General features: G+C 42.5%; 2 protein-coding genes across 3 annotated transcripts; one reads left to right on the top strand and one right to left on the bottom strand.

Moving 5' to 3' along the window:
* Window positions 1–2,247: 2,247 nt before the first annotated feature.
* SIDT1 (SID1 transmembrane family member 1) lies at window positions 2,248–69,663 on the bottom strand. 2 transcript variants are annotated; one of them, XM_067464051.1, is made up of 26 exons: window positions 69,090–69,663; window positions 56,402–56,523; window positions 54,553–54,723; window positions 50,705–50,750; window positions 49,270–49,371; window positions 45,768–45,851; window positions 45,188–45,281; window positions 43,784–43,855; window positions 41,851–41,944; window positions 40,324–40,367; window positions 39,663–39,734; window positions 38,364–38,512; window positions 37,906–37,979; window positions 34,276–34,342; window positions 32,116–32,189; window positions 31,773–31,896; window positions 30,937–31,054; window positions 25,363–25,499; window positions 23,432–23,540; window positions 20,843–20,857; window positions 16,908–16,984; window positions 14,235–14,281; window positions 12,058–12,163; window positions 10,323–10,433; window positions 6,437–6,550; window positions 2,248–3,725 (listed from the first exon to the last, which is right to left on the bottom strand). In XM_067464051.1, the coding sequence occupies exons 1-26, from the start codon at window positions 69,261–69,263 to the stop codon at window positions 3,663–3,665; spliced, it is 2,460 nt and encodes an 819-aa protein (XP_067320152.1). In that variant the 5' UTR covers window positions 69,264–69,663; the 3' UTR covers window positions 2,248–3,662. The 2 variants fall into 2 exon arrangements, with proteins under 2 accessions (XP_067320152.1, XP_067320153.1); XM_067464052.1 differs by lacking the exon at window positions 20,843–20,857.
* A 10,184-nt stretch (window positions 69,664–79,847) lies between these two features.
* SPICE1 (spindle and centriole associated protein 1) lies at window positions 79,848–117,932 on the top strand. Its single transcript, XM_060763371.2, has 18 exons — window positions 79,848–80,047; window positions 82,310–82,357; window positions 84,358–84,504; window positions 87,372–87,474; window positions 90,187–90,308; window positions 92,866–92,960; window positions 94,528–94,670; window positions 96,015–96,149; window positions 96,857–97,107; window positions 98,913–99,044; window positions 100,632–100,767; window positions 102,150–102,344; window positions 103,920–104,314; window positions 110,623–110,809; window positions 111,359–111,461; window positions 112,627–112,694; window positions 114,747–114,820; window positions 117,351–117,932. The coding sequence occupies exons 1-18, from the start codon at window positions 79,952–79,954 to the stop codon at window positions 117,411–117,413; spliced, it is 2,493 nt and encodes an 830-aa protein (XP_060619354.2). The 5' UTR covers window positions 79,848–79,951; the 3' UTR covers window positions 117,414–117,932.
* The last annotated feature ends 3,964 nt before the right edge of the window (window positions 117,933–121,896 follow it).

The following is a 121,896-nucleotide window of genomic DNA, read 5'->3' as shown; positions in this document are numbered from 1 at the left end:
GGCAGGGAAGCTTTTAAACAGAGGCTGGAAGGCCATCTGTCGGGTGATTTGAATGCAATATTCCTGCTTCTTGACAGGAGGTTGGACTGGATGGCCCATGAGGTCTCTTCCAACTCTTTGATTCTATGATTCTAGGGGTGTCAAACTCATTTTCACCGAGGGCATGTCGGTCTTAGGGCTGCCTTCAAAAGGCCACTTGGAATTGTTGTCCAACATTGCTGTCCAACAGACTTGGACAGCAATGGCTCCCAAAGTGACCAATTTAAGATGGAATCAGGTGTCAAACAGGGATGTGTTATTGCCCCAACCTTATTTTTCATCTTCATCACTATGATACTTCATCTTGTTGACGGGAAGCTTCCCATCGGAGTGGAAATCATCTATCGGACAGATGGCAAGCTTTTTAACCTTAGCAGACTGAAAGCCAAAACCAAGGTTACAACAACATCTGTTATAGAACTCCAGTATGCTGATGACAATGTCATCTGTGTGCATTCAGAAGAAGATCTACAAGCCACTCTAAACACCTTCACAGAAGCATACGAGAAGCTCGGCCTCTCATTGAACATCGAGAAAACCAAAGTGCTGTTCCATCAGTCACTACCCGCCCCTTTCCAATGCCAGAGATACAGCTTAATGGTGTAACATTAGAAAATGTTGACCATTTCCGCTACCTTGGCAGCTACCTCTCCACCAAAGTCAACATCGACACCGAAATACAACACCGCCTGAGCTTTGCGAGTGCAGCATTTTTCCGAATTAAGCAGAGTGTTTGAGGACCAGGACATCCAAAGGGATACCAAGGTGCTTGTTTATATAGCTATTGTCCTCCCAACCCTGCTATACGCCTGCGAGACGTGGACTGTCTACAGACGTCACATGCAACTCTTGGAACTATTCCATCAGCGCTGCCTCAGGAATATCCTGCAGATCTCTTGGGAAAACAGGCGGACAAACGTCAGTGTGCTGGAAGAAGCAAAGACCACCAGCACTGAAGCAGTAGTCCTCCACCATCAACTCCATTGGACCGGCCACGTTGTCCGGATGCCCGACCACCGTCTCCCAAAGCAGTTGTTCTACTCCGAAATCAAGAACGGAAAACGGAATGTTGGTGGGCAGGAAAAGAGATTTAAAGATGGGCTCAAAGCCAACCTTAAAAACTCTGGCATAGACACTGAGAACTGGGAAGCCCTGGCTTGTGAGCGCTCCAACTGGAGGTCAGTTGTGACCAGCAGTGCTGTAGAATTTGAAGAGGCATGAATGGAGGGAGAAAGAGAGAAACATGCCAAGAGGAAGGCGTGTCAAGCCAACCCCGACCGAGACCACCTTCCACCTGGAAACCAATGCCCTCACTGCGGGAGAAGATGGAGATCAAGAATAGGGCTCCATAGTCACCTACGGACCCACCAAAACACTGATCCTGGAAGACTATCCTACTCGGCCAACGAGGGATCACCTAAGTAAGTAAGTAAGTAAGTTGGTCTTAGGGCTGCCTTCAAAAGGCTACTTGGAATTGTAAGTAATTATGTTGCCCTGGCTTTTGATGCCTTGGGCCACTTGAAATGCCACGAAGGGCTGGATTTGGACTGCAGGTCTTGTGTCTGACACATATGATTTAGGGTATGAGGGTAGGGTAAGGGGGTGGCTCAAGTTATGTGGCTGAAGGCAGTGCAAGGTATTTGAAAGAAGATCGATGCAAGTGTGAGAGGGAAGGATGCCCATGCAACTGAAGGGGGAACATGTCATTCTCAAGGTAGGCTTGCATAAGGTTGGATGGAGATGCTGAGAGTTTCTGGTATCAATATAAACTGAATCAGAGTAATTTGTACACATAATAAAATATTCACATTTTGAATTACATAGACAAGTTCTAATGGGTTGGTAACACTGTAAGAACATTGTTTTCTTAGACAGATAAATGTCAAAAAACGGTTGTATTTTGCAGCAGGAGTTGCGAAACAGTATTTGTACAAATTCATGAGGTATGTGTCCTATGGAATGTGTGCATTCAAATGCATAAAATAATAATAATGAACACTTCCTTTAAATACCTGCAGAGCCGTAATATCTGATTGTGAAGTGAATGCAGAATTTCTGTACCTGATATTTTTAGATTAATGTCCTTTTTTCCAGGTATGCGACCTTTGTCGTTTGGCCTCAGGAGTAACTGGCTTTTATCAACACGAGGAATTCCTTTTAACGGTTTGTCTGACACCATTTCAAATGATCACTAAAAACCTATATTAATAACAGCGAAACACACTTTTATTCAGAAAGACACACAGTGCCTTGCTACACACACTCTGGTGTTTAAACAATAAAGCAGTCGGGAATGAAGCAGTGTCACACTTCAGATCCCCTCTCCAATCTTTGGATTCACAAGAGGTCACCAATAGCAACATGCAAGAGATTCTGGTAATGATTAAATGACTTGACATCATAACACTGCAATATTTCCATTCCCTCAGCTTTTGAGTGGAGAACCAATCCTTATTAATGAGAATAATTTAGTGCAAATTCACCTTATTTTATCTATTCAGGTTAGAATTCCTGATCACAGTTACAAATGCTTAATCTATGCGGCCATAATATTATACTATCTCTGCTTATTCATGGAGATAGTGCAGGGTATATGTAACAATTCTCCAGTCAGTTCCCCAGTCCTGCCTAACAAGTCATCAGCCACTGGGAGCAATGTCAGCATGCTCTCATGTCATCTTTTCCACACCTTCCCAGCAGGACACTCTGGTGCAATGTTCAACTGTGACATCTGCACTGGAGATTGTTAGGATGGGGATGGATGGAGATGGAAATGTCTGTCTGCTGGGTCCCTAGTAACAGACTAGAGAGATATTGACAAGCTGGAATGTGTCCAGAGGAGGGTGACTAAAATGATCAAGGGTCTGGAGAACAAGCCCTATGAGGAGCGGCTTAAAGAGCTGGGTATGTTTAGCCTGAAGAAGAGAAGGCTGAGGAGATATGATAGCCATGTATAAATATGTGAAAGGAAGCCATAGGGAGGAGGGAGCAAGCTTGTTTTCTGCTTCCTTGGAGACTAGGACATGGAACAATGGCTTCAAACTACAAGAGAGGAGATTCCATCTGAACGTGAGGGAGAACTTCCTGACTGTGAGAGCCGTTCAGCAGTGGAACTCTCTGCCCCGGAGTGTGGTGGAGGCTCCTTCTTTGGAAGCTTTTAAACAGAGGCTGGATGGCCATCTGTCGGGGGTGCTTTGAATGCAATATTCCTGCTTCTTGGCAGGGGGCTGGATTGGATGGCCCATGAGGTCTCTCCCAACTCTTTGATTCTATGATTCCATGTGTGATGTTTGGCAATATAAAGTAACGACGATTAATTAAGATGCTGTACAAATAAAGTACCTGGAAGAAAATCCACAAACGGAGAACCAAGTAGGATAAGCTTTATCCCTTGAATGAATTCTTGGAAATTGTTCAAGATGATCGGCAAACACCCAAAAGGTTCAGATTATTTCTTCTGTGCTCTATATTAATCGTTTGGCAAACAACCTGATCCAGTTAGTGTTGGGATTTGTTTTGCTCTCTTCAAGTAATAGTTTCTTTCCAATGCACTTGGGATGCTGTGCTCCAACTAACAACACAATGTATGTCAGTGGCAGCATCAAAATAAAACATGCTATGGTTCAGAAGACAGGAATCTTGTCTCTCCGCACAGAATCCAAGTCGTCATCCAAAGTGAGCAGGACCTGGAAGAAAAATGGATAATAATAATAATAATAATAATAATAATAATAATAAACCTTTATTTATACCCCGCTAACATCTCCCGAAGGACTCGGTGCGGCTTACAAGAGGCCGAGGCCCAACACAAAAAAACAACAACAGCATAACAAATACAACAATAAATAAACTCATAAAACAAGCAATAAACATTAAAACAATAGCAATTAACATTAGACAATAACACCATGACACATTTAAAACTAAGGCCGGGCCAATGTAATGATTAAAAATTTTAAAATGCTGGGCATGACAGGTGAAATAGATAGGTTTTTGGAGATGGGTGCGGTGTGGAGACAATCTTAAATCTCTAATAAAGTGCATTTGGGACATGATGCTTGGAGTTTCCTATTCTGGGAAGGCACACTGGAACAACCATGTCTTCAAGCTCTTCCTAAAGACTACCAATGCTGGGGCTTGTCTGATGTCCTTGGGGAGAGAGTTCCAGAGTCGGGGGGCCACCACCGAGAAAGCCCTATCCCTCGTCCCCACCAATCACGCTTGCGATGCCGGTGGGATCATAAGCAGGGCCTCTCCAGATGAACAAAGAGATCGTGTGGGTTCGTACACAGAGATGCGGTCACGCAGGTAGGCGGGTCCCAAACCGTTTAGGGCTTTGTAGGTAAGTACCTGCATCTTGAATTGGGACCGGAAAATGAATGGCAGCCAGTGGAGCTCCTTAAACAGGAGGGTTGACCTCTCCCTGTAAAGAGCACCAGTTAACCTGACTGCCGCCCATTGGACCAATTGAAATTTCTGGGCCATTTTCAAGGGCAGCCCCACGTAGAATGCATTACAGTACTCCAATCTGGAAGTGACTAAGGCGTGGACCACCCTGGCCAGATCCGCCTTCACGGTCGCAGTTGGCACACGAGTCTTAATTGTGCAAAGGCCCTTCTCGGCCACTGCCGATGCCTGAGCTTCAAGCAACAGTAATGAGTCCAGGAGGACACCCAGACTGCGGACCTGTGACTTCAGGGGGAGTGTAACCCGTCCAACATAGGTTGCCACCCTATACCCCGATCCGGTTTACGATCAACCAAATAAAACAGAAGATAACTTTTGTCCTATCCAATTTTTGCAGTCAAGCTTGTCTTTCACACAATTAGGGGGAAAGCTCCCCAAAAAGATTTTGTCTGCTGTTTAGTTGACAAGTCATTTCTCGCTGCTTTTTTCAGCTGCTTTTGCAATCTTGGCCATTTTATGTAGCCATTCTCTATTAAACTGCTAGAAAGCCAGACTCTGTTTTTGTTAGTCTCATGATTTGGCCTGCTTGATCTCCACCCCGCACCATTTGTTTCTCATCGTGACCTTTAAGAACAACTAGTTAGGAAATAATGTATACTTTGGTATCAAGTGAGTAGGGGAACCCAGGAGAACTTTAACTGGCACAGAAGGAACTGGCCATGGATGCAAGTGAGTACCACAGGCCAACCAGGAAGCAGCCACTGGCATCCCTTAAAACGTCTTTTTATTCTGCTCTTCTTTACCTCTTCCACAATTCTCAGAATTAGAAGTTCCCTAACTCAACGTTTCCAATTCCCCTATGAACTGACATCAGCAAACTCCTGTCTGTTTCACCTACACATGACACCTTGCAGCTAGCATCTAAGCCAGAAGTCACACCCCTTTTTATGTTAACTGGTTTCACCATATTAAATTATCATTCATGGATTTTCACTGTGTATATTTAATTCTGTGCATTGTGCATGCATTTATCATCAGATTGGGTTGCTCTTGAATTTTTCAGGCTCAGGCTGTATTGCCATGTTTCAGCAGCATTCTCTCCTAATGTTTCGTCTGCATCTGTGGCTGGCATCACAGCAACCCAGTGATTCTGGCCATGAAAGTCTTTGACAATATATCATTTATTTATTATTTATTTAAAGCATTTATATTTTGCCCTTCTCACCCCGAAGGGTAGGATAATGCACAACATATAAATGGCAAACATTCAATGCCGAAACATATTATACCATACACATACAAAAGCATTAAAATCTTGACGTTAAAATCCACTAGTTAAAACTGTCTCAACCACCATATTGAGTTTGGTTGGCTTTTTTTTTTTTGTCGTATCAGGAGCGACTTGAGAAACTTGCTTCTGGTGTGAGAGAATTGGCCGTCTGCAAGGACGTTGCCCAGGGGACGCCCGGATGATTTGATGCTTTTATCATCCTTGTGGGAGGCTTCTCTCATGTCCCCGCATGAGGAGCTGGGGCTGATAGAGGGAGCTCATCCGCCTCTCCCCAGATTCGAACCTGCAACCTGTCGGTCTTCAGTCTTGCCGGCACAGGGATTTAACCCACTGCGCCACCGGAGGCTCATAGGCGTGTGTTAATCAATTGTTTTAATTATTGATTTAATATTTTAAATATTTTATTGTTAGTTGTTTTATTATGATCACACTGTATGGTGTTTGTGAGGTCGCCTTGAGTCCCCCCTCGGGGGAAAAAAGGACAGGGTATAAATATAGGAAATAAATAAAAATAAATAAATTATTCTGCAAGGTCTGCCTTAGGCTATGATTTATGCTTAGATATGTTTTCCATTACACATTTATGGGAGCAAAATAAGCCTTCGTATATTGTATAGAAATAGACAGCATGCTATGACATGCAACCAGAAGAACTCTATCTGGCACCATTTTGCTGGGAGATCATAAGGAGCAACTCACCAAGAAGGAGAAGAACAGGGCAGCCGCTGAGAGGAAATGCCAGACGTCATGGTCATCGAAGAATCCCAGAAGGAGACAGGGACGGTTTTTCTCTCGGGATTCTGCTGGGGTTTCCTTAAGAAAAGAGGGAGTCAGTCATTTCCATCTGTCTCCTACAAATTCTGAACCTGTATAGCTGACTGAAACACGATGGTACTATATGTGTGCCTCAGAAACAAACTGCACCAAAAGCAAAGTTGGGGTGTTTTTTTTCTTCAATTAATTTACATCAGTGTTTTTCAAATTTTGGCTGTCCAGGCGTTTTGGACTTCAGCTCCCAGAAATCCCAGCCAGCTTATCAGATGTTAGGAATTATGGGAGCTGAAGTCTAAAATATCTGGAGGAGTTTGAGAAACTGATTTACATTAAATATTCACCATAAATAAAAAAAACCCCACAGGCACTAAAATAAGAAACGAATACAAGAATCCAATAAAAAAGTAACCCCACAATACTTCACTCCCTTACCCCCCATCCCTGCCAACTAAAATTACATATACTTCTTGCTCTAATTAACTGAATTTCAGCTTCTGCTAAATATACATCAATATACCATATTTCATTGAATCTAAGGCACATCAAATGTAAGGCACTGTAAGACTGTAGGATCTATATAGCAATATTAAATAACCACTCACAAGCCGTTTTTGCTTGTATCTCTGCAGCAAAGAAAGACACTACTGACTTTTTCCCAATACCACTTCCTTTTATACACCTTTCCTGCCCATCTCCCCCTCTTCTCAGTTTCCTTATTACAGTGTTTCTCAACCTGGGGGTCGGGACCCCTGAGGGGGTCGCGAAGGGGTGTCAGAGGGGTCACCAAAGACCATCAGAAAACACAGTATTTTCTGTTGGTCATAGGGGTTCTGTGTGGGAAGTTTGGCCCAATACTATCATTGGTGGGATTCAGAACGCTCCTTGATTGTAGGTGAACTATAAATCACAGTATCTACAACTCCCAAATCATAGAATCATAGAATCAAAGAGTTGGAAGAGACCTCATGGGCCATCCAGTCCAACCCCCTGCCAAGAAGCAGGAATATTGCATTCAAATCACCCCTGACAAATGGCCATCCAGCCTCTGCTTAAAAGCCTCCAAAGAAGGAGCCTCCACCACACTCCGGGGCAGAGAGTTCCACTGCTGAACGGCTCTCACAGTCAGGAAGTTCTTCCTCATGTTTAAATGGAATCTCCTCTCTTGTAGTTTGAAGCCATTGTTCCGCGTCCTAGTCTCATGTCAAAGTCTATTTTCCCCAAACCCCATCAGTGTTCACATTTGGGCATATTGAGTATCCATGCAAAGTTTGGTCCAAATCCATCATTGTTTGAGCCCACAGTGCTCTCTGGATGTAGGCGAACTACAACTCCCAAACTCAAGGTCAATGCCCACCAAACCCTGCCAGTATTTTCTGTTGATCATGGGATTTCTCTGTACCAACTTTGGTTCAATTCCATTGTTGGTGGGATTCAGAATGCTCTTTGTTTACATGTTAACTATAAATTCCAGCAACTACAACTCCCAAATGACTGGAGCAAATTTCCCCGCCAACCCCACCAGTATTCAAATTTGGGCATAACGGGTATTTGTTTCAAATTTGCTCCAGTGAATGAAAATACATCTTGCAGATCATTATTTACACGGCGATTCATAATGTTAGGGTTAGGGTTGGGGGTCACCACAACATGAACTGTATTCAGGGGTCGCGGCATTAGGAAGGTTGAGAACCACTGCCTTATTAGAACTTGTTGCGTCACAAGTTCCAATACAAGACTTCCAGGTTTCAAAACGTCACAGAGAGAGAATTGATTCAGCCTGGATGATTCAGTCAGGATGTCACGGAGGGAATTTGTGATGTCTTCATGCCATCAGAAATTGACTCCTGACAGGTGCGCACACATTTTAAGCTGTAATTTTAGCAGGAAAATTCTTATATATATCTTTTATAATTTCTAAAGATTAATACTGTAAATAAAATAAAATGCTAAACAAATCTAACAAATATTTTTATCAGAACAGAATTAAATTGACTAACAACAATAGAGAAACACATTAAATTACAAAATTGGAACAGATACGCCATTCTATTAATTTCTTGCTTCTGAATCCGCATCAGTACAAATCATCAGAAACTGAATCTTCTGAGCCATCTTTATATCATGATCCCATAGTATACCACCTTCTGAGTCATCAAGAGCATTTGCGATGCAATATTTTTTAAAGAAATGCTGTACTATGTATTGTCGAAGGCTGTACTATTCTTTCTGGGATTATCTTCCAAGGTGTTGATGCACATGCAAATGTGAATAGATCACATCAGTGTGTAGATAAACAGCGCTCCATGCAGTCATGCCGGCCACATGACCTAGGATCTGTCTACGGACAACTGCAGGCTCTTCAGCTTAGAAATGGAGAAGAGCACCAACCCCCAGAGCTGGAAGGGGAAGTATTTACCTTTCATAGAATCATAGAATCATAGAGTTGGAAGAGACCTCATGGGCCATCCAGTCCAACCCCCTGCCAAGAAGCAGGAATGTTGCATTCAAAACACCCCCAACAGATGGCCATCCAGCCTCTGTTTAAAAGCTTCCAAAGAAGGAGCCTCCACCACACTGCGAGGCAGAGAGTTCCACTGCTGAACGGCTCTCACAGTCAGGAAGTTCTTCCTAATGTTCAGATGGAATCTCCTTTCTTGTAGTTTGAAGCCATTGTTCCAAGTCCTAGTCCCCAGGGAAGCAGAAAACAAGTTTGCTCCCTCCTCCCTATGACTTCCTCTCATATTTATACATGGCCCTCATCATGTCTCCTCTCAGCCTTCTCTTCTGAAGGCTAAACATGCCCAGCTCTTTAAGTCGCTCCTCATAGGGCTTGTTCTCCAGATCCTTGATCATTTTAGTTGCCCTCCTCTGGACACATTCCAGCTTGTCAATATCTCTCTTGAATTGTGGTGCCCAGAATTGGACACAATATTCCAGGTGTGGTCTAACCAAGGCAGAATAGAGGGATAGCATGACTTCCCTAGATCTAGACACTATGCTCCTATTGATGCAGGCCAAAATCCCATTGGCTTTTTTTGCCGCTGCATCACATTGTTGTCTCATGTTTAACTTGTTGTCCACTAGGACTCCAAGATCTTTTTCACTCATACTGTTTTCAACCCAGGCATTGTCCCCCATTCTGTATCTTTGCACTTCATTTTTCCTGCCAAAGTGGAGTATCTTGCATTTGTCACTGTTGAACTTCATTTTGTTAATTTTGGCCAATCATCTCTCTAATCTGTCAAGATCGTTTTGAATCCTGCTCCTGTCCTCTGGAGTATTGGCTATCCCTCCCAATTTGGTGTCGTCTGCAAACTTGATGATCCTGCCTTCTAGCCCTTCATCTAAGTCATTAATAAAGATGTTGAACAGGACTGGGCCCAGGAGGGAACCCTGCTTGTGGCACTCCACTCGTCACTTCTTTCCAGGATGAAGAGGAAGCATTGGGGAGAATCACCCTCTGGGTTCGTCCATTTAACCAATTACTGATACACCTCACCGTAGTTTTGCCTAGCCCACATTGGACTAGTTTGTTTGCCAGAAGGTCATGGGGGACCTTGTTGAAGGCCTTATTGAAGTCCAGGTACACTACATCCATGATTCCCCCAACACAGTTTTAAAGCCAACAGAGTTTTGATTCTAGAATTGTTTATGATATGTAAGTGATCCAGAGACCCACAGAATCATCATTTGGGACTCATCCCAAGAGATATGTAGGATAAAAGCTATATACACACATACATATATGAAATGTGTTCAGCAGCAATAGAAGAAGGAAGGGGCTAAAAGAAGGAGGATGCAGGAAACTTACCTCCCAGCTACTCAGGTTTTGGAAGAAGAAATAAAGGGCAGCAGCCCAAACCACAGCAGTGGCCACAATGCAGAACAGAGGAAGCGGCAGGAGCCTTTCCGAGCTGCGGAGCTGGAAAAACAAAACATTTAAATAATCTCCCCCCAGAAATGCACAGGAACCAGGGGTCCTCAAACTTTTTAAACAGAGGGCCGGGTCACAATTTCTCAAACTGCTGGAGGGCCAGATTATAATTTGAAAAAAAAAAGAATGAATTCCTATGCACACTGTACGTATCTTATTTGTAGTGCAAAAATACTTTAAAACAATACAATAATTAAAATGAAGAACAATTTTAGCAAATATAAACTTACTAGTATTTCAGTGGGAAGTGTGGGCCTGCTTTTGGCTGATGAGATAGGATTGTTGTTGCTGTTGTATGCTTTCAAGTTGTTTCAGAGCGAGGCTGGGTAAATGATCTTGGAGGGCTGTATCCAGCCCCTGGGCATTAGTTTGAGGACCCCTGATTTATACCCTGCCTTTCTCCCTGTGGGGACTCAAAGCGGCTAACAATCCCACACTAGACAATTTTTTTAAAGTGCAATACAAAAGTTAAAACTTGAAAAACAATTAAATAGTAACCGTGTGGTAAAAACAGAATTTAAATACAATAAATACACTTAAAATGGCCTTTGAAACTTATAGAAAGGAAGTTGCACAGTTCTGAGAAAAACTGCATGAAATTCTTGAAAAAGTGCAGTTATTAAATGCTACTTTGAATAACATCCAGAAAAGGCACCTCCACCATGCTGCAAGGCAACACATTCAGCTGCCAAACAGCTCTTATCATCAGGAAATTCACTCTAATGTTTAGGTGGAATTATTTTCCTATAATTTTCCTGCCCACCAACATTTCGTTTTCTTGAGTTTCGGAGTACAGTAACTGCTTGGGAGACGGTGGTTGGGAACAACATGGTCAGTCCAGCGGAGTTGATGGCGGAGGACCATTGCTTCAATGCTGGTGGTCTTTGCTTCTTCCAGAGCACACTGACATTTGTCCATTTGTCTTCCTAAGAGATTTGCAGGATTTTTCAGTGACAACACTGATGGAATTGTTCCAGGAGTTGCATGTGCCGTCTGTAGACTGTCCACGTTTCGCAGGCATATAGCAGGGTTGGCAGGACAATAGCTTTATAAACGAGCACCTTGGTATCCCTACAGATGTCCCGATCATCAAACACTCTCTGCTTCATTCGGAAAAATGCTGCACTCGCAGAGCTCAGGCGGTGTTGTATTTCAGTGTCAATGTTGACTTTGGTGGAGAGGTGGCTGCCAAGGTAGTGGAAATGGTCAACATTTTCTAATATTACACCATTAAGCTGTATTTCTGGTATTGGAAATGGATTGGCTGGTGACTGCTGGAAGAGCACTTTGGCTTTCTTGATGTTCAGTGCCAGGCCGAGCTTCTCGTATGCTTCTGCAAAGGTGTTTAGAGTAACTTGTAGGTCTTCTTCTGAATGTGCACAGACAACATTGTAAAGTACCCCTTTACATAACAGCAAAACAGAACTGAAAAGTATTCAGCAGTTCTCTCTTGTTGAAGGTCTCACAGCACCCTGGAGTTCCAGCTATGGGAAAGGAGTCCTTGTGTAACCATGAAATGTGCCTTTGCTTGTAAGAACTCTGAGAAGGACTTGTAACAAAATCCATTTTCTAACCCACATTTGAAGAGAAGTGAGTTGCAGGCATTACTTACCTTCATAATAACATAAAAGGCAAGATACAACAGAAGATTACAGATAAAGATGCCAAGCAAGTAGGAGGCAAAGTCCTTTGGTCGATACACCAATCCAAAAATGGCACTGAAAAAAGGGAAAGACAAAATATCTTTTGCAATTCAAGATATACATACAAAATCATGATCTGCTCATCTGGATTAATTTGTGTAGCAAAAAAACCCAAACACCTATTAAAATTTGTATTTTGTAGAGAACAAAAGCAAACTTTTACTTATGGACATTGTAAAACATTTTGGAGACCTATCTGATTGAAAGGCACTTTAGGGCACATCCGGGACTGACTGAAATGTCACAAGTTTTGTTCCTGTTCTTTATGATTTTTTACTGGGTCAAAATTAACCTGTAGAGCTGATATTAAAAATCTCTGATCATATCGGTAGGTGACAGATAATATCCTGGGATAAACAAAATATGTTGCTATTCAAAATAAAATTAGAAAGAACAACTTGTGCAAGACAGTTTTATGCACAAAAATGGAAGAATTCAATATTACCTACTATGGAGAAATGGTTACTGGAATTTATTGATTCAGTACAAATGAATAAACTATCTGGTCTGATCAGAAAAATAATCATTAGTGACAGTACAAAAAAATTGAAAACCTCTTACGGACATTTTGCAAAAAAAAAAAGGTGATCTGATTTTGAAAATTAGTAAGATGATGTTATCTGATATAGTTTTAGGGAGAGGACTATGATTATATCACATGTATGTGTAAAAAGAAGTCAGAAACCATTTTTCTTTCTGTTTATATTTTCTTTTCTATATTGCAGTTCACATTTTCCTTCTTCCTTAGAATAATAGAATCATAGAATCAAAGAGTTGGAAGAGACCTCATAGGTCATCCAGTCCAACCCCATTCTGCCAAGAAGCAGGAATATTGCATTCAAATCACCCCTGACAGATGGCCATCCAGCCTCTGTTTAAAAGCTTCCAAAGAAGGGGCTTCCACCACACTCCGGGGCAGAGAGTTCCACTGCTGAACGGCTCTCACAGTCAGGAAGTTTTTCCTCATGTTCAGATGGAATCTCCTTTCTTGTAGTCTGAAGCCATTGTTCCGCATCCTAATCTCCATAGAAGCAGAAAACAAGCTTGCTCCCTCCTCCTTGTGGCTTCCTCTCACATATTTATACATGGCTATCATGTCTCCTCTCAGCCTTCTCTTCTTCAGGCTAAACATGCCCAGCTCCTTAAGCCACTCCTCATAGGGCTTGTTCTCCAGACCCTTGATCATTTTAGTAGCCCTCCTCTGGACACATTCCAGCTTGTCAATATCTCTCTTGAATTGTGGTGCCCAGAATTGGACACAATATTCCAGGTGTGGTCTAACCAAAGCAGAATAGAGCATGGGTAGCATGACTTCACTGGATCTAGACACTAGACTCCTATTGATGCAGGCCAAAATCCCATTGGCTTTTTTGCCGCCACATCACATTGTTGGCTCATGTTTAACTTGCTGTCCACGAGGACTCCAAGATCTTTTTCACACATACTGCTCTCAAGCCAGGCATTGTCCCCCATTCTATATCTTTGCATTTTGTTTTTCCTGCCAAAGTGGAGTATCTTGCATTTGTCACTGTTGAACTTCATTTTGTTAGTTTTGGCCAATCATCTCTCTAATCTGTCAAGATCGTTTTGAATCCTGCTCCTGTCCTCTGGAGTATTGACTAAACCTCCCAATTTGGTGTCGTCTGCAAACTTGATGATCATGCCTTCTAGCCCTTCATCTAATTTCAATATTTGTAAGTTTCTCTGTATTTGAACAACTCTTAAAAATGAGACTAAGGAAAGGGAGACCTTGTAAAAGGATTGAGCCTAAACAAGCTGAAGGCTTGTTTAGGCTCTGATCTTGACAGTGAAGCAGAGTAAGCACTTGGATGGGGAACAACCAAGGAATATTAAGAGTGCCACAAATCAACACAGAATCATAGAATCAAAGAGTTGGAAGAGACCTCATGGGCCATCCAGTCCAACCCCCTGCCAAGAAGCAGGAGAATTGCATTCAAATCACCCCTGACAGATGGCCATCCAGCCTCTGTTTAAAAGCTTCCAAAGAAGGAGCCTCCACCACACTCTGGGGCAAATTCTGATTGCAAATACAACCATATCAAATACACATATGTTTGCTACTTACAAGGACCAGTTCACCAGGTTCCCAACAACAAGTAGTACCATTCTGTCCTACAGGGAAGCAACAAACAGAAGCGTGTGTTAAAAATTGCAGTCACTGTAATCACAACCATTGCAACTGCAGCACATCTATCTAAGATATGATCCAGCTAGATTTAAATATTTAAGTCCCATCTGAATATTAACTTTCAACTGTTTTTCAGTCAGGACATAAGTACATGCTTAACTCTGGGACATAAAAATGCATAAATGCAAATAAGATTTTGAAATTTCCATATGCACAGATTCTGCAATCCTTTGATTTATGGCTTGAGAATATTCAAAATAAATGCAAAAGCAAACTTTAATTTTGCTATTTTATATATTTTGTATAAGATTGTACTTAAGCATCCATGGATATACCAAGGATTCAGTATGTGTGTGTGTATATATGTGAATTGGAATTCACTGGCATATTTTATATCATTATTATATATTAACTGCCTGTGGTGAAGTGTAATTTTTTAACTTGCAGTTATGTATAATTACAGATAGTTGTTTTAAAGGGTAAGTATTTAAAGTTGCATAGCTAAGGGGGATGGTAGCCAACTCAGCTCATGTTGAGCTGGGTTACCATGGAAACAGGGGCAGAGCCAACTGTTACTTGGCAGGGCAGCCATTTTAAAACAATTAGTCTGTAGTCAGCGAACTACAGGAGAGACTGGTTCTAGTGTGTGTTGAGAACCAGTAAGTTAGTCTACTGTCTGTGAACTGTAGGAGTGGTTGATTCTATAGTAGTAAGAATCAGGAAGGTTTTGGCTGTTAGCCTGAATAGTTTAAATAAGTCGAGTTGACTTATTTATATTAATAGTGTATGAGAGAAAAGGTGAGAGAAACGCAGTGAGAATCTCTATTGCAACAAAAACATCACAAAGAAAGAATAAGCTTGTAACCGAAGTAATCTATTACGGAAAGAAACACAGTTTGAAGAAAAATAAGTTTGAAACCTGTTTAGTGGAAGGAAGAGTCCTTTCCAGAGTTGGTTAAGGAATGTTATAAATATAACCTTTGAAGATATGTGCCTCTAAGAGTAAGAAACATTGAAATCATCACACTCCTTCTACATTTCAATAAACTTGTTACCGTTTTTCCTAAAGCTCTGTCTCTGTTACAATTCCTTTCCAAGTTAAATCACGCTACACATAAAGAAAGAGCAAGTCAATATCACTAGCTATTAGCTATTAGCTACGCCAGGGGTCCCCAAACTAAGGCCCGGGGGCCGGATGTGGCCTTCCAAGGTAATTTACCCGGCCCTCACTCAGGGTCAACCTAAGTCTGTAACGACTCAAAAGCACACAACAACAACAACAGCAACAATCCTATCTCATCAGCAAAAGCAGGAACACATTTCCCGTTGAAATACTAATAAATTTATATTTGTTAAAATTGTTCCTCATTTTAATTATTGTATTTTAAGTGGCTTTTGCACTACAAATAAGATATGTGCAGTGTGCATAGGAATTCATTCATGGTTTTTTTCTAATTATAATCCGGCCCTCCGATAGTTTGAGGGACTGTGACCTGGCCCTCTGCTTAAAAAGTTTGAGGACCCCTGAGCTACGCTATCAAATTAATAAACCCTTGCAAAGTGGTGGTTCCTTTACAAACTCTTTACAAATTAGTGGCATTGTTACAAATTGGTGAAATCTTCACACTGCCCTTCTAAAATGTTTATAATTAATATTTTCATATGATTGTTTAATTGCTTTCAACTTTGTTTTAAGTCAAACTGCAAGCCATCTTAGGTCCCATACTGGAAGACAGAAAAAGAAAAGGAAGAGGAGATTCTGCCAGTCTCGCTTAGAGAGACCTGCCTCAACTTCTTCCAAACAGCTTACCCAAAACAAAAGAGTATAGATTTATATTTTCTATACTTAAAATTATAATATATTCTACATTAAGAACTTTCAAACCTTATTGGTTTAATGGATTTAAATACGAGGGGTATTTTTAAAGTAAGGTCTGTTTTGTTGTAGACACTAGTATTTCGTGCGCATACCGCAATGAGCGCATGCGTCGTGTACCGGCATGCCTCGGGAACAACTGTGCTCAGTTTCCGCTCTGTAGCTAACCTGTACAGTTCTGTTCTGTGCTTTAACAATGTTTAAGACTATCAACTCACCCGCCGCATGTGAGGTTCGCTCAGTGATACGGTTTTTGTCAGCAAGGAACCTGCCTGCTGCAGAAATTCATCGACAGATTTGTGACGTGTATGGTGATACTGTTATGAGTGAAAGCAAAGTGCGTAAGTGGGTACGACAATTCAAAGATGGCCGTGACAACGTCCATGATGGGTACCGCTCCGGTCGCCCTTCTTTGATTACAGACGATTTGGTGGCTTTTGGTGGCGGCAGGTTTTTATGAAGAGGTTCAGAGTTATGATGTGTTTGAACAAACTTGGCAACTATGTCAAAAAATAGAGTGAAGTATGTACTTTCTGAAAATAAATTTACTTTTTTGAAATAAACTTTCGTTGTGCACTTATGTTCCAATGGACCTTACTTTAAAAATACCCCTCGTAGTAGCCTAAGAAAATCTACTTAACTATTATTTCCTGGTGATTCATTTATACATGCTCAAATAGGAAACAAAACAAGTGTCCAGGGATGGCTTCTTCAGGCCGACAGGAAGGGCTTACCATGTACATTGGCCGGCTGCATTGCTGGATGCAATCTGTGTACAACACCATCATGGCACGTCGGAAAATCCCAGTGTCTGCCAAAGACAATAGCACAGAGAGTATTAAGAGACCACTTGGAACTAAGCTGATCTGACCTTTCACAAGAGAGTGAAAACGTGGCTTTGTGACCAAGCCATTAAATAACTTGTGCAGTAGATGGACTTGGATTTATGTGTAATGACCATTGGAAAGGCCTGGATTACACTTGTGGATTACATGTTTTATTATTATTATTTATTTCATTTACTTATACCCCGCCCTTCTCACCCCGGGGGGGACTCAGGGCGGCTTACAAAGGAGGCACAATTAGATACCTAAATCAATTGACAGCAATACAGAGTACAAAAAGCAATTCAACAGTTAAATTAAAACATCAATACATAATAAAATATTAAAACAATCTCATGCTCGGGTTCAGAGTCCATATATCCATTCCATTCCATTCCATTCCATTTGTCCTTGTCTATCGTCAGATCCTTAATTTAGTTGCCAGAGTGACCAAAGGCTTGTTGTTTTAATGTACTTTAAAATTCTATTTTAATATTTATTTAAATGTACATTGTGTTTTATGGCATCAAATTATTGCCTCTGTGTAAAGTCGGCTTGAGTCTCCTCTGGGGTGAGAAAGGTGGGGTAGAAATGCTATAAATAAATAAATAAACAAATAATAGCAACAGCAGAATGAAGGTACTATGTATCTCCATCCTGTAAGAAACAGAGGAAGAAAGTCAGTGCATGATCTGCTCAGATCCACCTAAAATAGGATGTTGAGATGGCAGAGGCGTGAGTGAACATGTATCAACTAACCACGAGCCTCTAAAATAAAATAATCAGTGAAGAGGTCACCCTGTTATTAATTCTAACCACTTATCACCAAAGGCTAAAATCGGTGGCATGTGATTTTAGCAGGACCAGGAGCCTACTTGATCTTTATCTATGATTTAAACCAGAATTATTTTTAAGTTGTTAAAAATAATTCTGGTTTAAATCATAGATGAAGATCAAGTAGGCTCCTGGTCCTGCTAAAATCACATGCTTGCATGAATTTCTGCAAATAATTTATAATTGCATTTACTAATGAGATTGACCTAAAATTCTTCACTTGTTCCATATCTCTATCCTGTTTTGGGATGAGGACTATATTAGTCTCTGCACAAGAATCCGGAATCTCGCCTTTCTGCAGCGCTTTGTTCATTACTGATACTCCTTATAATACTTGTCTGAGAATCCATCTGGACCAGGTGCTTTATTTATTTTAACTCTATCAATAACCCCGCCTACTTCGTGTAGCGTGATTGCTCTATCTCATTTTAAATTCATCTCCTACAAAAACTTTACAAACTTCATTTCTTCAGCTATTGATCTATCTTCTTAGAACTGTTCTGGGAGTTTTGGTATAAATTTTTGTAATAATCTTCAAATATCTTATTAATACTCCTTATATCCATAATTGTTTCTTCTTTGTATTGTTGAAGGCTTTCATGGCCGGAATCACTGGGTTGTTGTAGGTTTTTCTGGCTATATAGCCATGTTCTAGAGCAGTAGTTCTCAACCTTCCTAATCCAGTGACCCCTTAACACAGTCCCCCATGTTGTGGTGACCCCCAACCATAACACTGTTTTGCTACATCATAACAGTCATTTTACTACTGTTATAAATCACAATGTAAATATCTGATATGCAGGATGTATTTTCATTCACTGGAGCAAACTGGGCACAAATACCCAATACGCCCAAATGTGAATGCTAGTGGGGTTGTGGGGAGGTGGGAGAATTAATTTTGTAATTTGGGAGTTGTAGTTGGTGGGATTTATAGTTCAACTATAATCAAAGAGCATTCTGAACTCCACCAGCGATGATTTGAACCTAATTTGGCACACAGAACTCCCATGACCAATGGAAAATACTGGAAAGATTTGGTGGATATTGACCTTGAGTTTGGGAGTTGTCGTTCACCTATAGCCAGAGAGCACTGTGTACTCACGCAATGGTGGATCTGGACCAAACTTGGCACAAATACTCAATATGTCCAAATGTGAACACTGGTGGTGTCTGGGGAAAATAGACCTGTACTTTTGGGAGTTGTAGTTACTGGGATTTATAGTTCACTACAATCAAAGAACATTCTGAACCCCACCAACGATAGAATTGGCTCAAACTTCCCACATGTGTTTTCTGATGATCTTTGGCGACCCCTCTGACACCCCCTCACGACCCCCTCAGGGGTCCCGACCCCCAGGTTGAGAAACACTGTTCTAGAGGCATTCTCTCCTGACGTTTCGCCTGCATCTATGGCAAGCATCCTCAGAGGTTGTGGGATGTCACCTACCTAATTTGATCTTCAAAACTACGTAAAACAAAACTTTAGGTATGCACCTACATTATAAAAAAAATCTGATTCATACAATGGGTTTTATTAAGTTTTGAAAAAAGGAAGTTATGCTGCTGCACCCTGTAGTAAGGATATTACATATTTGCAAGCATACGCATGTCCACCCACCATACGCATGTCCTGAAGAAAGCTCAGGCACTAGCTGGGTGTTCTGCACCAGCTCCAACAGTAGAGGCAGGGAACTGTGACAGGTTACAGGCCAATTGTATGCGCCTGGAAACCTTTGTGTGCTGTGACATATGAACAGAATAAAATAAAATAATGGGCCAAATAAATAAAATAAAATAAACAATGCAGGGGAGTCCTGAAGGCTATTTAAAAGATGAATGGCCACTCCAGGTGGCTTTCAGGCAAGGTGTTTCATCAAGTATGTATGTAGGATATGGGGAGGAATTTGTTGGAGGAAGGGAGAGCCCTGTCTGTCTCGAGAAGCTCAGGGCAGCAAAAACAATGTTGGTATTTCCACCCCTTCTGTGACTTAAAAAAAAACAACTTTAAAACTCCTTTGTGAATCATCCACCCTCCAGATATCTTAGACTCTAATCCAGGGGTCCTCAAACTTTTTAAGCAGAGGGCCAGGTCAGTGTCCCTCTAACTGTTGGAGGGCCGGATTATAATTTGAAAAAAACATGAATGAATTCCTATGCACACTGCACATATCTTATTTGTAGTGCAAAAAAACCCCCACTTTAAAACAATACAATAATTCCAATGAAGTACAATTTTAATAAATATAAACTTATTAGTATTTCAATGGGAAGTGTAGGCCTGCTTTTGGCTGATGAGATAGGATTGTTTTTGTTGTTGTTGTGTCCGGATGCCCAACCACCATCTCCCAAAGCAGTTGCTCTATTCCGAACTCAAGAATGGAAAACGTAATGTTGGAGGACAGGAAAAGAGATTTAAAGATGGGCTCAAAGCCAACCTTAAAAACTCTGGCATAGACACTGAGAACTGGGAAGCCTTGGCCCTTGAGCGCTCCAGCTGGAGGTCAGCTGTGACCAGCAGTGCTGTAGAATTCGAAGAGGCACAAATGGAGGGTGAAAGAGAGAAACATGCCAAGAGGAAGGCACATCAAGCCAACCCCGACCAGGACTGCCTTCCATCTGGAAACCTATGCCCTCACTGGGGGAGAAAATGTAGATCAAGAATAGGGCTCCACAGCCACCTACAGTGCACCCATCTTGGAGGACCATCATCCTCGGACAAAGAGGGATCGCCTACGTAAGTTTTCTTGTGTGCTTTCAAGTCATTTCAGACTTAGATTGACCTTGAGCGAGGGCCGGGTAAATGACCTTGGAGGGCTGTATCCGGCCTGTGGGCCTTAGTTTGAGGCCTCCTTCTCTAATCACTTTCATAGCAGCTATTGTCCAATAAATATCAAGAGTAGCAGGTTGGGAAAGGCAGTCTAGAAAAATAAGAACCCACATCCTGTCCTGGTTGCTTACAGTCCAAATGTGCACAGTCTACATGGGAAAGAGAAACACAAAGGGATAGTTACCTGGATCAGAGACATCTGAGGCAAAGAGAAGCAAGAAAGGAAGGATGAAAAAGCATGTGAGAGGAATGCATTGGTGCACACAGTGAAGGATCACAACAAACATGCTGCAGTGTGGGAAAGAGTCCTCAAAATGCCATAGACACACACACAAGCACACTCATTCACACTCATGACAACCTACTAGATCTCCATCCCAGAGCAGAGTGCCACTTGAGAAAAGGGAAAGCTGCCTTAGCAATGATCAGCCACCCACCAGCACAGCCCTGGAAATGTCACAGGACCTGGTTCTTAAGAGAGCTGAAACTGCATCTACACTGCCAAACAATGCAGTGCAGAGTTGCATAACCTGTGTGCGTTCACACAATGCATGTGATTTAACCCAGGGAATGCCACCTAATAGGCATGTGCAGTCCATGGTTCTAAATCGTTCTAAAGTACTGCATGACCGCATCTCTGTATACGAACCCACACGATCCCTTCGATCATCCGGAGAGGCCCTGCTCTCGATCCCACCAGCACCGCAGGCGCGATTGGTGGGGACGAGAGAGAGGCCTTTTCGGTGGTGGCCCCTCGACTCTGGAACTCATTCCCTAAACACATCAGACAGGCAAGACAGAAACAAGCTCCATTCCCACACTAGATTTGTATACATTGATGAAAAATACATATGTTTGGCCAAATTGACTCTGAGGTGCTTTGAAAGCAATATTCCTGCTTCTTGTCAGTGGGTTGGACTGGATGGCCCATGAGGTCTCTTCCAACTCTATGATTCTATGCAGTGGCCATCTTAACACCACACATATCATACATATCATAGTGAGATCATCACAACAGGCCACACATTTTCCCCTAAACTCACTTCTTCATTGCTCTATATTCCAGGATCTGATCCCAAATTATATTCTTATCCCAGATTATCTGGCAGTGGAGATTCACGCCCCTTCTACAAAGCTGTATAAAATCCAGATTATCTGCTTTAAACTGGATTATATGGCAGTGTAGACTCAGATAATCCCATTCAAAACAGACAATGTGGATTTTCTGTTTTAATATTCTGGATTACATGGAAGTGTAGCAAGGCCCTCATATAATCCAGTTCAAAGCAGATAACCTGGCATATAAGGACAGTGTAGAAGGAGCCATAAAGAGCAGTCTACATTGGGCTGTTGTAGGTTTTTTCGGGCTGTATGGCCATGGTCTAGAGGCATTCTCTCCTGACATTTCGCCTGCATCTATGGCAAGCATCCTCAGAGGTAGTGAGGTCTACATTTCATAATTTTTGTTGTTCATTCGTTCAGTCGTCTCCAACTCTTCGTGACCTCATGGACCAGCCCACGCCAGTGCTCCCTGTCGGCCGTCACCACCCCCAGCTCCTTCAAGGTCAGTCCAGTCACTTCAAGGATGCCATTCATCCATCTTGCCCTTGGTCGGCCCCTCATAATTACATACTCACTTACATACTTACATAGTTACATAATTGCATAGTGAGTCTACATTTCCGCTCCTTTGCATCATTTTCAGCCACATGCTCATGGTCACTCCACTCACCCCTCCCCCATCATGCTTGCAAAAGCATGGATGCACTAATACTAATATATGTACTTTTAAAAAAAACAACCCAAGAGGGAACAATTTCCTGGTGAGAAAGTTCACCTCCCACCAACCAGTTCAAACCACTACTGACTTCTCCCCCAGACCCCAAAGCAAAGAGATTCCATCTGAATATGAGGAAGAACTTCCTGACTGTGAGAGCCGTTCAGCAGTGGAACTCTCTGCCCCGGAGTGTGGTGGAGGCTCCTTCTTTGGAAGCTTTTAAACAAAGGCTGGATGGCCATCTGTCAGGGGTTATTTAAATGCAATATTCCTGCTTCTTGGCAGGAGGTTGGACTGGGTGGCCCATGAGGTCTCTTCCAACTCTTTGATTCTATGATTCTATGATGTTATCTCAAGGGCTGGCTATAAACCCAAAATCTGGATTTTTTTTGTAAAACTATAGGACCACTCTGCAAGAAAATAATCAAGAACATCATGTGTCAGGATTGTACCACTTATTTTTTTTGGTTGTGTCAGGAGCGAACTTGAGAAACTGCAAGTTGCTTCTGGTGTGAGAGAATTGGCCATCTGCAAGGAGATTGCCCAGGGGATGGCCGGATGTTGTGATGTTTTATCATCCTTGTGGGAAGCTTCTCTCATGTCCCCGCATGAGGAGCTGGAGCTGATAGAGGGAGCTCATCCGCGCTCTCCCCGGATTTGAACCTGCGACCTGTCAGTCTTCAGTCCTGCCGGCACAGGGGTTTAACTCACTGCGCCACCTATAAGGTGAGTACAATTTTTTCTATAATGTAGATAAGCCCACTGTCTGTCTGCAATCCTAAAGTAAAGGAGAAACAAACAACTGTGATTGACCAGATAATGTTGGTACTTCTAATAAGCCTTAGCCAGTATAGTCAATAGTGAAGTACACTGGAAATTGCAATCTTACAGTTGGAGGACAAAAGTTGCTTTCATAAATTAGAGATATCACTGGATAGCCATTAACAGACCTTCAAAGTAAATATCTCTAGAGAGGCTGAAGTGCTTATTACTTACCTATCTTGAACCGACCCATGTAGTAAATCTGGGTGCTGAGGCCAAGCGAAGCAACAACATGGATGACTGAGAAGAGGACCCAAAACCACACAGAATTTTTTCCAAAAACCTGGTCGTAAATAAAACAAAATAATTACAACAAACAACAACACAGAGCTGTGTTTAATTCACTTTCCAACTATGAAAATATTCTTCCTCCCTTCAGTTAACGAACTTAAGATTTAGCTTGTTGTCCTCGTGGACAACAAGCTAAACATGAGCCAACAGTGTGATGTGGCGGCAAAAAAAAGCCAATGGGATTTTGTCCTGCATCAATAGGAGCATAGTGTCTAGATCTAGGGAAGTAATGCTCCCTCTCTATTCTGCTTAGACCACACCTGGAATATTGTGTCCAATTCTGGGTACCACAATTGAAGAGAGATATTGACAAGCTGGAATGTGTCCAGAGGAGGGCGACTAAAATGATCAAGGGTCTGGAGAACAAGCCCTATGAGGAGCGGCTTAGGGAACTGAGCATGTTTAGCCTGAAGAAGAGAAGGCTGAGAGGAGATATGATAGCCATGTATAAATATGTGAGAGGAAGCCACAGGGAGGAGGGAGCAAGCTTGTTTTCTGCTTCCCTGGAGACTAGGACGCGGAGCAATGGCTTCAAACTACAAGAAAGGAGATTCCATCTGAACATTAGGAAGAGCTTCCTGACTGTGAGAGCCGTTCAGCAGTGGAACTCTCTGCCCCGGAGTGTGGTGGGGGCTCCTTCTTTGGAAGCTTTTAAACAGAAGCTGGATGGCCATCTGTCAGGGGTGATTTGACTGCAATATTCCTGCTTCTTGGCAGGGGGTTGGACTGGATGGCCCATGAGGTCTTTTCCAACTCTATTATTAAACTAAACCTGGCACACAAAGGATTCCCATGACCAACAGAAACAGAAAACACTTGAAGGGTTTGGTGGGCATTGGCCTTGAGTTTGGAAATTGTAGTTCACCTACATCCAGAGAGCACTGTGAACTCAAACAATGATGGAACTGGACCAAACTTGGCAGGAATACTCAATATGCCCAAATATGAACACAGATGGAGTTTGGGGGAAATAGACCTTGACATTTGGGAGTTGTAGTTACTGGGATTTACAGTTCACCTACAATCAACAAGCATTATGACCCCCACTAACTGTTTACCCCTCAAGCATAGAGAAATTACATATATTAGAAACCAACACTTTCTCGTTACTTTATTTTCTAGATCACCAGACTAGGCCACAGCAACGCATGGCAGGGGATGGCTAGTGCATATATAACTGCTGAAAGGCAGTTTGGAAGTAACTGTTTTCCTCTTTTTCTTTTCCTTCTTCATTTTTGCTACACTTTTAAAATTTATTTTGTTTTTAATCTCCGTAATTCTTAATGTATTCCTGAATTTTTTAATTTTTTAAATTAATGAAACTGAGAGAAAAAAGTTGGTAGCATACACTTCCAAAGATTACCTACACAATCAAATTCATTTGATGAAATAGACTTAAATCTATGAAAGCTTATGCTATAAACTTCTTTCTCTCAGGGTTGTTGTAGATTTTTTTGGGCTATATGGCCATGTTCTAGAGGCATTCTCTCCTGACGTTTCGCCTGCATCTGTGGCAAGCATCCTCAGAGGTAGTGAGGTCTGTTGGAACTAGGGAAAAGGGTTTATATATCTGTGGAATGACCAGGGTGGGACAAAGGACTCTTGTCTGCTGGAGCTAGGTGTGAATGTTTCAACTGACCACCTTGATTAGCATTTGATTGCCTGGCAGTGCCTGGAGCAATCTTTTTCTGATGTTCCCACCCTTTGCTGCAGCTCTCTCTCTCTCCTCCCCCCCCACTCTCCACACTTTCCCCCCATTCTTGCATGAATTGGTCCCTCAGTAAGGAGCCAAATGTGTGTGGACGAAGCCATACCACTCCAAGCACAGCGAGGGAAATGACCACTGCAAAAGAGGCATAGGCCGAGTAGGCGCTGGCGTTGATGTCAGGGTGGCGCGTCTGGTAGAGCTTTAACATGCACAATCCAGCAATCATGTACATGAAGGAGGTGTCTGTCAAAAGAGAAGAAAGAGATAATATTGGTAATATTGGCCCCTGGAGTGGGTGGGTGGGAGAGAAAGCTTCTATCTAGCCTTAGTTACCTCTAGATTGGACTATTGCAATGAACTCTACATGGGGCTGCCCTTGAAGATGGCCCGGAAATTCCAATTAGTCCAACGGGTGGCAGCTAGATTATTAACTGCTGCGAATGACAGAGAGCGGTCAACCCTCCTGTTTAAGGAGCTCCACTGGCTGCCATTTATTTTCCAGGCCCAATTCAAGGTGCAGGTTTTAACCTACAAAGCCCTGAACGGTTTGGGACCCGCCTTCCTGCGCGACCGCATCTCCGTCTGCAAACCCACATGACCTCTTCGATCTTCCAGAGAGGCCCTTCTCTCGCTCCCGCCCACATCACAAGTGCGACTTGTGGGCCTTCTCTGTGGTGGTCCCCCGGCTCTGGAATTCATTCCCCAGAGACATTAGGCAAGCCCCCATGCTGGCAATCTTCAGGAGGAACCTGAAAACTTGGTTATTCCAATGACCAAACTTTGCTTTAAATGACCTCAGAAGTACTTTATTTTATGTTTCATGCAATTAAATCCTTCCTCATCCCCGGATCCCCCTTCCTGACAATTTTACATCCCCCTAACTCCCCATTTTATCTTTGAATTTGGCCCTGCCCAGTGTAATTCTTCTGTGTTTTAATGTTTGATTTTATATTGCTGTGTCATCTATTATATTAGGTTCTTGTGGGTTTTTTCGGGCTATAGAGCCATGTTCTAGAGGCTTTTCTCCTGACGTTTCGCCTGCATCTATGGCAAGCATCCTCAGAGGTATGAGGTCTGTTGGAATTAGGACAATGGGTTTATATATCTGTGGAATGGCTGGGGTGGGGCAAGGAGCTCTTCCCTGCTGCAGTTAGGTGTGAATGTTTCGCTGATCACCTTCATTAGCATTTGAAGGTCTGCCTGAGCCTGGGAAAATCTGTTCCTGGGAGGTGTTAATCTGTGCCTGGTTTTTTTCCTCTCTGTTGTTTAGCTGTTATAATTTTAGAGTTTTTTAATACTGGTAGCCAGATTTTGTTCATTTTCATGGTCTCTTCCTTTCTGTTGAAATTGTCCACATGCTTGTGGATTTCAATGGCTTCTCTGTGTACCACATGGTGGTTGTTGGTGTGGTCCAGCATTTCTGTGTTCTCAAATAATATGCTGTGTCCAGGCTGGTTCATCAGGTGCTCTGCTATGGCTGACTTCTCTGGTTGAAGTAGTCTGCAGTGCCTTTCATGTTCCTTGATGCGTGTCTGGGCGCTGCGTTTGGTGGTCCCTATGTAGACTTGTCCACAGCTGCATGGTATACGGTAGACTCCTGCAGAAGTGAGAGGATCCCTCTTGTCCTTTGCTGAACGTAGCATTTGTTGTATTTTCTTGGTGGGCTTGTAGATTGTTTGTATGTTGTGTTTCCTCATCAGCTTCCCTATGCGATCAGTGGTTCCCTTGATGTATGGCAGGAACACTTTTCCTCTGGGTGGATCTTCATCTTTACTCTCATGGCTTGTTCTTGGTCTTGCAGCTCTTCTGATGTCTGAGGTGGAGTATCCATTGGCCTGGTGAGCCCAGTTGAGGTGGTTCAGTTCATCTTGGAGGAGGTGGGGTTCGCAGATTCTTTTTGCACGGTCTGCCAAGGCTTTAATGGTGCTTCTTTTTTGACTTGGGTGATGGTTGGAGTTTTTATGTAGATATCTATCTGTGTGTGTGGGTTTTCTGTAGACGGTGTGACCCAATTGTTGATCTGGTTTGCGGATGACTAGGACATCTAGAAAAGGCAGTCTTCCTTCATTTTCTTTTTCCATGGTGAACTGGATGTTTGGGTGGATGCTGTTAAGATGGTCCAGGAACCTGTTGAGTTCTTCTTCTCCATGGCTCCAAATGGTGAAGGTGTCATCCACATATCTGAACCATATCGTGGGCTTTTTGGTTGCTGTCTCCAGGGCTTGTTCTTCAAAGTGTTCCATGTAGAAGTTAGCTATGACCGGGCTGAGAGGGCTCCCCATAGCTACTCCATCTTTCTGTTCGTAGAATTCATTGTCCCACTGAAAGTAACTGGTGGTGAGGCAATGGTGAAACAGAGCCGTGATGTCTTCTGGGAACCTCTGGTTGATGAGTGCCATGGTGTCTGCTACCGGGACCATGGTAAATAGAGATACCACATCGAAGCTGATCAGTTTGTCATTTGTATTTAGCTTGAGATTGCTGATTTTTTCTATGAAGTGGGCTGAGTCCTTGATGTAGTGTGTAGTGAGCCCAATATGGCTTTGTAACTGTGCAGCAAGAAATTTTGCTAGGTCGTATGTGGGGGATCCAATGGCACTCACGATGGGTCTGAGTGGGGTGGAGTCCTTATGGATTTTTGGGAGTCCATAAAGCCTGGGTGGATGGGCTTCCGATTTACATAGCTGTTGTCGTATGTCAAAGTTTATTGAGGAGTTTTTAATCAGGGTGTTGGTTTTCTTGGTTATTTTGGCAGTTGGGTCTTGCTTGAGTTTTTTGTATATAGTAGGGTCCAGGAGTTTTCTGATCTTCTTGTATTGTTCTGTATGCATGATTACTGTGGCATTCCCCTTGTCTGCTGGCATAACGAGGATATCAGGATCTGAATTCAGTTCTCTGATGGCTTGTCTCTCCTTCCTAGTAATGTTACTGGAGGGAAGTTTTGCCTTTTTCAGGATCCTTGCTGTTTCTGCTCGTACTTCTTCTGCTTCCTCCTCGGGGAGGCGATACTCCATCTCAGACATCAGAAGAGCTGCAAGACCAAGAACAAGCCACGAGAGTAAAGATGAAGATCCACCCAGTGGAAAAGTGTTCCTGCCATACATCAAGGGAACCACTGATCGCATAAGGAAGCTGATGAGGAAACACAACATACAAACAATCTACAAACCCACCAAGAAAATCCAACAAATGCTACGTTCAGCAAAGGACAAGAGGGATCCTCTCACCTCTGCAGGAGTCTACCGTATACCATGCAGCTGTGGACAAGTCTACATAGGGACCACCAAACGCAGCACCCAGACACGCATCAAGGAACATGAAAGGCACTGCAGACTACTTCAACCAGAGAAGTCAGCCATAGCAGAGCACCTGATGAACCAGCCTGGACACAGCATATTATTTGAGAACACAGAAATGCTGGACCACACCAACAACCACCATGTCAGACTACACAGAGAAGCCATTGAAATCCACAAGCATGTGGACAATTTCAACAGAAAGGAAGAGACCATGAAAATGAACAAAACCTGGCTACCAGTATTAAAAAACTCTAAAATTATAACAGCTAAACAACAGAGAGGAAAAAAACCAGGCACAGATTAACACCTCCCAGGAACAGATTTTCCCAGGCTCAGGCAGACCTTCAAATGCTAATGAAGGTGATCAGCAAAACATTCACACCTAACTGCAGCAGGGAAGAGCTCCTTGCCCCACCCCAGCCATTCCACAGATATATAAACCCATTGTCCTAATTCCAACAGACCTCACTACCTCTGAGGATGCTTGCCATAGATGCAGGCGAAACGTCAGGAGAAATGCCTCTAGAACATGGCCCTATAGCCCGAAAAAACCCACAAGAACCTAGTGATTCCAGCCATGAAAGCCTTCGACAATACATCTATTATATTGGTTTTGCATTTTATGTATTTTATTTTCTGGTTTTGTTATGCTTTTGTGTAATATTGTGTTTATTGTACTGATGGGCGTGGCCTCATGTAAACCGCCCCGAGTCCCCCTGTGGGAGATGGAGTGGGGTATAAATTTATTATTATTATTATTATTATTATTATTATTATTATTATTATTATTATTATTATCTAGCTTTGCTGGCAAGTATCCTGATGATGTTGTGGCTTAATACCGTCAGAATGCAGTTAATAAATAAAACTGAGCTGCAATGGAAATGAAATTCATGCACATTATTAAACATTTAAATGATTTATGTATTTATTTTTAAAATTCCATATTTATCAAAAAAAAAGAGCAACAATACAAATCTATACACAGGTATATCAAATGCAGTATATCCTAACAACTATACAGTGGTTGTACCTGACTATGGGGATTGTGGCGCAGCTGGCTGAGTGACAGCTGCATTAAGATGACTCTGACCAAAAGGTCATGAGTTTGAAGCTAGCCCGGGTTGGAGTGGGTTTCCAACCAATTGTGTGTAGCCTGTTGTCAACCTTTGCAACCCGAAAGACAGTTGCATCTGTCAAGTAGGAAGATTAGGTACCACCTTAAAGTGTGGGGAGGCTAAATTAACTGATTTATGAGGCCATAAAGAAGACTCCAGCAAAGCACTCCAGCGGGGAAGCATGCGGGGAATGCGGAAGTACTTCATCAGCGTCACAGATGGACGATGAAAGCGACAGCTCCGCTGGCGGCCAGAAAAAGTTAAATAGCCTCTGTGTATGTCTGTATATGTTTGTATGTCAAAAATTGGCATTGAATGTTTGCCATATATGTGTACACTGTAATCCACCCTGAGTCCCCTGCGGGGTGAGAAGGGCGGAATATAAAAGCGGTAAATAAATAAATAATAAAATACCTGACTATGTTATCTTCTCCATCCATCCATCTCATTGTAGTGACTTCCCATCCTTTGAGCTACAGACATGAAATGTTATGTTCTTCTTTCCTATTACAATATTTTTCCAATCTTCCTTCTAGTATGACAGCTATTACTTAAAACTTCCATAAAACATTCTAACACATTAAATCATGAAGCTTTCTATAAATACTTTTCTCACTTTCGTTCTTTTTTTCCCATAATGTAGAAATGGTTCCCAATCTTTTTTGTGTTTTTTCCCTTTGTTCAACATAGCAAAATTTATCAATTTTTGCAATTCTACAAACTTTTACAATCCATTCTTCTATTTTTGGATGGTCTGACTTCTCCAATGTTGTGCATATAGCATTTGTGCTGCAACGATCATGTAGTGCAATACTTCAGTTTAGTGATTTTGTTTGTTTATTTGGCTCTATGTGTTATCTTTGTTTTTTAAAAATTCCCCGCAATGCCTTGTTTTTTTTACAAGACCAAATCTTATCTTTTTAAGGCTATGATGTCAAGGTCCTCATGACCATGGCAGAAAATTGAGTGGGCCTTGTATCTACACAGACATGAGGAAGGTGGCACTGTACATGGTTATATGTGACACGAGGAAGAAGAAAGAAAAGAATAAATGCTTTTTTTCTTTTTTAAAAGCCGCAAGCACTGGGTTCACTAGTCTCTCAGCAATAAAACTTTGTCCTGATTGCCTCATAGTCTCTGAAACTTAAGAGGCGCCACTGAAAACAGTGTATAGGGACTTGGTTCACATTGTCCAAAGATGTCTGTAAGCTCCCTTCCCTCAATCCCTCTATGTTCCTTGACTGGGAGAGGTCACATGCTTACCAAACTGGAAATTAGAATAGTTGGGACAAACATGATAACAAGCACTCAGGACACCTTCCATCATCAAAGCGATTCCCATGGCATAGAAGAGGCCGAAGTGCTTGGGGATCCCATAATCCTGGAAGGAAAGGGAAAAGAGAAAAAGAAGGAACAAGGCAAATGCCATTCATCACTAGTGCATATAGAAGCTTGGGCAGGATCTTACTTCAATAGAGGTCACAAGACTACCTGCAGTGCTTAAAGCAATGGGGCCCCTTCCACACAGCAGAATAAAATCCCTTGTTTTTTTCCCCCTTTAAAATTCTAACAGACAATGTCTATTTATTTATTTATTTATTTATTTCAAAGTTTTCTATACCGAGCTTCTCACCTCTTAGAGGGACTCAGCCCGGTTTACAACCATAAAAACATACAATCAGTAAAATATCATAGTTCATAGTTCAATGTCTGGCAGGTGTTCATGACTCAGAGGCGGTGCCTTTTGACTAGACCTAAGCTGCAGATGAGAAGGTGGAGAGGAGACATGATCGCCATGGTTAAATATTTGAAAGGATGCCTTAAGGCTTGTTTGCTGCTGCCCTGGAGACCAGGATTCAATGGAGCAATGGGTTCAAATTCCAAGACAAGAGATTCCACCTGAACATTAGGAAGAAATTCCTGTGAGAACTGCAGTGAATCTCACTGCCTCAGGTGGAAGCTCCTTCTTTGGAGGCTTTCAGACAGACATTGGGTGGCCATCTGTCAGGAAAGCTTTGATTGTGCTTTTCCTGCATGGCAGGGACTTGGACTTGATGGCCCATGTGGTCTCTTCCAAGTCTATGATTTTATGATTTTACCATTGTGTAGATGTCTTTGGTTTCCAAGGACCGCCTGTGGAGGATGTCTCGGCGTAAGACAATCAACAGGAAAAGGAAGCCCAGAAGGAAGTGGCCCACGTTGCTGAGGATATTGTTGAAAGCACTGCAAAGGAGGAAGCTATAATGAGAAAGTGAAACTGAGGAAGGGGACTCCTACTCCTGTCCAAACATGAGGATAAAACATAGTATTTTCTTCTGTCCGTAAGTATGTAAAAATGTAAGTAATTATTTTAAAAACTAAATCTTTGTATATAATGAATTTTGACGTAATCAGTTTGAGTGACATTATCACACGGCATAATTCCTGGGAGCATTCACACACCTCAAGACTCCCAGTGGATGAGCACAGAGGAAATTATAATAGCAGATGTCCTGATTTCCAGTCACATTCACCACCTGGAAAGTAAGGAGAAAACAGTATATAAACATGATGGCCATGTATAAATGTGTGAGGGGATGTCATTGGCAGGAGGGGGTAAATTTGTTTTCTGCTGCCCTGGAGACTAGGATGGCTTCAAACTACAAGAAAGGAGATTCCATCTGAACATTAGGAAGAACTTCCTGACTGTGAGAGCCGTTCAGCAGTGGAACTCTCTGCCCCGGAGTGTGGTGGGGGCTTCTTCTTTGGAGACTTTTAAGCAGAGGTTGGATAGCCATCTGTCGGGGTGCTTTGATTGTGATTTTCCTGCTTCTTGGCAGGGGGTTGGACTGGATGGCCAACTCTATGATTCTAAATTCATTTGCATCCCAGTATCTATATCTATATCTTTTCCTATAATAAAAGAGAGTGTTTGTATGCAGAGGACGGGAGGTGTATGTGGCAGCATTCTGATTGGCTGCCACTGTGGTACTATTTGCATATGGTTTCTGATTGGCCAGCCTGAAAACTCCAACATCCTCAATTGGGTGAGAGGAGAAAGGAAATTTGCATATGGTTTCTGATTGGCCAGCATCAACAGGAGCCCCTGGTGGCGAAGAGGGTTAATGAGAGAAGCGGGGACATTTGCATATGGTTTCTGATTGGCCAGCTCCAACAGGAGCCCCTGGTGGCGAAGAGGGTTAATGAGAGAAGCAGGGACATGAGAGAAGCCTCCTACAAGGATGGTAAAACATCAAAACATCCTGGCGTCCCCTGGGCAACATCCTTGCAGACGGCCAATTCTCTCACACCAGAAACAACTTGCAGTTTCTCAAGTCGCTCCTGACACGACAAAATAAACAAAAACAAAAAAAACATGCTAACATTCTCAAATGGATGAGAAGAGAAAGGAAAGGGCCTGAGGGATTTGCAGTACCTTCACTCACTCTACATCCTACTGCAGTCTGGAGGAGGATGGACCATGGATGATGGGACTTCAAGTACCTCCACTCCCTTCCCAAGACTGCTGCAACCCTCATCTAATGACCGATTAAGACCAAACTTGGCACACAGAGCCCCCATGACCCACCCTACATCCCGGTGCTGCTTGAAGGAGGACGGACGATGGATGATGGGACTTGCAGTACCTTCACTCACTTCCTGAAACCACAGCGACACTCATCCAAATACCAATAAAGACCAAACTTGGCACAGAGAGCCCCCATGGCCAACTCAATATTCTGGTGAGGTTTGGGGGAGTACAGACTATGGATGATGGGACTTCAAGTACCTCCACTCACTTCCCAAGACTTTTGCAACACTCATCTAAAGACCAATCAAGACCAAACTTGGCACATAGAGCCCCCATGACCCATTCTCCATCCTGGTGCAGTTTGAAGGAAGATGGACCAGAGATGATGGGACTCACAGTACCTTCACTAACTTCCTGAGACCACTGCGAGCCATATAAATAACTGATATAGACCAACCTTGATACACAATTCCTTTCTCAAATAACCCGGGCAGTGCCGGGTCCCCAAGCTAGTATATAAATAAAAATGTTCATTTGTGGGATTAACATAACTGAAAAACCACTGGACAAATTGACACCAAATTTGGACACAATACACCCAGCAGGCCAACGAGTGACCATCACTCATAAAAACATTGAAAAACACAGCGACAAAAACATCTCCAACCCCAATAGGGTGTTAGGAAGGCTGTTAAGAATTGTAGGAGTTGGAGTCCAAAACCCCTGGAGGACCCAAGTCTGCCCCTACATGTTCTACACAGTGGAATTATTCCACAGCATTGAGCCATGGTAGTTAAAGGGATCCCATAAGCCATCCAGCCCAACCACTTTAGGCAGTAAAGGAAGACACCATCAAAGCCCTCCCGACAGATGGTCAACCAGTTGAAAGGAAGCCTCAAAGGAATCGTGGTAATCTTGCCACTGTTTCATTCTCCGTTCCTTGCTGTTAATGCTGTTTGATGGGCTTTCCTCAGGAGATAACAGGCTCACCGTATAAATACAAACTGTGTAAATGGGATTGAATGCCAAAATAGGCCATTGTAGTTAGGATGGTTTGTATGGGGATTTCTCGGCTAGTTTATATAACTCACCGTCTGGTATGTGATCACCAACTGGATTACAGGCAGGGCATAGAAAACAGCAATTGTGATAATGTTCCTAAAGAACAAGGAGACATGAAAGGATTATTGGTAAAAAAAAATGCATGTATCAGCTGAGTAATAATTTCTATAGCATGTCTATGTGATGCCATGGTGAGAAGAAGCATGCAATTTGTTCCACGGAGTAAAAGAAATGGCAAAGGGAGCAGATGGGCAATACTGTTTCCAGAATTTTCCTTATTTCCATGTTAATACACCTGCCCTCTAATTTCAGGTCCTTCCATAATAATGATAATAATAATAATAATACTTTATTTATACCTCGCCACCATCTCCCCAAGGGACTCGGAGTGGCTTACATGAGGCCAAGCCCAACAACACATCAATAAAAACAAAAAGTGATAAACAAAACAATAAATACAATACAATTAATAAATCACATATAAACAATAACCAATTAACAGTAACATACAAGACTGCCAATGTTGGGGCATGCCTGATGTCCTTGGGAAGTGAGTTCCAGAGTCGGGGGGCCACCACCGAGAAGGCCCTCCATTCCATGTCTTTATGTTTATGACCATCCTTTTCCCTAAAAGCAAAGCAACTGAATTCACCTTTCTGTTGCTCTAGGGATCTAGGGAAGAGGGGCTGACCAAGGGCAAGATGGATGGATGGCATCCTTGAAGTGACTGGATTGACCTTGAAGGAGCTGGGGGTGGTGGCGGCCGACAGGGAGCTCTGCCGTGGGGTGGTCCATGAGGTCACGAAGAGTCAAAAATGACTGAACAAATGAACAAGGGATCTCAAAGCTTATAATAGGGAAATGAAATTTCCCATTCAGGAATGTCCGTGTTGTAAATCCAAGAGTGCAGAACTCACTCACTCCTCCACTATCCTTTTCCCCGCTTCTTCATCCAAAAGGCCTTCATCAGAGCGCCTCAGATACTTCACCCCAAATCAGAATATCAAAATTAGCGTGTGTATATGGAAACGGGGGAGCAGTGGTTTAAAGCACTGGTTTAAAGCACTGAGCTGCTGAGCTTGTTGATCGAAAGGTCGCAGGTTCGATTCCGGGGAGCGGTGTGAGCTTCCGCTGTCAGCCCTAGCTTCTGCCAACCTAGCAGTTCGAAAACATGCAAGTGTGAGTAGATCAATAGGTACTGCTCCAGCGGGAAGGTAACGGCGCTCCATGCAGTCATGCCGGCCACATGACCTTGGAGGTGTCTACGGACAACACTGGCTCTTCGGCTTAGAAATGGAGATGAGCACCACACCCCAGAGTCAGACATGACTGGACTTAAGGTCAGGGGACTACCTTTACCTTTACCTTATATGGAAATGGGGAGATGCTACTTTCAAATGTGAAATCAGTTCACGGATTCTGAGCAACAAGTGAGGGCTGCCTGTTTTTTGAAGGACTTCATCAAAAACACCTCTGTGGTAGAGAATATTTTGAACAGTAACATCTTCTAAAAAAGGAGTTATTTAAATATTTTATTTATGTACTTGCATATGAATCATGTTGTTAATAAAAGAATTATGGTCTGGCAGGCATTGTTTCAGTATGACCCTTCCAGCATTGAATGTTTAAACCACTCAACTTTCAAGCCATACCAGTCCCAGATGTCCAACTGGGAAACAACAGTATATGCAACAGTGCATAGTTGTTTTAGCCCCAGGATACCAAAGTATCTTTCCAAAATATGAGCTCTACTTAAAGTGAACATTAACTGGGACATTAACTGGACAGACTTGTATTGGTACAGAAAGTGATACTTTTGTACAACAAAAACCCAATTTAAACTTTTTCATCACTTTGCTCCTATACTACCTAAATAACATTTGTTAAGAGAACATGCTACATCTGGATTAACACCATATGACATGGGAAATTATGCAAAGAATTCAGTTACAATGCTTTTTAGTGTTATTGGAATCATGAAATTATTTTGAAACACAAGAGATTCTTGTGGTTTATCAATTGACTCAGTTTATATAGTATTTGCATTGGATTCCAGGTATATTTACTCTTAAACTAAATCACAATAGAAGGAAAAGTCTCTAGTTGGCGAAATGATCATTTTACTAGCACTATCTTCAAACATGTTTCACTCTGATGAATTTGTTACTGTGCCTTCACCTTTGGCCTTGTAGTTGTTTTTTTAATTAGGAGCCCCCGGTGGCACAATGGGTAATAATAATAATAATAATAATAATAATAATAATAATAATATGCAAGATACTCCACTTTGGCAGGAAAAACGAAATGCAAAGATACAGAATGGAGGACAATGCCTGGCTCGAGAGCAGTACGTGTGAAAAAGATCTCGGAGTCCTCATGGACAACAAGTTAAACATGAGCCAAAAATGTGATGTGGCGGCAAAAAAAGCCAAAGGGATTTTGGCCTGCATCAATTGGAGCCTAGTTTCTAGATCTAGGGAAGTAATGCTACCCCTCTATTCTGCTTTGGTTAGACCACATCTGGAATATTGTGTCCAATTCTGGGCACCACAATTCAAGAGAGATATTGACAAGCTGGAATGTGTCCAGAGGAGGGCAACTAAAATGATCAAGGGTCTGGAGAACAAGCCCTTTTAGGAGCGGCTTAAGGATCTGGGAATGTTTAGCCTGAAGAAGAGAAGGCTGAGAGGAGATATGATAGCCATGTATAAATATGTGAGAGGAAGCCACAGGGAGGAGGGAGCAAGCTTGTTTACTGCTGCCCTGGAGACTAGGACATGAAACAATGGCTGCAAACTACAAGAAAGGAGATTCCATCTGAACATGAGGAAGAACTTCCTGACTGTGAGAGCTGTTCAGCGGTGGAACTCCCTGCCCCAAGTGTGGTGGAGGCTCCTTCTTTGGAAGCTTTTAAACAGATGCTGGATGGCCATCTGTCAAATTGATTTGAATGCAATTTTCCTGCTTCTTGGCAGGAGGTTGGACTGGATGGCCCACGAGGTCTCTTCCAACTCTTTGATTCGATGATTCTATTTATACCCTGCTCCATCTCCCCCAGGGGGACTCGGTGTGGCTTACATGAGGCCATGTCCATCAATACAATACAAGCTATAACACAAACACAATAAAACAAGCAAAATACATAAAATACAAAACCGAAATAAGATACAACACAATATAAAATCAAGCATTAAAAATACAGGAAATTTCACTAGGCAGGGCCAGATGCATGGATAAAATTATAGAAAATATTAAAAACACTGGGAGATAGGGCAGAGTAACTTATAAGGAGGAGGCTCCAGGAATGAGGAAAGATTTCATTGCATAACCCATAAAATAAAGTGCGTCTAAGGACATTTTGTGCAAAGTGTAGTCAAGGAGAATCTTTCATTCAATCACTGAAGGCATTGAGAAGTTAAACCTTTGTATTGGCAGGACTGCTGACTGAAAGGTCAGTGGTTCGAATCCGGGGAGCGAGGCGAACTCCCTCTGTCAGCGCCAGCTTCTCATGAGAGAAGCCTTCCACAGGATGGTAAAACATCTGGGCATCCCCTGGGCGACGTCCTTGCAGATGGCCAATTCTCTCACACCAGTTAGTAGTAAAGCCACAATACAAAAAGGTGGACTGAGTTAGGAACTAGCCTAAAATCGCTACTTACCAGAAATAAATTTTGTATTTTTTACTGACAATTCTTCGATCCTTCCTGGACAAATCAGACAGATAGAGAAACATCTAGAAAAAAAGGATGGAAACATTCATATTTTGTGACGCTTCAGAAGAGAGGAAATTAGCAGGCAAAGTGCAAGTCAGGGTGGTGGTGTCTGCTCTAGAAACCTTTAAGCTGTGACAAGAAGGTGTTAGATGGACAAATCTCCATATTTTAAATGATATTAACAGTTTATGGTCCAGATATATGTACAGACTGAGCACATAAGAGAAGGGTGTGAAAACCGAGTGGTGCTTCACTGACTTCTTGGATGGCTTTATTTCATCTGGCTTATAGGTCTTGCAGCCACCTGTCTGCTGCAATTCAGATGCCAGGAATCGTGGCCAAAGAGCCTCCTCAGATGACCACAGTACAGAGAGTGGGTGGCATTCCTGAGGTGAATAATCTACCTTGGTGCGGATGACATTCTTGTCACTTTCAATTTCAGGCATGGTATCAAAATCGCTTTCCTCTTCTACAGAGCTGTCTGTATCCAAGTCACAAGGAGGTCTATGATCCAGAGAAGATAATTGCTGTCCACCGCTGGAGCCTGACTCATCTGGAAATAATACAGAAATATCTGGAATATGAGATGCCTCTTTCTGGAAAACAAATGCACTCTGAAATGAAACACATTAAAATATCATGACAGGGAAGTGTCTGCGTGATGTATTGGGGATCACATGACATGGGAGCAAGGGAACTTCATCAGTAGATTGCTATTGCTACTATTAGGAAGACTGGGTTCTGCAGAACTGTTTTCAAGCATGTGTGGCCTCTTGCCCATAGGGATGTAGAAGCAACTAAAATGATCAAGGGTCTGGAGAACAAGCCCTATGAGGAGCGGCTTAAGGAGTTGGGCAAGTTTAGCCTGAAGAAGAGAAGGCTGAGAGGAGATATGATAGCCATGTATAAATATGTGAGAGGAAGCCACAGGGAGGAGGGAGCAAGCTTGTTTTCTGCTTCCCTGGAGACTAGGACGTGAAACAATGGCTTCAAACTACAAGAAAGGAGATTCCATCTGAACATGAGGAAGAACTTCCTGACTGTGAGAGCCGTTCAGCAGTGGAACTCTCTGCCCCGGAGTGTGGTGGAGGCTCCTTCTTTAAACAGAGGCTGAATGGCCATCTGTCAGGGGTGATTTGAATGCAATATTTCTGCTTCTTGGCAGGGGGTTGGACTGGATGACCCATGAGGTCTCTTCCAACTCTAGGATTCTATGATTCTATCTTCTGCTCCAACTGCCTTTATGTGTTTCTTTCTGATGAAAGCCAAGCACTACTTTTAACTGTTAGATTCCTTACCCTTTTTTATCCTAGAAATTACATTTTCTACACTGCTCTTTCCTACAAATGGGAAGGTTCTTTATATCACAGCTTCTTAAACTATGGACACTGACCCCAAATGAGGTCCCTTTGGCTCAATATTGGAGTCATGAAAAATGGCAGTAGTAAAAGGTTTCTGAATAAGCATCACTCCAAACTGAAGTCTTTTTCTCCCACCATCCATCCATCCCTCCACCAGTCTTCCATCCCATGCAATCAATGCTTTTTCTGTGTAACCCAGAGTATATGCTGTTTCCTGTTTTGCACCCTATTACACATCCTTCCTTGCTGCTGTACATTTGACACTAGCTCTCAAAAGCTGTTACATAGCACATCTGACATCTGAACAGTCAATAATATCTACAGCTTCCAGGGTTTCTGTACCAATAGCTCCATAGCTGCTTCCTTCTGGAGTGCTGGCAGCGATGGGATGAGAGGCAGCCACTGTCCCAGACCCTACAATGAGAACAAACAGAGAATACTCTTCTATTTTTATCTGATTGGTCAAAAGCTACCAGTTATCAAAACAGACTCCTGCCACTTGGAGAACTATTGGGATTTGCAAAAGGAATTCTACATTGGGAACCAAGCATGGGAACTTACAGGGTGGCTGCATGATTACGAAGAAAAAAAAGCAAACTACCTTCCTGTTGTGGCTGGTAGGCTGTTATAATCTATATAAATAAAAATGTAATGTTCGTTTGTGGGATTAACAGAACTCAAAAATCACTGGATAAATTGACACCAAATTTACACCCAGCAGGCCAACAAGTGATCATCAAACAGAGGCTGGATGACCATCTGTCAGGGGTGCTTTGAATGCAATTTTCCTGCTTCTTGGCAGGGGGGTTGGACAGGATGGCCCATGAGGTCTCTTCCAATTCTAGGATTCTATGATTCTATGTACTGAGTCCAAAGAATGAGAAATTCTTCACCCTGAAAAATATTTTACGGAGTATTTCTGCTGCTTGCAGAAGACTGCACACAATGACACACAAAATGCCTTTTAGCTTTGCGATATCTCTACAATGCATTAGAATGATACCTTCATCCGGACTGTGCCCTCTGGTTGAAGTCTTCCTATAAATTCTGAAATCAAACATAAAAAATAAATATAAATATAGACTTGTCCAATTATCTGATCTGGTATTTCAGACTTTAGCTACTAGAAGTAGATGATGGAATGCTATGGGTAAAAGCCCATACCACCGTAATCTTTTCCTCCCTCATCTACAGAATTGCCTGGCTAGACTATGCATCGTACACACTCAAGGAACATTTGTTTTATCTGGAGTTCACAGCAATTACAAGGAATGTGAGCTGAGGAGAAACATGTGCACTACACAGTCCTTCTTCACATCTTGGTTTCCAGATGTGAAGCTTTCTCCTTTAGGTGAGGTGGAAGTGTAGACTAGGTGAAACTCACCAGCAAAGGAGTGAGTGATACAGTTCTCACAGAAATGAGATCTCAAAACTACATCTATTTCCAAAGCACTGCCTGAATATCAAGCAAAAAGTGGGCGCTAGAAACAATACCATACGAAAGCTGACTGGCACAACCTGGGGATCACAACCAGACACAGTGAAGACATACATCTGCCCTTGCGCTATGCTCCTCTGCTGCTGAGTATGCATACCCAGTGTGGAACACATCTCACCATGCTAAAACAGTGGATGTGGCTCTTAATGAGACATGCCGCATTATCACGAGGTGTCTGCGCCCTACAACACTGGAGAAATTACACTGCTTAGCCGGCATTGCACCACCTGACATCCGTCAGGGAGTAGCAACCAATAGTGAAAGGACCAAGGCAGTGACGTCTCCAGCTTATCCCCTGTTTGGGTATCGCCAACGACTTAAATCAAGAAATAGTTTTCTAAGATCTACAGAGACACTCACTGGAACACCTCAGCAAGTGAGAGTCCAAAAGTGGTAGGCTCAAACCTGATACCAAATGAGAGACTCCCCCGCTGGGCTCACAGAAAACTGGGCGACTTGGAAGGCACTGAACAGGCTGCGCTCTGGCACCATGAGATGCAGAGCCAACCTTAAGAAATGGGGCTACAAAGCGGAATCCACAACATGCGAGTGTGGAGAAGAGCAAACCACAGACCACCTGCTGCAATGCAACCTGAGCCCTGCCACATGCTCAGTGGAGGACCTTCTTGCAGCAACACCAGAGGCACTCCAAGTGGCCAGATACTGGTCAAAGGACATTTAATAGAATACCAAGCTTGCAAAGTTTGAGTTTTGTTTATTTGTTTGTTTGATTGTTTTTAATGCAATACAACTGTTTTGCTTCGCTCCTGACACGATAAATAAATAAATTTCCTAATTCTTCTTTGCTTCTTTATATGACAAGGAGAATGGTATTAGAGATATAGAAAGGAAATCCGACTTTCCACTGCCTCTCTTTTTGACACCTGGGAAAAGGTAAACTGTGCCAAAGACATCTGAGCAGTGGTAAATTTTCTTGCATGCTCATAATTTCCTAAATGATTATTAGGCCCATCAGAAAAAGAAACAAGAGGCATACCCTCTAAAATGGTGTTGCCGAAATGCTTCACCCACCTGCAGTACTGCACAAATGCAACCACCAGCGCACCCAGATAAAAGGAGAAGAAGCTTAGAAAGCTGAAAAGGATGGCGTGCACATACACAGAACCTGGAAGAAGAAGAATAGATGTTTTTGTTCCATTATAAAAAATAATTAAATTTGTCCTGAAACCGAAAGGAGAGCCATGTATAATCCAAGGTATTTATCTGTCCTACAACTGAAACAGACCAGGTATTGAGTGTATACAATGAGGTTCTGATTTTTTTTGTTCATGAAGACAAACTAAACTCATCTTTACTCATCCTAGTTGCAAGTAATAGGATTAGAGCAGGCATGATAGAATCCCTTTCCTCTCTTGTGCCCAAAAGGAAAAAAAAATCTCTTCTAAAAGTTTATATCTGCACTGGGAGGAAATCTCCCATTTTACCAACCAGCAACTTCTCACCAAAGTAATTGAGGGGTGGGGACTTCAGCAAAGAAGGAACAGATCAAACTATCTTTTCATGCTGGTTAAAATTCCAATTATTATTATTATTATTATTATTATTATTATTATTTACAGCTTTTATATTCCGCCCTTCTCACCCCGCAGGGGACTCAGGGTGGATTACAGCGTACACATATATGGCAAACATTCAATGCCAATTTTTGACATACAAACATACATACACAGAGGCTATTTAACATTTTCTGGCTGCCAGGGGAGTTGTCGCTTTCATCGTCTATCTGCGACACTGATGAAGCACTTCCGCATTCCCCGCATGCTTCCCCGCTGGAATGCTTTGCTGGAGTCTTCTTTATGGCCTCATAAATCAGTTAATTTAGCCTCCCCACACTTTTTTTAAGGTGGTACCTAATTTTCCTACTTGACAGATGCAACTGTCTTTCGGGTTGCAAAGGTTGACAACAGGCTACACACAATTGGTTGGAAACCCACTCCAACCCGGACTGGCTTCGAACTCATGACCTTTTGGTCAGAGTGATCTTAATGCAGCTGACACTCAGCCAGCTGCGCCAACTATCTCCACAATTATCTCCAACCCCACCCAAAGAACTTGCATGTTAATGTTTAAAAAGGAATTTAACAATTTCATATCACAATTACTTGGCCTTTAAAATTAGTACAATTACTTTACTTTATAGTGACCACTTCTATAGATTACCATCTGGCAATCTGTCAGGGGTGCTTTGAATGCGATTTTCCTGCTTCTTGGCAGGGAGTTGGACTGGATGGTCCACGAGGTCTCTTCCAACTCTATGATTCTATTATTCTACCCTTCCCTAATAATAATAATAATAATAATAATAATAATAATAATAACTTTATTTATACCGCGCCACCATCTCCGCAAGGGTACTCGGGGCGGCTTACATGAGGCCAAGCCCAACAACACATCAGTAAAAAAAAAAAAAAAAGAAAAAAAAAACAGCAAGCAAATAAAACAGGACAATTAATATAACTCACATATAAACAATAACACAGAGAATTTAAAACCTTATGACCGGGCCAGATGTAATAAATTAAAATTTTTAAAATAAACACTGGGTGTGAACAGAGGTAGGATGTATCTAAGCAGAAGGGTTTTAAAAGATAATGTAGGGAGACCAACCCAACGGGTAGTAAAGTGCTTCTGAGGACAATTGCAGAGAATTAATCAGAGCAGGGCATTGTTTCCTTATTCAGGGAAGGCACACTGAAACAGCTACGTTTTCAGGCTCCTCCTAAAGACTGCCAATGTGGGGCTTGTCTGATATCCTTGGAAAGTAAGTTCCAGAGTTGGGGGCCATTTCCCTCGTCCCCACCAATCGTGCCTGCGAAGGGGGTGGGAGCGGGAGCAGGGCCTCTCCAGATCGTGCGGTCACGCAGGTACGTGGGTCCCAAACCGTTCAGGGCTACTGAACTTTCTGATGCTAATTGTGAAAAGGTGTATAATTACTACCAAGAACCTTTCACTGAAGGAACAATTGTCACTTCAAGGGTCTTCATCCTCTGGAGGTTCCAAGTATGATTAGCCATTCCTGTAAAAGGAGAAGCAGAATTCATTTTAATTCAGTTCTTGGACAATCAGAATTTAGGATTCACATTCAGCTGTACATGACAAACTAGCATGCTATACAATCCTTCATCACTCTGGAGATGTCTCCAATTTTTTATGAATGATGCTGGTCTGAAAGATGCACAAAAAAGCAGGATGTAAAAAAATAAGAGAAATTAGAAGGAAGTTCAAAATGTTTTCAACAAGAGGGCCAGCTTGCTTTTGGAAAAATCTGTTGTGGACCACATGTCAACTGCACACCAGTCGTACCACAGACGACTGTGGTACTACTGGTGTGTAGTTGACATGTGGTCCACAACAGATTTTTCCAAAAGCAAAAAGTCATACCACAGACGGAGCACCCGGTGGCGCAGTGGGTTAAAGCACTGTGCTGGCAGGACTGAAGACCGACAGGTCGCAGGTTCGAATCTGGGGAGAGGCGGATGAGCTCCCTCTATTAGCTCCAACTTCTCGTGCGGGGAAATGAGAGAAGCCTCCCACAAGGATGATAAAACATCAAAAATCATCCATGTGTCCCCTGGGCAACGTCCTTGCAGACGGCCAATTCTCTCACAACAGCGGTTGCTCCTGACACGACAAAAAAAAAAAAAAAAGTACCACAGACATATTTATCCAAATCAGCTCTAAAGTTGTGTACATTTTATGTACATGCTCACTGTTATTATGTTTGGTCTACTGGTTTTTTGGGTTATTATTATCACCAAGGAGAGAGGGAAAGCATAATAATCTGAAAGTGGGGTATCCATAGTGTGGAAACCAACTTAAAAGTGTCTGTGTAAGAATTACAGGGGAAAATGTGATGTCATTGTAGAGGTCTGCTACAGACCTCCAAGCTAAACTGAAGACTTGGATGATGTCTTCCTAGAACGCATTCAGAAAGGAAAGATGTAGTAGTAATGGGAGATTTCAATTATTCTGATATTGGTTGGAAGACAAACCTTGCCAAGAATATCAGGTCCAACCAATTCCTCACTTATCTTGAAGACAATTTAATGGTATAGAAGATGGAAGGAGTAACAAGAGGATCACCTGTTTTTCTACCCTCAAATTGTCAATCTCATATTTGGTAAAACTCTGCAACATATTATTTATAAGTTTCCCACGAGGATGCCCAAATACGAAAATTCTGTTTTATTTATGTGGCCCCTTCTTTGCTTCTTTGGGATCCTGCTGCATTCGACTATGTATCTACTGCATGCAATGTAGGACAGATAACAATCCATGAAGAGTATCAACCTTCCACGAACAGTGTCCAAGACAGGGTGAATAGTCCCTTTGGCATTAGACATCTTACCTTTAATGGAGGATGGCATCGATCCCCCACAGGCATAGTCTTCTGGCTTTATAACAAACACAACAAAAAACTGCTTGCCTTGGAAGTCCTTTTTCTGCATAAGATAGAAAATAAAATCTTTAAGGCTAGGTACTCCATGTTAGTGGTGGATGTTAGATAACTCATTCTGCAAAGCTACCTCATATTCCCAGACACAAGATGTTTAAAAGAAGTAATTACTATGCTTCTTTCTCTGATCGCCCGAACAGGTCATTACGTGTTATTGTTACCACAGTCCATTGCTTACATATGATTAACAAGTTATATATACCATTACTATTTTGCCATTAAAAAAGGCTCTATAGTTCATCCAAGTAGCCAATTACATATAATGCACTAGGAAATGTCTGTGAGAAATGCAAAAGACACTATAAAGCAATCCTCCTGTAAATTATTTGTAATCCCTTCACATAGGCTGAATCCACATGACTATACCTCTCCTCCACTGTGCAGTATCCCCCTCTGAACATATTATTACCAAGAAAACAGTAACTAAACACATCACTGAAAAATAGCATAATGAACAGCACCAGCAACTCACCTGTACTGTGATGGCTGCCTGTTTCGTCATGGACTGGTAAACTCCATTAAATTCCACATTATGGTCCAAATCATAAACTGGACACTGCAACAATTGGACAAGCTTATTAATTAATTACTTTACCTTCTTCAGTAATGTTTATTTACACAAAGCCTCCATCAAATAACACTATGTATCACAATTTTTGTCCCTGGGTTATAAAGGTCATTCCCTGATTGGATCTATCATAAAAACATGGAAAAGGTTTTAAAAAGGTAAAGGTTGTCCCCTGACATTAAGTCCAGTCATGTCTGATTCTGGGGTGTGGTGCTCATCTCCATTTCTAAGTCCATAGACACCTCCAAGGTCATGTGGCCAGCATGACTGCATGAAGTTTATTAAACTGCAAAAACTTTGTTTTGTAAGTTTAAAAACTTCATTATTTTCATTAAGAAAAATTACAAACTTTTGAGTTTCAGGAAATAAAAGGATTAAAAAATGAAGTTTCTGGAGTTTAACAATTACTTTCAAAATAAGTTCTGCAAAATTAAACAAAAAAATATCACTTTCAAACCTGGAACTGAACATTTTTCAAATTTTGTTACAAAATGTTAACTACTGTACACAGTACATATATAGCTGCAGCCCTGGTCCCTGGAGTTGAGTGAACAAGTTATTGGCTAACAGGCAAGGCTAGCAAACAGTTTGCATGGGCGTTTAGCAGGATAGTTTTGAGGGGGGAGTCTTGGAATTCTGTGTTTATCTAAGTTTATGAAATAGGAAGATCCTACTGCATTCACCTTCAACAGCTGAAATATGGTTGTGCTCTTGCCAGAGTTATGGTAGCTACACCTGCAGAAAGTGCAACTTGGTGGCCCTTTTGTCAAAGAAGGTCCAGCAACTTAAGCACCAAATATCTACTCTTCCTCAAAAGCTGATCATGTCAGACTGATCTTTTCATAAAGTTGCAAGTTGGGTAGAGGAAATAAATGCTGTGGATATCCCTGCCAATTGCTGAGAGGTGAAATCTAACACTTTCCAGAAGTACATCTTCATGAAACATCTTCATTGTGTTTTCCTGCATGCCACCTTGCTCCTGGTGGCATGCAGGAAAACACAATTAAACACTCCCAACAGATGGTCATCCAGCCTCTGCTCAAAAATGTCCAGAGAAGAAGTCTCCACAATGCAAGACAGCATATTCCAGTGCCAAACAATGTACTGTCATGAAGTTCTTCCTGATATTTAGGTGGGATCTGTTCTTCTAAATTTTGCATCCATTGTTCCATGTCCTAGTCTAGAGCAGCAGAAATCAAACCTACTCCCTCCTCAATGTGACATCTTTTCAAATATTTAAACATGGCTAGCATGTCTCCATTCAGCCTTATTTTCTCCTAGCTCCCCAAGCTGCTTCTTGTAGGGCTTGGCTTGCAAATCTTGAATCATTTTGGTTACCCTTCTCCACACATGTTCCAGCTTGTGACTATTCTTCTTGAACTGTGGTGTCCAGAACTGGACACAGTATTCCAGGTGATATCTGACCAAAGTTGAATAGAATTGGGACTATGATTTCCCTTGATCTAGGCACTATACCCCTATTAATGTAGCCTAGAATAGCATTGGCTTTTTCAGCTACCGCATCGCATTGTTGACTTTAGTTTGAGATCTATTAAGACACTTAGAGTCCTTCACATGAACTGTTTTCAAGCCATGTGTCACCCATTCCGTATCTGTGCATTTCATTTGCATTATCTAAGTGAAGTACTCTACATTTTTTCCTGTTGAAATTCATTTTGCTACTTCTGGTGCAGTTTTCTAAAAGTGATTTTCAAACTGTTATCCGCGAAACACAGTCAGGGGCTCCATGGGAGGCCCATGCCCCCTGCTCCCCCGTGCCTAGGAAGCTGGAGGGGGGGGGGGGATTGGCACAGCTTGTGGGGCCTTCACAACACCGCTGACAGCTCAGCCTGTAAGGCCTCCCTGCTGCCGCTTTGACTTAGCAGAAAGAAGTTGGACTGGGTGGTCCCTGGGATTGCTGTTGTTATTATTGTTGTTATTATTATTGCAAAGGCTGGGTGACAATCTGTTAGGGGTCCTTTGTCTGTGCTTTTACTGAAAGGCAAAAGCAGGTTGGACTGGATAGTCCCTGGGTTGTTATTATTATTGTTGTTATTATTATTATTATTATTTCAAGGACTAGATGGTCACCTGTTGGGACACTTTGATTTGTGCTATTACCTCATGGCAGAAACAGGTTGGACTAGGTGGCCTCTGGGGTTGCTCCTATTATTATTATCAAGCTGGAATGTGTCCAGAGGAGGGCGACTAAAATGATCAAGGATCTGGAGAACAAGCCCTATGAGGAGCGACTTAAGGAGCTGGGCATGTTTAGCCTGAAGAAGAGAAGGCTGAGAGGAGATATGATAGCCATGTATAAATATGTGAGAGGAAGCCACAGGGAGGAGGGAGCAAGCTTGTTTTCTGCTGCCTGGAGACTAGGACGCGGAACAATGGTTTCAAACTACAAGAGAGGAGATTCCATCTGAACAGGAGGAAGAACTTCCTGACTGTGCAAGCCGTTCAACAGTGGAACTCTCTGCCCCAGAGTGTGGTGGAGGCTCCTTCTTTGGAAGCTTTTAAGCAGAGGCTGGATGGCCATTTGTCAGGGGTGATTTGAATGCAATATTCCTGCTTCTTGGCAGGGGGTTGGACTGGATGGCCCATGAGGTCTCTTCCAACTCTTTGATTCTATGATTCTATGATTATTATTATTATTATTATCATCATCATCATCATCATCATTATCATTGTTATTATTTTTCTTGCAAAGGCTGGATGACCCTTGGGGTCTTCCACTGAATTACTGTTAAGTTTATGTTGGTTAAAATTCTTCTTTTTAAAAGTTCTTCTTTTTAAACATTGTCTTGTTCTTTCTATCGATCAATCGATTGATCGTTTTGCACTACGAAAAAGACATATGCATTGTGCATAGGAATTTGTTCATTTTTTCTGTTAGTTCATACAAACATTCTCCATCCATCTGCCATCTGTTAAATTTTAAAATACAATGCGACCCTTGTGTCCAAAAGTTTCTTGGGCCGCCATGAGAAGCTTTTCCTTTAAAAGGGGTTCAGGGGTTTTAAAAGTTTGAGAACTCCTGTTCTTAACTATTAAGATCAATTTGGATTATGATTCTGTCCTCTGGCGCTTTAGCTATCCCTTCCAGTTTGGTGTCATCTTCAAATCGGATAAGCATGCCTTCTATTCCACTATTCAAGTCATTAACAAATATGATAAATAGCACTGGGCCCAGGACTGAACTCTGTGACACCCTACTGGTCACTTTTCCACAGGATGAAGAGAAGCCATTGGTAATATCCTCTGGACTTGGCTGGATAGACAATTTGCAACCTACTTAATAGTAGCATTGTCTAGCCCACATTTTACTACCTTCTCCCTAGACAATTCATGTTCAACCAGGTGGCTGGAAGCCATAAGTCCTCTCCAACCCCTCAAAGCTTACCACAGTATCTTGGATGGAAACAACAGAGCAGGGGTAAACCATTTCGGACCTCACTTTTACAATGACAGAATCCACATCTGGAGGGAAGTGGTACAAAAAATACTATGGAAAGAAGAAAGAAATTTAAAATTATTTTTGTAAAGATAGATATCATAAGTGCAGAGTGAGATGTATGAAGAGAGACCAAGGGAGAGAAGTGTTTCAAAAGGGAAGTAGATTAATGACTCCAATCGGTCATCCACATACAGAGATTTCACTTCCATGGTTTGAGTATTTGGCCTCCCAAAAGTGGGGGCATAAGGAATTATTCCTTCAACCATCTCCCAATGATGGAGAAGGTTCCCAAGCTACTCCCGCCATTGTGAGACCAGCTGTGGCAAGCCAGGCAATGGATCTCTCCCCCTGCCACTACCTCCTGGAGATGGGAGTGTCTTGGGAATGCTCCAAAGATGGTCCAACCCATCGCAGCAATGGATGCTGCCTTCTGAGGATGGCAGCATCTTTGGATCATTTTGGAGACGCCCCACCCAAAGTGCGAAAGTAGGGAAGGCTTTCTGAAGACATAAACATTTACTAGGAAGGCTGTAAAAGTGGAAAAACTATGAATGAAAAACTGCTCAGAAGTTCTAGGTCCTTTGAAAATCGATCCTTGAGTCAGCCTTGAGGATTTAATGATTCCCAGAGAAACCCTATTAATAGTCAAATCCACAGCCCATTAATGCGGAGAGTTGACTGCAGAATATTTCAATACTCTCGGTTGCTTTGCAGTCTGGCAAAGTTAGCTTAGTTAGTTTTAATTTTTTAATTTTAAGGCCCCTTTGAAAGCACGTGGGTATTTTTGGAGTTTATTTTATAGTGCCCAGCTGTTCTTCTCAATATATACTATATCTGCAAATGGCACAAAGGAACAAATTGCACCAATTAGTTGCCATAGCCACCAATTACTAGCATGATTTGCAAATGTCATGAGCCATGTGAACAGAACCGATATAGTTTGTTGTATACAAGTTTTTTATTTGTCTGATGATTCATTCTACATTTTGAGCTAGGTAGCCAGAAACCTGTACTTTTTTAAATGGGCTCTAAAAAAAAGCCTTGCAGCCCCTGGAGCTGCATTTAATGTCTCAGATATCCCATGCCAGCCTGAATTATTAGCCCGCTTCTTTTTGCACATGAATTCACCCCTCTGCCATCTGTCAAGTCCTTTGGCCTGTGCAAAAGGCTTGGGAGTGGAGGTGCTGAGAGCAAGGATGTGCTCATTACTCCTAATACAGGGAGGCTTTGAGGCGGCAATACCTCGGTGCATCAGCAAGCAAGGGGCTGGGAAGCAAAGACACAGTGATCCATCATGAAAAAAATTACATATTCCATAGTAGTCTAACCTCAGAGTAAGTAAAATAAAATAAATAATACATGTAGCCAAAAGTATTCTTACCTGCGGTTGTGAAGGGCTGGCACTGAATGTAAATGCACTGTTTGTTCTGTAAAAGAGGAAAAATGCACCAGAATTCATAAAATGAGGGCAGGCAGCAATGTTTTGAAGGTGCTTGAAAAATGTGTACCCACAGTTTCCTTCATCTTTCAAATTACCTATACTCAAATGAACCCAGGAGTTCTGATTCATTAAAGTTGCTGCAACCACCTCCATATTTCTGTGTAAGCATCTTTATCGAATGCCCAGGAAAGATTGTATCAGTGAAAAACATGAAAGTCTACATAGAATCATAGAATCAAAGAGTTAGAAGAGACTTAATGAGCCATCCAGTCCAACCCCCTGCCAAGAAGCAGGAATATTGCATTCAAATCACCCCTGACAGATGGCCATCCAGCCTCTGTTTAAAAGCTTCCAAAGAAGGAGCCTCACCACACTCCGGGGCAGAGAGTTCCACTGATGAACGGCTCTCACAGTCAGGAAGTTCTTCCTCGTGTTCAGATGGAATCTTCTTTCTTGTAGTTTGAAGCCATTGTTCCACGTCCTAGTCTCCAGGGAAGCAGAAAACAAGCCTGCTCCCTCCTCCCTATGGCTTCCTTTCACATATTTATACATGGCTATCATATCTCTTCTCAGCCTTCTCTTCTTCAGGTTAAACATGCCCAGCTCCTTAAGCCGCTCCTTATAGAGCTTGTTCTCCAGACCCTTGATCATTTTAGTCGCCCTCCTCTGGATACATTCCAGCTTGTCACTATCTCTCTTATTCCAGGTGTGGTCTAACCAAAGCGGAATAGAGGGGTAGCATGACTTCCCTAGATCTAGACACTATGCTCCTCTTGATGCAGGCCAAAATCCCATTGGCTTTTTTTGCCGCCACATCACATTGTTGGCTCATGTTTAACTTCTTGTCCACGAGGACTCCAAGATCTTTTTCACACGTACTGCTCTCGAGCCAGGCATTTTCCCCCATTCTGTATCTTTGCATTTCGTTTTTCCTGCCAAAGTGGAGTATCTTGCATTTGTCACTGTTGAACTTCATTTTGTTAGTTTTGGCCCTTCTCTCCAATCTGTGAAGATCATTTTGAATTCTGTTTGGATTGCTTCTAAAGGCCCTTCCAGACAGATCTTTAATGAGTGGAACTCTCTGCCCCAGAGTGTGGTGAGGCTCCTTCTTTGGAAGCTTTTAAACAGAGACTGGATGGCCATCTGTCAGGGGTGATTTGAATGCAACATTCCTGCTTCTTGGCAGGGGGTTGGACTGGATAGCCCATGAGGTCTCTTCCAACTCTTTGATTCTATGATTCTATGAGAGACCTGCCTTGTGTTTACCAAACAAGGTCTCCAGTAAAAGCACATTCGGTAAAGGTAAAGGTTTCCCCCTGACATTAAGTCCAGCCGTGTCTGACTCTGGGAGTGCTACTTATCTCCATTTCTAAGCCGAAGAGCCAGCATTGTCCGTAGACGACTCCAAGGTCATGTGGCTAGCAAGACTGCATGGAGCACCATTACCTTCCCACTGGAGCAGTACCGATAAATCTACTCACATTTGCATGTTTTTGAACTGCTAGGTTTGCAGAAGCTGCGCCTAACAGCAGGAGCTTACATCACTCCCTGGATTCAAATCTGCGACCTTTCGATCAGCAAGTTCAGTAGCTCAGCAGTTTAACTCACTGCCATTAATGTGGAGCAAATCAGGTTTTACCAGTTTATGCCGCATTAATTAAACGCCTCAACAAATCCAGGCCTTACTGAAAGTCCCAGGTTTCTTGAGATGCTGGGCTTGTGGGGACTGACTCCTGAGACTGCTTCAAAAGTCCCAGGGGTTGGTCCCCATAGCCATCCCACTTCTTGGGGCTCTGAAATGCCAGGATGCATAGCATCCCGGATCAACCTTTGGTTAATCTGATATGTCATGTAGCCACCCTCAAGGGAAAGCCTGGGGTTTGGGTTGGAGGTGGGCACACCAAACCAAACGAAGCAGATTGTTTTAACCCATTTCTCCTTGTTTTTTTCCTTATGTCTGGAAGTGCCCTAAGAGATCAATTGTTATTGTGCCAAAGGACATTGCTCTGATTATGGGATGCACTTTAACTGTTGTTGCTACCAAATTATGCATAAAGGTGAAAAATTGGAAACATTAGCCATTACTAAGGAGACTATCATACAAGGCTTGAAGTTCAAGTTAAGAGCTCTCTAACCAGAACTGTTCACAATTACACGGCTTTTCAATAAACAGGGAATTCCTGTTTTTAGAGTCTTGAAAGCACTTCAAAAATATGTTGTTGAAATGGTGATAACTGCAAAACAAAAACAATTACATCAAGTAACTACGCAGTTTCGTGGGTCATTCAAGCAATGATAGGAATTTCCCTTCTTGATTAAATATTTCCTTATTGTTTGCGATACTTCCTTTGCCCATTTTGTTCATGCATGCCTGTGCAGCAATAAACAAGGACTGCCAGTCAAAAGTACACCTCTCCCTTGCAGAATATACAAAATAGAAAAAGGCTGGGAATTTCAAATGCATCCTCGCTTTTAAATTAATATTTTGAATGTATAAGGAGACAGTGTTTGTGAATTTTGAAAATACGTAAATACCTAATTGTGCATCTCTGAACTTGCATAGAGATAAAGTCCCAGTCTCAGGATGTTCTGAACTCTTGGAATTGTGAAATTATTCCCATTTTTTTTTTAAAAAAAGGGGGCAACATGGATGAAGAGGGGAAATCAATAGTTTGGTAAAAATTATATCTCAGCAACTATGGTCTACCCCCCTGTTTAAGGAGCCCCACTGGCTGCCATTTATTTTCCGGTCCCAATTCAAGGTGCAGGTTATCACCTATAAAGCCCTAAAGGGTTTGAGACCCGCCTACCTTCGTGACCATATCTCCGAACCAACTCAGGCCCTCCAATCTTCTGGGGAGGCCCTACTTTTGTCCCTGCCAGTTTCACAAGCTCGCCTTGTAAGTACAAGGGAGAGAGCTTTTTCCTCTATGGCCCCCCGACTCTGGAACTCATTACCTGGAGAGATTAGGAAAGCCCCTAACCTAGAAAAGAACCTTAAAACCTGGCTCTTCCACTGCGCCTTTGGTGAGTAGGTACACAACTTCACACTATTGCTCAGCCTCAACCTTCTGTCATTGGAGTATACGTGTGTCCCCATCCCCCCTTGTGGGAAAGCTTGATTCCACAACCCCTGCTATAATGAGCCCTCCTCGGCAAATAACCTGCTTCTCCTTTATCTCACCCGAGTTTTTAATCAGTTTTTCTTTTAATCATTATATGTAGTCCGCCTATTGTCACTGTGATTGTGCTTATTGTAATTTTATATTGTTATGTATTCACATGTTTTATGTAATTATGATGTTGTTGTTTATTGTTTGCGTTTTCGGTTTTACTCTGTTGTAATTTGTTGTTTGGACTTGGCCTCATGTAAGCTGTCCTGAGTCCCCATCAGGGAGATGGTGGCGGGGTATAAATAAAGTTTATTTATTATTTAATATGGTAAGCTAAAAGTGCTTTCACTATGCAAGAGCAGCCCGGACTGATTTGATCTTTTCTCCATGTAACCTAGGGTGATGATCACAATTACAACTTACATACAGTCAAAAACATTTCAGATAACTATTCATTCATTCATTCATTTACACCCCGCTTTTCTCACCCCCGTAGGGAGACTCAACGCGGCTTACAACTCCGGCAAGATTCAATGCCATTTAAAACATAACCATAAAACATGTCCTATCAACTAAAACAATTAAAACAGTCAAGCAAATAAAACTAGACTAGTAACAGATTAAAAACATAGAAAGTGCATGATACCATTCATCCATAAAATGCTGACCACTCACCCAAGCTGGAAGTTCTTGATCCTGGTGACTTGCAGTACATAGTGAGCATTATAGGGGGCCATGGAAGCCACATCTACATATAAGATCTGCTCTGAAGGCCCTTTCTCAGCTGTGGGCTCTGATGGGCAAAGCGTACGGCTTACTTCTGCGTAATTATAACTTCTTTGGTACCTGCAAATAAAAGCCAAAAAAATTAGACCAAGGAACATGCCAATTGCAGCACGTTCTAGAGCAGGCATGGCAACTTCAATGGGCCTGAGGAACAGTTTTCTGCTTCTGGACTCTTTGGGGCTGCACATACTGCCAAATGTTCCCTCTGCAGATGCTGAAAAGTCTAGTTCTGGTTTTTAAAAAGTTTTTTTATGTCCAACAGGTCAAAAGCAGCAATAAATTATGCTGGTCCAAAGTTGCACTTTGCCCACCAGTGTCCAGAAATGCCGTCATGTTGATCCAGATTCAAGTTACCGCTAAGAGTCCTTCAATGTTAACAGAAGTTTTATAACTCACTTCATGAGCTGCATTAAGTGTAATCCAAAATTTCAGAAATATATACAGTATTTCTGTCCAAAGGTAGGATTGTGAACTGAGAAATAAAAGGGAAATTAAATGCAGAAAGTACAAGTGATCATTATATTATTCAAAGTAGTCAATTACAAAACTGTAACTTATAATACAAACAACTTCAAGAGGTAAACCCACTAAAACATGTACGATGGTAAGAATCCATTAACCTCTAACAGTGGTTCTCAACCTATGGGTCCCCAGATGTTTTGGCCTTCAACTCCCAGAAATCCCAACAGCTGATAAACTGGCTGGGATTTCTGGGAGTTGTAGGCCAAAATACCTGGGGACCCACAGGTTGAGAACCACTCTAGCAATACACTGGGACATCCAAATGAAATACAGTTCAGCAATTCTTCCTGCATATCTCTCCCTCTCCCTCTCTTGCTATCTCATCCCCACCCATTGAGCCCCAGGTGGCGCAGTGGGTTAAACCCCTGTGCCAGCAGGACTGAAGACCGACAGGTCGCAGGTTCAAATCCGGGGAGAGGCAGATGAGCTCCCTCTATCAGCTCCAGCTCCTCATGTGGGGACATGAGAGGAGCCTCCCACAAGGATGATAAAACATCAAATCATCCGGGCATCCCCTGGGCAACGTCCTTGCAAACGGCCAATTCTCTCACACCAGAAGCAACTTGCAGTTTCTCAAGTCACTCCTGAAACGACCACAGTGTCACCACTGAGAAGGCCCTGTCCCTCGTCCCCAGCAGACGCGTTTGAGACGCTGGTGGGACCGAGAGCAGGGCCTCCCCTGTAGATCTTAAATTATGAGATGGAACGTAGAGAGAGATACGTTCGGATAAGTAAGCTGGGCTGGAGCCATATAGGGTTTTATAGGCCAAGACCAGCACTTTGAATTGTGCTCAGAGGTGGACCGGCAGCCAGTGGAGCTGACGCAGCAGGGGGGTGGTATACTCCCTGTATGGCGCTCCAGTGAGTAATCTGGCTGCTGCCCGTTGGACTAGTTGAAGTCTCCGAACAGTCTTCAAAGTCAACCCCATGTAGAGTGTGTTGCAGTAATCTATTTGGGATGTAACCAGAGTGTGGACCACCATGGCCAAGTCAGACTTCCCAAGGTATAGGCACAACTGGCGCACAAGCTTTAAATGTGCAAAAGCTCTCCTGGCCACCGCCGAGACCTGGGGAATAAATGGGGTTACACTTTCCCTGAAGACACAGGTTCGCAGCTTGTGAGTGATCCTGGATTCATCGCTGAGCCCCAGTGTATGAGGCATATAGTGTCAAACATCTCAAGGGGGATAATGGCAGCGGGACTACACCTACTTACAGGCCACGAAACACAAGTGGGACCTGCCAGGACAGTACTCCCTTCTGCTGCCGAACTACAAACAAGACCGGATATTGCAGATCTTCAGAATCACTCTTTACATTAACCCGGATGGCATCCACCTGTGGGGAGAGAGTAGTAGTAGATTAATTGAAATTCTACATTATTCCGCTCCATTCAAAAGATCACTTCCTCTTCTCTGTGTGTCTCATATTTCTAATGCCTTTAATGAATCATCAGACCAAGTTTTGCCAGTTCCTTCCTTTACCTGTTAGCTATACTTGCCTAATAATATGAAAGGCAGGGCTTAATTCAATCAGTACAACTATATGATGCAAAACTGTGTCCCAAAAAACATTTATGAGGACATGACAAAGAACACTTCACCTGCTGTTCCTAAACTGAACATCCTTTGCCTTCAGCCTATTTTCTTCTGTTCATAATTATATAAAAAAACTTAAACAGAATTATCTATTTGACCATCAACTGCCAACTTCCAAGGTGATGTTGCTGCAGAAGCAAACCATGAATTCTGAGATCTTACACCTGGCTAGTTTTCTGTATAGTCACATAAGAGTCCTGTGGATAAATCTTGTCAATCTCCAATTGACTTTATATGGAACTTCCAAAAAAAAAAATCAGCAAGGGCTTCAATCATTTTAGCATTCAATCATTTTTTTGGCCAACCCTAAAATGGCTGCCGCCACGTGGCCAGGCAGCTCAATGGGCATAGTAAGATGGCTGCCGCTGCATGGCCAGTTCGGCGCTGCCTTAGAGCCGGGGTTTTTTTTGTTATTATTATTATTTTAAATTATTATACTAGAGCTATGTAACAGGGAGAGGGGATGAGAGAGCACTTGAGGGGCCTGCCTGCCTGCCGACGGCCGCCACTCAACAGGCCCACCACCCAACAGTGACCCAACCCACCTCCCAATAGAGGCCTACACACAGGAAGGCCAAATAGAGGCCTCCCTTATTTACAGAGAAGACAAGATGGCTGCACTAAAAATGGCCGCCACATAGCCTGCAGTATTTACGGAGAAGACCACCTCATAGCCAGCCTATTCAATGTTTATGGCAGCCAACCCCAAAATGGCTGCCGCCACGTGGCAAGCCCGCAGTTAGAAGGGAGGAGCAACAAAATACAAACAGGTTTTGCCCCTGTGAAGCCATGTATGGAGCCAGTTGGAACAATAAATGGAGAATATCCAAACAGGAGTGTCAGTGCACCCAGAAATTCCTCCTTATTATGTTTTCATTTTTCTGTAGTCTCTTCCAACTCCTGACATTTATATTCCAGTTTCTCTTGTTTTTGGTGCACCTGAGGTAGCTCCTCTTCAACTTCCCCTCCCATCCGGAAATTTTGTAAGTCTTTTATATCAGCAGAAAGGTCTGTCATTATCCTCATGAAAGTTGTGATTTGTTTTCCTTCCATATTGGTTATGTGGTGTGGTTTTTAGTCTGTTGAAGTGGGTTACTCTTGGACACTCAACTGTTTTAAATTAATTCGCTGTTTATTCGTCCAGTCGCTTCCAACTCTTCGTGACCTCATGGACCAGCCCACACCAGAGCTCCCTGTCGGCCGTCACCACCGCCAGCGCCTTCAGAGTCAAGCTAGTCACTTCAGGATCCCATCCATCCATCTGGCCCTTGGTCAGCCCTCTTCCCTTTTCCTTTCATTTTTCCCCAGCATCATTGTCTTCTCTAAGCTTTCCTGTCTTCTCATGATGTGGCCAAAGTACTTCATCTTTGCCTCTAATATCCTTCTCTCCATTGAGTAGTCGGGCTTTATTTCCTAAGTATGGACTGGTTGGATCAATATACATATCATTAACAAATATTATACCACAGGGGTCTAGTCTCTCTATGTATCTGTGTTACTTTTTAAAATAAGCTTTATGAGTGTTACAGGCTCTGTACTGAGATGGGAATGGGTAAGTTTGTGATATTACGTATCCAACTGCTTGTGTGTGAGCAGCGTCTATTGCAAACCTGGAAAATCTGGTTTTTCCTTTCCTCAATACTGTTGAAAAAAATCTGTTCAAATGACTGTTGGAAACCATCATTGCACAATGGCACCACCCCTCAAATAAACAGACAACATAGATTTTTTTCTCAAAAAAATAAATCTATGATGGAGATTTGACATTTTTTGCGACTCCACAAGGAACGTTTGCTTCAAAAAGAGCTCCACAGCTGAAAAAGTTTGAGAACCCCTGCATTAGAGGAAATCCAGAATATAAATGTAACACATATTTTGTCCAGTTTAATTGCAATGGTACTTCTGCTACTAGAGAGGCAGGGACTAAAAATTTTCCAGTCCCCTTCAGTATTGACTGTCACCATAAAATGTTGAGTTAATAATAATAATAAAAAAAACTTTATTTATACTCCACCACCATCTTCCCAAAGGGAACTTGGGGCGGCTTACATAAGGCCATGCTCATCAATGCAATAAACATAATAGAACACAAAGCACAACAAAAATCAAGAAATAAAATAACATAAAATACAGAACCAATGAAATAAGCAATACAACAATTAAAAAATCAAAACATTAAACACTAAGATAGCTACAAATCATTTATAAATATTAACACAAATTATTAGGGTGTACATGAAGATTCATGAGTCAAAATGCCAGACAAGATGGCCTGTACATTTTATATATATATATATATATATATATATATATATATATATACATACACACACACACACACACACACACACACTATATCAAACCAGTTATCCCAGCAGAACTCACACGTTACTATGTTTAACTGGTAGATGCATATTTCTTCTGATTAGCACTGTTAATGAATTAATGCCTTTGGTCACAAAAATTATACTTTAATGAGAATGAGTTGTTGGCTCTTAATTGCCTTGTTAATTTGTACAAGAATGCATTTCTCCACTTTAAACATTTTTATTGATTTGATTGATTAAAAAAAACAGTGAGTGATCATGAGTAAAGGAGGGAACTTTAAGCATCTCCCCTCACCCACATGTATATACACAAAGGAGGGAGACATTAAAAATAAACTGTTTATTTATCCTTGGGACCATTGTCTGTTCCCCATCTCACCTTCCATCTTCCTGTCCATTGCTCCCTACTCACTTGGGTGGGAATGCAATTGGACAGGGAACCAAGAAGGAGGATGTTTGCACTTGCTCACTCAGTCACCCACTCACTCACTCACTCACACACACACACACATAGTACTAAGATTTACCACATAATAGTCATCATCACTTTGAGTGAGCTGGAGACCTTGTGGCTGCTTAGCGGGCCTATCTTCGATCAATTTACACCGCTTGACATGGAAGATGTCACCAGAACTCTGGCTACTGCAAAAGCAACCACCTGTTCTCTTGATCCGTGCCCCTCTTGGCTGATCAAGAGCTGCTTGGAAGGTCTACTCGATCCGTTGTGCAGTATAATCAATGGCTCTCTTGAACAGGGGTTTTTTCCGGACAACCTAAAAGAGGCAAGAGTTCGTCCCTTGTTAAAGAAACCTAGCTTGGATCCTATGACCCTTGCCAATTACCGTCCTGTTTCTAATCTGCCATTCTTAGGTAAGGTGATAGAGCAGGCTGTACTGGGACAATTGAAACAATTCCTGGATGACACAGCTGGCCTGGACCCAGGCCATGGGACAGAGACAGTCCTGGTTGCCATTACGGATGAACTCCGTCGCCAGTCTGACAATGGTGGATCCGTGCTACTGGTACTTCTCTACCTTACCGCAGCATTTGACACCGTCGACTACGATCTAATGATTCACCGTCTTTCCATGTCCGGAGTTCGCGGTCAGGCCCTTAATTGATTCGACTCATTTCTCCGGAACCGGAGTCAACGTGTGGAGTACATGGATCAAGTCTCCAATAGATCCCCCCTCCTATGTGGGGTCCCCCAAGGTGCAATTCTCTCTCCTCTTCTCTTCAACATCTACGTTAGACCCCTTGCTAGTTTGGCTCGAAGTTTCGGCATGAACTGCTACCAATATACGGACGATACCCAACTCCTTCTGCTCCTGGAGACTGGAGCAACGTCAATTCCAGACAATTTCACCCAATGTCTGGAGGCTCTGTCGAACTGGCTAGCAGACTGAAAGTGAACCCGGCGAAGACTGAGATTCTCTGGCATGGCCGCCCAGCAGGTCTGACTCATCAGTTACCCACCTTCGATGGTGCCGCCCTATCTCCATCGACCACTGTTAAGAGCTTAGGTGTCGTCCTGGATTCTCAGCTGACAATGGAAGCTCAGGTCGCTGCTGCCAGCAAACAGGCCTTTTTCCATCTACGACAAGCGAGGCAACTTGCCCCCTACCTATCTGATGAGGCTCTGGCAACTGTCATCCATGCCACGGTCATGTCTAGGCTGGACTATTGCAACGCCCTGTATGTTGGCCTTCTGATGTCTACAACCCGAAAGCTCCATATTGTTCAGAATGCGGCAGCCAGGCTACTCACAAGAACACCCATGAAATGCCATATAACACCAGTGCTGCAACATTTACATTGGCTTCCAACTGAGTACCGTGGCCTGTATAAGATGTTAGTTCTGACCTTTAAAATTCTTTATGGCCAGGGTCCATTGTATCTCCCATCATCAGAGGTCGCAACGACCAGCCCAACGTGACTTACTCTATATACCGGGTCCTAGAGAAGTGCACTTGGAAAGGACCAGACGCACGGCTTTTTCTATTTCTGCCCCTGCCTTATGGAATTCCTTGCCGCCCTACATGAGAGCCATGCGTGACTTAGGGCCTTTTACTCTCGCACTTAAGACCTGGCTTTTTACTACAGCATTCGGTCTCTGTTGATTTTTAATTTCTGTATGTATGTATTTTATCTTTTACAATTTAGCTGTAAATCGCCTAGAGCATTCTCGGATGGAGGGCAATTAATAAGTACTTAAAGATGATGATGATGATGATGATGATGATGATGATGATGATGATCACATAATAGTCACATCCCCATTCTCGGGTCTCAAAATGGGTGTTTTCCCCCTTTCCTTGCATAAGTATCACAAGTAGTTTTAAACTAAACAAAAACAAGCCAAACTCAATAGAGTGTACCTACTCCCTTTACTTTTCATAACAGATCCTTAATTTAGAGTTTTAATTTAACCTACACCCAAAAGTACAAATTCCAACAGGTGTAAGTCATTTTTCCACATGGAAGGGAATAAGTACTGCCACACCCTAGTTCGAAGGTTTAGATGAAAGTCACCAGGACACTTTTTGTTTGTTTGTTTATTTTTTCATTTTTAATGTTTATTTTTTATTGTTCTATCTTTTAATTGTTATTTTTTCTTCTATCATTTCCTACTTTCTCTTTATATTACCGTTCCACCAATTTACATGTAAAAACAAAATACTACCCTTATTTCACTCCCTTTTTCTTACCCAAAATAAATACTAATAAAAAAGTACTGTCTCACCCTCAGTCATGACAGAGCAAGTTTAGCCTGTTTTCTTTGTGCCTTCCTTTGGCATGTAACTCATAAAAGCTGTCTAGCGGTCATTAGAAAAATACTTTGCACTGGCAAAATTACTCTACATCTGTTAAGAAGACTAGTGGGGAGCAACAAAGCATAAGGCGCACAAAAAAAGCCAAATTTACAGTTGTCTCTCCATATCCACAGTTTTTGCATCCATGTATTCAACCATCCACGGGTTTCCTCTCCTGTTTTCTGTGCCTCACCCATATTCACCATACTTCCATTGTACTCTTGCTGCCACCCCGGCTACTGAACTAATAATACCTTTCAGTTATTATTGGTCGTAATTACTTCCAATTTCTTTGTGTACCCATTTCTAGGGAACACAAGGAGGAGGTTGTTACTGCCTCTGAAGCCAAAAAATTGAGGTTTTCCCAAGAACTCACTGACACTGAGGGAAGCCTGGAAAGCTCTGCTAACCATGAATATTCAGTCAGAAATCAGGATCAACAATTCGATGCCCCATATATACAACAGATAAAACAACAATTACATAATAAGCAAAACATTAAAATTAGATTAAAAACCATTTAAAATAGTGCAAATTAAATTAGTTGGCATGTCAAGCCGGAGTTCTACAATCAACATCTTAATCCAAAGCCTGTCCATAGTCCATTTTCCATAGCATTGTCGTCATTTTTATTGTCAGCCTGCTATCCGAATGCCTGGTCCCATAGCCACATCTTCAACTTTTCCTGAAGGAAAGGAGGGAAGCTGTTGACCTAATTTCGCTGGGGAGCGAGTTCCACAGGTGGGGAGCCACCACCGAGAAGGCCCTGTTCTAAATTCCCTCCCAGTCCCCTGATTGGCCAGCACCAGAAAGCCAGCTGGCATTTCCCAGATCTCTAATTGGTTGAGAGGCAGGTTCTAGTTGATGTGCACACTGATTGGTGGAGGCAGCAATGACGTGGCAGGGAATCCCCCTCCAGCCAGGCAGGGAAGCCCTGGGGCCGCCAATAGGTCAAAGTAGGTGGTTCCTGGAGCGAGGAGGTCTCCAGGGGGCAGAGTCCATCCTTGATGTGTAGCAACAGAATGCTGAGAACAATGAGGGTCAAGAAAGATGAATGACAGGATTATGGAGATACCGGGTTCTGGATGTAAGGGAAATGAGTGTTGGGTTCCCCAGACATCTTCCTTTGCAGCAAAGACAAAGAAAAAGTCCCAGAAATGTCTAGTGGAGATGAGTGTGCCATCAGAGTCTCTTCCTGGGTCTTTGTCCAGTGGATAACTAAGATCCACTGTGGGGATATTTTGGGTGACAGGAAGGCTCCTTGTTCAACAGAGTATGGTCTCGTCCACGTTTCCTACACAGGGTGTGGAATGAATTCCTGGAATGGCTGAGATTGCTCAAGAGGTGATTAGAGTTCATCCTGTTCTATTTAATATAGTTCAAAAATAATAAAATAAGATAAAATTAGAGTTCATGTCATGTTTTAGTATAAGATCATGTAGGAAAGTATAAGATCAGTTAGGAAAGAGGGGTTTTATCTTGGCTGCATGTAGGACAGGAAAGGTTATTTTATTTATTTGTTGTAATTTATTACTATGTGCTCGTTCACATATTAGCATAAGGGAAAAAGGAAAGGGAAAAAAAGAAAGAAAGAAATGTTGTATAGGAAATAGTCTAGTTATGGAGCAACGGCTTTGGGAGACGGTGGTCGGGCATCCGGTCCAGTGGAGTTGATGGCAGAGGACCATCGCTTCAATGTTGGTGGTCTTTGCTTCTTCCAGCACACTGACTTTTGTCCGCTTGCCTTCCCAAGACATTTGCAGGATTTTCCAGAGGCAGCACTGATGGAATCGTTCCAGGAGTTGCATGTGACGTCTGTAGACAGTCCACGTTTTGCAGGCAAGAGGTAGAGAAGGAAGAAATGAGAGACAGAGGGAGGGAAGGAAAGAAGGAAAGAGAGAAGGAAGAAAAGAGACCAGAAGAGAAAGAAAAAGGGGGAAGGAAGGAAGGAAGGAAGGAAGGAAGGAAGGAAGGAGAGAAGAAAAAAGGGAATGAAGGAAGGAAAGAGGGAGTGAAGGAAGGGCGAAGATGTAGAGAAAGAGGGAGGGAAGGAAAGAAGGAAAGAGAGAAGGAAGAAAAGAGACCAGAAGAGAAAGAAAAAGGGGGAAGGAAGGAAGGAGAGAAGGAAAGAAAAAAGGGAATGAAGGAAGGAAAGAGGGAGTGAAGGAAGGGGGAAGATGTAGAGAAAGAGGGAGGGAAGGAAAGAAGGAAAGAGAGAAGGAAGGAAAGAGGCCAGAAGAGAAAGAAAAAGGGGGAAGGAAAGAAAGAGATAGAGAAGGAAGAGGAGAAGGAAAGATGGGAGGGAAGGAAGGAAGGAGGGAGGGAAAGAAGGAGAGAAAGAGGGAAGGTTGGCCACAGCAACACGTGGTGGGTAAAGGTTGTTATTTCTATTATTATTATGCTATTATTCCTATTAGACCCTTTTAGGGGGAATGGGAGAGGTGTCAGGTCCCAGAGGCAATGCATTGCATTATTGTTATTGTTATGATGGTGATGAAATAAAAGGAAATAAAAAGAGAAAGAAGGAAGCAAACAGGGAGGGAAGAAAGGCAAAGGAAGAAAGGGGGAGGGAATGAGGGAAAAAGAGAAGTATGAAACCAAGGAGCGAAAGAAGGAAAGAAAGAAAGAAAGTAGAGAAGGAAGAAAGGAGAGAAAGGGAGAAAAAAAGGGGGAAGGAATAGGTAGGTACCACTCTATCATAATAGTCCAGATATCAACCTCTACTTTGAAAACATTTACTATAGGCAACAGCAACGCGTGGCAGGGCACAGCTAGTAGCTTTATAGACAAGCACCTTGGTATCCCTGCGGATGTCCTGGTCCTTAAACACTCTCTGCTTCATTCGGAATAATGTTGCATTCGCAGAGCTCAGGCGGTGTTGTATTTCGGCATCGATGTTGACTTTGGTGGAGAGGTGGCTGCCAAGGTAGCGGAAATTGTCCACATTTTCTAATGTTACACCATTAAGCTGTATCTCTGGAAGAGAGAGGGGTTGGCTGGTGACTGCTGGAACAGCACTCTGGTTTTCTTGATGTTCAATGACAGGCCAAGCTTCTCGTATGCTTCTGTGTTTAGAGTGGCTTGTAGATCTTCTTCTGAATGAGCACAGACAACATTGTCATCAGCATACTGGAGTTCTATAACATAAGTTGTTGTAACCTTGGTTTTGGCTTTCAGTCCGCTGAGGTTAAACAGCTTGCCATCTGTCCGATAGATGATTTCCACTCCAGTGGGAGGCTTCCCATCAACAAGGTGAAGTATCATAGCGATGAAGATGGAGAGTTGGAGCAATAACACTGTAACCAGCTAGCTATGAGCTGGGTTTTAACTTTGTTGCAATAGAAGTGAGTGAAGGCCTGGAGCAATCTCCAGCGGAGTTCTGTATGTTCACTGATGTGGACTGGTTTAAGCTGAACAGCTGAGCCAGGATGTGTGTGCGCATGGGGAGAAGGGTTTAATGGGGTTGGGAGGTTTGCTGTTCGTCCGGGTATGGTCGAGGGGGATTTGAGGGATGGAGGCCAATGTAGTTCGTCCTGGCCTCGCATTCTTGGGAAACTATGATTCCCGTGATAGTAGGACTATGTCTCTCTTTTTAGCAGGGGTGGGGTGGCCATCTTTGATAATACCATCATGTTCTTGCTCTCGTGTATTTCCCACATGCATCTTCTTGATATTGGGCTAGCTAGACCTTTGGTTTGATCCTGCATAGTGCTTATGCTCTTTAAAGGTAAAGGTTTTCCACTGACATTAAGTCCGGTCATGTCCGACTCTGGCGGTTGGTGCTCATCTCCATTTCTTAGCCAAAGAGCCAGCGTTGTCCATAGACACCTCCAAGGTCATGTGGCCAGCATAACTGCATGGAGAGCCGTTACCTTCCCACCAAAGCAGTACCTATTGATCTACTAACATTTGAATGTTTTTGAACTGCTAGGTTGGCAGAAGCTGGGGCTAATGGCAGAAGCTCACGCCGCTCCCCGGATTCAAACCTGCGACCTTTTGGTCAACAAGTTTAGCAGCTCAGCAGTTTAACTCACTGCGCCACCGGGGGCTCCTTATGCTCTTTACACTAGCCTCTTTTATAGGAATCCTATAAATATTACTGAGAACATAGCCTGGATTCTGTTGATTAGTTCCAACTAGAATAAACACATTCAATACATTTTGAAAGGTTAGCCAACAAAGAATCAAAGAGTTGGAAGAGACCTCATGGGCCATCCAGTCCAACCCCCTGCCAAGAAGCAGAAATATTGCGTCCAAATCACCCCTGACAGATGGCCATCCAGCCTCTGTTTAAAAGCTTCCAAAGAAGGAGCCTCCACCACACTCCAGGGCAGAGAGTTCCACTGCTGAATGGCTCTCACAGTCAGGAAGTTCTTCCTCATGTTCAGATGGAATCTCCTCTCTTGTAGTTTGAAGCCATTGTCCTAGTCTCCAAGGAAGCAGAAAACAAGCTTGCTCCCTCCTCCCTGTGGCTTCCTTTCACATATTTATACATGGCTATCATATCTCCTCTCGGCCTTCTCTTCTTCAGGCTAAACATGCCCAGCTCCTTTAGCCGCTCCTCATAGGGCTTGTTCTCCAGACCTTTGATCATTTTAGTCGCCCTCCTCTGGACACATTCCAGCTTGTCAATATCTCTCTTGAATTGTGGTGCCCAGAATTGGACACAATATTCCAGGTGTGGTCTAACCAAAGTGGAATAGAGGGGTAGCATTACTTCCCTAGATTTAGACACTATGCTCCTAGATCTAGGTGTAGGCTTTGTAGGTGATAACCTGAACCTTGAATTGGGACCGGAAAATAAACGAAGAAGAAGAAGAGGAGGAGGAGGAGGAGGAGGAGGAGAAGAAGAAGAAGATCAACTTTATAAAGCATAAAGTTGTGGCAAGGAAGCACACTGCACAAAGTGAAGTGGAAGAAGCATGATTTTCTTCATACTGTATTCATTCCAGCCTGCCTCCTTCTTTCTCCCTCTCTCCCTTCATGAAGCCAAATATACCAGGAATAAAAACCACACAAGATCAACTAACCCAAAGTTCCTCAAAGTGGACAAGAGCAAAGTAGACAGCAATCTCCCAAAGTGGACAAGGTCATGAGGCACAGAGTCTCCTCCCTTGAAGCCCTAAAACCCTGTACTCTGGTACTAGTGATGCCTCGGGTGCTTGCTCTTAACTCAAAACACTGTTTGTATGTCAAAGCAAAACCATGCTCAGAAGCAAAAAATGCTCTTAAGTAGAAGGTCCCACTGTATTTCAATGGGAACAGGCATGTAGTCTGGGGGGGGGGGGTTTCAGCCCCCCCACCCGAAATTCTCATGGTGGTCCGCGAGAAGGACTTACTGGTACATTATTTGAACTGTTATGTTTATTCATATCATGATCTGATCACCATGCTCAATATATCCCATATGCATGGGGGTATTGGGGTGACGATACAAAAGGTTTGCTAGGGTAGACCCTCTTTCACTCAGACTCAGCCCCTCCCCCCCCAAAAAAAATCAAACTCAGCTCCCCCCAAAACAAAATCCTGGCTAAGGGCCTGAATGGGAAGTATGGGTCTGCTTTTGGTTGATGAGGTACTCGAATGAATTTGGACTGTTGTGCTTTTTGCCTTCAAGTCATGTCAGGTTTGGGCGACTCTGAGTGGGGAAATGGCCTTGGAGGGCTGCATCCTAGTTTGGGGGTCCCTGCTTTATACCTACTCTAGTGGGATGAGATGATTCGTCTCTCAAATGAGGGATGGGGGGTGGAAAGGGGAGGGATGTGATGCCCAGGGGGCAGGGGCGGCTCATCCATTACGCGAAGTAAGCGCTCGCAGAACACTTTTTTTTGCCAGGGGCACAGAGGCGCCTCTGTAAATGCCCCTTGACGGCCACTTGAGGAGCGCCCCCTCAGCTCACAACAGCCCTAGCAGTCCGGGGGGAGCCTCGGCTTTCTTGCCTCACTGCCGGGCGATCCTCTTCCCAAAGGGGCCGAGCCCTTGAACCTTGCCTAGCCGCTCTCGTTCCTGCTCCACCCGGCCACCGGGTGCACGAGCAGAGCCGGCGCTCAATCGATCTCCGCGTTCGATCCCTTCCCCATGACCGGCTCCCTTTCATAGAATCAAAGAGTTGGAAGTGACCTCATGGGCCATCCAGTCCAACCCCCTGCCAAGAAGCAGGAATATTGCATTCAAAGCACCCCTGACAGATGGCCATCCAGCCTCTGTTTAAAAGCTTCCAAACAAGGAGCCTCCACCACACTCTGGGGCAGAGAGTTCCACTGCTGAACAGCTCTCACAGTCAGGAAGTTCTTCCTCGTGTTCAGATGGAATCTCCTCTCTGAACACGAAGAAGAATTTCCTGACTGTGAGAGCTGTTCCCTTTCCCGATCCCCCGGCGTTCCACCCGCCTCCTCTCCTCTCCCCAATCCGCGGGTGGGCCAAGGGGCGGAATCGCCACACCTGGCTCGCTTCGGGTCCGGAGGCGTGTCTGAAGACCCCAGCGTGTGCACCTTAAGTCGCCTCTTCTCCTGACTTTCTATTCAGCCATTGGGACCAAGAGCTGGAGGTATCTCCCACCTCCGCTCCCTCCTTTCTTTTTGCGCCTACCTTCAGGAAAGGTGGGCATCTCCACCTCTGTCTCTCTCTCTCTCTTGGTCCCAATGGCTGAGGAGAAAGTCAGGAGACAGGTGACTTTTGGTGTACACACCGGGGTCTTCAGGCACGCCTCCGGACCCCAAAGCGGGCCAGGCAAGGGAGCAAGAGCGGCAAGTATAGTTACTGGGATGTATAGTTCACCTACAATCAAAGAGCATTCTGAACTCCACCAATGATGGAATTGAACCAAATATGGCACACAGAACTCCCACGACAAACAGAAAATATATATCAGTGATTGGTTGGGGGGGGGGGGGGCGCCAAAATACTGTTTGCTTACCATTGAAAATTACCTAGGGCTGCCTCTGTCTATACCTACTCTAGTGGGATGAGATGATTCGTCTCTCAAATGAGGGATGGGGGTGGAAAGGGGAAGAGATGTGATGCCCAGGGGGAGAAGGCTGGAAAGCCGGGCTTCCTAGCGATAGACGCAGGTGAGTGGACTGCTTGGCCAGCCCTCCCTTGCGGCCCATTCAAGCCCCTTCTTTCCCTCCCTCCTTCCCTCCTGGGGCGCTCCCTCGACGGCTCACCTGGCCGGGGAGGGCGCTGTAGTTGAAGGCGTAGAGCTGCTCGGCGGCCCGGCCGACGGCGCCGGCGTAAAGGCGGTCGAACTCGGCGGGGCTCTCTCGGCCGCCGTCCCCCGCGCGCGCCCCGGCCAGCAGGGCCAGCAGCGCCAGCAGCCCGGCCCAGGTCCCCTTCCGCATGGCGCTCCCGGGCTGGCGGGGCCAGGGCAGCCTCACCTCGCCGCTGCCCGGCCGCTCATGGCCGCCACGCAGGTACCTCGCCCCGCATCGCTCGCCGACGGACGGACGGACCCGCGGGGAAGGAGCGATGCGGGGGAAGGAAGGGGGAGAGAGAGAAGGCAGCCTAATGGCAAGCGTCACGCGAGAGCAGCCCCTGCGCAGAGCCTCTCTCTCTCTCTCTCTCTGTCTCCGGGCCGACAGGGATGCCTGCTTTCGCCACGTGTCCCTTTGCGCCCTCAGCCCGATTCCCCGCCTGCCAAGAGCATCGCCCAGCAGCAGGGCTTCCGCAGAGGTTGACAGAGAGAGGAGTCAGCCGCACACCTTGAGGGAGGGCCTCCTCCACAGGCCAAGGCCCAGGGGGACCATCCTCGGCAATTAAGGCAGTCCTTTCTCTTGCACCTCATTCACTCCTGGCAGCTCGTTTGTCTGTCTGTCTATCATATCCATCTAGTATCTATCATCTATCATATCCATCCATCCATCCATCTATCTATCTATCTACTTCATTCATCTACTTTCTGTCTATCATATCTATCCACCTAGTATCTATCCTATCTATCTAATTAATTAATCTGTCTAGTTTCTGTCTATCTATCTATCTATCTAGTATCTGTCTATCATATCCATCCATCCATCTAGTATCTATCTATCTATCTATCTATCTATCTAATCCATCTAGTATCTGTCTATCATATCCATCCATCTAGAACCTATCTATCATCTCTCTCTCTCTCTCTATCTATTGAATCCATCTAGTATCTGTCTATCATATCCATCCATCCATCTACTGTCTATCTGTCTGTCTGTCTATCTATCTATCTATTTATCTATCTATCTATTAATCCATCTAGTATCTGTCTATCATATCCATCCATCCCTCTAGTATCTATCTATCTATCTATCTATCTATCTATCTAATCCCTCTAGTATCCATCTATCATATCCAGCCATCCATACTATCTATCTATTGAATCCATCTAGTATATGTCTATCATATCTATCCATTCAGTATCTATCTATTGAATCCATCTAGTATCTGTCTGTCTATCATATCCATCCATCCATCTAGTATCTATCTATCTATCTATCTATCTATCTATCTATCTATCTAATCCATCTAGTATCTGTCTATCATATCCATCCATGTAGTATCTATCTATCTATCTATCTATCTATCTATCTATCTATCTATCTATCTATCTATCTATCATATCCATCCATCCATCTATCCATCCATCCAGTATCTATCTAATGAATCCATCTAGTATCTGTCTTTCTATCATATCCATCCATTAATCTAGTTATCTGTATCTATCTATCGAATCCATCTAGTATCTGTCTATCATATCCATCCATCCATCCAGTATCTATCTATCTATCTATCTATCTATCTATCTATCTATCTATCTATCTGTTGAATCCATCTAGTATATGTCTACCATATCCATCCATCCATCCATCCAGTATCTATCTAATGAATCCATCTAGTATCTGACTTTCTATCATATCCATCCATCAAACTAGTTATCTATCTATCTATCTATCTATCTATCTATCTATCTAATCTATCTATTAAATCCCTCTAGTATCAGTCTATCATATCCATTCATCCATGTAGTATCTATCTATCTATCTATCTATCTATCTATCTATCTATCTATCTATCTAATGAATCCATCTAGTATCTGTCTATCATATCCATCTATCAATCTAGTTATCTATCTAATCCATCTAATATCTGTCTATCTATCATATCCATCTATCAATCTAGTTATCTATCTAATCCATCTAATATCTGTCTATCTATCATATCCATCCATCCATCTAATATCTATCTATCTATCTATCTATCTATCTATCTATCTATCTATAATTAATCCATCTAGTATATGTCTGTCATATCCATGATCCCTCCATCCATCTAGTATCTATCTATCTATCTATCTATCTATCTATCTATCTATCTATCTATCTATCTAATGAATCCATCTAATATCTGTCTATCATATCCATCCATCCATCTAATATCTATCTATCTATCTATCTATCTATCTATCTATCTATCTATCTATCTATAATCCGTCTAGTATCTGTCTGTCTATCATATCCATGATCCATCCATCCATCTAGTATCTATCTATCTATCTATCTATCTATCTATCTATCTATCTATGTTTATCTATGTTTATATGTATTTTCCAGGGTGGCTCCCACATCCTGGATATGTCACGTCATCACCAGCAATGATTAATCTGGACTACATACCCATCATGACCATCTTAAAATACTGGCAATGTTGGGGATTGACCCAGGATGTTGGGAGTTGTAGTCCACATCCAGAAATCTGTGTCAACTAAACAGTCAATGAATTTGGACCACACTTGGTACACATATCTATCATGACCAACTTTGAATACTGGAGATGTTTTTTGGGGGGTGGGTGAACAAAGATGATGGGACTTATAGTTCAACACCACATCATGACCACCAGAGACAGATATTGATCAAAATTGATACACATACCTGTCACAACCAACTTAAATCACTGGTGTGGTTTGAAGAGGCAATGACAGAGGATGATGGGAGTTGTAGTCCATCCCAATCTGGGAGCACTATGAATCTCACCAATGATGGCTCTGGGCTAAGATAGGCACACATACACCCCATGATCATGACCAACTTGAAATACCTGCACAGTTTCAGTAGGGATTGACAAGGTGATGGGAGTTGTAGTCTATCCACAGCCAAAGACCCATATGTATCCTACATCCTGACAGTCATGTGCATTTCTAATGGGACCATTCATAATATCCAAAAACAAATAATGACTATTTTTTATAAATCGGATTACAAAATACCTAACTCAGGCATTGCTGGGTACCTAAGCTAGTATAAGATAAAAATTTTGGTCTTTTAAAGTGCCACAAGATTCTTTGCTGTTTCAAAACACCTACCTTGAACTACTTTTCTACAAAACCAACAAAGACTGAAGTCACTGTTGCCTTCGTTGAAGATACAGGTAGTTGTGGCATCTCTGTGTTTCAGACAAACACCTCAGTCCTACTCTATTTTAGATGCACAGACTGAATGCAGGGTGGTACTGTCTTGTAATACTGATTAACATGAAATTTTAAACAGAAGCTTGGATGGCTATCTGTCAGGGGTGTTTTAATTGTTCTTTTCCTGCATGGCAGGGATTTAGACTGGGTCGTCTATGAGACCTCTTTCAATACTATGATTCTATACAGGTAGACGTGGCATCTTTGTGTCTCAGGCAACAGTTTAGTTTCAGGATCCCTATAGATACAAAAGTCAGTTGATACTGTATTCCCATTATACAAGGTGTCCCTTATATAGAATGGCAAAATCAATAGGTTTTTTTTTTAATTTCTTTGAATATTTTCAGGCTACGGATAGTTGTGGAAACAGAACTTGTGGATACTGAAGGTAGATTGAGGATGGATACAGGTAAAAGGCAGTAACCAACCAGGTAACTAAGCTGTTTCTCTCAGGTTGCTGCTGAAGGCATGTATGAGATGGACATTTCCATGGATTTTTCCTGCTTGAGCCAAAAATGATCTGCTTGATCTCTCTTCCTGATCACAATGAGTGGGTCAGATCCATATGACTGGCTTCGGATATGTGAATGTAGTGCTTACATACATACAACATAGGGTGTGGGGAAATAGTTCTCATATCTCTATACATCATAAATTCAAACTATAAACTTCCCCTGCATTTGCAACTATTGTTTGACACACTATTTAAGAAAATGTGGTGAAACTGGTTACTAGTATTTTCAGTAACTCCTTTTCACAACTGAAACATTAATTATATTACAATTATATCATGACAAAGGATAATATGCTGGCATGGCTGTTCCAGGAGATTTGAATTCCTTTTCTTGCACTTATTAGTTTGTTTGAATTTAGTTGCGCCATGCATTTTGCAATTGAGTAGCTTTCCCCAGGTTGCAATCATAGGGCCAACAACCTATCAATCATCATTAGAGCCTTTAGATCCGCCCCTTTCCCCGGGTTTTGGAGGGAAAAGGGGACTTTCAGTTCAGTCTCACAGTTTGAAGCCTTACAGTAGGACGTATGGGCTTCTCTTTCCCCACCTGTAAAAGTTTCGCTTCTTACAGCTTTGCCGGGGCAAAAGATCTACAGCCAGCTTTTCTGAGGTTAAAGATATAGATTTACAGCCAGCCTTTGCTGGGGAAAAGGAAAACCTCTACAGCTTTGCTGGAGAGTAAAGTTACAGTTCCACAGGCTTCGTGGAGAAACTAAAAGGACACCAGCGTGGCAGATCTGCAGCAACCATTGCCTGGTAAGGGACCACTCGGGCTATCCATAACGCAGCTTGGAGCCGGGAGTTGAGGCCTCATGCTAGCAGGGTTAAGAAAGATTGCCCAAGGAGGGATTGAAAGGTTTCCCTAAAGAAGATAGGCACAGTTTATCAAGCAGTTGCCTGTCCCTTGTTGGCAGATCAAGAAAGCTACCAGTTTGTCAAGATTATATGGCATTTTATTCATTTGTTCGAAGATTTAAGCCTTAATAAAGAACTTTGTTGGACTTATTTTGAGCCTCTACAGAACTTTTTCTTGGGAAACCTAAGGGACCCTTTAGCTGAGGCATCCCGGTGTCCCGTTGGGCATATAGAAAGCACGTCCTATAAACAGACATTGTCATAGGCCCAGCGTGTGACAGCACAGATAACTTGTGGCATAATCCTAAATTTTAAAGAGATTCTGATCTCATGAAATAGTGGAAGAGGAATATCACAGGTTTTACTACTGGCGAATACTATGCTTATGTTTATAGCTGCCTTATGCTTTAAGACTGGAGTTTTTAAATTGCAGGTCAGGGAGGTGTAGCAGCCCCTTTTGCTACTTTAAGGAGATGGGAAACTACAGAATTACTTTAAAATGTGTAGCTATGATGTTAACAAATGGACTGCAACACATTTTTTTAAAAATTAGCTTTTGAAAAATGTGAAATGTAAGCAGTTAACACAATGACATTGGGTATGAAGAGCCAATCTATATATTACATGGAATTGTTGTTATGTGCCTTTAAACTATTTCAGACTTATGGGGACTGTCTGGGCCATACTGTCACACTGGGCCAGCCATGGGTTATGGGTCAGTGAAGATCCATAACCAGGGCCTCCCCCAGCCACTGCAGAGCCGGGAGGGAGTCCTGGCACTGCTGGACATCCACCCTAACTTTCACCCATTACACTCCAAATTGTAGCAGACTGGGGCCGCAAAACAGACCCTACCTGTTTGCTGTGGCGTCTGCTGGATCCCCCTCCTCTCACCTTCCCAATCCTGCCTAGTGCACCCTGCTGTCACAGCCAATGTTACATGATGGCAGACCAGTGGGACCTGTGCAGTCACAGAAGGCCACTGTGACACAGACAGAAGGGGCCCTGGGTAATTTTCAACAGTAAGCAAACAGTATTTTGTCCCCCTCCCCCCCAACCAATCATTGATATATATTTTCTGTTCATTGTGGGAGTTCTGTGTGCCATATTTGGTTCAATTCCATCATTGGTGGAGTTCAGAATGCTCTTTGATTGTAGGTGAACTATACATCCCAGTAACTACAACTCGCATATGTCAAGATCTATTTTCTCCCAAGAGCGTCTCAAGAACGCCCCTGGGCAAAATCAACTATACTGCAAATGCTTACTTTGCGTAATGCGTAATGGCCACCCCTGGACACAGAAGGAAGAAGTTGCACCGGGATTGTGACGCAGTTGGCCACCTTACTTGGATCTGTGCGCATCATTCGAAAATACATCACACAGTCCTAGACGCTTGGGAAGTGTTCAACTTGTGATTTTGTGATACGAAATCCAGCATATAGATCTCGTTTGCTGTGAAATACTGTGCTTTTGTGTCATTAATAATAATAATAATAATAATAATAATAATAATAATAACTTTGTTTTTGTACCCTGCCTCCATCTCCCCGAAAGGACATGGGCGACTTACATGGGGACATGCTTGAGATTCAACATAGTTAAATTATAACAACAAAATCAATAAAAACATTTCAACAATATAAAACAACCACAAATACAATACATAACGGACCTCTACCAACCTTCAGTGGTCTGAGTAGTGCACAATTCTGAGATCAGGCGGGTGACTGGTGCAAATCCAGTCTAATCTCCCTGAGAAGAGAGTTCCAGAGCTGGGAGCCACCACCTAGAAGGCCCTCTCTCTCGTCCCCACCAACCGCATTTGTGACGAGGGTGGGAACAATAGAAGGGCTTTCCCAGAAGATCTTCGACATTGCATAGGTTCGTTGGGAAAGATGTGGTCATGATGATAAGCTGTGGATACAGAGGGCCAACTGTAACTTTTTAACAAGTGGTCGGTGCTTTTTAGTTTTTACCCATTTTGGGTCCCCAGGTGATTGAATGACAATAATAATAATAATAATAATAATAATAATAATAATAATACTTTATTTATATACCGTTCTATCTCCCTGAGGGCAGTTTCCAAGTAACATCACCAAAACATACAGAGTAAACAGTATGACATAAAATTAACAAAACAACATAAGCATAAAATTATCACAATAACACATATATATTAAAAAATAATCGTGCCTGTTCAGAGCAATTAAAAGGCCGGGCTGAGGCTAGTGCAAACTCAAAATATGAAGGGACCGGGAATTAACTATAGTGCTATAACAGGGTAACAGCAATAGTAGGTATGGGTCTATGGCTGCTCATCTCCCATCACTTTTGAATATCCACCCTGTGGACTGGGGATAAATGAGAATTGCAACCCAACAGCACTTGAGGTTCTGAGATTGAGGAAAGGTTAAAGGGCATTTTAACTTCAGATATCATATCCACAGGCCTTGTACCTAAATTCAACCCCCACTGTCCTGATTAAAGAGAACAAGCTGCAGGATCACAACTCCTATCAGCACTAAATGATGTCAGAGGATGAGTCGTCCTTCCACACAACTGAATCAAACCCCACATTATCTGCTTTGATATACAGCAGTTCAAAGCAAATATTGTGGGATGTTCTGCCTTGATGTTCTGGGTTATATGGCTGTGTGGAAAGGCCCTGACTCATCTGGAGGCAGACCCAAACGCTGGGGGGTCAGGAAGGGCCCACAGTCAGTCTCTAGGGCAGTGTTTTTCAACCTCCCTAATGCTGTGAGCCCTGAATTTCTCTTGTTGTGGTGACTCCCAGCCATAACATTATTTTCCTTGCTACTTCATAACTGTAATTTTGCTACTGTTATGAATTGTCATGTATATCTGATATGCAGGATGGATTTTCATTCACTGGACCATAGTCGAACCGGGATTGTGGCGCAGCTGGCTGGGTGTCAGCTGCATTAAGATCACTACTGACTGAAAGGTTCAAAGCCAGCCCGAGCTTCCGGCCAATTTGTGTAGCTTGTTGTTGACCTTTGCAACCTGAAAGACAGTTGCATCTGTCAAGTAGGAAATTTAGGTACCACCTATATGTGGGGAGGCTAATTTAACAAAATTTATGAGGCCATAAAAAAATCTCCAGCAAAAGCATGTGGGAAATGCGGAAAGTACTTCATCAGTGTCACAGATGGACGATGAAGCGACAGCTCCCCTGGTGGCCAGAAAATTGGAATGTTAGATAGCCTCTGACTGTCTGTCTATATATGTTGTGTGTCTATGGCATTGAATGTTTGCCATGTATGTCTACATTGTAATCCGCCCTTTGCTATGTATGTGTACATTGTAATCTGACCATTGTAATCCCGGTGCAAATTTGGGATTATATATCTATGGTATATAGGGTGGGACAAAGAACTCTTGTCTGTTGGAGCGAGGTATGAATGTTTCAACTGACCATCTGTTACTCACCTTCGATGGTGTCGCCCTATCTCCATCGACCACTGTTAAGAGCTTAGGTGTCGTCCTGGATTCACAGCTGACAATGGAAGCTCAGGTCACTGCTGCCAGCAAACAGGTCTTTTTCCATCTACGACAAGCGAGGCAATTGGCACTCTACCTATCTGACGGGGCTCTGGCAACTGTCATCCATGCCACGGTAATGTCTAGGCTGGACTATTGCAATGCCCTGTATGTTGGCCTTCCTATGTCTACAACCCGAAAGCTCCGTATTGTTCAGAATGCGGCAGCCAGACTACTCACAAGAACGCCCATGAAATGCCATATAACACCAGTGCTGCAACATTTACACTGGCTTCCAACTGAGTCCCGTGGCCTGTATAAGATGTTAGTTCTGACCTTTAAAATTATTTATGGCCAGGGTCCATCGTACCTTAGGGACCGCCTCTCCTTCTCCCATCATCGGAGGTCGCAACAACCAGCCCAACGTGACTTACTCCATATACCGGGTCCTAGAGAAGTGCACTTGGAAAGGACCAGACGCAGGGCTTTTTCTATTTCTGCCCCTGCCTTGTGGAATTCCTTGCCGCCCTACATGAGAGCCATGTGTGACTTAGGGCCTTTTACTCTAGCACTTAAGACCTGGCTTTTTACTAGAGCATTCGATCTCTGTTAATTTTTAAATTTTGTAAGTATGTATTTTATCTTTTACAATTTAGCTATAAATCGCCTAGAGCATTCTCGGATGGAGGGCAATTAATAAGTAATTAAATATGATGATGATATGATTAGCATTTGATGGCCCGGCAGTGCCTGGGGCAATCTTTTGTTGAGAGGTGATTAGATGTCCTTGTTTGTTTCCTCTCAGTTGTTTTGCTGGAGCTGGGTGTGAATGTTTCAACTGACCACCTTGATTAGCATTTGATTGCCTGGCAGTGCCTGGAGCAATCTTTTGTTGTGAGGTGATTAGATGTCCTTGTTTGTTTACTCTCTGTTGTTGTGCTGTTCTAATTTTAGAGTTTTTTTAATACCGCTAGCCAGATTTTGTTCATTTTCATGGTTTCCTCCTTTCTGTTGAAATGGTCCACATGCTTGTGGATTTCAATGGCTTCTCTGTGTAGTCTGACATGGTGGTTGTGAGAGTGGTCCAGCATTTCTGTGTTCTCAAATAATATGCTGTGTCCCCGTTGGTTCATCAGGTGCTCTGCTATGGCTGACTTCTCTGGTTGAAGTAGTCTGCAGTGCCTTTCATGTTCCTTGATTCGTGTTTGGGCAATGCCGCGTTTGGTGATCCCTATGTAGACTTGTCCACAGCTGCATGGTATACGATAGACTCCTGCAGAAGTGAGAGGATCCCTCTTGTCCTTTGCTGAACGTAGCATTTGTTGGATTTTCTTGATGGGCCTGTAGATAGTTTGTATGTTGTGTTTCCTCATCAGCTTCCCTATGCGGTCAGTGGTTCCCTTGATGTATGGCAAGAACACTTTTCATCTGGGTGGATCTTCATCTTGACTCTCGTGGCTTGTTCTTGGTCTTCATTAGTATTTGATGGCGTGGCAGTGCCTGGGGCAATCTTTTGTTGAGAGGTGATTAGATGTCCTTGTTTGTTTCCTCTCTGTTGTTTTGCTGTTCTAATTTTAGAGTTTTTTTAATACCGCTAGCCAGATTTTGTTCATTTTCATGGTTTCCTCCTTTCTGTTGAAATGGTCCACATGCTTGTGGATTTCAATGGCTTCTCTGTGTAGTCTGACATGGTGGTTGTGAGAGTGGTCCAGCATTTCTATGTTCTCAAATAATATGCTGTGTCCAGGTTGGTTCATCAGCTGCTCTGCTATGGCTGACTTCTCTGGTTGACGTAGTCTGCAGTGCCTTTCATGTTCCTTGATTCGTGTTTGGGCAATGCTGCATTTGGTGGTCCCTATGTAGACTTGTCCACAGCTGCATGGTATACGGTAGACTCCTGCAGAAGTGAGAGGATCCCTCATGTCCTTTGCTGAACGTAGTATTTGTTGGATTTTCTTGGTGGGTCTCTAGGTGGTTTGTATGTAGTGTTTCCTCATCAGTTTCCCTATGCGGTCAGTGGTTCCCTTGATGTATGGCAAGAACACTTTTCCTCTGGGTGGATCTTTGTCTTGACTCTCGTGGCTTGTTCTTGGTCTTCATTAGCATTTGATGGCCTGGCAGTGCCTGGGGCAATCTTTTGTTGAGAGGTGATTAGATGTGCCTGATTGTTTCCCCTCTGTTGTTTCGCTGTTCTAATTTTAGAGTTTTTTTTAATACTGGTAGCCAGATTTTGTTCATTTTCATGGTTTCCTCCTTTCTGTTGAAATTGTCCACATGCTTGTGGATTTCAATGGCTTCTCTGTGTAGTCTGACATGGTGGTTGTTGGAGTGGTCCAGCATTTCTGTGTTCTCAAATAATATGCTGTGTCCATAGCAGTGTTCTTCCCCACAGGGCTCCAGGAGCTGAGAGTAAGAGAGGAGGAAGGAGGTGTTTTTCCCCTCTTAACCCGGGAAGCTGCACATTACAAACATCCTCCCCCCCCCCCCGCCTCCCTGTCACGCGGCTAAAAATGTGCATTCTGAGGTAACTTCCCGCCCTCCCGTCTGTCTCCCCGCGAGACCGCACTGCCCCTCCTTCCTCATTTCGAGTCTTGGCCCCGCCCCCTCCGCGAGGCGGGGTTTCCGTGGCAACGCGCGCGCGGCCTCCAGAGATTGGCAGCCGGGCGGCGCGCGGCACTTTCAAGCCTTCTTTTGCTCTGCGGGACCGGAGCGCCATGTCTCTGCGGAGGAGAAGCCGCTTCCCTGCCGGGACCGCCCGGAAACCACCCAAGGCCGGGCGGAGGAAGGCCGCGCCCAGGCAGGAGTGGGATGTAAGCACCGGGGCCTCATTCCCTTAAAGTTGTTTCAGACTGAGGGCGACCAGAAGTCTAAGTTTAGGGCGGGGGGCGGGTGAGTGACGTGGGAGGGCCTTGCTTTGAGAGCCCCTGCACTAGAGCTTGAGTAGGCCAAGAGTTTGCATCCCACCTGAATCATAGAATCAAAGAGTTGGAAGAGACCTCCTGGGCTATCCAGTCCAACCCCCTGCCAAGAAGCAGGAATATTGCATTCAGATCACCCTGGACAGATGGCCATCCAGCCTCTGTTTAAAAGCTTCCAAAGAAGGAGCCTCCACCACACTCCGGGGCAGAGAGTTCCACTGCTGAACGGCTCCCACAGTCAGGAAGTTCTTCCTAATGTTCAAATGGAATCTCCTCTCTTGTAGTTTGAAGCCATTGTTCCGCGTCCTAGTCTCCAAGGAAGCAGAAAACAAGCTTGCTCCCTCCTCCCTGTGGCTTCCTCTCACATATTTATACATGGCTATCATGTCTCCTCTCGGCCTTCTCTTCTTCAGGCTAAACATGCCCAGCTCCTTAAGCCGCTCCTCATAGAGCTTGTTCTCCAGACCCTTGATCATTTTAGTCGCCCTCTTCTGGACACATTCCAGCTTGTCAATATCTCTCTTCAATTGTGGTGCCCAGAATTGGACACAATATTCCACGTGTGGTCTAACCAAAGCAGAATAGAGGGGTAGCATGACTTCCCTGGACCTAGACACTATGCTCCTATTGATGCAGGCCAAAATCCCATTGGCTTTTTTTGCCGCCACATGACATTGTTGGCTCATGTTTAACTTGTTGTCCATGAGGACTCCAAGATCTTTTTCACACGTACTGCTCTCGAGCCAGGCGTCACCCATCCTGAAGTTGATTCCTTTCTGCAGAAGCCTGGGCCTTGGAGTTTAGAGCAGGCTTCCTCAAACTGTTCCTCCAGGTTTTTTGAACTGGAGGAGCACAATGTGAGAAACAGTGATTTAGTGGAAGAGCCTTGTAAAATGCTCAGCTAGGGCATTTAATTTAATCTATATATATAAAAATGCTCTGTGCATAATGTGTACCTTAAAAACAAAAGAACCAATGAACGAAATCACACCAGACTTGGCAACAAAACGTCTCACAACACAAGAGTGACCATCACTCAAAAAATATGATTTTGTCATTTGGGAGTTGTAGTTGCTGGGATTTATTGTTCACCTACAATCAAAGAGCATTCTGAACTCCATCAATGATGGAATTGAACGAAACTTGGCACACAGAACTCCCTTAACCAACAGAAAATACTGGAAGTGTTTGGGACCTTGAGTTTGGGAGTTGTAGTTCACCTACATCCAGAGAGCACTGTGGACTCAAACAATGATGGATCTGGACCAAACTTGGCACAAGCACTCAATACACCCAAATATGAACACAGATGGAGTTTGGGGGAAATAGACCTTGGCATTTGGGAGTTGTAGTCACTGAGATTCACAGTTCACCTACAATCAAAGAGCATTCTGAACCCCACGAACGACAGAATTGGGGCAAACTCCCCACACAGAACCCCCATGACCAACAGAAAATACTGAAAGCCATCCAATCCTACTCCCTTCATCAGGACAAGAAAACGTAATCAAAGTCCTCCTGACAAAGAGCCATCCAGCCATAGATTAGATAGATAGAGATAGATATGATTCACACACACACAGATATAGTATCATAGATTTGAAAGGGACCCCTAAAGAAGGACAACGATATGTTGCATGTTCCAGGGTGGGCAAACCAGACACTCTCCACATCAACACTGACAAAGAAACAACAAGAAACACTGTTTACCCACAAGCATAAAGAAATTACATATATTAGAAAACAACACTTTCTCATTACTTTATTTTCCAGATCACCAGACTGGGCCACAGCAACTCGTGGCAGGGGACTGCTAGTTGTTGTTGTTGTTATTATTATTATTATTATTATTATTATTATTATTATTACCAGTCTCTCTGGAATGTATAGATAACAGGTCCCCCTCCTTTTAACATTCCTTCTCTGTCCTGCTGGCTTCCTTACACAGAGAGAACCTGATTTTTCTATACATTTCAGTTCTGATAAAGTACATACAATATATGCATAAATAAATATCTATTTTTCCCATATCTCCCCATCAATATGGGGGAAAATGTCTTTGTATTAGAATCAAAGAACTATGGTTGATTAAAAAAGATGTTTGTTGGAATCAGTTTCACTTTCTGTTCTTACACTTGATGTGTTTTATTGCAGAGCACAATCCATGATCTCACTGTACATCGGGCAACTCCTGAGGACCTTGTAAGATGGCAGTTTATCTTTGATGTACTATACTGAGGCAATTTGTAGTACCAAATTAATCTGAACAAATGTTACAGGAATTTAAAAAAACTTGCTGAGAATATGCATTCTTTTGCTATAAAATGCAATTTTCCGTTGCTCTACCAACATGAGTTGATACATTGTGATAGTTTTGACCTGTGCATAATATTCTACTCCTAGCCAACAGTGCGCTGCCACCTATAACTCATTTTTCAATTTTGGCAACAAACTCCACATTTGGTAACAAATTCCACATCTGGAGTTTTGGAGTTCAGTGTCATCTGTACGCAGATGATGACCAAATTTATCACTCCTTTTCACCTACTGCTAAGGAGGCTGTCCAGATCCTGAACCAGTGTTTGGCTGCTGTGATTGTCTGGATGAGGGTGAACAAATCGAAATTGAATTCAGACACGACGAGGCACTCCTGGTCAGTCGTAAGGCCGAACAGGGTATAGGGTTACAGCTTGTGTTGGACAGGGTTACACTCTCTCTGAAGACACAAGTTTGCAGCTTGGGAGTGATCCTAGACTTATCGCTGAGCCTGGAACCTCAGGTTTCAGCAGCGGCCAAGAGAGCTTTCGCACAATTAAAACTTGTTCGCCAGTTGCACCCGCACCTTGGGAAGTCAGACTTGGCCATGGTAGTCCCTTCTCTTGTTACATGAATAATGTAGCTTGAATAATGGACCATGGATTTTGGAAAATGATTTGGATTTGGCATTTTATCTGTTTGATAGATTGGTATGACTTAATTTTTTATATTCTTAGATTGTTTCTATTTTTTATGAGATGTGTTTTATTATTGCCTGTGCGGCAGTGAATTTTTGCCGGATTTGTAAGCCGCCTTGAGTCCTCTCCCGGGTCGAGAAAGGCAGGGTAGAAATGAAGTAAATAATGCATAAATTTATATTCTGTTCAGTTCTGGATCTGCTCCAGTCATATATAATATAGATGGTGGGGTCCAGCTTTTAAGCTAAATGAATATGTGAGTGGAGGAAACTGTATTTCTACCACTTACATTGGAATTTGGCTGATGAAAAGTATCGGGAAGGACAGATTGATGAAGTAAACAGCAAGTATGTTGGTAGCAAAGCATGCATGTTACAATACTGATGCAATTCGTTCTGGGAATCAGTCAAAGCAAATCCTTGCTTATGGTTCATTTTAAGAGGGCTGCTTGATCAAGTGCAGGCTTGATCTAGACTGTGGGTATGCTATGTATTTCATAAGCCAGTCCTGGCTGTCCTGGCCAGAGCGAAGACAGAAGGGAGCAGAAGATACTTCCATCTTGTCTTCTGCCTATATCATCACTTCAGAGGCCCCTCCCCCTTCTGGCACCAACGGCCGCTCTGGCCAGAGTGAAGACAGAAGGGAGCAGAAGACACTTCCATCTTGTCTTTACTAATAATATATAGTATATTGTATATACATATAATATTTATAATATTATAATGTAATACAATATAATACTAGTAATAATAATTCAATATTATAATTATAATATATTTACATTACATGTAATATTACTAATAATATTACAATATAATGGTATAGCGCAATATGGTAATATATACTGATATTGTACTATGGTAATAATATAATATATTGTATGAAAATATATATTGTAAGCTGCTCTGAGTCCCCTTCGGGGTGAGAAGAGCGGCATATAAATGCCGTAAATAAATATATAAATATATAAATATGGCAAACATTCAATGCTGGGACAAGAATTCATATGAATATGCATAAACATTAAAAACATTTATCAAAATATTAAAATACACTGTTTAAAACCGTCTTGGCCATCTGGTTGGCAAGCCTGGGCAAATTCCACAAGGCTAGTGACCCTTATGGCTGGTTGTATTGTAATATGTGGTGTATGACATTTATACACATCCAGATATTTTGTGTTAGGTCATTACATTTATTAATCCATTAAAGTCTGAGGAAAAATATTTCATTATTTGTTTTGTCCAGGCAGTAAGACATGAGATGCACAAGTCAAAGAACAAAGCCCTTGTCCACTTAGAACTGCAAGAAAAATCTTCAGAGAGCACACGGAACAAGCTACGGCCAAGAGCTCCACAATCTGTAGAGAAAAAGAAGCTGGCTTTGATGAGAGCAGTAAGAAACAGTTTCTCCATATTATAGTTGACAAATATTTGTGATATGTTTTGTTTTATTGTATGTATGTCTTTTTTCCTACCAGCATTTCTCCAAAAAATGTGACTTATGCCATGGTCTTGATGGTATCACTCTCTCTAGGCCAATGATAGAATATCATGAATAGTGCTTATCAATCATGTGTGGATGAAGTATGCTCCTCCAGATGTTATTAGCATACAACGCCTAACCTTTCTGCCATTAGCTATGCTTGCTAGGTCTGCACCTCAGTGGCCTCCAGAGCAGGAGTGGGCAAAGCGCAGCCCCTAATATTGAGGGGGGAGTAAAGGTTTCCACCACATTGTGCCCCCCCCCCCCCCCCCGCTGAAACAATTTAGGCTCAAGAAAGGTATTTCTAAACCCCCCCCCCCCCCCGAAATAATGTATACAAACTTTCTGTTAAAAATGTTGAAAGGGCATTTGGAGCCAAAATGTGTGTGTGTGTGCGTGTGTGTGTGTGTGTGTTTGGGGTGTGTGTGTGGCCTTCCAAGTTCTCCTGGAGGGACAATGCAGCCCCCACTCTTGCAGCTGCCTACCCTATACTAAAAGGTGGAAGAAGCTATGTTTCCACAGTTCCTCTTTGCGATTTACCTGTGGAAAGCTCCCTGGAGAGCTGCAATTTTTCTCTGCCGTAAAACATAAACTTGAGTAGGCATGTGTGATGCTTCAGCCTTGTATAACATCTCGCATAAGTGACTAACTGCAAAGAGGTTTCCAATGTGTATTTTCATGCTTGCTGTGAAGGAGGAGAGCAAGTGAGGCAATATTCCATCAGCCTAATACAGGGGTCCTCAAACTAAGGCCCGGGGGCCAGATATGGCCCTCCAAGGTCATTTACCTGGCCCTCGCTCAGGGTCAACCTAAATCTGGAATGACTTGAAAGCACACAACAACAACAACAACAACAACAACAACAACAATCCTATCTCATCAGCCAAAAGCAGGTCCCTGCTTTCCATTGAAATACTAATAAGTTTATATTTGTTAAAAACAATACAATAATTAAAATGAAGAACAAATTTAAGTGTTTTTTGAAGTACAAATAAAATATGTGCAAAGTGCATAGGAATTCATTCATGGCTTTTCCAAATTATAATCTGGCCCTCCAAAGTTTGAGGGACTGTGACCTGGCCCTCTGTTTAAAAAGTTTGAGGGCCCCTGGCCTAGTAGATATCTGTGCAAATAATCTAGTGCAGTGGTTCTCAACCTTCCTAATCCCGTGACCCCTTAATAGAGTCCCCCATGTTGTGGTGACCCCCAACCATAACATTGTTTTTGTTGTTACTTCATAACAGTCATTTTACTACTGTTATAAATCATAATGTAAATATCTGATATGCAGGATGTATTTTCATTCACTGGACCAAACTGGGCACAAATACCCAATACACCCAAATGTGAATGCTAGTGGGGTTGGGGGAGGATTGATTTTGTAATTTGGGAGTTGTAGTTGCTGGGATTTATAGTTCACCTACAATCAAAGAGCATTCTGAACTCCACTAACGATGGAATTGAATCAACTTTGGCATACAGAACTCCCATGACCAATGGAAAACACTGGAAGGGTTTGGTGGGCATTGACCTTGAGTTTGGGAGTTGTAGTTCACCTACATCCAGAGAGCACTGTGGACTCACACAATGGTGGATCTGGACCAAACTTGGCACGAATACTCAATATGCCCAAATGTGAACACTGGTGGAGTCTGGGGAAAATAGACCGTGACATTTGGGATTTGTACTTGCTGGGATTTATAGTTCACCTACAATCAAAGAACATTCTGAACTCCACCTACAATAGAATTGGCTCAAACTTCCCACATGGAATCCCCATAAACATCAGAAAATACTGTGTTTTCTGATGGTCTTTGGCGACCACATCTGACACCCCCTCACGACCCCCTCAGGGGTCCCGACCCCCAGGTTGAGAAACACTGATCTAGTGGAAGGACACCAAAATAATCAATACCTCCATTGCCAGATTATGCACTTGCCTTCTCCTTGTCACCTATGTGGCACAGATGGCATTATTGCTTAGACCAGGATGTGCAAAATATCAGCTATCTGTGAACCCACAACCCTCTGATGACTAAAAATAAATAATTGCAAAAGTCTGATTTTTTTTGTCCCTAAATATCTAGGACGTTGGTTCCCACTTATGTCTTGTTATAAAAAGAGTTTTTCTTGGGGCTTAATTTTTTTCCCTTTCCCCCAAATGGGCAAAATTTCTGCTTAGAGGACACTTGGGAACCAAAATGTGATTTCTTTTTTGGTGTGGGATGTGTTTGTGTGGCAGAGGAGTGTGGCCATCCAGGAAGGTTGATTCAACCCATTCAGCTCTTACCAGGTTCCACCCCATCTTCAACCTGTAAAGTAGGGATCCTCAAACTAAGGCCCGAGGACCGGATACGACCCTCCAAAGTCATTTTCCCGGCCCTCACTCAGGGTCAACCTAAGTCTGAAACTACTCGAAAGCACACAGCAACAACGACAATCCTATCTCGTCAGCCAAAAGCAGGCCCACCCTTCCCATTAAAATACGAATAAGTTTATATTTATTAAAATGGTTATTCATTTTAATTATTGTATTGTTTTAAGTGTTTTTTGCACCACAAATAACATAATAGGAATAAAATGGTAGAAAAGGAGTGTTTTGCTGATGCTTTCAAGTTGTCTTTGCGACCAGTAGTGATGGTAGGAAAAGAAACTTTTACAGATGTGTGAAGGAGTCAGTACCTGTATCTATACTGATTATTATAGAAGAACATGCTTCTGTTTTTTACTGTTTTTTACTGAGAGCATAAAGCCTGCAATATGTTTGGTTTCTTTAGATTATCTCTGATCAGTACCAGTTTCATGATGTCTTGGAGGGATCTGATCAAGCCATGGCTGTGGTGAAAGACCTGTTTGGAGATGCCCCTCACTGGCATTTAGGTGAATTTTTACCAGGTAATGATCATAGAATCATAGAGTTGGAAGAGACCTCATGGGCCATCCAGTCCAACCCCCTGCCAAGAAGCAGGAATATTGCATTCAAAGCACCCCTGACAGATGACCATCTAGCCTATGTTTAAAAGCCTCCAAAGAAGGAGCCTCCACCACACTCCAGGGCAGAGAGTTCCACTGCTGAACGGCTCTCACAGTCAGGAAGATCTTTTTCCCACATACTGCTCTCGAGCCAGGCATCGTCCCCCATTCTGTATCTTTGCATTTCGTTTTTCCTGCCAAAGTGGAGTATCTTGCATTTGTCCCTGTTGAACTTCATTTTGTTAGTTTTGGCCCATCTCTAATATGTCAAGATCGTTTTGAATCCTGCTCCTGTCTCCTGGAGTATTGGCTATCCCTCTCAATTTGGTGTTGTCTGCAAACTTGATGATCATGCCTTCTAACCCTTCATCTAAGTCATTAATAAAGATGTTGAAACCCCATTTGAGATCACGTCCCAGAGTCCCCAAGCCACAAAAACAGTAGCGGATGTTATTCCTATTCTGTTATATCAGGATAACAGAAAAGCAGCTCTTTGCTGTCTGATATTCAACACAGGAGCAGCCTATTGCATTGAAAGAAGCAATATCATTGTGGCACCTCAAAGACTAACAATAAAGTCTTGCCCTCTAAACACAAACAGCACTTATCAAGGAGAGCTGTGGAGAGAAGAGAAAGAAAAGCACATCAGACAGATAGAGATAACACAAAGGCAAGATGATGTTATATGTATACACGAGAGAAGTAGAGATACAGATAGGTAAAATCTTCACATAATCACAGCTGGAAGGGGCTCCATAACAAGCAGGAATAAACAACTCTTCCTAAAGATGGCAACCTAACCTGACCTCCACAGGGAAATGCAAAATGCATCACCCTTTTAAGCAGTCTATTTCACTGCTGAACAACCTGTTGCCTAGCATTCTGTTTCTTGGATGCCTGGAAGCAGGATACAAAGGCAGCGACAGCATAATGACCCTGAACCTGTATATTAAATACAGCCACCATGTGCTAGCGGTAACCACTAACAGATAATTTCCATGTATTTATCTTTGCTCCTTTTAAAATACTATCTTGCAGCAGCAAGTTGTATAGATTAACAATACCAGATGTTCAGAAATACTGTATTTTGTCTATTCTGAATATCTCTTCAATAAATTTTAGATGGACTTGTGCTGCAAATTAATGAAAATTTTTTTTGTTCATTTTCTCTATCATTTTATAAGCCCTGTTGGCATCTTCCACTGTCATCTTTTTCATAATACTACAGCTTTTCTTTATAGAGGAAGTGTACTACTCCATAATTTGCTCACTGAATTGTGCATGCAGGAGGAAGGATTTGGTTCATTAGAACGTCTAAACCAGAGATTTCTACTATAGTCTTAGGAACACAGTTATATCATCTGATTGCTTTGAAAGCTTTCCCCCATTATCATCATATTAAGAGACACAAACCTAGTGTTTCTAGCATAACTTCTGTGTTCCAATTTCTAAATAAAATCAACAGTATGAGTTCTAATTCTTTGTATTTTGTTTTTTCTGCCTAAGTGGAGTATCTTGCATTTGTCCCTGTTGAACTAACAAAATGAAGTTCAACAGGGACAAATGCAAGATACTCCACTTAGGCAGAAAAAACGAAATGCAAAGATACAGAATGGGGGACAATGCCTGGCTCGAGAGCAGTACGTGTGAAAAAGATCTTGGAGTCCTCTTGGACAACAAGTTAAACATGAGCCAACAATGTGATGTGGCAGCAAAAAAAAGCCAATGGGATTTTGGCCTGCATCAATAGGAGCATAATGTCTAGATCCAGGGAAGTCATTCTACCCTATTCTGCCTTGGTTAGACCACACGTGGAATATTGTGTCCAATTCTGGGCACCACAATTGAAGGGAGATATTGACAAGCTGGAATGTGTCCAGAGGAGGGCGACTAAAATGATCAAGGGTCTGGAGAACAAGCCCTATGAGGAGCGGCTTAAGGAGCTGGGCATGTTTAGCCTGAAGAAGAGAAGGCCGAGAGGAGATATGATAGCCATGTATAAATATGTGAGAGGAAGCCACAGGGAGGAGGGAGCAAGCTTGTTTTCTGCTTCCCTGGAGACTAGGATGTGGAACAATGGCTTCAAACTACAAGAAAGGAGATTCCATCTGAACATTAGGAAGAACTTCCTGACTGTGAGAGCCATTCAGCAGTGGAATTCTCTGCCCTGGAGTGTGGTGGAGGCTCCTTCTTTGGAGGCTTTTAAACAGAGGGGTGATTTGAATGCAATATTCCTGCTCCTTGGCAGGGGGTTGGACTGGATGGCCCATGAGGTGTCTTCCAACTCTATGATTCTATGATTCCATAACTGTACGTTGGGGTTGCCTTTCTTTCTCTCTGTGTCATGTGCATTCTCTGCTTTCTCTTCTTTATCTCCCCTCCCCCTTGTCTCTTTCTGCCATTTTTTCCTCTCTCTTCTCTCTACCAGTCTCTCTCTCACTTTCACATGCCTCTCCCCCCCCCCCCCCAATCCACGCTATACTTGGGGTTTCTATACTCAGGTAAAAAAAGAGGTCACCAGTTGAAAAACCTTAAGAAGCTCTGACTTACAAGATTTGAAAGGTTCTTTCCTTTGCTTGTTATTATTCAGCTTTGTGGTCTTCTGTAATCCTCCCTTAGGTTTTCCCAATGTGACGGTAGCTCCTGATCACGATGTAGAATCCTCAGAAGGTCCCATCATACAAAAGTGTGATCTTCCCACACAGCTCTCCATCCTTAGTGAATCTGTCATGGATCCCCAGGTAATACATTTTCTGTATTAAGTATTCACTAAACAAAAATATATCAGAAGTGTGTGTTCTACAGTGTGTGTTCTTCGATGGTGTTATGGCATGTCAGTAATACTAGGGAAGTGTGGCTGAAATGGCAGCACAGTTGAAAGAGGATGTGTGCAGACAAAGGCTAGGTCTATACTCTATAATTCTGACTTCATCATTGACAGATCAAAAAAGTACAACTGGGACTGTCAAATACTTTCAGATAATAGATGGGATACCCAAGTAACTAATTGTTTTAATTTCTGTTGTTATGATGTACCATGTAAATATCTACTCTTATCTAAAATTAGGTTCTTGGATGTAATCATTTAACCCCAGTGCATGGTGAAATTGCATTCCAGTTTAATATAATGAACTAGCCATCCCCTGCCACGCGTTGCTGTGGCCCAGTCTGGTGATCTGGAAAATAAAGTAATGGTTTCTAATATATGTAATTCCTTTATGCTTGTGGGTAAACAGTATTCCTTGTTGTTTCTATGTCAGTGTTGATGTGGAGAGTGTCTGGTTTGCCTACTGTGGAACTTGCATCATATAATTGTCCTTCTTTCAAATCTATGATAATATGTGTGTGTGTGAATCATATCTATCTCTATCTATCTAATCTATGGCTGGATGGCTCTTTGTCAGGGGGACTTTGATTATGTTTTCTTGCCCTGATGAAGGGAGTTGGATTGGATGGCCTTAAGTATTTTCTGTTGGTCATGGGGGTTCTGTGTGGGAAGTTTGCCCCGATTCTGTCATTCGTGGGGTTCAGATGCTCTTTGATTGTAAGTGAACTGTGAATCCCAGTGACTACAACTCCCAAATGTCAAGGTCTATTTCCCCCAAACTCCATCTGTGTTCATATTTGCGCGTATTGAGTGCTTGTGCCAAGTTTGGTCCAGATCCATCATTGTTTGAGTCCACAGTGCTCTCAGGATGTAGGTGAACTACAACTCCCAAACTTAAGGTCAATGCCCACCAAACCCTTCTAGTGTTGTCTGTTGGTCATGGGAGTTCTGTGTACCAAGTTTGGTTCAATTCCATCATTGATGGAGTTCAGAGTGCTTTTTGATTGTAGATGAACTATAAATCCCAGCAACTACAACTCCCAAATGACAAAATCATAATTTTTTGAGTGATGGTCACTCCTTGTGTTGTGAGACATTTTGTTGCCAAATTTGGTGTGATTTCATTCATTGGTTCTTTTGTTTTTAAGGTACTCATTATGCACAGAGCATTTATATATATATAGATTGGCTCGGTATTGGTTTCAAAAAAGCTATGACAATGTCTTGTTGACTTCTGTAACTAAATCATTAAAGTTTCTGTCTTAATAATATACATCTTTTTCTGTGGATCTGCTACAAAATTCATTCTAGAGAGAGATCCTAAAATGGATAGCTCTCTCCTGTTCTTTGGCAGATACAATGGGGAATTAAGATGTTTTTCTATTTCTTGGGTTCGAATTCCCAAAGAAAGATAAATAGGTGTGTTAGATTCCTGGTTGTGAGCAGAGAGGAAAAGAATCTGTGCCTACTGCTTCACCTCCCCATCCTGTCCCCTGCTTTGGCGAATTTAGACCATTTTGAGGCTGATCTGGATGAAATTTCTCCCACAGTAGCACAGGAAATAATTTTTGTTGTAAAGTTGTTATTTTGTTAGGCCACAGAGCAAATAAAATGTTTTAAAAAGCTCTGGCACTTAGGAGGACTTTCTCTTTTCAATATTGGGCAATTGGGAATTGTTCCCCTGTTGCTCAATGGCCAGAAGTAGGAAACAGTATTTCCCTTAGCTGCGCTCGCACCATATGTGTTCCCTAGTTGTCAGTTCAGGGCATTTTTCTTACCTACAAAGCCCTGAACGATTTGGGACCTGCCTACCTGCGTGACCGCATTTCTGTATACGAACCCACACAACCTCTTCGATCATCTGGAGAGGCCCTACTCACGCTCCCACCTGCATCGCAAGCACGATTGGTGGGGACGAGAGAGAGGGCCTTTTCGGTGGTGGCCCCTCGACTCTGGAACTCACTCCCTAAGGACATCAGGCATGCCCCATCTTTGGCAGTCTTCAGGAGGAGCTTGAAAACGTGGTTGTTCCAGTGTGCCTTCCCAGAATAATGAAACCTTTGCACTATGTTCCCCAAAAGCACTTTATATTGTTTTAGGACTGCTTGTATTTCTCCATCAATGCGCCATCTCCTGCATCTTGTCCATGCCTAGCATTATTTTTTAAACTTCAATTACATTTGGCCCAGCCATAGTTTTAAATGTGCACTGTACCTTGTTTAATGTTTATGCTATTTGTGTATGTGATTTATTTTTTCATTGCTTTGTATTGTACCTGTTATTGCTTGTATTGTTTGTATTGCGGGCTCAGCCTCATGTAAGCCGCACCAAGTCCCTTGAGGAAATGGTAGCGGGGTATAAATAAAGTTTATTATTATTTATTTATTTATTTTTCAACCTGGATAGCATAAAATTATGTTAGTTGATTCCTTACAGTGTCTGAGATATTCTCTCCCTCTCCCTCCTGAAAGGCTCTCAATGAAAAAGAAGAATGTTCTTTTGTGTGCAACACAAATAGTGAGGGCGATGTGTATTTGAACACAAGATCCAATATTGACACAAAAAGGTTAGTCTCTCTCTTATCTATCTCCACATGTCTCTTATACCTTGTTTAAGTGTAAATAGTCTGAAATAGCACATAATCTGGTAATCCCTTTTACTGTTATCCTTTTATCTGTCATAGTGGGCAATATTAAACTACTAGGACAATTTTTTGGCCCTCTGATCCCTCCAGGGATTGTGTGTTTGTGTGTGTGTGTCTATTTGCAACAATATGTTTTGGTCTCATAGATTTCTGGGGGATATGGGGAGTTGTACTAGATGGCTTTATGGTCTCTTTCAACTCTCTGATTCTCTCTCTCTTTTTTTGAGTATTTTTTATTGAGGATTTTTGGGTAGGGGATACATTGAGAGAGTGTCAATCATCGACATATCTTGTATTTAAAATAAGTCAACATGGATGGGTTGAATAAGGTGGGGAAGGAGAGAAAAAAATAAAAGAAAAACAAAAAAGGGGGGGGAGTGGATAGTGAAGGATAAGTTGGGAAAGGAATGTGTAGGGATTGAAAAGTGGGGTTGGGGAGAGTTAGTAATTACGGTTAATTGATTATACCCCATACAGCATTACGAATGTTAGTATTATCTTCTCACCAAATCTTTCACATATCTAGGTCTGATTGATATTAAAATATTTTTTGACTGGGGACCAATCCATCTGGGCTGCTCCTGCCATCTGTTTAGTTTTCATATACTGCGTTAATGTGTCCATGTTCATTATGTCTAAAAGTTTAAACATCCATTCTTCCACCATGGGTATCTCTTTGTTCTTCCATTTTCTTGCCGATACAATTCTCACTGCCGTCGCCATGTGGAAGAAAAGTTTATCTTTATTCTTTCCTAATTCAAAGTCTAGTATCCCCAATAAATAGTATTCAGCTTTCATCTCTTTTCTGATGTCCAATATCTTGTTTGTAATTTCATGTATTTCTTTCCATTTTTTAAAACTTTCTCACCTGTCCACCATAATTGAAAAAAAAGTACCCTTCTTGTCTTGGCATTTCCAGCAGGAATCGGAATCGTTTTTATAACATTTTGCCAATTTACTAGGTGTGGTGTACCACTGGTACATCATTTTTATCCAGTTTTCTTTCAGATTGTAGGAGTTTGTCCATTTCAATTTGGTCTTCCAGATCTTTTCCCATTCTGTAATCCCGATTGTGTGTCCCAGGTTCGCCGCCCATTTCGATATACAGTTTTTTATTCGATTTTTCTCTGTCGTCCAATTTAGTAAAATTTTATATAATTTGGTGATCCCTTTTTTTTCTGAAGTCATATTTTTTCCCAACTCTCTGATTCTCTTATTCTAATTCAAAACATTACACAAACTTAATAATTGTCCATTTGATCCAAACACAGTTATATTTAGACCGTGCAGTCATGGCGGACACGTTGTTGTTGTTATATGCAAAATGCATTGCTGTAAATACAGTAGTCCAAACAAGACATTGACAGAATGTGGCTCTATGTCATGGAGCCTCTCTGTCTGACTTTACCATGGGGCTTCAGTAACAGAGCTGAATTAGGTAATATTTTGTAGAGAGAGATCTAAATAAGCTGGGCATCTTTATTTTTAGGGCACTTAACCTTCTGAAAGAAGATGACTCTGAAGCCAATTGCCAGGAAGAGGCTTCTAAGCAACATATTTCTACTGTCTCAACAGAGGAAGCAGATATACTTTTGACTCCAGCAGCAAGTTTTCAGTCACTGGAACATACAGGTTCACCTTACTCTCTTTGAAAAAAGCAAAAGAAAGCAGTATGTGAAAGATTTATTTGGTGTGTTACAATTTTTTTTAAAAATTATATAAACACTAGAACATTTATCTGGCATTGCCTGGGTTAGGGATTTTATATGTGTTGTACACCGCCATGAGTCGCCCTAGGGCTGAGAATGGCGGTTAATAAATGCAGGAAATAAATAAATAAATAAATAAATAGTGCTATTTATTAAAAATAGTAATTGTTTGCTTTTCGATTGTATGAATGCTCCATTCAAAAATGCATACCTGTGTAATATATAGATGCTTTTGAACTGTGGTGTTGGAGGAAAGTTCTGAGAATGCTTTGGACTGACAGAAGATCCAACCAGTCCATACTTCATGAAATAAAGCTCAACTGCTCATTGGAGGGAAGGATATTAGAGGCAAAGATGGAGTACTTTGGCCACATCATGAGGAGACAGGAAAGCTTAGAGAAGACAATGATGCTGGGGAAAATGGAAGGAAAAAGGAAGAGGGGCCGACCAAGGGCAAGATGGATGGATTGCATCCTTGAAGTGACTGGCTTGACCTTGAAGGAGCTGGGGGTTGTGACGGCCAACAGGGAGCTCTGGTGTGGGCTGGTCCATGAGGTCACGAAGAGTTGGAAATGACTGAACAAATGAACAAGACAAGTAATAGGACATTCAGTAAAAAATTACAGCCAATGGTCTTCAAATCCCATCAGCTCAGACCTAGTTGGGTTGCAATTCACATCAGCCCCAGATCTTGCATATTGTAATTCCTCTCAGCCTCACATCTGGTTTGCTGTAAATCCTATCAGCCCCAGATCTGAGTGGCTCAACCTGGCTGAGAACAATTTCCAATAGCCCTACATCTGTCTGGGTTTCAACTCCTGTCAGATCCAGATCTGGCCGGGCTGCAAGTTAAAGCTCTCCTAACCAGTTGGCTCAGCCTTCTTGTTGGACTTCAACACCCATTATCCCTAGCCTGCATAGCAAAGGTGTGTAAGGATGTTGGGAGATGCAGCCTGGCAAGTAGGCTGAGCTATCCAACCAGTTCAGAGTAGAATCATATAGGTCAACAACTCCCATCATCCTTTGTCAATCACCCCTAAACGTCATCAATATTTTAATTTGGTTCATTATGAATATGTGAACCATTTTTGGTCTAGATCCCTCAATCCATGTAGAAACCTTTGTGGATCAAACAATTCAACCAACCAATAAATTTAACATACTTTGACATACAGATAGATAGGGTGTTATTAGAGTAATTAAAATTTAAAATTAAAAGTTATTAGCCTTATTAAAATTTACTGTATCTAATTTTCCTCACGTTTAGCCCTTAATGCTACTCATGAAGTCAAAAAAGTCCACTCAAGATTTCAAAATGAAGAACAGACTGCAGATACCACATGTACTATACAACAAGTACTGAATGCCAAAGTCAAGAAACAAAGGCATACATCAACAAAAGGTACAATGAGGGGGTTGGAAGTAATGCCATGACTGAAAATAGCACAAATGTTTAATGCTTGTTTTTGCCCATTTGCAATGAAACTTTTAAAAAGATAATAACAAAAGCTGAGAATAGATATTTTCATAGGGAAATGTTTTGCTGACAAAGCAACAAAGATTCCAAGTGTCTAATTTGACTGGTACTATATTCACTCATTTATTTACTAATTAACTGTGCGGAATTATTATTATTTATTTTATTATTTACTTTATTTATATACTGCTTTTCTCAGCCCTTAGGCGACTCAAATAATGCATTTCTAAAAGTTAAAAAACCCCACCCTGCATCATCTTTCAAGTGGATAGACACATTGAGTGGATTTGGATGTTAAACCATGATTTAATATCAGAAATAAGAAAAAAATACAACAGTTTAGAATATTTTTAAATGCCTTAGTTAAAAATCATAGATTGCATCTGCAATGCTGCTTCCAGTCTAGTGGGGGAGCGGAATGAGGTTGAAAGGTCAAGAGAAAATGTGGATGCATGAAGACTGGGTAAATACTATAAAATGTTGTAGAATGTGTTAATTGTTTGACATGATGGTGCTATTTCCATATTTTAAATGTATTTTTAAGTACTTTCAAAGTGTTTTGATCTCATAACAGCATTTGGTTTGACACAAATGAAGGCTGCTGCTGATTCATGTAATGTTTTCCTTTTCAGTGAAGAAAAAACAAACTGCACCGACTCCTACTGGACAGACAAGGATTCATTTGAATGCTGCTTCTGTTAATGGCCAGATTTCTAGCTTAGAGTACCTGAACCAACTTTTGCATGATATGGAGCATGGTATTGAGGAATATGAGAGGTGGATGGGACATGAAATCCAATATGTACACAGTCGTGAAGGGGTCTCTGGATTTACTCCTTCTCTGGTGCATGCCTTGAATCGGATATTGCACTGTTTGAAAGAGGTGGGAAAATAATTTGTATTACTGCAAACTATAGTAAGAACACATATCAAAATGTTTTGTCTTTTCTTATACAGCTATAGCATCTCAGAGTTTATTTGCAGTTGCTTTCTTTCAGTTTTAGAAAGGAAAGTTTCATTTGAAACTTGAACTCCCCCTATTGCTTACTGCCTTTAAGGTCGCTATTTCAGTATATTTTCCTACAGATAAAGACATACTGTCTGCATTTTGATATTGTGAGCTTTTCAAGTTGACATCACTCGCTTGAATTGTGTACTTAAATAGAAGTGATGAGCGCCAGTAGAGCTGGTGTAAAAAAACGAGGTCACAAAAATACCAACGGATAGTATTAACATATTTTACAAATATAAATATTAACAAAATTGTTCATGAAACGTGAGTAAAAGTTCATTGGCTGAAATATTGTTTCTCAGTCTCCAGTATGGGATGCTTGAATTTTGAATGAATTGCACTGTGTTCTTCTTGATAACTTCAAGTGAGCTATTTGTAACCCAAGAAGTGAATTAATGTCAGTGATTTCATCAGTGTTCCCACTGCTACTTCTTAATGAGATAAGAAGATAAGTCCTCAATATCTGTCTAACGGTTGCCTAGTTCAAATGTTGGCTAAAAGTTTTATGTTGTATTAGCTGTTCCCCCTTACTCATTGCTGTGGCCAACCTTCCCTCTTTCTCTCCTTCTTTCCCTCCTTCCTTCACTCCCTCTTTCCTTCCTTCCTTCCCGTCTTTCCTTCTCTTCTTCCTTCCTTCTCTCTCTCTTTCCTTCCTTCCCCTATTTTCTTTCTCTTCTGCTGTCTCTTCTCTTTCTTCTCTCATTCCTTCTTTCCTTCCCTCCCTCTTTCTCTACATCTTCCCCCTTCCTTCGCTCCTTCTTTCCTTCCTTCTTTCCCTTTTTTCTTTCCTTCTCTCCTTCTTTCCTTCTCTAACTTTCCTTCCTTCCCCCTTTTTCTTTCCCTCCCTCTTTCTCTCCTTTCTTCCTTCTCTACCTCTTTCCTCCCTTCTCTCTTTGCTTCCTTGCTTTCTTCTCCCTTCCTTCCTTGGTTCTTTCTTTCCCTTCCTCCCTCTTTCTTTCTTTTCTTTCTTTCTTTCTTTCTTTCTTTCTTCTCTCCTTCCCTCCCTCTTTCTTCCTTTTTTCTGTATTGTCATTTAGCTTTTCGTCATTTAGCTTTTTGGGGCTTTTTAAGTCCCTTCTGCTGTGTTTTTCAGTGTTTTTATGAATAAAGGACATACATTGGATTGTTAGGTGTATTGTGTCCAAATTTGGTGTCAATTCCCCCAGTGGTTTTTGAGTTCTGTTAATCCCACAAACAAACATTACATTTTTATTTATATAGATTCATTAATGTTTTGGAGGAAGAGAGATTAATCCACAACCAGTATTTCCTTTCATTGATTTTCTTGGAATGAAAATAGTGTTCACGATGGGTGAATCTGAACTATTGATATAACAGTTTCAGCTCCACCAAATCTGCAATTGTACTTGATAAAAGAATGATTTCATTTTTAAAAAATTGCTTAAAAAGCAGACTTTTATATGAATGTGGTAATAATATATGGAGTGCCGTGTGTCCAACTTACAATGAAACTTTACAACGGTTCTGCTTACTCTTTTTGCTTTGATATTTTGGCCTAAACTCCACAGACACAGAAAAAAGCACTGTATCTGGGATTGAAGCCTGGCTTTTATTAAGTGCTTCTCTATGCTGCTTAAACTTGATAACTTGCATTGTCAGTCATATTATTCCTTTAGTGATGCTGTATTAACGATCCTCCTCTTGCTCCCCAAAAGACAGAGACAAAGGTACGCCAAGAAATAATTAATAGGCAGCAGCTTGAAAGGGAACTAAGTGAGCATAGAGCCCTCATTGATGCTCTAACTGCTGAAATCCTTTTGATGAGAGAAGAAAACCTTGCTATGCAGGTACTGGCCAAAATTACTCTGCATGATTCATACTTGGAATTTAATGGCAACATACAATAATTTATATTGGATTAATTTCTGCCATTTGTCATTTCATCTCTGCAATAATTCAATTTTGCATTGTAATGGCACTTTCTATAGCAGGGGTCCTTTAACTTTTTAAGCAGAGGGCTGGTTCACGGTCCCTCAGACTTTTTGGGAAGCCGGACTTTAGTTTGAAAAAAAAATAACTAATTCTTATGCACACTGCATATATCTTATTTGTATTGGAAAATATATATGAAAAAACAAGATTATTTCAAATGAAAAACAGTTTTAACTAACATAAACTTACCAGGAAGTATGGCCTGCTTTTGGCTGATGAAATAATCAAGTTAATTAGGACTCGTTGTGTGCCTTCAAGTCATTTCAGACTCTGGTCTACCCTAAAGCTAAAGTTTAGGGTGAGAGCCGGGTACATGACATTGGAGTGCCACATCTAGCCCTCAGGCCTTAGTTTGGGGACCCCCTGTTCTATTGCCTCTATGTGACAATGATACACTGCGATGGAAATATTTATTTACCGTATATTCCGGGGTACTAGACGACTTTTTAGGAATGTAAAACCTTAGAAAATTTTGGGGTCGTCTAGTACGCCGGGTATAAAATTAAAATAATAATAAAATTGCATATTATGGCTGCCTTGACCTCGGGCTCCCCTCCTCCGCCTTGGCTCATGGCGGCCTCCCAGGCAGGCTCCCCGTCCTTCCTCCCTCCTGGCTGCCTTCCTTGCTCAAGCCCAGTCCTCTCCTTTGTTGGCAGCCGGGCCCCTGGGCTGCTTCCCGCGCTGCTCAGTCCACTCTCCTTCCTGTCCAGGCCTCGCGAGAAATGCCTCTCCTCCCGCAAGACAACGTTGTCTCGCTGGAGAAGAGGCGCTTCGCGCGAGGCCTGGACAAGAACAAGGAAAGCAGCCTGAGGAGCGCTGGAGGACCTTCTGATCAGGCCACTCTTCTTCTTCCTGTCCAGGCCTCGCGAGAAGTGCCTGGTATGGGGAGTCGTCTTGGCAAGCATATCTCCAATTCTCTATTTTGTTTCTTAAAGTTGGGGGGGTCGTCTTATAGCCCCATTCATGTTGTACCCGGAAATTTATTGTATATGGTTATCATAATAGAAAGTAATTATGTTTTTACTGGCCTACAAAAATAGAGCCCCCGGTGGCACAGTGGGTTAAAGCACTGAGCTGCTGAGCTTGTTGACCGAAAGGTCACAGGTTCGAATTCGGGGAGCGGTGTGAGCTTCCGCTGTCAGCCCAGCTTCTGCCAACCTAGCAGTTCAAAAACATGCAAATGTGAGTAGATCAATAGGGAAGGTAACGGCGTTCCATGCAGTCATGCCGGCCACATGACCTTGGAGGTGTCTACAGACAATGCCGGCTCTTCGGCTTAGAAATGGAGATGAGCACCACACCTGGATTTCATGTCAGGGGAAAACCTTTACCTTACCTTTTACAAAAATAGAATGCAGAAAAATGTCTGTCATGCTTCTTGTTTGCTAATCATAAGCTAATGGGAGTGCTCAAATAATGTATTTCTTCTTTTTGACTTCTAGAGTATGTTTCAGCGGAACCTTGTTGCGCAAGATGAACAGTTGCACACTGGTGTGGCTCAAGCCACAGATTCTGACAAGATGGTAGATTGTGGAAAGACAAGGGAATTTTCAGTCAGGAATCCAGAGACCACTAAAGGTGTGCGGCTTCTACTCAGTGGGAATAAATGCAAATAATCTGTGTGATGTGTCAGTTTTAAAATACAGGGTGGGGCATAAAGATCTCCATATTTTAAGAGGGCACTGTGTTGGGGAAGAGAGGTGGGGTATGTCTGATTCATTAGGTTAGGCTCTGCTGTTTTCAGTGCTCATCATGAGTTCAACTGGTGAACATCTGGGCTTTGTTATTCACTCGTATTGTAAGAACCCCCATTCTGTGATAGCAATGTAGAGTGTTCTGTACACACTTTGTGCTTGGTTGAAATGCATCTGTACCAGCTGGGAAAATGATTTTGCTATGGATTTCTAATCTTTGGGCAACTGGATCCAGACTGAAAAGAAAATCCCTGGCAGAATTAGGAATGTTAAAACATCAGAAAATATGAAAGCAGTAAGAGCATCCACCTAGCAATCACCAAGGCATTCTGCTCACAAACTTGCCATGTTACCGGTGATCTCAAGCTGGAGTTTGAAGAGAATTCTACATGCTGATTGCAAAAAGTTTTATCTGATATGATTTTTAAACCTCTTTAAAACAAAACTTTTTAAGTGCAATTTTCAGATTTATATACATTTTTTTTCTAGATAGCTTCATTCATTGTTTATACTCCTTAAAAACGTAGGGCTCCATGAGAAACTTTTGCTTCAAAAAGGGCTCTGCGGCTGAAAAAAGTTTGCGAACCCCTGCTCCAAAGGATCCAACTACATGTTGCATTAATTGTGGGTTTTGGAATGTGTGTCTAACATGGCAACAGGAGCCAATGCCACATTCTGTTCCTGACACAAGTCCTGTACTGATTTAACAGTGGAACATTACACCCATTTGTTTTTATAAAAGAAGCTATTTACATTCAAAACTACCTTTGGGGAAAGGGTGAAAAAAACCCAGAAGTCTAACACGGGCTTCCTGTTTGGGACACGAGAGCAATAAGAGGCGAGAGTGCTTTCGCCATAGTGTTTTTCTTTCAGAATAAAAGTTACATCACTCATACATTTTTAATACATCTCTAGTAGGTTCTGAGATTGAAGCTCCCCGTGAATTGTGGGGATGGCTGATGCTTGGCACAATAAAGGCCAAGATCTAAAGAGTCAATTCTTCTGTTCTATACTGTGAACAAAGAACCTAAAACTTACTTATACAAGATATAATCCACACTTTTTTTTTCTAATGTAGCACATTTATGTCTGGGTTGCTGTAGGTTTTTTGGGCTATATGGCCATGAGGATGCTTGCCATAGATGCAGGTGAAATGTCAAGAGAGAATGCTTCTACAACATGGCCATATAGCTCGAAAAACCTACAACAACCCAATGATACCAGCCATGAAAGCCTTCGACAACACATTTATGTCATTTGTCTCAGCAGAGAAACCCATCCCAAACTGTACTGGGGCAAAGGTGGAGGTGCCTGATTGTTCCAGTAAAAGTGCAGTGCTGCTACATCCTCCAGATAAAGCCTACCCAGCACCTTTGGTATCAGCTTGTACATTCCAGCCAGCAGTCATGTTATCTCCACCACTGCAGATGAGCAGCAAGGCCTTGCCTCTTGTTCAGGGAGGTAAGAGGATTGTTTTGCCTGCATCTCCATTCTCAATATGTATCAGGCACTCTTGTGAAATTCTAAATACACTGGATATTGTCCAGCTTTAGAAAGCCTTTATTTCGCCTTTACAGCTAGCCTTTGCCAATCCAGATGGCAAGATGGCCTTTCTTGTTTGCTTCTCCCAGCTGATTGGTTTGAAAAAGAAATATAATAATAATGGAGCCCCTGGTGGCGCAGTGGGTTAAACCCCTGTGCCGGCAGGACTGAAGACCGACAGGTCGCAGGTTCGAATCTGGGGAGAGGCGGATGAGCTCCCTCTATCAGCTCCAGCTCCTCATGCAGGGACATGAGAGAAGCCTCCCATCAAAATCATCAAAATCATCCAGGCGTCCCCTGGGCAATGTCCTTGCAGACGGCCAATTCTCTCACACCAGGAGTCACTCCTGACACGACAATAATAATAATAATAATAATAATAATAATAATACTTTATTTATACCCTGCCACCATCTCCCCAGGGGATTCGGAGCGGCTTACATGAGGCCAAGCCCGACAACATATCAATAACAAAAAAGAATAAACAAAAACAATACAATGAATATAAGTCACATATATACAATAACACACAAAGATTTAAAAACCTATGGCCGGGCCAAATGTACTAGTTTAAAATTAAAAGATGAACACTGGGCATGAACAAAGGTAGGATATATCTAGTAGGAGAGTTTAAAAGAAGTAAAGGTAGCACAATCCAACAAATAGTTAAAGTGCTTCTGAGGACATTTTGCTGGGAATTATTCCTTATTCCGGGAAGGCACATTGGAACAGCCATGTTTTCAGACTCCTCCTAAAGGCTGCCAATGTGGGGGCTTGCCTGATATCCTTGGGAAGTGAGTTCCAGAGTCGGGGGGCCACCACCGAGAAGGCCTTCTCCCTCGTCCCCACCAATCGCACCTGTGAGGGGGGCGGGAGCAAGAGCAGGACCTCTCCAGATTATCGAAGAGATCTTGTGGGTTCGTACACAGAAATGCGGTCACGCAGGTAGGCGGGTCCCAAACCGTTCAGGGCTTTGTAGGTAAGAAACTGCACCTTGAATTGGGGCCAGAAAATGAACGGTAGCCAATGGAGCTCCTTAAACAGGGGGGTTGACCGCTCCCTGTAAATCGCACAGATAAAAAAAAGAAACAAATGTGTTCGTTTTACACTTGTATTTGGGTAAAATGCACTTAAAACACAAGGAGCAAATACACATATTTTACAGTTTTTTAAAAAACAAAAATGCCAAGCCAGTCAGAATATGTCTGAAAAGTACTGTTGGTCCTGTGTGTAAAATAAGTGATTTTAAAAGCACATTTACTTCAGAGTATTTTAAAATGAGTCATTTGGAATGGATTACAGATGTGTTAAATGTGTATTCAAATAATATATTTCAGAGCAGGGATAGTGTTGGCACTCCTAACTAGCATAGTAACATGCCTCCCCCACCCCCCACCCTCGGAATTCAGTTACCTCACTTTCACCCTTTGTTAGCATCCTTCATTTATGATGAAATGCAAAAGTATTTGGTTTGCTTTTATTTCTTTTCCATAGAATATTCTACAAAAGAGCAAAATGAAGAGCAGAAGCCTTTTGCCTTACACCAGTCACCAGTGGTACAGGAGAATATCTGTCCTTTTGTCCAAAGAGCCGGTGGTCCTGTTGCAACCACATCGTTGCAAAATTCTCATTGCTCAGATGACCACCTACTAGTAGAAAACTTCTCTGCAGAAGTGGGACAAGATTTGAGTGACTTTTTAGAGAGAATCAGTCCTGGTGCACCCATGGTGGATACACAGAATGATGATTTCCAGAAGCAAATAGTTGAGCTCATACTCCAGAATTCCATTATTAAATCTCAGCTGAACAAATTCAGACATCGCAGCCAGGAGACCAGCAGCAATTTGCAACAACTAGACAGAAAGCAGGATGGATCTATGGAAGAGCAGGTATGCATGAAAGGCCAATCTAGCATGCCATGAATGAGTATTTAAATCCAGAGTTTCTTCTGTTCTGTAACCACCTCTAAAAAGAATAGTGAGTTTATGCATGCTTTTGCACTTGCATTTACATAATTATTCACTTTGTAAATAATTCCCCATAAGATGTATGTACAGAATGTCAAGTCAGATGTTACTTTCTTTTTGTGGTGACCAAACACAGATACAGACAATAGAAGTAGGGTATCAGAAGAAAAAGAATAAATGCTGATTTCCTGTAGCCCCGATTTCTGTAAACTTAGTAAGTTCTTCTGTTTTCTGGGGACTACCTTTTTCTGAGATTTTATAAAATGCCATCCTATTCACTCAATTTTTTTCTTCAAAGATAAGCATTGCTGAAACCTCTACATATAGGATGTATTTTGCACTCTTGGGATTGTTCTGAAGTTGGTTTTTTACATTAAAAAAAACTTCACTGGCCACTAAGCTGGAGTCAGAAATGGTATATTACAGATTTTTGTTTTATTTTAAGTGAAGGCAAGTTAAAAAGGACATGCTCAGAATTGGTTCCAGCATGAAGGAAAACCCAAGAGAATTGAAGAATAAACTTAAGAGAATGAAAATCAGCCTGTTTAGCAAGCATTTCAAATGCTGATTTGCTAATTATTTTCAACCTATTTACTAGAGTGACATAAAAATTTATCGGGCCAAAAGGGATAGAGAGTGGCAAGAAGAAGTGGTCTAGATGAATAAACTTGTATACAAACGGTCTCCAAGTTACAAACATGATAGGTTATGTAGGTTTGTTCTTAAGTTGAATTTGTTGGTAGGTTGTAACAGGTACATTTATTAAGTATAACACCAGCCAGATATGTGTGTTTGTGTGTTTATGTATATATATAGGCTTTGGATAGCACAAGGAAGGGTTAACACACCTGTGGTATTTATTTTTCTTTCTGTGCCTCTATTCAGAAGATTTCACCCCCCCCCCCCCCTTTCTTTCCTTGTGAAAATTGGATTTTGAAAAACTGGGCTTGTTGTGAAAACAAGGATTGGTGATAAAGCTTCAGTGAAGACACCTTTTCCCCATGATATAGCTCTTCCAGGAGTGAACTTCCCTTCCAAGAGGTAGATTTCTCTCACTGCCGTGGTCTCGCTCCTGTTATTTAATAATAATAATAACAACAATAACAGCAACAATAATAATCTTTATTTATACCCCGCCACCATCTTCCCCAATGGGGACTCGGGGTGGCTTACATGAGGCCAAGCCCAAACAACATACTACAGCAAAATAAAACCAAAAACATAAGCAACAAGCAAGAACATCATAATTACACAAAAACATATGAATACATTAACAATATAACATTACAATAAACGCAATCACAGTGACAATGGGCGGGCCACATGTGCAGGATAAAATGTTAAAAAACTCAGGTGAGATAAGAGGAGCAAGTTATTTGCAAAGAGGGAGTTCATAAAAACGGGGTTGTGGAACCAAGCTTTCTCACAAGGGGGGGGGGGTGTACTCCAGTCACAGAAACGTTGAGGGGAGCAGTAATGTAACTAGCCCCAGTTATTAATCTGGCTGCCAAACGTTGGACAAGTTGTAGTTTCCAGGCCGTCTTCAAGGGTAGCCCCACATAGGGTGCATCACAGTAGTCCAATCTAGAGGTAACTAAGGCATGGACTACCATGGCCAAGTCAGACTTCACAAGGTAAGGTCGCAGTTGGCGCACAAGTTTTAATTGTTCTTAATGATAAGTCATTTGTACGTTGTTGTCTCTGTGTGTGATGCTTCAGCTAACTTACACATGATCTAACATCAAATTGTGTCCAATTCTATTTAAACAACTGCTCAGAAGAAATTGGCTCCCCCCCCCCCCCCCACCTCTATTTTTTGTAGTTTTGGTCTTGCTGTTACTCATGTACATTTAATATATTTTCTCTTAGATATTTTAATTGTCTTCTTTTTATGGGTACAGAATCCTATCAGATTCTTTATCCCAAAAGCTTACACTTGGTAACTATTGATAAAAATACTGGATCAATTTTCCCATATTTGTTGGGCTTCAGCCTGTGTGTGAACCTGAACCTGATTCTCTGATTGTATTTCCTGATGCCAATGTAGATGTCAATGTGAATTCTGGGGCCAATTTAGATGATGGTTTGAGTAGTGAAAATCCTACAGCCTTGGAAAATGAAAGTCAAGATTCCCATAAGAACATGCATTCCGAGCCGAGCGTAGACGTTTCACTCCCTTTTCCTCCCAGTCTTAGTTCTCCAGAGAATCTGACACCTGGTCCGCCTAATGAGGATAGGCGGGAGCAGATTTGGCAGAGCCGGGGGGAAGCACAAAGTTTACGTAGGTCAGCTAGATTAAGAGAAATGCAAACATCTTCAGGCGTGTCTCGCAATAGATTTCTCGGCCTTAAGTATGCCTGGCCTGAATGCAGCTTCAGACTAGGCATCGTTCCAGATTCATGTGCAAGCTTTTGCAGGTCTCCTGATTCAAGTGCCTTTGTTCCTCGGAGGTTTTCTAGTTGTTCCAAGTGCGGTTAGTGGATTGCTACCAGGTTCCAGGATTCAGCAGTTTTGCTGTGGGTTTCATGATCTTGTTTATGGACATTTCTTGTTGCTGATATTTACTGTGACTTGTTACCTTTGCATATTTCTTTGCATATTTCTTCAAGCCCTCTGGCTTGAAGGTGGTGTTGTTGAACGCCAGGTCTGTCAACGGAAAAACAACTTGGATTCAGGACTTAATCCTGGAGGAACGGGCAGATCTGGCGTGCATCACGGAGACCTGGTTGGATGAAGCGGGGGGCGTAAATCTCTCCCAGCTTTGTCCTCCAGGTTTCTCCGTGCAACACCAACCAAGAGCCGGAGGACGGGGAGGCGGGGTCGCAGTGGTCTATAGAGATACCATCCATCTAACCAGGAGCCCCATCCCGCAGACCACAAATTTTGAATGCGTCCACCTGAGGGTGGGTGACCGGGACAGAATAGGGATTCTGTTAGTGTACCGTCCACCTCGCTGCACTACAGTCTCCCTACCTGAGCTAGCGGGGGTGGTCTCGAGCCTGGTGGTGGAGTCCCAACGGCTCCTTGTGCTGGGGGACTTCAACATCCACGCCGAGGCAACCCTCACAGGTGCAGCTCAGGACTTCATGTCCGCCATGGCAACCATGGGGCTGTCCCAACAAATAACTGGCCCCACCCACTGTGCTGGACACACATTGGACTTGGTTTTCTGCCAGGGATGGGAGCAGGGTGGCGGTGTGGAGGAGTTGTCCATCTCTCCGTTGCCGTGGTCCGACCACTTCCTGATTAGATTTAGGCTTACTGCGCCCCCTAACCTCCGCAAGGGTGGAGGACCCATTAAGATGGTCCGCCCCAGGAGGCTAATGGATCCGAACGGATTCCTGACGGCTCTTGGGGAGTTTCCCGCCGCCGCGGTAGGCGACAATGTCGAGGCCTTGGTCGCTCTCTGGAATGGGGAGATGACCAGGGCTATTGACATGATCGCTCCGGAACGTCCCCTCTCAAGTAACCGAGCTAAACCAGCCCCTTGGTTCACCGAGGAGCTGGCAGCGATGAAGCGAAGGAAGAGGGTTCTAGAGAGCGTGTGGCGATCGGACCCAAGCGAGTCAAACCGAGCACGGTTTGTGTCCTTTTTGAGGGCATACGCCGCGGCAATAAAAGCCGCAAAGAAAACTTTCTTTGCGGCCACTATTGCGTCTGCAAAGAACCGTCCGGCGGAGTTGTTCCGGGTTGTCAGAGGTCTTTTAACTCCCCCTACCGGTGGGAGCCCTGACAACTCGGCAACGCGCTGTGAAGCATTTGCTCGGTTCTTTGCAGACAAAGTCGCTTTGATCCGTTCCGGGCTGGACGCCACTTTAGATGCAGTCTCCGTGGATGTGACACAAGCACCTGCTTGTCAGATTTTGTTGGATTCTTTTCAGTTTGTGAAACCCGAGGATGTGGACAAGGTACTTGGAGGGATGAGACCCACCACGTCCATCCTAGACCCCTGCCCATCCTGGCTTCTTAAGGAGGCCAGAGGGGGATTGGCCGAGTGGGTAACGGTGGTGGTTAACGCCTCCCTTCGGGAAGGCAAGATTCCAGCGAGCCTAAAACAGGCTGTTATAAAGCCGCTGTTGAAGAAACCATCACTCGACCCCACTAAATTGGACAACTTTCGGCCTGTTTCCAATCTTCCCTTTTTGGGCAAAGTCATGGAAAGCGTGGTGGCCTCACAACTCCAGGTATTCTTGAGAGACACGGATTATCTGGATCCGGCACAGTCTGGTTTCAGACCGGGGCATGGTACCGAGACGGTCTTGGTCGCCTTAGTGGATGATCTCCGTCGGGAGCTAGACAGGGGGAGTGTGTCCCTGTTGGTGCTCCTGGACCTCTCAGCGGCCTTCGATACCGTCGACCACGGTATTCTTCTGGGGCGCCTTGCAGAGATGGGCCTCGGGGGCACTGCTCTGCAGTGGCTCCGATCATTTCTGGAGGGTCGTACCCAGAAGGTGTTGTTGGGGGACTCCTGTTCAACGCCGCAGCCGTTGACCTGTGGCGTTCCTCAGGGTTCCATCTTGTCCCCCTTGTTGTTTAACATCTACATGAAGCCGCTGGGTGAGATCATCCGGAGTTTCGGGGTGCGGTGTCACCTGTACGCAGATGACGTCCAACTCTGTCACTCCTTCCCACCTGCTACTAAGGAGGCCGTCGAAGTCCTGAACCGGTGCCTGGCCGCTGTAATGGTCTGGATGAGGGCGAACAAACTGAAATTAAATCCAGACAAGACAGAGGTACTCCTGGTCAGTCGCAAGGCCGAACAGGGTATAGGGTTACAGCCTGTGCTGGACGGGGTCGCACTCCCCTTGAAGGCGCAGGTTCGCAGCTTGGGTGTGACCCTGGACTCATCGCTGAGCCTGGAGCCCCAGGTTTCAGCGGTGACCAGGGGAGCATTTGCACAGCTTAGGCTCGTGCGCCAGCTGCGCCCGTATCTTGGGAAGTCTGACTTGGCCACGGTGGTACACGCTTTGGTCACATCCCGCCTCGACTACTGCAACGCTCTCTACGTGGGGCTGCCCTTGAAGACGGTCCGGAAGCTCCAGCTAGTCCAGCGCGCGGCAGCCATGTTGTTAACGGGAGCTGGAAGCAGAGAGCATACAACGCCTCTGCTGTCCCAGCTCCACTGGCTGCCGATCTGCTACCGGGCCCAATTTAAGGTGCTGGTGTTATCCTACAAAGCCCTAAACGGTTCCGGCCCAAAATACCTTGCAGACCGCATCTCGGCCTACGAGCCCACGAGGGCCTTGAGATCATCCGGGGAGGCCCTTCTCTCGGTCCCGCCTGCCTCACAGGCACGTCTGGCGGGGACGAGGGAGCGGGCCTTCTCGGTGGTGGCCCCCCGGCTGTGGAACACCCTCCCTGCTGAAGTTAGACAGGCGCCCTCCTTGATGGCCTTTCGTAGGGGCCTGAAAACATGGCTCTTCGAGCAGGCCTTCAACTGAGTGCATTGAATGACTATGGACTGAACTAGGACTGTGAATTTTGGCTATGACCCCAGGACTTGACGAAGCGGTTTTTTAGTTTAAGTATATGTTATGTTGTATTGTCTGGTCTGTATCGTCTCGGCTTTTTGTACACGGTCTTTTTTGTTGTTGTGAACCGCCCCGAGTCGCCTTCGGGCTGAGAGGGGCGGTCAACAAATGCAATAAATAAATAAATAAATAAATAAATTTTGTATTCATCTTTCATCCATAAAGAAGGATTGTTTTCCTGAAGTCAAGTGTGGTGGATTGTTGTCTGAGGGTCCAGTTTCCTACTCTGGGTTGCAACAATATTGTTGGGATCCTACCAGTTACTATTATCCAGTTTAAAATATTATTCTGGGGCAAAAACCCTTTTTTTAACCAAAACCCTTTTAGCCAGTGTTTGGTTAAAAATATAACAATTGTTTACCCTTTTTCAGTTTGTGTAGTAATTTCTTATGCAGTGGTATATTTAACACTTCATTTAAAGTCCAAGTTGTTAAAATCCAAATCCAAAATTGTGTGTCTTGCATTGTCATTTGTCTGCTACAGTTCTGTTGGAGAATGATACTTCTGAACCTTACCTTTTGTCTTAACAAGCAGCATTATTTTACGAGAACTAAATTATTGAAGGAGAGTATGATGACTACCCACTGCAGTTGTATAGATCTGATATGTAAAATCTTATATGCTGTGATCAGTAATGCAAGAAATTTAAAATTTCTTTATAAGATGCCTTTGTAAAGTGTCCCTTGAATGCTCTCCTAGGGAGATAGCCAAGCCATAAGCAGAGTGAAGGAATTTCCAAGCAGTTTGGATGAACGAATAGCTGAGCTGAATCGCCAGAGCGCAGAGGCACGTGGCAAACTGTTGTTGCTGACCAATCAGCAGAGATTATCTATTTCTGTGTCTCCACCAGTTTCACCAATTCTATCACCACTTGTTAACTTGACTGGTATGTTCCAATATAACGTCCTATCATATTCATGCAGTTGTTTTTATCTAACAGAATCTTTTGACCTTAAAAAACCTAGATGCTTCTTTGTTTAATATGCACTTAAAGTTTGTTGTTACTGTATTTCTAAGACTTACTTTTCCCCATATAAACATCTCTAAAAAGGGGGTGCATCTTAGAATTGCAGATGTATCTTATGTATTTTGTTGGTAGCGGTGATACTAAAATTATGGTGTGTCTTACAATCAGTGGCATCTTACAGTTGAAGAAATACGGTATGTTCCTTCAAGTTGTTTTCAATTTATGATAATCCTAAGGCTACCCTGGCTATTGATTTTTTCCGTGGCAAAGAGACTGTGTCTTGTCCAAGCTTACTCAGCAGATTTTCATGACTGAGTAGGGACCCTGGTCTCCTAGAGTCCTAGTTTGACATTCAAGCCACTGTACAACACACTGGCTCTCTAAGAGCACACTTTTACTTAAAATAGTTTAATTATATCACCTAGTGATCTTCCAATAATCAGAAACTGGCCTTTCTGTGTTTTCTAGAAAAGGGAAGGAGGACAGTTGAGGTATCTGTTCCAGTATCAGAAACTCTGGATAGTTCTAAAGAAGACATACCTTTTCCTGCTAATGGTGCCAATATTAGGAGGTAAAATTAAGATGACTTCATATTTTTACAGGTAGGCCAGGAGCTTTTGAACTTAGAATCCTGCAATCAATATTATGTAGCTAAAATGACACAATTTCCCAAAATACAGGAAGCTGGACTGGATGGCTCCTGTGCCATCTTCCAACTGTTGAGTATGATTGTAAATGTATGCCATCATTATTGTTGTTGTTGTTGTTGTTATTATTATTATTATTATTATTATTATTATATAATAGTAATAACAATATAATTAAAACAATTCCTGAAGCATGGAGTTGGGAGTTGTGTTTAAGGTTTATACATTAGACTGTTTGTCTTTGATTTCTGAATCCTTGACTTTTCTCTCTATTGCCCAGTAAGGGACTTGTTATTTCAGAATGCAACATACATTCGCTGTTTCCTTCCTAGCCCCAGAGAGACATTTCCCACAGCCTCAACAATAGCAACTTTATTTACTGGCCTTGATTCGGCTGTGGCTCCCTCCATCCTGTACCTGATCTTTTTCTTTCTCACACCGGGATTGTGGCGCAGCTGGCTGAGTGTCAGCTGCATTAAGATCACTCTGACCAAAAGGTCATGAGTTCGAAGCCAGCCCGGGTTGGAGTGGGTTTCCAACCAATTGTGTGTAGCCTGTTGTTGACCTTTGCAACCCGACAGATGCAACTATCTGTCAAGTAGGAAAATTAGGTACCACCTTAAAGTGTGGGGAGGCTAAATTAACTAATTTATGAGGCCATAAAAAAGATTCCAGCAAAGCACTCCAGCAAAAAAGCATGCGAGGAGTGCGGAAGTACTTCATCAGTGTCGCAGATGGACAATGAAAGCGACAGCTCCCCTGGTGGCCAGAAAAAGTTAAATAGCCTCTGTGTATGTCTGTATATGTTGTATGTCAAAATTGGCATTGAATGTTTGCCATATATGTGTGCACTGTAATCCGCCCTCAGTCCCCTGCGGGGTGAGAAGGGCGGAATATAAATGCTGTAAATAAATCAATAAATAAATTTTGGGGAAGAAAGAGCATCTAGGAGGATTGCTGTACCCGATTTCATCAGTTCTCCAAATCCAATCAGGGCTCAGCCATTTGTTTATGAAAAAGAATAATCCCATCAGTCACTCAATGTTTATTAGATTTCTTTCCTCCCACCCCTCTTGCTTTCTATCTCAGAGAAGCTTACAGCAAGGCAACTGTTACAGAAGACTCCAGAGAAAATAGAAGAAAGCAGGAACCAGCAAGTATGTTTCACGCATAGATATCTGCTCATTAACCCCCATAGTTTGCAGTGGACCCTCTTATTCCCACACAGATGCCTTAGCCCAGGGGTTCTCAACCTGGGGTCCCCAGATGTTTTTGGCCTACAACTCCCAGAAATCCCATCCAGTTTACTAGCTGTGAGGAGTTGAAATTCAAAAACATCTGGAGACCCCAGGTTGAGAACCACTGCTTAGCCACATTGGACCCCCTTGCATGGTGGAGGGATTTTATACATTGCTCTCATTCTGTGACAGCACCAGTCCAGATTTGGATTCCAGTGCTAAGAGACTTGTGTTGGGGAAAATCTTTGCAGTGGGAGACATGAGAAGACCTTTTATCAATCCAAGATCACAATCTGGATCAAATAACATGTAGTTGAACCTCCTAAGTTGAGCCACACCAGGATTTCATTCCAGAGAGGCTTTGGTGATAATTGAGTAAGACAGGGAGATGTCTTTCTAATCTATTGTACTTGGACTCACTTGACTTGTTCAATCTGTGCAATCTGTTTTGTGATTCCTAAGATTTGCTTGGATTATATTATATTCTTAAAGTCTTGCTTAATTCTGGTTCCAATTTGAGTCAGCTCTTCCATAAATTGCAATAGCAGTCTGGTTTATGAAATTCAGAAAAGGGAGGGAGTTGTTGTTAGCTAAAACACATGCTCATAATGTATTGTCGAAGGCTTTCGTGGCCGGAATCACTGCGGCATCATGTGGTTTCCGGACTGCATGACTTGTGTTGTCGCAGCATTTTCTCCTGATGTTTTGCCTGCATCTGTGGCTCCTCTGAACATAATCCACTGATTGTGGTAATATGAAAATAACTAAATTAACTAAATGTATATAATACACATATCAAAAAAACAACTGCCACATTCACATTAAGTAGAAACAACTGGTCTTCTCTTGAAATATAAAACACAGTCTTCGGGTGAGTAAATGTCCTTTACTCACACGAAGACTGTGTTTTATACTTCAAGAGAAGACCAGTTGTTTCTACTAAAGGTGAATGTGGCAGTTGTTTTTTTGATATGTGTATTATATACATTTAGTTAATTTAGTTATTTTCATATTACCACAATCAGTGGATTTTGGTCTCCACAGTGTTAGGGGAACCCATTTTTCTTCTCTGCTCCTCTGAACATGTCAGCCACAGGTGAAGGTGAAAAGTCAGGAGAAAATGCTGCCAGGACACGGTCATACAGTCCAGAACCCACACAACACATAAATCTTGTAGTCAAATTTACACAGAGTTAATTTGAGAAGTCAAAAGACTTGCCTTTAAATTGAGGAGATTTCCAGTCTTCAGTCTTCTTGTAGGTTGATTTACTTACTTACTTACTTACTTACTTACTTAGGCGATTCCTCGTTGGCCAAGTAGGATAGTCTTCCAGCATCAGTATTCTTATAGATCCGTAGGTGACTGTGGAGCCCTATTCTTGACCTCCATCTTCTCCCGCAGTGAAGGCATCGGTTTCCAGGTGGAAGGCAGTCTCGGTCGGGGTTGGCTTGACGCACCTTCCTCTTGGCACGTTTCTCTCTTTCACCCTCCATTCGTGCCTCTTCAAATTCTGCAGCACTGCTGGTCACAGTTGACCTCCAGCTGGAGTGCTCAAGGGCCAGGACTTCCCAGTTCTCAGTGTCTATACCAGAGTTTTTAAGGTTGGCTTTGAGGTTGATTATTCCAATGAAAGGGCGCTTTTCTTAGTTTTCATCCCGCTTGAAAGCTGGGGCAAATTCCACAGAGAGGCTTTTACCTAGAGCCATTATTTTTTCTGTGATCGCTCCTATGGATTCACAGAACACTGACAAACACTGCCTCTTGTGGATAATCCTTAATCTCTATACCTAGAGGAAATTTTCTTCCAGTCAGGAAGCATCAAAACTAGCTTTTATCTGGAAATTGTATCTCCTTCGCATCCTGAAACTACCCTCAAAGTCTCAACTCTTGCCATCCACTTTCAGACTGGAATGGGAATTTACAGAAGAATTGCTTAAGGATCCCTCCCCCTCTTTTTTTTATTCCTCCAGATCTAAAGACTTGTCTACCACAGAGTATCTCACTGGGAAATGTGCTGTTGAGAAACAACAATTACAGGACAAAGGTTTGTATTACTTGTTTATTAGTGTTGATGAGCAAATGCTAATCCTTATAAAGTTGAATTAACACCATTCACACACAAAAGCGTGTCAGTATGCTTGGGGAAACCACCACAAATGCTAAATAAATAAATAGCACCACAATAAACTATTGACTGCAATTGTTCATTGGAATGAATGTAATTTACCATCTGCAAAGTACTGGTGCAAACATGCCTGAAAAAAAGAATGAGAATGATAAAAGTAAAAATATTAAGGAAAGTTTAAGATTGTCACTGGTAAACAATTTTTAAAAAAATCCAGGAGTAATTGTGGTTGAGTAAAAGAGAGTTTGATTATAGTTATGGTAATCCCTGAGACAGCAGAATTCAAGAGGAAAAGAAAGGACTGAGGAATATCAATATCTATAAATGGGAATTCAGCATCTTGGGGAATGGGGATGATTGTATTTCTAGTGGTTCAGTAAAACTCAATAAAACCTTAGTTTCTGACTAAAATCATTATCAGTGGGATCACAATAGCACAGCTTCATAAATTGACACTGCTTGGAATGTGTGGCCTCTTTGGTTCCTAGATTCTTAGACAGAATGCAGAATTTGTTAGATTGTAAAATCAAGAAGTGTTCTTGTTGTGTGCTTTGACTGATTTATGGCAGCTCCAATCTAGAAGTCTCTTGACAAGATATATTTTCAGGAGGTTTTCCGTTGCCTTCCTCTAAGGCAGTGGTTCCCAAACTGTGTTCCATGGAACACTAGGATTCCACAAAGGCAACATGAGGGTTCCACAAAAATCTTTAAAATCTAATTTAAAATGGAGTGTTACAAACCCACATAGTCTCTGTAATAGCTGATTTGTGCTACAACTATTGGTGTCAAATATGTATGTATGTACTATTTGTATTCATATCCCACTTCTCTCACAAAGGAGGTTTGAAGCAGCTAACACTAAAAACATTTAAATTCATTTATTTATTTTTATTTCATTTATATATCGCTTTTCTCTATCCCTGAGGGGACTCGGAGTGGTTCACAAAAAAATAAATGGCAAAATTCAATGCCTCACAAAATATAAAATGCAAAACATAACTAAAATAGCATATAATATAATATGTAAATTAAAACCCAAATAATACAAACATTCAAATGGAATTAAACCCGGACTGAGTACAATTGTAATGTATTTAAAAACACAAAGTTTAAAAAGTTGGCATTATACTAAATGTACTGAATTGGACATGGCGTTCAGTAAATGTAAAAATGGCAAAGCCGCTGGACCGGATGATCTAAGAATGGAACAAATTAAGAACTTTTGTCCAAAAGAAAGGTGCTGGCTGTTGAACAACTGCATTGCATCCTGTCAGATCCCCAAAATCTGGAGGAAAGCAAGAGTCATAGCCATCTTGAAACCAGGCAAAGACCGTAATGATACAAAAAACTATAGACCAATCTCCTTGTTGTGCCATCTTTACAAAGTTCTGGAGATACTTATTTTGCATAGAACTATGGAAAAAATATCAAACCATTTTAAACCCTGTTCAACTACATAAAACATCTTGTATAGCTTTTGAGATGTTGGGAATTGAGATAGTATTCATAAAATATCAGAGTTAAATTTACTCAAAATTAGATGTTATGTAGGAAATTGAGAAACTTATTTGAATTAGCATGAAATGATCCAGAACATAATTTTGATTACACAAATCAGGGATAAGCGTTAGGGTTGCATGGAAAATAAATGCATTCTGAAGGATTCCATGATCAGAAAAGTTTGGCAACTGCAGCTCTAAGGATGAGCATGACATTCCCCAGGTGCTTCAGTGGATTTTCAGTGAGCGTGTTGTGTTGAATCCTGGAATCTTAGTCCAACGTTCAAACAGTTGTACCATGTTTATTTATTTATTTACTTACAGCTTTTATATTCCACTCTTCTCACCCTGCAGGGGACTCAGTGTACACATATATGGCAAACATTCAATGCCAATTTTTGACATACAAACATATACAGACATAGACAGAGGCTATTTAACTTTTTCTGGCCACCAAGGGAGCTGTCGCTTTCATCGTCCATCTGCGACACTGATGAAGCACTTCCGCATTCCCCGCATGCTTCCCTGCTGGAATGCTTTGCTGGAGTCTTCTTTATGGCCTCATAAATCAGTTAATTTAGCCTCCCCACACTTTTTAAGGTGGTACCTAATTTTCCTACTTGACAGATGCAACTGTCTTTCGGGTTGCAAAGGTCGACAACAGGCTACATACAATTGGTTGGAAACCCACTCCAACCCGGGCTGGCTTCGAACTCATGACCTTTTGGTCAGAGTGATCTTTTATGCAGCTGACACACAGCCAGCTGCGCCACAATCCCGGTGTTTAGGGTCCCAAAGCATTCTGACTGTGTTTTCTAGAGATATATCTCTCCATGTACATCAAGAAATTGATTGGAAAGGGTCAATAAAGAGGGGGGGGGGGGGGTGACAAAACACACACACACAAAAGAAATGTAACTCACTGTATCTTTTTTTCTCCATTTGTACAGACTGAAAATCAAAAAGAAGGCTGGTTTGCCTTGTCAACACACTTCAAGCAGTACCAAGTCTAGCCATGTAGATATAATTTTGTTTTTAATGGGGTTTATGGTGTTTACATCAAGTTCTGGAGCTCTTTGTGCTAGAACTTTGAAATTCCAGCCCTGCTAATTGTGCTGTATTCCTCTCACCTCAAAGGAGCATAGCTGGGACCCACTTTCAGGCAGGATTCTTGCTCTCTTACAACCTCAGGGCTGTCAAAAGAGCTGTGCGTAACTGGCTCGTGTGCGGTATCTCATGCTCCCTTAGCTTTAATTACACAATTTGTATTTAAGGAACAGGAGACTCACTCGTACGAGCTATGTTCAACTTCATGTTCACTGTGGCATGTTTAAACAGTGCTCACACTGCAAGCTATCCATTTGAGTTGGCATTTACTGGATATCTTTTATTTGTAATGTTTAGCACTGTATTGTAAAATTCTTTTGTATGCCATTGAAATGGCTGGTTTAACAAAAACTTGACAATGTTTTAGCTCCTATTGCTGTCATCAGACAAGTATTTTTGAGAAATAAAGCTATTTTTCTCCCGTGGTAGTAGTGATTCAATCATGGAAAAGATATTGTCTCACATAAGGAATATTCTTGGACGTAGACATACGATTTGGTGAGTGGGGGGATCTAGTAAACTCATGGATTGTGACTTTCTCAGGTTCCCTGACAGATGTGTTCTGACTTAAAACTTTACAGCAGGGGTCCTCAAACTTTTAAGGCCCGGGGGCCAGATACAGCCTTCCAAGGTCATTTACCTGGCCCTCACTGCTGAACGGCTCTCACAGTCAGGAAGTTCTTCCTAATGTTCAGATGGAATCTCCTTTCTTGTAGTTTGAAGCCATTGTTTCGCGTCCTAGTCTCCAGGGAAGCAGAAAACAAGCTTGCTCCCTCCTCCCTGTGGCTTCTTCTCACATATTTATACATGGCTATCATGTCTCCTCTCAGCCTTCTCTTCTTCAGGCTAAAACATGCCCAGCTCCTTAAGCCGCTCTTCATAGGGCTTGTTTTCCAGACCTTTGATCATTTTAGTCGCCCTCCTCTGGACACATTCCAGCTTGTCAATATCTCTCTTGAGTTATTATCATTTGTTTGGGGAAGGCGGAAAACATCTGGATTGTGTTCATGTATGTGAACAGGCCATACTGGGAACAAGAAGGAGGTAGGTGTGGGTCCATTTCAAGCATATGGCCCTCTCTGCAACCTAGAACCTTTAAATGGAAGACACAGACCCCAGAAACATCCCATTGTGGTCTCTCAATTTAGGAGAAAAAAGGAGAGCCAGCAGACTACAGCCTGCCATTTCATTACTACAAACCAAGTATGTCATGAAACATTTTGAGGATGCTCTACATCCGGCAGTATCATATATTTAGCCATGATTCTTTTTAAAAAATAAAAATAAAATAAACACATCCATCTCATTAGTATGCAGATTGGCTTTCAACTTTAATAAATGGTAAAATTATATATACCAGATAATTGCTTTAAAATACATTTCTTCTTTATTTATGCTTGATTTGCATACCCATTTAATTTTAAACCCGAGGTCGAATAAAAATTCCTTGTGTGAAAAAGTTTAAGAAACTTTGAACTTTTTTTCATCCTCTTTCTACTGCAGCCAGATAACGCGAAAAGCTGAAGAGATCATAGAGTGAAAACAGTAGGAGCAGATCTTTGCAGGTAGCTTGTCTTTCTAGTAGTGATTGTACATATTATGATATTTCCTCTCTGGAAAAAAAAAGAAGTGGTATGTACTCTCGCATTAAAACTCCCTTAAGATAGACAACAGGACATAAAAATTACTAAAAATAAAAAAATCAACCCCCTTCTCATATTTCCTACATTAATATTCCAATTGAAAGGAATTTTTACTGATACATAGTGCAGGTAGATGACTAGTGTCTGAGCTATGCTATGTGGTGTCTCCATTGAACAATATGAAGATAACTTGATGCTTGGATATAATTCACACCTTAACACATCAAGGTGAGTAATCTGGCTCTCTACCCCAGACTTTATGGCCAGTGACCTGCAATGGTAGTTATAATTTAACAACATTGCTTGTGATACAGTTATGTGAGCCTTCAAGTTGTTTCTGACATAACCCTAAAGCAACTTTATCACGAGGGTTTTGTGAAAAGATTTCTTGAGAGTGTGATTAGCCCAAGGTTTCCCAGTGGGTTTCCATATTTCACACCATAGTGGGTAGGAGACAGAAGGAAAAATCAAAATGCTATTAATTTATAGAGTATGTGAGGACAAAGCCTCAAGCCGGATTGGGGTATAGGGTGGCAACCTGTCCTTGATGGGGTTGCACTCCCCTTGAAGTCACAGGTCCACAGCTTGGGTGTCCTCCTAGACTCATCGCTAACACTTGAAGCTCAAGCATCGGCGGTGGCTGGGAGGGCCTTTGCACAATTAAAACTAGTGCGCCAACTGCGACCGTACCTCATGAAGTTGGATCTGGCCATCGTTGTCCACGCCTTAGTCACCTCCAGATTGGATTGCTGTAATGCACTCTATGTAGGGCTGCCCTTGAAGACAGCTTGCAAATTTCAATTGGTACAACGGGCGGCAGCTAGGTTACTAACTGGAGCGACTCACAGGGAGCGGTCAACCCCCCTGTTTAAGGAGCTCCATTGGCTGCGGTTCATTTTCCGGTCCCAATTCAAGGTACAAAGCCCTGAATGGTTTGGGACCCACCTACCTGCGTGACCGCATTTCTGTGTACAAACCCACACAATCAATCATCTGGAGAGGCCCTGCTCTCTCTCCCGCCCCTTTGCAGGCACGATTGGTGGGGACGAGGGAGAGGGCCTTCTCTTGTGATGGCCCCCAACTCTGCAACTCACTTCCCAAGGATATCAGGCAAGCCCCCACATTGGCGGTCTTTAGGAGGAGCCTGGAAACGTGACTGTTCCAGTGTGCCTTCCCTGAATAAAGGAAACAATTCCTTGCAGAATGTCCCCTTTAACTACCCGTTGGGTTGCTCTCCCAACATTTCCTTTAAAATCTTCCTGCTTAGATACATCCTACCTCTATTCAAGCCCAGAGTTTATTTTTAAAATTTTAAACTATTACATCTGGCCTTGCCATAGGTTTTTAATTTTTTTTAATTTTTGTGTTTTATTGTTTATATGTAAGTTATATTAATTGTATTGTTTTATTTGCTTATTGCTTTGTTGTTTTACTGACGTGTTGTTGGGCTTGGCCTCATGTAAGCTGCCCCGAGTCCCTTAGGGGAGATGGTGACGGGGTACAAGTAAAGTATTATTATTGTTCTTGTATGGCCGTACCAGGAGTTCCAGCTTACCTTGCTATTTGTTATTTGTTGCATGTATTTTAAAGTTTTATGCTTTTGCAGTTAGATGGCTTTCCTTACTTTGCAGTTATTGGGTCAATGACCTGTCAATTATCATTAGGTTCCCTAGTTCGGCCCCCTTTGAGTTTTGGTGGGAATTAGGAGCCATTTTGGCTCAGTCCACACAGAGAAGCTTTCCTTACAGGACTTAAACCAGGGCCTCCTGTAAAAGGCTTCATCATTTACAGCTTGGCCGGGGAGAAATAGCCTCATAGCTTGGCCAGGGATATAGAGATACAGCCTCACAGCTCTCTTGCCAGGGATCCAGTCCCACAGCGCTTCAGCCAGCCATCACTGGGAAGTGAACATCTTCCTCCTCCTGGAATTTCTGCAAAGGTCTCTATTTGGTAAGGGCCTTTTGCGGCAACCATAAAGCAGATTGGACCGGGTGTAGGGGTCCCACGCCAACAGAAGAGAAGACAGATTGCCCAGGGGAGAGGTCGGGGATTTTCCCAACAGTGAAGGAACAGTTGCCTGCCTTTCTGGGCAAGATTGAGAAAGCTAATAGTTTGTTAAGAAAACCTTGAAGCTAATCGTTGAAGATTTGTTATTGTTCAGTAATAAAGATTTTGTTGCATCTTTAAAGACTTTGGAGTCCATCTTTTCAGGAAAATCCTGAAAAACCTCTCTCTGAGGCAACCCCGGCGTCCCGTTGGGCTATCAGAATTTAAGTTCTGTTTACAGTCTTCTATAGGAGCCCAGCGTGCGACAGCACAATTATTATTATTATTATTAGTAGTAGTAGTAGTAGTAGTAGTACTTAGCACCTTCTGCACTGTTGGGAAAGCATTATCAGAAAGTATCCATTAAATTGATAGGCTGAATTTTAGATCTAACATTCTTCTTCCCTTATTCTGCACCTACACAGAACGCCACTCAGAAACCTCTAGATCATTGTAGTCAAACATGTGGCTCTCCAAGTGTTTTTGGACTTTAGCTCCCAGAATTACTGGCCATTGGACAAGCTGGTTAGGGCTGGGAGTTGGAGGGCCAAACATCTGGAGGTCCAGAAGTTTTACATGTCTGTTCTAAAACTTTACATAAGCCTTTCTGTGGTAGCCCTCATGCTTCACACCTGTATATGACTGCTTCCTACTTAAACCTTCATTTCTGAGATAATTTCTACTTAACTTTAATCATTTT

This window comes from Anolis sagrei, chromosome 2 (assembly GCF_037176765.1).
Source record: "Anolis sagrei isolate rAnoSag1 chromosome 2, rAnoSag1.mat, whole genome shotgun sequence".
Lineage (NCBI taxonomy): Eukaryota > Metazoa > Chordata > Lepidosauria > Squamata > Dactyloidae > Anolis > Anolis sagrei.
Note: the sequence above shows the minus strand (reverse complement) of the source record. Positions and strands in the feature narration are given on the sequence as shown.

Excerpts from the sequence above, each read along its gene's own strand:
- SIDT1 (XM_067464051.1), bottom strand. The coding sequence starts at position 69,263 with ATGCGGAAGGGGACCTGGGCCGGGCTGCTGGCGCTGCTGGCCCTGCTG. Across the intron at positions 45,852-49,269 it reads TTTCCATCCAAGATACTGTG|TGTCCAGTTTATGATTTGGA; the intron begins GTAAGCTTTGAG and ends CAATTGTTGCAG. Across the intron at positions 39,735-40,323 it reads AGGGCACAGTCCGGATGAAG|GGTCTGGGACAGTGGCTGCC; the intron begins GTATCATTCTAA and ends TTCTCATTGTAG.
- SPICE1 (XM_060763371.2), top strand. The coding sequence starts at position 79,952 with ATGTCTCTGCGGAGGAGAAGCCGCTTCCCTGCCGGGACCGCCCGGAAA. Across the intron at positions 80,048-82,309 it reads CGCCCAGGCAGGAGTGGGAT|AGCACAATCCATGATCTCAC; the intron begins GTAAGCACCGGG and ends GTTTTATTGCAG. Across the intron at positions 114,821-117,350 it reads ACAACAATTACAGGACAAAG|ACTGAAAATCAAAAAGAAGG; the intron begins GTTTGTATTACT and ends CCATTTGTACAG.